The sequence below is a fragment of the Chionomys nivalis genome, chromosome 10, assembly GCF_950005125.1.
Source record: "Chionomys nivalis chromosome 10, mChiNiv1.1, whole genome shotgun sequence".
Lineage (NCBI taxonomy): Eukaryota > Metazoa > Chordata > Mammalia > Rodentia > Cricetidae > Chionomys > Chionomys nivalis.
In genome coordinates this window covers 49,053,742-49,157,364 of record NC_080095.1, presented here as the reverse complement: position 1 = coordinate 49,157,364, position 103,623 = coordinate 49,053,742, and the positions used below count along the sequence as shown (strand labels likewise).

At 44.5% G+C, this 103,623-nt stretch overlaps 2 protein-coding genes across 2 annotated transcripts; one reads left to right on the top strand and one right to left on the bottom strand.

Annotated features, from left to right (window-relative positions):
- The first annotated feature begins 3,433 nt into the window (after positions 1 to 3,433).
- Positions 3,434 to 84,193, top strand: Rhoj (ras homolog family member J). Its single transcript, XM_057782786.1, has 5 exons — positions 3,434 to 4,157; positions 63,295 to 63,353; positions 74,743 to 74,907; positions 76,527 to 76,622; positions 82,988 to 84,193. The coding sequence occupies exons 1-5, from the start codon at positions 3,980 to 3,982 to the stop codon at positions 83,132 to 83,134; spliced, it is 645 nt and encodes a 214-aa protein (XP_057638769.1). The 5' UTR covers positions 3,434 to 3,979; the 3' UTR covers positions 83,135 to 84,193.
- Positions 84,194 to 97,652: 13,459 nt separating this feature from the next.
- Positions 97,653 to 100,674, bottom strand: Gphb5 (glycoprotein hormone subunit beta 5). Its single transcript, XM_057783412.1, has 2 exons — positions 100,471 to 100,674; positions 97,653 to 97,841 (listed from the first exon to the last, which is right to left on the bottom strand). Exons 1-2 carry the CDS (start codon positions 100,672 to 100,674, stop codon positions 97,653 to 97,655), a joined length of 393 nt encoding a protein of 130 aa, XP_057639395.1.
- Between the last annotated feature and the right edge of the window lie 2,949 nt (positions 100,675 to 103,623).

Below are 103,623 nucleotides of genomic sequence, written 5' to 3'. Positions count from 1 at the left end.
CTCTGGAATGCAGGTGACTAGTGACTTCTGGGCATCCTTGAATCACTGGGATTGGGCACACTGCACACTCCTAAGCCTGGAATCAAAACACTCTCCCACAGACAGGCTACCCCAGCCTAAGAAGATCTGGCTCAGTTGTGTTACTTTCCTATCATCTGGAGGGAAAACAGAGGAGAGAAGTCAAGGTTCTTTTTTTTTTTAATTAAAGTCACAGTAAAACTGGATTTAACCAGATGAGTCAGAATTTATGTAAGATATGTGTGAATGAGTGTGTGCACGTGTGTGTGTTTGTGTGTGTTAAGCTGACATTTACATAAATTCCTGTGAAACCAAAACACAGAGCACAGAAGTGAGCCAGGGAATTAAGGTCTCTTGGAAAAAGAAAAAAAAAATTACCCAACAAGATTTCAGTATGCCCTGTTAAGTTTGTATAAACTTGGTGGTGGGGTAAACCAAATAATTAATGGCTATGTAACCACCAGTCAATCATGTGCGTGACTCGAGACCCAAAAGAACAGACATCTGCCTAGGAGCATGTTAGACAGCAGTCTCTATGCCACATCCAAACTCATAGACAAATGCTGAGGATGGGAGGGACACTCTTGGTCATTCTGCCTGGGCCAGTCACACATGGCTCTGCAGGGTCCTGGGCATGGAATGCTGACTTGTTCTTAAGATTCAGGCTCATGCTATGCTTGTTATTGTTGCTGTTGTTGCTGTCATTGTCGTTGTCATTGTTGTTGTTTTAGGGTTTTGTTTTGTTTTGTTTTGTTTGAGACAGGGTCTGACTATGTAGCCCTGTCTGGCTTGGAGACAGCTACATAGACCAGCTTGCCTTGAACTCACAAAGATCCATCTCCTGAGTACTGGACTAAAAGGAGTGCCCACCTGATCCAGCTTTCATGCCAGTCTTCATGTTTAAAGGTTTTAATACTTTTTTTTTTTTTTCGAGACAGGGTTTCTCCGTAGCTTTTTTGGTTCCTGTCCTGGAACTAGCTCTTCTAGACCAGGCTGGCCTTGAACTCAGAGATCCGCCTGCCTCCGCCTCCCAAGTGCTGGGATTAAAGGCGTGTGCCACCACCGCCCGGCAGGGTTTTAATACTTAAAAAAATATTTTTTCACAGACAATGTAATCTACTTGATCATAAGGCAAAATTGTTAAAATTTTAACTTTTTCTTATTTTTTTAATAGAATGCTCAAAACTTCTTTCTATAATGATTAAATGTAGGGGACAATAGGTGGTGATAAAAACAACTTTATTGTGAGAAATACAACCAATGTTCTCTGAGAGCTCTAAGCCATTTTCACATGCCTTCCAACCTGGCAGAAGTACCAGCCCACAGATTAAAAGACACGTGACTAGCTTCTTGAAGTGTCTTAGAGGTCTCACTACGGAACCCACTGGACAGTGAGAATGGCCTGTGTCTGGTGGGGCAAGATTTAGGTTACACACAGAATTAGCAAAATCTCACCTGAAGCCTTTACGTAGGACTAATATTTAAAGTGTGCAGATGCAGCCCTTAAGCTGACCAGGCTGGGAGCCATGTTTCAGATCTCTGTACATAGAGTGCCATCCCATCTTCACTGCTCAATCTCAGCCTAAACGTCAAGGACAACCCTTGACAGTTCTGCTAATCTCCCATCACCAAGCTGTGCTCAAAGGATGCTGCTCATCTCGAAGCGTGTTTGTTATTATTCTTGCTGTTGTTTGGGTCTTTTGTTTGGTTGGTTTGGTTTGGTTTTTTGCGGTTATTATTGTTTTGTTTGTTTTGTTCTGTTTGCACTGCCTGTCTCTTCTTCAACTGCACAGGTTTGTTCAACTACCTCCTTCGTCCTTGAAGCTGTTTATGCAGAAGTATAACGTAAGTTTCTCAATTACATTCTTATTCCAAACCCCAGACAGACTAAATAAAAATTAAATTTCACCAATTACAGGCAGCCATGGAGGTCTTCAAATGCTTCACAATGTGGCTTAATATGAACCATTCGCATCCCAAGTACAGTCCCCCAATAAGTTATCTTTGATTGTCTTTCAGGCTGTGGGTCACCGTGCGGTGCCTCCCTCCCAGCCTAGGGCAGGATGATGCTCCTGACCCCTTCTGTTGAGCCGATGTGGGCATGCCCCTTGCTCTGGCCAATGAACAGGAGCAGAGGAGTCACTTCTCTGTGTCCATTTCCTCGCCTGCCACAGTGGTCAAGGTATGTGTGACTGTTCAGTCAGCCTCGACCCTGAATAAAAGAGACAGTGCTGCTCAGAAGAGATACAAAGTAGGCAAACAGAACAAACAAAAAACCAAAGATAAAACAAGAGTGTTATTTCAAATTACTGAGCTTTGGGGATTGTCTGTTATGGCGACCTAATGCCCCTGACACTTTAGTCCTAATGAAATGTTATTCTTTCACAGAAAAGAAACGTCGGGGCAATGAGTATCATGGCAAATCCGAAAGAGAAGAAACGTGGGCTCTATTACATGAGAGCATGCGCATGATTTGTAGATGCGTACGCAGGTTATCGACAGGTACTTTGCTAAAGCTGATTTTTCTCCAAGTCGGCGCTAGTAAAACTGCTCAAAGCCCTTAGATAATCCACAATCTTCAAAATGCCATAGAAAAACAAAGTTCTTTGACTTGAACCCATTTGTCAAAATCATTTGCAGGGTCACATTTCCAAGACCAAGTCCATTAATCAAATGGAACTTCATTCTGAGGTACCAAACAAACTAACTAGTTATTGGGCTCCTATGTCATTGAGGAGGCCAGGCTGACCCAGGAGGAGAGGATTACAACAAAAAGAGGAGCATCCAGTCATTAACAGAATTAGAGAATCCTAACCAAGTCAAAGGCCACACTGTACACCCTCACTTTGGAGAGTATGAAACCAGAACCCAGCATATGTATTGTAAGAAAAATTCCAAATACACGATATTTGATTGAATTCCTAAGGTAAAAACCTAAGGGGATGTTTTGGTGGTCTGGAATGAGTAACTGAACGCTGAGTTCAAACGGGGCCTCATAAACTTGATCACACTTGTACTCTACCTACAACCTGCACACTTTCCCGCCTTTGAAACACTTTGGCTCTGGAAGATTTTCTTCCTCACTGCAGAAAAGAATTTTCTGAGTTTCTCCTTTAAGTAAAGAGAAAACTGTCCGTTTTCAATTTGTTTTGAATTGGTGAGTCAGGGCGCGATGGATGATGTCATATGTTAGCCTGCAATCCCTGGTGTGGTTCTCGGGGGCTCCCTGGAGCTCTCCACTCAGTCCTGTCCTGTTTCCGTGGCAGACAGTACTCCCCAGGTTCCATCCTTTCTTCTTTGGCTTCTTCCCAGCCCCAGGCCAGGAGCCTGGCTAGCAGGGGATAAAACAGGAAGTCTGAGCGCTTCAGCCGGCTGCGAGCCCCCTACTGTTTTCCCACTCGGCGTCCTGGCCTGGTTCCCCAGAAGTACAAACACACGCACAGAGCCCCATTGTTGCCGCCTTCCCCGGCCCACTGGTCCTAATATGGAATGCAGCAGGAAACCCACGATTTCCTGACGCTCGGCAAGCTGGAGGAAGCGAGGGGGGAAACTCCGTTTAAAAGCCTTGCCCTCCTCCATGTTAGCTGTGTGCTGGAAAACCAGGCAGGAGTTATCCAAATCCCACCGTGTCGTCAACCGGGCTGGGGATGGGGAAGGCAGAGTGAGACTCTCAACAGGCTGCTGCAATATTTATACTGCCAGGAAGTCCCGGGAAGTCTGTGGAAACGAGAGCGTCTTAACTCCAGACATTGGGGGAAAGGGACAGACCTTTACATCCCTCCTCCCAAGAGTGCGTTCCCTTTCTCGTCCAGCATGGTGAGCAGCGGGGCTGGTGTGTGTCTGGGCCGTGCCTGGGAGAGCCAGACCAGCCACAGTCAGGTCGCCTGAGCCGCAGTCTGGGGCCGGCCCCACTGCTCCATGCGCTGCCGAAGCCCCAGCAGCAGCAGCCGGAGCCGCCAACATGAGCTGCAGAGAGGGGACTGACAGCAGCTGCGGCTGCGGTGGGCGCGACGAGAACAGGATCCTGAAGTGTGTGGTGGTCGGGGACGGCGCGGTGGGGAAGACCTGCCTGCTGATGAGCTATGCCAACGACGCCTTCCCGGAGGAGTACGTGCCCACTGTGTTTGATCACTATGCAGGTAGGAAAAAGTGGGGACCAAGTTTATCTAAAAGAGCGATGGCGATGGAGGCACAGCCCAAGTTCAAATGGGTCTGGCTTACCCAGAAACTCAGAGTCAGATGTGGGACTGGCAGGTACCAGGTTAATGCAAGCCAAGAATGTTGTTAGGAGACTGGGGGAGAACCTGCGCATCAATTTACATGGTACCGCCTTCCCCACTTGAAGCAAATGTGTAATCCTGGAAAATATCCTCCAGACCTCACGGCCAGAAATTTTTCTCAGCATTTTCCTCTGAACTTTCCTATACTTTTCACGAAGATGCTTTTATGTGTGGTGTAATTGCATAAACTTCCATTAAAAAAAATCACCACTAGACATGTGGGAAGAATGCTCTACTCGGTACACGTTAGCTACTCCTTCGTGCTGGTCATAAACGAAAATGCTAAGAAAACCAGCCAATAAAACATTTTCTTTTTTTTTTTTCTGGATTACTTGGGGCCTAAATTTTGTACTTTCTTCTGGGGTGGTAGGCGAGGAGGAAGGTGTCCCTCTCTTTTAAATATTGAGTGGGACATTAAGCAAAAGATCGCTATGTTTTTAAAAGTAAAACTTCAAATGCAAATAAAATTACTTCGGAGTGTGTCCCCAAAAAGACGAATTTTAGTAGTCATAACTTAATTCTTTCTGAGCCTTCTAGTTTGAGGGGATGAAAGTCTGTGGAAGTTTCGGTCAGCATCCTGCTTTGGTTCCCATCTTGACTGTGACCCATAAGCTTCCCCTATGGGAATTGATGTGTTTCTCTCAGCTCACTGTGGCCTCAGTTTTATAACATTTTTTTGAACGTGGCGATCACCAGAGAATTATCAGGGATCTTGGGTCTAGTGGGGTCTGGTCTTCACCTTGGATTGGGATCGGGATAGGAAGTGGCCCACATGAAGCCAGCCTGAGTCTCTGCTCTCTGGTCATTTGAAATCCTCCCTCCACAGGAAATAGCCGCTTCTCCCGAGTGCCATAGTCGCCCCCATCGCCCCTTCCTTTTGAGTGTACGTATTTGTGGTGGGGGTACACAGTGGAGAGGCGAGAGATTCACTGCTGGGAAGGGCGACCGTTTCCTAACAAGCTTTTTTTTTTTATGTTTGTAGAAATTACCTGTAAATTTTAATGCCAAGTCTTCCGAGCATTTCTGAAAATGTACTGAGAGTGACCAGGGAAGAAGTTTTTAATGGAGGTTGAACAAAGATAAGAAACAGACTTCTATCTTAAGGGGGGAAGATGTGAAATAAGGGTTCTGTACCTTGAGGCAGGGACTCTGGTTCTGCTCCCAGAAACATTGTTGTAGAAGTTGTTTCTCCTGTATCTTCTTTATGCCACAACGGGAAGTGGAGAGCACCTCAGTTCAGGAGCTTCCTGATCAAAGATGGAACTGAAAATCTCCTAAAAGGAAAGGCTTCTAATGCCTGGGAAATTATGTCTCCAGATACCCATCCCTCGGGTGAGCCAATTACAGTCGTGTTGGCAAGAAAGACAAAACCATCTTTGGAAATGAAGTTAGCCTATTAAAAAAAAAAATAGAGGACAGAACAACTAGACTTTGCTAGCATCGAGCTACTTTATATTTCAATTATAAGCACAATGACTAGTGTTTGAGCACCAAAACCTCTCAAAGAAGTTTTAATATCTGGGTTTTCATGAACTAAACTGTATTCTCCCAAGGACTCACGGCCCCTAAACACAAGGCAATTCTTGGCACACAGTAGGCATTCCTGAACGCGGTCACTTGGGTTTATGCTACACATGCTTTCATACGTGATCATCTCACGTGCTGTCCGTGTGGTTAAAGGGGGAAGAAAGGTTCGAGCCATAGTTCACACCGGAGACTCAGAAAGTGCTGATTTCAATCCCAAAGACCCCACCCAGCTCTTCTTGCTCAGGCTGAGCCTGTAGGTGGCCACCAGGGAGCAAATCAGTGCTAAAATAAGCAAAGGCCCCCCCTTCCCCATCTGGATCAAGTTTTCAGTTCCCTGGGTCCTACTGACCCACTCTGATATGACAACAGGAAACATAGCTGCTGTGTCTTTAGAAAAGTGTCCTTGGAGTCAAAAGCAGCCTGTCTCTTGGAGATGGCTCACTGGTAATGGCCCATCCAGGAGACTAAGTATGTAGTAATAAGGACAGCATACAGCAATACCGCATGATCCACTTCTAATATTGCCTTTCTCATTTACTCTGTGGCCTTGAGAAAGCTACTTAACCTCTCTGTGCCTCTGTTCATAATGATAATAACAGGGACAATAAAGGTATTTGGATCGTTTTTAAAAGCAAAATGAACTCGTGTGTGTAAAGTTCTCAATGCCCAACACACAATGTGGGGTCAGGTATCATATCAAGGTCTGTTGTGCACACGATGATGAAATCGAATGAAAATGTTATCAAAAGATAAGAACTACAACAAGGAGGAATGTAATTGTAAGCGTATGCTGTAATAAAAGGACTGGGAGGGATAGTGTGTATTATTATCCTTATACAGTAGCCACTGTGGAGCTGAGAACTGACAGTAGTAAATGGGATGTTAGCATAAGAGGTAAAATACCGGTTTCACATAAGTAATCGCAGAAGAAAAAAGAAAGCTAGGGGAAAAGTTGAAGTTTTATTACTCCAAATTTATTTACCTGTCCTTCCTAACTACCAGAATCCCAAAGGACACCAACTCCGTGTGGTTTTCCTGAACTTTCTGAGGAGGGTCCCCTTGATCTGTGTCCAGTGCACCTCTCAAAATGTGTTTACATTGCTAGGGAGCAGCCTGCACCATCCTGTCGTGATTTATGAGTTTCCTTACTGCCACCTCCACCCCCTCCTGTGCTGTGACTCTCCTTAAAGGAAGGTCAACCCTCTCCACATCCAGCCAGCCTCTTGCTCTCTGGCTTTGATGGTTCCTGACTCCCCTTAAAGCACATTCTTAGCTTGCTTTCTGGAACACCTCCTCCCTTTCTGTTCCACACCCCAGCAATTCTCTCTACCCCCTCTGCGCCTCTCTGCACCTCCCCTGTGTCCCAGAGACTCAGTCATAATACAATTCAGTGGTCGGTCCCTTGGTTCCCTTCTCTAGTTAGCCTCAGAACAAGGGTGTTGGTATCTAGGGTCACAGCTTAAGATATCATTGATACACTACCAAGTTCATATTTATGTCTGCCCCCCAACACTCATCTATGCTATGCCCCACTCTGTTTATAAATCTATTAGGCATCTCCAGCCAATGTTTGTTTTAATTTTCCCATCTGCTCTCCTGCCTCCTCCTTCTCCACATCAGATCGTCACAGGTTTCTTCTGCCCAGTGACTGAGAATAAACACCAGTCTTACCTGTGACTCCTTTCTTCCTTCGTCGCCATCCTCCTCCCTCTCCATTCAACCATCAATTATTATCACTTGCCCCTTCAAATGAGCTCAGCCTTCACAATGCACCAACCACCAAGCCTGGCCGCTTGCCACCACCCTAATGCCTTTTCTCCTATCCACACCACCATCATCTCTCATCCATGCTGCTATAGCAGCTTCCCAACTCCCTGCTTCAAAACCTGTTCCTCCGTGTGTCTCCACCCGACTGGAGGGGGACCACCCACAACCTCAGCTCCTGGGTCCCTTCCCTGCACACTCACGCTCTTCCTTTGCCATGGTGTACTAGGTCCCCAGTGACTTTGTCATTGTCCCTCCTCTCATCTCCTGGCACTGTTCTTGGTATTTCTGCTGTAGTCACGGTAGCCTTCTTGCTGTTTCTCATGGAAGAGTCGTGAATACTTGGCATTTGCTCTTACCCTAGCCTGAAGCCGCACCCCCTCCCAAAACTGACCTAGCATTGATTGCCATATAATTTAACCCATGTGTCTGTGCCTGTATCCTCACAAAAACCCACACTTGCACATGCACACATTCAGATACACACACACACACACACAACACATGACTCTGACATCCCTCTTATTCTATCTTCCTTTGTCATATCTAACACTACATGATATTGTGTGTTTATTGGCTATTGTCTTAGTTATGGTTTCTATTGCTGTGGAGAGACAGCATGACCACAAGCAACTCTTATGAAGGAAAAACATTTAGTTGGGTTGGCTTGCATTCTCAGAGGTTTAATCCACTATCATCATGGCGGGACATGATGGCGTGCAGGCAGACATGGTACTGGAGAGGTTGCTGGGAGTTCTACATCTTATGCAGGCGCCAGGAAGTGGTCTCAGATAGTGGGCGGTACCTCGAGCCTATGTGAGACCTTAGAATGCCCTCACAGCCTCTGGGTTGTTGAGTTTAGCATACAACAAGAACTCATCTTCCTACTCTCCAGTTTTGGGACCAACCCCTTACTGATAAAATATTCCCACCCATTGACATCTCAAATGGCATATGACATCAGAATAAGACTCCATCTGGGTTTGGTTGGATTCTGTGCTAAGTTAGGTGGTGTATGTGGTGTGTATGATGAGGCGTCTGGTTGTATAAACTAAGTCGACTGCAGTTGAAGCCTATCTCTACACACCACCACCTCATCGTTTGCATCATGCCCTGTACTGAAATCCGTCCTATCTGAAGGGCCTCTCTCCTAACACTCATCCCCACCGAGGGCTCTCTCGTCAGAAGCTGGGAGAAGCGACTTCCGTTTGGGAAGTCACTCTAAACCAGCGCTCGCAAACCCAGGCCGCCTGTGCAGGAAGCTAACACAATTCATGGAAAAGAGGAAAATCCAGTTACTCTGTCAGCCATGTGAGATATAAAAGGAAGTTGTTTTCACAGAGAACTGAACGCTGGTTCTAATTTTTTCCACCCAATTGAATGGCAGAGTGACAAGGTCGAGTCAGAAGCAGCCCTAACAGCTAGGACAGTAGATGGACATGATGCCAAATACACAGAAATAATAAACTGAGTAAAAACAAAGTGTCGAGCCCACAGAGAGCTTCTCCAGGGGCTAGAGATGTAGCTCCATGGTAGAGCACTTGTCTATCAGAAATAAGGCTCTGAGTTTGATCCAGGTACTATAAAATAAAGACTTGTAACATAGTTCTGTCTATAGATGAAAATTTATTCAGCAGTATCTCTTTTGCTCCTTATGAAAACCCTTACAGGCACCCTAAAGAAAGAATGGTTCATTTTTTTAGAAACTACAAAAAAAAAAAAAAAAAAAAAAAGACCTAAAGCAGCTTCATGAGATTATGGAATAAATCAACAGGTACATTTTCTTTTAGATAAACAGCTGAGATTTATTTGACAAAAGGAAGCTATCCTCCTGAAGGCGTAAGTCATAAACAATCCCGCACCAGTTTGGAATTGTGATTAATAGGGTGGTATTTATTTAAAGGGGAATAAACTTACAGATCACCCTCCCAGACAACAGCCCTCTGCGCAATTAGGAAGAAGTCTAGTCGCCGGAACCGGAGAAGGAAGTAAAGAGAGCGAGGAGGGAAGTAGCCGCTTTTTTAAAGGGAAAGAAACCACGCCCCAATGGGCTGGTATCTCAGCGGCTATTGGCTGGAGGAGCAGAAGGACCTCCCGCAACATCCTCCCACTTTAGCACAGCCCTTCTATCCTGCCTTTGGTCCTTCTGGTGACCACCTCTCTCTGAAAACTCTCTAGGGACCCTGCCAAGGGTCCCCCCTCAGCATAAACTCAGGTAAGGTTGGAAGAGGTCACTACAGAAAACAAAGTATGCTCCTGTCGCTACAAACATTTTAAAAATCTCTACAGCAACAACGGGGCAAAAATCAAATACATCTTTGACTTCACCCCCAAATTACTTACTGATTTCCTTGGACACCCTTCCTTATTAAGGCAAGGACACATAGGCCCCTCCCAACGGTTATCAGCTGCCAGAAAACTCCATCTAGGATAGGGACTAACAGCAACCTCAAGCTGCACAGGAGCAGCCATGACGTCGTTCAGCAGAAGTGTACTGATTTCTCAAGCAGCAAACGAGGCCCTTCACAGGCAACACAAACCCACCTGGACATGGTCCCTGCTGCTTTCAGTGAGCTTATAACGCAATTCGAAAGGCTAGTACAAACCAATTGCTATGGTCTGTTTGCTGGGTTACCGGCAGACCACTGAAGCTGGGTTCGGGTAAGCCACCCGGGGAGACTCTGCAACACCATTCCTCTCTCCTTCTTGAGGGGTCAACAGCAAACATCTCCAAGGCAGCTCCAGACATTGGATGTTTCTGTTTCTGACTACAGTTGCCTTTTTCCACAAAGGTGTGGTGATGATGGGAAGCCGACACAAAACCCCAAGGGATGATGGGAACAAAACCACAGAGACCTGGACTTGTGTGCCAATCTTGAGGCCAAGCTCCAGGTTGTGGAGATCCCAGTCTCTCTGCAAAGAGGCAGACTCTCATCTGGCCTAAAGATTTGCTTTCCCACATATACATCCATGACACCTTTTAGATTAATAGGGACAAATCACTTTTCTATATAACACAGTCAGGATAGATCCCGCCATTACTTCAGTGTGGTCCAACTCCAAGTCACAGAGCATTCTGGCACTTCCCAGAACACCCTGAAGTCCACCAACTTCTTATCTGCACCCAGATTTGACAAAAGAAAAGGATGCGATTCATGTGTGCTCACTTAGGATTTGTCCTGGCACCCAAGGCAAACATGGTATTCATTCCCCGTCACGCTCAGTTCTGTTTACGACCCTCCAGGCAGAATGGTAGCATTAGTAACAAAGCTGAAATGATACTGGCCTGCAAGACCATAACAGTGAGAGGCAGATTCTAATAGCATCAGTACTGTGATTCAAACATATTCAAAATCTCTTCATACATTGATTCACACCTCTTCACAGTCTTCCTATGAGATGATATTGTTTTTTCAGTTTTGAAAAACAAAATTAACCATTTTCCCAAGGTTAAATTACTTATAAAGGAGTAAGGGGAGACAATGGACTAGGAAGCAGTATTAATCAACAGATAGGCTAGTGACATTAACCAAAAGTCGCTGTTAGTTAGGGTGTGCTCTGCTAAGCTGCAGTAACAAACAGACACAAATGTTAGCTTGTGGCAGGGTATCCTTTGGTGCTGTTATGTTCCTGGTCCAGTATTGAAGTCAGGAGAGATTCTTCCCTCTGTGCTATTACTCAAGATGCTTCCAATCTGTGACCTTGACACACTGTAAGATCCCTTAACGATTGACATCTTAATGAGAAAGAGAATGAGGCGGCTTGAATGGAAATATTTAGAGACACATCCTGGAAGTGACAGATGTCATTTTCTGTCATTCTCCATATAGAAGATGATTTAGTCACATGCAACTCTTGGTCTAAGGAAGGCTTGGGCAAAGCCCCCCTGCATGCCCAGAACAAAGAACATATTTTGGTTGAAATGAGCAACCTCTTTCTGCTTCTCTCCAGTCACCAAATATTTTAACACATTTTTCTCATACATAAAACAAACTTAACCTTTTGCCCAGAAAGCCCACCCAGAGCCCCGTGCGTCACACCATCACGCCAAGGTCCAGCATCTAGAGATGGCTCATAGCCCTCTCAATATGACTTAAATATGGTTCTTCATGGTCCACTAATAGCCAGTTCTCTCACCTGGTTCTCTAACCACCTCTGCTACCATGGCGGAACAGAAGTAGGCCATCCAAAATATTCAACCCCTTTTAAGAAAGGGGAGAAAGAGATAAAACATAGAACAATGGGACACTCATGGAAAGCACAAGGAAGTCTCCCTGCACCCACTTACGGTCCTTACATCACCAGCTGTGAGGAAGGACCGCAGGATGACCCTGATACTATTGGCTAAGAAAACCTTTGGATATTATTCTTAACTTTCCTGACCTGGGCTTCCAGAAGGTTCTTCTTCCTTGTCTATCGTCCCTCATAACCCAGATCTACACTGAGCCTTTGTGGAATGTTACTTTCTTGGGGGTTTGCAAAACTTTCTCAGCTGACTTCTTGACTGTGTGATCTGGAATGCCCAGCTGTGACTCTATAAGCATGAACATGTTAAATACCAAGGTTTCTGCTTAGGTCCTGAGCCGGTCACCCTGTCAGGACCAAAGTGTATCTTCACTAGACATAGTCGTTAAGTTGTATCGTTGCTCTCAGGCAAGCTACTGGGGCCATGTGATGTAGCTTAGACCTGAGGGGGACCCTCAGGCCCTGTCTACAGCTCAGAGAGAATTCTGGTTTAGTAAAAGCTTCAGGAACATCCGCTGCTCAGATTTCTTTTCCTTTAATACTTCCTCGCTGATCGAGGCACACATGGCAGGGTGTCCACGTGGAGGTCAGAAGACAACTTGTGTAATCAGTTCTCTCCTTCCACCATGAGGATCCCGAAATAAAACCCAGGCCGTCAGATCTGACGGCATGGGGGTAAGCCATCTTCCAGCTCAACATTATTTTAAATTGTATCTTCTATCTGTGGTGCCCAAAAATTATGAAATTTTTTAACTCTACAAGATCATTAACACATTTTCTGTAAGTATATGATCTTAAACCATATATATTAAGGTCCTCTCTGTTCTCTCTCTCTCTCTCTCTCTCTCTCTCTCTCTCTCTCTCTCTCTCTCTGTGTGTGTGTGTGTGTGTGTATGTGTGTACAGATTCACACATGTATATGCATGCATATGTATGTGGAGGTCAAAGGGCAAACTCCTCTGCCATTCCTCAGGCATCATTCACCTTGTTTAATGAGACTCTCTCTCTCTCTCTCTCTCTCTCTCTCTCTCTCTCTCGGTCCTGGGGCTCACTGAATAGGCTAGCCTGGCTGGACACCAAGCTCCAAAGTCCCTCTTGCCCCTTCCTCCTCAGCACTGGACTCCAAGAGCATGACAGCACTCCTGTCTTTTCAGGTGGGTGCTGACGAAGGAACTCAGGTCCCTATGTTTGCTCAGCTAGCACCTACCATCTGGACTCTCTCCCCATCCTACTGGTATTCCTTCTCTTGAAAGGTCTTGCTGTGTAAAGGACACAGGAGATGCATGGGAGCTCAATGACCAGCTAGCCTGAGCAAGCAACAAACAGCAAGAGACCCTGCCTCAAAACAAAACAGGGACAGATAGCCAAGGCTATCCCCAGACCTCTACATATACCTCCACACCATATGTGCACACAAACATCATGCATTCATGCATGCATACACACACACACGTGATTCTTGTAAAAATTAAAATATAGATCCAAATCAAGGTTGCTAAAAGCTAGGAGCTGGAACTGTGAATACAAATTTCTATAAGCATTTCAGGCATTAGACAATACATATGAAACTTTTATGTGCTACTTCAAAACCATGGGAATATTACAAACTCATAGAGTTGAACTCTATGTTCAACTAATGGCATTTGCATGTATGTTTATGGGTGTATGCATTTGTCTATGTGTGTGTGCACCCATGTGTGTGGGAGCCAAAGGTCGATGTCAGATAGCTTCTTCAGTCACTTTCCATCTTATTTTTTGAGACATGGCTTCTCACTGAAACTGAGGCTTATCAACCGGGCTAGACTGGCTCCAAAGGTCTGCCTGGCTCAGGGATCTCAGCCCACCCAGGGCTAAGGTTACAGGCATGCACCACTGTACCTGAACCCAGGTCCTCATGCTTGCACGGCAGGCCCCTCCCTAGTCCCCCAAGCTCACACAGTTTATCAAGTTCAGTAAACCTTTCTTTATACTAACAAAGATGCCTATAAATCAAGCCAGAAGGAGAAATTTTATTATCAACCACCAATCAATAAGGCAATTTACAAAGAGATATGCATATAATTTCCTGACTTGGGAGTTTCTATCAAATTGGGTAGAAATAGACGGGACTTTTAGAGTCTCTCAGAAACGCCATAAAACTCCTCTAAGTTATGATCTTGAAAGAGAGAACTATACCCAAGACTGAGGCAGAGAGAGACCCTGAAAAAGAAAGCTCACAGCAGTGCTGGGAGCAGCCTTGTGAAAGGAGGCATAGAGGGCTCTGTGACTGGGAGGAAAGACTTGGGAAATCAGAACCCAGACAACTGGGCATACTACGTGCCAGCTGCTGGGAATCCTGGCACTGGGGCACGATCTACAAAGCTGCCCAGCCATGGATTCTTTTCCCTGAGGCTGATGCCTGTAGACCAAGTCAGTGGGAGGACTATGGGGCTGTGGGGGAGCACTGAGGGGAGCTGGAGGACTCCTCCTCCCGTGGGAAGAAGAAAGGGAAAGTGCCCGGGTCCCAGGGTGGTTCGGGTGCAGTTCTGTCTTGGAAGGGATTATTGTTGCTCCATATTCATGCAGCCCTGTGATTATGAAATGAGCAGTAAGCATCTGTTTCCCTGCTGCAAACCCTGCTGTTCTGCTTCACGCTTTGACCTAACATTGGGGGAAAGGAGGGTGGGTGGACAACCCTCCTCCAGAAAAATTTTTCTGAGTCCAAACGTCCTCCCCATAAGTTAGTATCTGCCTGAAAGAGGGAGAGCGTGTAAATTGTGGGAGAGGCAGGATTCTCTTACTGGAACTCCCTGTCCTTATCAGGACAGCCCTGCTGACAGGCAATCCTTTGGAGGCAACCAAACCTTCCTCTACGGTCTCTCGGGCTTTCTCAGTATAAACTGGTGGATCAGTCCTCAAAGTGTGATCTATTGTTGTTGTTGCTGCGGCTACTGCTGCTGTTGTCTTGCTTTGGTTTTCATCTTTGTTTTTTGAGACACAGTTTCTCTACGTCACAATCCTGGCTATCCTGGAACTCACTTTGTAGACCAGGCTGCCTCCCCGAGTGCTGGGATTAAAGGCATGCGCCACCTCCTCCTGGCTCTCAAAGTGTGATCTTATGGCTAAAGAACAATGTGTGGCCCAAGCAAAAAAACTCCATGGAGAAAACAGGCAGTTATGGCCACAGCTCATTAATCAAATAATAATTTGGGAATGTTGAGTGACAGTATTTCCCGTGGGCCAAGCCCTGCGTTGCCCCTTGCTGTCTTGTTTGAATGTCATTTTAGGTGGTAAGTGTCCTTAGTCTGTGGGCAAGGAAACAGAGGCTCACAGAGATGTCATTCCTCCCTCTGTGTGGCTAGGAAGTGGCAGAATTGAGGTTGGCTCTCTCCCATGGTTGCCTCTTCAGCAAGGTCACAGCACCTGGATTAGGCTGTGCTAACCTGCTTGTTTGTCCCTGCACTTTTATTTTATTTATTCCTTTATTGAGATGCTCTCCTCCTAGATCCTATACCTGCAGAAGGCCAGGTCCTTTCTGCTTCCTTTACTCTTGTGTTCCCAGCCCCTGAAAACTGAGACTGCAGCAGCTCCCCAGGCACAGACCTTGAGTCACTGAATGAGCGACATCCGAAAGTTCCACGGTGGTTTTAGTCATTGCATTTCACTGAATATACTGTCCTGTGTGAGTAATTAGGATAGTTTTCCATTTTGAACTTATCCTACCACCCCACATCCTGCGAGGATATACCCTAAGTATTATGAACACACAAAGAATGGCCTTGTTTAAAACTTTTTGTTTTTAAATTAGTTCAGAGGAGGGGTACGGGGTGGGGGTGGGGGTGGAAACTGTTTTGTTCTGGTCAGATTTCAAAGCTGTGAGTTCTGCGTGCTTTAACCAGGCATATGGTGGTTTTCCTAGCTGTATTAAGGGTTTGGTTTTAGCTCTGATTTTCCAATTTTATGTCCTAGAAGAAGAAAAAAGGCAACTCAATTTGTTAAAGAATGTAGTATATACCTTTGCTTTCGAATCACAAGGCTAATTAAGAGGGAAAATAATAAGTCAGCTCCTGAATGTGCAGCACAGATAAACTTCCTAGGAATTATGAGGGACACTTACAAAAGGCGGCTACTCATTTGGTAAGAGTATAGCGATTTTCAGCGGGGGTGCTGGCAAGACACGTGAAGCATCCATTCGTCTGTGCTAAATGTGGGGCACTTTGCACTTGTCAAAGCAAGAGCTATGGAGAGAAAAGAGACTGTGCTCTGACCTCAAGACTCCCTCCCTCTGCTTATCCTGGCTAAGCTCACGGTAAAAGCCCTAAATGCTTCTTTGCTCAAGTAAAATGAATTCTGTGTGATATTTGCCACAGTTCAAGCTGGTAAATAAGAGCCCTAGGCATTTTCAAGAGTGAACATGTTTTACTTTTCAAGAGAGACCGAGAGTGGGTGCTAGCTTGTTGAGTGTCCATGTTGGGCTTTGCTGCAGAGACTCTGCTCCGTGTTCCACTCCTTTCGCTCACAATGCTCATAGCAGGCACGTTTGGATCCACGACATCAGAGTTCCCTCCTCTCCCTTGAGGTCAGTGACAATTGAGAAAAACCTCATTATCACCCTCACAATAATGACTCCTCATGTACTCGAAGACCAAGAAAATTTTATCCTTGTTAACATGAAACACTTCAGTCAGTTTTTCCCAGTTCCCTTCGTATCTGACCTATTATTCTTTCTTCCTTTTTTGATGAGAAACATGAGTTTACTCGGGTCAATCACAACAACATGCAAGCACTTCAGACACACGGCCAGCACAGAACAGCTTTACAGTATTTTTGGCAGAAGTAAGTGAAGGCCCCCTAAGACCAAGTTCTCAGCACCAAAAAGATTTGTTTGCCCCAGAGGGACAAAGGGCAAGGATAAGGGACAAAGACAGGAGATAGAGGACAAGGGAGAAGGGGAAAGGGTCAAGGGGGAGGGGAAAGGATATTTGTCCCAGAAGGACAAGGCACTGCCTCTGGATAGAGAGGAGATGGACATGGCACTTAGAAAATGGCAGTTTATAAAGGTAAATGGGGGGAAACACGTGTTAGGATGAGATGTTTAGTTTTGATTGGGCTTGTTAATTAGGTGAGCCAAAGGGGGCCTTTGATTGCTGGGCTTCAATACTTTAAAAGCTGAGACTTGGTAGGCAGTCTCAGGAGAAGGAAGTGACCAAATAAGGGAATGGACCTTGTTGGCTAGCTTTAGAAATATAAATTAATGGTTTTTAGCAAAGAAGAGGGAAGAGGGGAAGGGCAAGGCCTACCAGAGAGCCACATCATGCTCAAGCCAACTGGAATCCCTTCAATAAGTATCTTGCCACATGGTTAGGCACAGCCCTAAAAGGATGGGTAAACCTTAACCAAATCACCATCATCCTCATTATCATTATCATTATCACCATCACCACCATCACCATCACCACCATCATCATCATCTTCACCATCATCCTCATTATCATCATCACCATCACCACCATCACCATCACCACCATCATCATCATCCTCATCGTATGTATATGAGTGTTTTGCCTGAACTTATGTCTGTGTGCCACATGTGTACCTAGTGCATAAGGACATCCCCCAGAACTGGAGTTACAACTGTGAGTGTAACCCAAGTCCTCTGGAAGAACAGTGCTCTTGCCATTTCTCCACACCCATAAATAATCTTTTAAATGACACTTGTCATTTGCTTTTTATTCCTTGCCATTCAGGTTGATCAGTCAAGCTGACAAACGCAGACAGCTGAAGCCATCAACATGAGAGACAGCACTGTTTCTTTCCCAACATGCTAACAAATATCCATGAAATTACCCCATCTATCTACATTATAAGGCCATGTTAAGGCTTTCAAAAGACAAGATTTATTTAGATCTTAAAATTCATGTAATTTTGAGTCCCCCTAGCAATTCAAGCAGTCAAGCTAAAGCAAAGCTTGATTGCGGTGCCCTAGGTCAGTGTCAAAGGAGACATCTTGGTTGCTCTGGTTACCATGCATCTCACAAAGCTCATTTTAACAGATTTTACTAGGACTCAGTATACCATGTAGACTGTGGTGACTGATACTGATTGTCAATTTGATAGGATCTAAAATCGCTTAGGAGACAGTCTCCGAACATGCCCATGAGGGATTATCTAGTTCATGTCCTCTGGCGTAGGAAGACCCATGTTAACTGTGAATGCAATGTCCAGGCCAGGCTCCCGGAATGAATTAAAGGGAGAAAGGATGCTAGGGACTAGCACTTACTACTCTTGCTTCCGGGGTGTGGATTCGTGTGACCTGCTGCTTCAGGCTTCTGCCTCTATGACTCCCCACCATGACAGACTGCACTTTCCAACTATGAGTCAATGTAAACCCTGCGCCCCTTAAGTTATTTTCATCAGGGCATTTTAGCACAGAGACAGAAAAAGTAACAAAACATGTCTAAATACATAGTACTGGCAAATCACAAGTAAGTCAGACTCTCATCTCATATGCTACATATCTAAATCAATACCCTAAAATCTTTTTAAGGGTAGTACACATTAGACAAACATCCTACTCAGGAGTTTCAACATTTACTCCTAATGGAATTCCAGTTTCACAAATGCACTTTGTACCCATGTGTGTTGTGTGAAGACTTTTCCTGTGGAGATACAACACACATCTACTCAATTCAGATAGGGAGCCCATAACAGACCAAAGTACAGAAACCACCGAAGTTCAACTTGCTGAACCAATGAGTTTTATTGGGGTCACTTACAGGAGCAGAAATGACTTAAAGACAGCTGTATCCCCAAAGCCCACCCTGGCACCAGAGACAGTTCACAAAAGCTGGGAGCCTGAAGCACACTGCACAGCCTGCAGGCATCTCAACAACTCGGAGATAGTACTTTCCAAGTGACTTTAAATGTCTCCCCCGGCAACTTGGATGGTTTCTGATTCTTCCAAAGATGCTCTGGTCTCCGAGTCTTCTTGGCAACTCGGCTAGCTAGAGAATGACTCTCAGCAGTCTTTATTGCTTACTCTGGCAGCAGAGCCTAGTGAATCTAATCAGTTCCAGGAACTTCCTGAAGCTATTTTGAGTTGTTTACCTAACTGCAGGTTGAACTGCAGGTCTTGGAGGAAACTTACTCAATTCTCTGGCCCCTTCTTCCTGTTCTTACATTCTTTCCACCCCTTCTTCTGCAATGATCCCTGAGCTTTGTTTTTGTTTTTGTTTTTGTTTTTTTTGGTTTTTTTTTTTTTTTTTTTTTTTTGGTTTTTCGAGACAGGGTTTCTCTGTAGCTTTGGAGCCTGTCCTGGAGCTAGCTCTTGTAGACCAGGTGGGTCTTGAACTCAAAGAGATCCACCTGCCTCTGCCTCCCAAGTGCTGGGATTAAAGGTGTGCGCCACCACCGCCCGGCGATCCCTGAGCTTTGGAGGAGGGGATTATAGATGTCCACCTATGGCAAGAATTAGGCCACTAGGTCACAGCATCACTGTACCTCAGCAGTCACTTATTCTCCAGAGCATTAGCAGTGGTTATGAGTTGAGGATGACAACGATGGTGATCTCTAAGTGTAAACAAACATTGAGCAGGCACATCGTATCCATCTAGTAGATCCATAGAACTTGCTTTCCCATTGGAACATATGACTCCCCAGCCACAGGTTTTGATTCTTGCTTATAGTACCATGTATTAATTCTCCCTTGAGGAGTGGACCTTAAATCCAATCCAAAGGTTGTTGGTCTTACCTATTGTGGGGAACCTCAAAGTTGGCTCAGTACACCCCAAGACCAAGTTCTTAGCACAAAGGAGATTTATTTGCCCCATAAGAACAGAGAACAGCCTCTGGATAGAGAGGAGATAGACATAGTACATAGGCAAATGACAGTTTATAAAGGGAAAAGGGAAAACCTTGTGTTAGGATGAGGTGTTTAATTTTAATTGGCCGTGTTAATTAGGTAAGCCAAAGGGGGGTTTTGATTGCCGGACTTCAATACTTTGTTAGCTGGACCTTGGTAGTCAACCTTGGGAGGAGGAAATGACCAAAGAAGGAAATAGACCTTGGTGACTAGCTTTAGGAATGTAACCAAAAGGCTTTTAGCAAGGCAAAAGGAATGGGAGAAAAAGAGCAAGGCCTGCCAAAGTCATGTTTGGGTGGGCTAGGGCACCTTCCTCTATGATAGCTGAACCCCTATTGCACAAGCAGACACATCCTGCCCGGCACAGATCAGTGCGCTAGCACTCCGGGTCCATAACTAAGGTGGAATGTTGGTGGCAGCTCTCCACTGGCAGGCTGCACGGTCCCCTCTGGCACTATGAAAGCCAGTCAGGAGAGTGGGAGTCCCAGCTTAATTTCCACACATCCTGTAGTAAAAGCACATGTTCTTCAGCAACAGGGTCTTGCATACAACCAACAGCAGCGGCAAAAGCCTTTATAGTTTGTGGCCTCAGGGGCTTCCCTGGCCACCATCTCACAGGGAGGTATACCACTCTTGGCACTGAAATTCTCATTCAATAACCGTATGGCCTCTGGGAGTGTCCACTTCCACCCATGTAGGATACCTTTGGGATTTTTTTCCTTTCAGTTGACCCAGACTTGGTAGGGTTGTAAGGTAGATGGAAGTAGCATCATTCCTGGTTGTCTCTCCAATGGCTTTCCAAATCTGCAAAACAACCAGAGCTCAGCATGATGTCGACTATATAACAAAACCTTCTCCAGAGGATGGGAAGGTCAAGTCAACATCCCCAGCCAACATCCCATAACAAATAGTGGGGTTACCAAGAAAACCTTGGTGAAGCACCCAAAAGTCTGCCATCATCAGGTCTCAGCAAGTGTCGGGTGCCCCCATAGGTTCACAGCTAAGAAGATACTAAAGCCAGACATAAGCAAGGTCTAACACAGCACGGAAAGGTTCCGTCCATTTGTATCAATCGCTTCCTCCACAGTTAGGTACAATGCTTGGATAAGAGGTGTTCATCTAATTAGTTCCCCATACTCTTCGGCCGTTCTCTCTGAGACCTTAACTTTCCATACCCTGGAGCCCTCCTATGGGGCCTCACTACATTTCTGCACAGCTGATAAATTCAGTGGGTCCAACTTAACACATTCAGATCTACTCAGGACAAAGAGAGAACATGGCCCTGTTCCCACCCCCCACCCGTGCACCTGATGGTTCCATGGGTCAGAGTGGCCCTGGATTGGTACTGTGCCTGTAGCTGCTTTTGCCTTTTCATCCACCATACCTGGCTGTGGGGAAGTTCCTGGCTGGGAAAACCATCTCCACCCCTAGCATAAGTACCCTCCTAGTCTCAACGATATCAACAAAACCAGGGGCATCTACAAAAGACCGTGAGTCATTCTGGACCCTCCTACAGCATCAACTAACTTTCGGTGAAGTAATCTCCATAGTAAAAGAAATTCATTAGTATTGGACTCACTTCCAGAGATGAGTTCTTGAATGATTGCCAAAATGCAAATGGATGTTCAAGAGTTAGCTCTTAAAATAACCAAGGAAGCATAATGGGAGGAGGCTGGGCACAGACCTATAGCTGCGTGGCTCTTGATGCAGCGACACAATTGGAGGAAACCTATTTTTACCTGCTTTCCTCACCACGAGGAGCTGACAGACTGACCAGAGTTTTCCTTTATGGTGTCGTCACTGCCTCAGTCTCCCCAGCTCTTACCATCTCATGAACACTGTAAAAACCTGTTTCCTGAGAAATGAGGAAAAGAATTCTGCTGAACTTGGCCCAGTTTGAAAGCCCAGATCTGGGCATTCCCACAAGCGCTGCAATAACTCGGGGCCCAGAGGAGTACAAAATAAGACTGTCTGCAGACGGGACGAGCTGCCCACAGAATGACCCCACTTATCCCCGAAAAGAGCTGACAGGACGGCAACAAAGATGTTGCCATTTTTCATTTTCTTTCCAGATCATCACCTTAACTTCCAAATAAAATCTCTGAGTCAATGGATTTAATATATATGGTTTTCTCCTCGCAGTTTGCTTTGGTTTTGAGACTGGCCCTTCTGTTATGGCGGTGACCTGCAGTCCTCAGTCCTGGGCTTCCAGTGTGTTAGGATTACAAACATACCCTGGCACGCCTGGGTTGGTCTTGAACTAATGATCCTCCTGCCTCAGCCCTGTGCCTCTGGAGCACTAGGATTAGGGCTATAGGTACGCATCATCACACTTAGTTTTCCATGGCCCCTGAAACCAGTAATTTGCTTAGCATTTAAAAAACGGATTTGTTTGTTCTCATTGACTCTTTCAGTTTGTTCTTACTCCATCTTTTTGTTCGTTTGCTTGCTTGTTTTTGTTTTTTGCTTTGTTCTGCTTTTCCAGACAGGGCTTCTCTGTGTAGTTCTGGCTGTCCTGGAACTCACTTTGTAGACCAGGCTGGCCTCAAACTCACACAAATCTGCCTGCCTCTGCCTCCCAGGTGTGCACCACCACCACTTGGCCTTACTCCATCTTCAGAAGGGAGCTCTTCCACTCCTTCCTTGAAATGTTCTGGATTTTCTGATTTGTGCATGAAGACTTTTCTTCCTGCTCTGCCATGCCCCTTCCTGGTGAGCTCACAAAAAGAGGAATTACTCTGCCAAAAAACAGATATATAGAGGCATATATATAGCTATATCCACTTGAAGAGCAGCTCCAGATAAGCCAAATTTCATGCTAATACTATTTAAATTTTATCCTTTATCAAGGAAAAGAGGACTCAAGATATATTTTAATGGTATATGTGAGGATACGGAAATTCTGTTATGGAAATTACACCAGGACGAGAGGGGAATGAGGAGAAGCAGATTCTTTTCTTATGTGAATTAATCCGTGGTTCGGGAGAAATAGCATGACTCTATCCTAAAGCAACGTCTCTCAAATGTATGGGAAGAGGAAATGAGGTAAAAATGCTCTCTGTGACTTTTCAGGGACAGAGTTCCTCCAGCTTCGTCCACTAAATCCTTTAGGTGGCACTCACACTGAGATGCCAGCACTCAGGAGGTAGAGGTGGAAGGATCTTCAAGGCCTGCCCGGGCTACATAGGAAGAACCAGACTTAAAAGAACAACAAAATCGTTTAGAATTCTCACCTTGGTACTTACAGCCTCCTTCATCCATTGCTCCCCAAATCTGTTCTTGTCTTATTTTAATATCCCAACTAAGAACCAGCAAGATTCTGTGTGTCCTCTGAAGAAAGCAATTGGGGTTGTTGGAACCCCAATCTCCCTGCCCAAGAGAAGGACTCAGAAAGCGGGATCTCGCTGAAGGCCCCCAGTCTGTTAGACAGTGGGAACTGAGGGTGAGAGAGCCAGCTGTTCTAAAACATCATCTCTGGAACATGAGAGATTACCATTTCAACTCAACTCCAAATTCCTTCCTCCTTCATACACGTTCTCCTTCAGTGACTAAACGTAGTTTCAAAAGTAAAGCAAATGCCTACTCCCAAACTGTGTCTAAATATCTGTGTCGATGTCCGGGGACTCTTGACACAGCAAGGTTTCCCCAGTTTCCTATGACCCCTTCTCGGCTGCCTCTCAGCTACACGGCCCTCCCTTCGCATAGCAGCTTTTATCCCCCTCTGAAGGCTGCCCCTACTATGAGGCAACGCTCTTTCCCCAGCCACACAAGATCTTGTCTTAGGCACTTGGCAAATCTTTGCTGTTGCTGTGTTAGCGTCTCTTCAGAGGTAAATGGGGTCATTCTCTGTTGGTTATGTTTCTGACACCAGAAGAGTGGCAATAAAGAACCCAGCCCCTTTTCTAGTGTCAGGAACGTAGCAAATGTCCTGTGGGGACTTGTGTTATGCAGCTCTATACACACACCCAGGAGGGTCATCTATTTCTCAGAAATGATGGGGCCAAGTGAGGCAGTATGCACCTAACTGCAGGCCCAGCTGCTTGGCAGGCAGAGGAAGGAGAATAGCTTAATCTCTCAAGTTTTAAATCAGTCTGGCCAATATAGTTCAAAAATAAGTCTTGATATCAAGCTGGAGATTGGAAGAATTAACAGGTTCAAAACTGGTGCTGGTATATAGTTTCTAAAATGGCGGTGGAGTCTCCCTTGGGAGCATCTGACACGGATGTGAGTGAACAACCTGTTCTGTTGACTACGAGTCTCCAGAGACCAAAGTCAGAAGAAAGCACTCCGCCCCTGAGTTCACCTGAGGGTTGTCTTCCTGCTATTTCAGACACCAATCCTCAGCATTCTTCCACTGGGGGACTCTTCCTCAGGTCAGCCACCTGGACCACTGATTCCGGCAGGACCTCCTGACCTTCCTGTCATCCTTAGGGCCCCACCCATCCAATGAACCTCCATAATTGACAGACAGCCGATTTTTGGAGTTGTAAATAATAGTTTCTCTCCTCTCTATCCAACCTTTGCATTTGTGTGTTTTGTCTTTAGAGATGACCCTACTCTTCCATAGTCTCAAATGGGCCACAAAGGTACCCAGGGGAGGAGCCACATTTAGTAAATTGATTATTTCCAGTCTCTCTCAAAAAAAAAAAATCCAATGTCTCCTATCTTTTCTTTACAAAGAGATGACTACATGCAAAGTTACATAGAAAAGTTATGAAAGAAATAATATCTCACAACTCGTTGTAGTTAATATGAATACCCTAACCATGAACTTTTAGAACACCAAAGTAAATGTAATTCAATCCATTGTTGTTCCTCACTGAGTGGGAAGGGCAGGGGAGGATGCGAGACAGGGGAAGGAGAAAGAGAAGGAATAAGGGATCAGAGACAGACAGAGAGACTGAGACCTGAAGAGATACAGACAAAGAGGCTGCAACTCTCTTGGTCAAACAATGAACTATATTAGCATATTCTTCAGTCAGGGACAGTAACCCTACAAGCTCTGCTTTTCCAGACTAGGACTCTCCTTAAAAAGAGACTGTCATGTGTTTTAATTTTTTAAGAAAGAATATTGCTCAGAAAAGCTCTTCAAAAGTTTGGATAGTTTTTTTTCCAAATCCCGATTTCCCTCAACCCCTATACCCTCTAGAAATATTCTGTTTAGCTTGTTTATTACCATAACTCTGTCTAGCACAGTTCCGCTCTGAGATTGGGTATCTACAAAGCCAGCTATCTCCCTTGACAACACGGGGCCACAGGAGCCACCAGACAACTTACCAGCATCAGCCAACTGCCCCTCCCCCCAAGAAATCACAAATTATATAACGTGCATCAAAGTGTTTGGTGCACTGCAAAGCTCCACAGAATGTTATTGTTTCTTATCAGCAATGAATCACTTTAGTTATTAAATGTGCCAGAAGCATGGTGTGGCATAATGTGTAATTAACTACAAGCTACAGTCAAATCATGGACCTGAAGGCACCCTCTTCCCCAGAACTGCATGTCATGTCTAAGACCGTAGTTCATCTTATGTGTTCTTTCATAAAACCCTGAGCCATGTGGACATAGACCAGAAGGTCACTGCTACAGTGCCGCCACTTTGGCAGGAGTCTTCTTGCTCCTTTTATGGGTAGAAATACCTCGGAGCTGTTGGCATTATCTCAGGAGCAGGGGAGGAGGGATCTCCGGAGCGAATGTCACCCAGCCTCAGCACTAAGAGTCTTTCTAATCAGGCATGTAAATCCATTTTTATGACCTTACAAAGACTCACAATAAGAACATTTGGATATTAAAGCACTCTATTCTAAATACATGATTGTAATTGTGCTGTTTACTGCTGATACTATCCCAGGAGCATTTTACCGCCTGGTGGCGGATTCGGGGACTGGGTATGTAGCTCAGCAGCACAGTGCCTGCCTAGCACGCGCAGGCCCTGAGTGAGAGCCCCTGCACCTCAAAGAGGAAGAAGAAAACACAAAACTCTAGGCTGACTTTCTTTGAAACCCACAGTGTTTGCAGAGTAGTGCCCCCACCCCTCATCTCTGAAGGACACATTCGAAGACTCAGTGGATACCTAAAACTGCAGATAGTACAAAACACATAAAATCTACGTCTCTTTCCATAAATATTCACCTATGGTAAAGTTTAACGTGTAAACTAGGCACATGTTACTATTGGAACAATAGTAACAATAACTGCAGTTAAAGTTACGTGATATGGTCTCTCTTCTCTTTCTGCAACTATCCTACCACGTGGTGCTCATCCTGGCGATGACACAAAGTACCTTTGTGACAGGTGAGATAAAATGAGTGGCACAGGCATCAGGACAGAGTTAGACAACGATTTAAGGGTTACAAGGTACTGAAATATCATGAGAGTTTATCTCAGCTGAAATGACTACTGAGAAATTTATGAGACAGTAGTACATACAAGATGGGCACGTGTTTCTTGAAGACTGACCACCACTGTACCCAAAACTGTGATGGGGTTCAGAGGCTGGGGTCAGCATGAGGATCTCAGAATGAAGGCATGGGATAATACTGAACACTACCTTCCGAAGTCATATAGTGAGCCAGGTATTAGTGTCACACACCCTTTCTCCCTGCACTTAGAAAGCAGAGGCAGGAGGATCAAGAGTTGGAGCCAAGCTGACCTACATAGTAAGTCACAGCCCACTCTGGGCTGGGCAGTAAAGTGAGATTATGTCTCAAAAAGTAGATAGATAGATAGATAGATAGATAGATAGATAGATAGATAGATTGATAGAATAGATAGATGATAGATAGATAGATAGATAGATAGATAGATAGATAGATAGATAGATAGATAGATAGATAGATAGATATAGATGATAGATAGATAGATAGATAGATAGATAGATAGATAGATAGATAGATAGATAGATAGATAGAGATAGACAGATAGACAGACAGATGATAGATAGATAGATAGATAGATAGATAGATAGATAGATAGATAGATAGATAGATAGATAGATAGATAGGTAGGTAGGTAGGTAGGTAGGTAGATAGATAGATAGATAGATAGATAGATAGATAGATAGATAGATAGATAGAGTTGGGATTAAAGGTGTGTGCCACCACCACCCTGCTGAGCCTGCATTTTTTTTAAGATAACTGACCTGAAACCATTAGCCCTGACATGATTCCTGAAATTTTAGAGTGACAGAGATAAAATGAGTGGCACAGGCATCAGAACAGGGTTAGACAACGATTTAAGGGTTACAGTGAGCAGACCACTCACTGATCACTTAATGAGGGCTTGGGGGTTGGGGAGATATGTCCTAAGATTTCTCCACGGCACTGCAGGTAACATCCAAAGGCAACCAAGAAGAGGGAGTGTGAGCCAACATGTTTCAAGTCAACTCAGTGAGCCTTCGAGTGAGGGTGGCAAGCATGCAAGGCACCATGATGGAATAAAGACCAGCTACAATTGTCTTATTAATAAATATAAATCATTTAAATTGACTATTTCAAAAAGAATGTCCTATTGAGGAACAACGTAAAACCCAGATCCATTATGTATACATAAGACATACACAAAGCAAATTCACTGGGCTATTGGTTTACGTGAGTGCTGCAGTGTCAAACACAGCAAAGTCATCTCAAAATGCACCGAGGGGGAGGAAAGAACACTTACAACACCGAAAGGTTCAAGTCACAATGAGAAATTAGTTAGAGCTCTTAGTTCACAAACTAACGCCGTATCAACTGTCAAAAGTAAAAATCTAGGGGGCTGGAGAGATGGCTCAGTGGTCAAGAGCATTGCCTGCTCTTCCAAAAGTCCTGAGTTCAATTCCCGGCAACCACATGGTGGTTCACAACCATCTGTAATGAGATCTGGTGCCCTCTTCTGGCCTGCAGACATACACACAGGCAGAATATTGTATATATAACAAATAAATAAATAAAATATTTTTAAAAAGTAAAAATCTAGAGGACAGAAAGAGATAACTAGACCTGAACTCAACAGTCAAGGAACTTCCAATTCTACCGCTAATTTAGTTCACTATTTATGGTAGAAAAAGCAGGGGCCATTTAAAAAAATCTAAACCTACGTATTTCAGCAAGAATGAAAGGAATTTGTTAAAGAGCTAACCCTCAAAAACATTTTTTAAAAAAGTTCCTTAGGACATTCTAGAGAAATCCAATCAAGTTATTCCCATGATATGCAAAGTGTTCTAGAGCATCATTTTAAAATGGTATATAAGTTTTGTGTAATAAGCATAATACTAATGGCAAAATACAATGAAGACCTGGCAAGCATCACTCAGTGGCCATGTGCAAGAAAGGCTTATTCCATGTCTTGAATAAGCAGACCAAAAAGACCAATCACTTAGTAACACTTAGTAAGGAGGAGAGATTGTGTTTTGAGATTTCTCCCCAGTGCTGGAGATAGTGGAGTATCATGCAAAAATAACCAACACATTCTGAGCCAGATCAGTAAGCCTTTGAATGAGGATGACAATCATGAAGAAAAATAGATTTTCTCATGCTTCAGACCCCAGGCTTTTTAGCTACTTATAACTCAGCTGTCAATCCTGTGCCATATAGATGAAATTGGGAACTAAGACTCTATAGTCAATAATCTCAGCTGAGCTACCAAACAACAATCCATTCCCACCATCATGCCTCAGAGCAGTTCTCAACCTGTGGGTCGCAACCCCTTTGGGGTCACATATCAGATATCCTGCACATCAGATATTTACATTAAGATTCATAACAGTAGCAAAATTACAGTTTTGAAGTAGCAACAAAATAATTTTCTGTTTGGGGTCACCACAACATGAGGAACTGTATTAAAGGGTCGCAGCATTAGGAAGGTTGAGAACCACTGCCCTCGAGTGAACTATCTTGGATGCATTATGTCCGTGTCATTTCATCATGGATGCTCCAGTCCAGTCAGCCGTGGCCCCTGCCCCAGCTTCACGCTGACTCATTGAGAGGCAAAAGAACTGCCCAGAGTAACCTAGTAATGTACAAAAATAATTGCATTAAACTGTTAATTTGGGGTGTGGCTTGTCATACAGCAACAGACAACTTGAAAGTATGGGCATTTTCTTGTTATCATTTCCATCAAAAAGTCAGGGTCAGGCTCAATGGGAAAGGCCAGAAGCATTTCTACTGAAAGTGAGACTGATCACTGTCATCATTGCTTAGTATTCTATGAGAGGAACAAGATGATGGCATTTTTAAACTTTGCTTATTTATCATTGAAAGTCTAAATACATGCATAATGTATTTTGATCTAATCTACCCATTCTCTCCCCTCCAATTCATCCCCTATTCCCCAACACACTACTTTTCTTCCCAACTTCATGCATTCTTTTTTAAAACCACTGAGTTTACTTAGTGCCACCTGTATGTCTGGCATTTTTAAAGAGTTGAAATTATGCATTAGACAGTTGTCAAAATAATAAGAAAACCATGACCCTAAGGACACATGCATGTGTGTGCATGAATGTATGTGTGCGCACACATACACAGAGAAAGAGAGAGAGAGAGAGAGAGAGAGAGAGAGAGAGAGAGAGAGAGAGAAGAGAAAGAAAGCATACACAAGCAAGCACCTCCCATATTTGTGTACCTTAGGATAAAAGGCTATGTGAAAAAAAATCAAGCTACCGGGAAAAAAACTAAGTAGTAGCTCTCATGTATATAAAAAAGGAAATTAATCAAAATATAAACATAATGCAGTACATTCATACTTTAAAATCTGAAAAATTAAAGAAAGCTCCAATGCCAGTTAGAAGTTACACACAGGATGAATGAGGATTATTTCACAGAAGAAGCATGTCCATTGCATGAATACTAACTCAACATGCTTACATTCTAACTCACGGCTCTTACAGTATAGGGATTCAAAGGCAGACCTATTGCATGAATACTAATTCAACATGCTTACACCCTAACTCATGACTCTTACTATGTAGAGATTCAAATTGCATAATTTTTGAAAATCTTCACGGCATCTTTATCGTCTGCATTTTTCCCAGAATCTCTCCAAAACACTCGTCAAGGGCCGTCCTTGCTTCCTACACGTTCATGTGCCTTCTCAACTATCAGAAAGCCTACCACACAGCTCTAATGGCCTGCTTGCTGAGCCATCCTGTACATTCAAATATTAATAGAAACTCCGTGAGAAAAGGAATTGTCAACCAATATCTGACCCAGTGCTTACTGATGCACAAAATGCTTGTACGAAAAAGAAAAGTCAGTAGGAAATGACTTGTTTCCATTGAAAAGCAAAATGCTAGCAGGGCCATGGTGGCGCATGCCCTTAATCCCTTTGGAGGCCATCCTGGTCTACGAAGCAAGTTCCAGGACAGCCAGGACTGTTACACAGAGAAACCCTGTCTCAAACAACAAGAAAGGAAAGAAGAAAAGAAGGAAGGACAGGAAGGAAGGAAGGAAGGAAGGAAGGAAGGAAGGAAGGAAGGAAGGAGGGAGGGAGGGAAGGAAGGAAAAGAAGGAAGGAAGGAAGGAAGGAAGGAAGGAAGGAAGGAAGGAAGGAAGGAAGGAAGGAAGGAAGGAAGGAAAAGAAGGAAGAAGGAAAGGAAGGAAGGAAGGAAGGAAGGAAGGAAGGAAGGAAGGAAGGAAGGAAAAGAAGGAAGGAAGAAGGAAGGAAGGAAGGAAGGAAGGAAGGAAGGAAAAGAAGGAAGGAAGAAGGAAAAGAAGGAAGGAAGGAAGGAAGGAAGGAAGGAAGGAAGGAAGGAAAAGAAGGAAGGAAGAAGGAAGGAAGGAAGGAAGGAAGGAAGGAAGGAAGGAAGGAAGGAAGGAAAAGAAGGAAGGGAGGGAGGGAGGGAGGGAGGGAGGGAGGGAGGAAGGAAGGAAGGAAGGAAGGAAGGAAGGAAGGAAGGAAGGAAGGAAAAGAAGGAAGGAAGGAAGGAAGGAAGGAAGGAAGGAAGGAAGGAAGGAAGGAAGGAAGGAAGGAAAAGAAGGAAGGAAGGAAGGAAGGAAGGAAGGAAGGAAGGAAGGAAGGAAGGAAGGAAGGAAGGAAGGAAGGAAGGAAGGAAAAGAAGGAAGGAAGGAAGGAAGGAAGGAAGGAAGGAAGGAAGGAAGGAAGAAAAACGTTCCACAATATTTGCATAGATAATTAAATCTGCAAACTTATTCCAACTTATTTGAGTCCAAACAATTGTTTTGAACAAAAAGGAAATAGAGGAATGTTCATTTAAGTGTAATCATCAGAAGTACCAGAGCCGAAATCAAGCTGCTGGTCACCTTGTCTCCTATGTGGGGACTGAAGAAGCCGCTCAACTCATTCTCCTTTTCCATAGACTCCAGTTCCTTGCAGTTGTAGCCACAAGTCAGTAAGGAACACATTTTCTTGCTGACTTGTAGCCAGGGCCCATATCATCAACATTAAAGGTGTCTGAAACTTGACAAATATTTTTAAGATGCATGAATGAAAATTCATAAGAATAAAATACTTTTATTTCCTAGTTATTTTTATATACTTTGCACCAAAAATTATTTGTTTCCATTCCTGTCTTTCCCCTCTGATCATTGGAGTCCTTTAGAAGGAATATTAGAGCAAAAATATGAATTAATACAGACAAATTTACCAGTTCCATAAATCACTAATGAACCGCAGCACCTTGCTACGTGGCCTTAACAGCTAAGCAAATAAATCAAAATCGCTGTCTTTACAGCACATTACGCTTGAGCCACGGTTTTCCCTGGAGACATGGAGAAGGGGACATGATGTTTTTGCAAAATCTGCTTCTTATGATTATGTTAATTAGCCATATTAGGAAGATACATACAGTCAGGAAGACGGGACGGGGCATCAAGCGCACTCCAATGCCATACTCAGCCCTATAATTCAGGATGGTTAGATCCTAGTCCAGTGATTTGCTTTCTAAGCTCTGGTCTCTCCCTCTATAAAACGCAGAAGATACTTAACTTTTTCATGGACTTCTGAGGACGGAGCAAGCCAGTCAGCCACCCGTGTGGACCAAACTTCTGCTACTGCTGTTCTATCCATGAGCTTCAAAGATCCAACTTCTTTGTCCTTCTGAAATAGCTCCTCTTGTAAACTGTGTTTCCCCCGACTGTGGTCAGTTTTCCACATCCAGGAAGGAACAAATGGCACAAAACACCCGGCGCTGAATGACCGTGTATTGATGTGTTCGACAGCTCGTGAGTCCTTGGATGCGGTTGAGAGAAGTGAAGCCGTAGAAAGAGGACAGAGGTAGCAGTTGCGTGGTGAGGATGCTGACACGCCTGAGGCAGGGAATGAGGCAAGAAGACTGCCTCCAAGCCTTTTATTTCTCTTAGGAAAGCTTATGGGAGTCACAAATCATTCCCGGCTAAGGGACATGGCAGCTATTCTCAACCGAAACTTCCCAGTCTTGGGCATTCAGGTGTCCTCCCTTCCATCCAGACACTTGAAAAGGCTATTTTTCACAAGTGCTGGCTTTTGTTTTATTTTGTTTTGTTAATCCAAAATAATCTCAGGATTTAGACAGCAAAGGAGGGATGAGATGCTTGGGAAGCCAGCAACAAAGGAACAACCAGACTGGTTTCCTAGCGCGGCTTTCCTGCCCACCTAAGAGGCATTTCAGAACATAAACACAAACACAGCTGAGCCCTTGAAGAGACACAGTCTATTTCCAAATGCAGTGTGGAGGGGGCTGGAGTGAGATGCTTGCTACTCCAGCAGTAGAGTGTGATTTCAAATCCCAGAACGCCCGTGAAAAGACAGGTTTGGTGCAGGCTTGCAATTCCAGCACTCATTGCCCAGTCAGTCTAGCCAAGTACTGTAAGAGATCCTGCTTTAAAAAAATTAGTAGAGGGCCAGTGAGGTGGCTCAGGAGGTAGTCACTTGCCACTAAGCCTGACTTTCATTCTCCACATCCTTATGACAGGAAGAAGGCTGAGATAGGAGAAGTAGGCTGAGATAGAATTGACTCAGATTAAGACTGGGCTGCATAGTGAGTTCCAGGGGAGCCTCAGACGAAGAGTAAGACTCTATCTCAAAAAATAAAGACGAATAAACTAATACAAAAAAGGATATTTTATGATATTAACAATGAATAAAGCTAACTATGTGACTATTCGAATCCAAAGCATACACACACATATAAATATACACATATTTAATTGTATATACTTTTCATATCTGGACATGAAGTCATATATTTTATTATGATTATACATAAGGCCATTTGCATGTAAGTACAAAATGAATTTGAATGTGTTCTGCCCTTCCCGCAGGCCCTCCTCTTGCCAACTCTCCATCTTCCTATTTCCCAGTTTCCTGTTTACTTCATGCCTTAAGTACATGTATGATTTTACATATATATAGAATCTAGGACCCACAGATGAGAGGAAACGTGCTATTTCCCTTTCTGAGACTGGCTGGATTCATTTCGCATGATCATCTCCAGTTGCAACCATTTTCTGCAAATGATATCCTGTCTTCCATATAGCTGAAAAAGCCATTGTGTACAAAATCCACATCTTCTTCATCCATCCCTCTGGTGTTGGACTCCTAGTTGGTTGCCAGGAGTGCAACCGTAAACACTGATGTGCACGTATCTCTGTGCTGTGATGACTTGCCATCCTCAGGGAAACACCTAGCAGTGTCCCAGGGTCAATCTGTTTAGTTTTGTGCGGAATGTCCACGCTGATCTCCACAATGGCTAGACTGGCTTATATTCCTATTATCAGGGTGTAAGGGAGCCCCATTGTCCCCATCAATCCTGTCCAGCATTTGGAGTCATTTGTTCCGTTGATGACTACCACTCTGGCTGGAGTGAGACAGAATCCCAGTGTAGTTTGGATTTGCATTTCTCTGGTGACTAGTGATGTTGAACACTTTCTCATGTTTATTGGCCATTTGTATTTCATCACTGAAAACTTGCTGCCTATCTCATTAATCCATTTGTTGGCTGGGTTGTTTAAATTTTGGGTGCTTGATTTTTTGAGCCTTTTGTATGCATTAGTATTTAGTAAATCCTCAAGTATATCAAAGACTTTCTCTAATTTTTTATTCAATTATTTCTTTTGCTAGGCAACAGCACCCTCATTTTCATGAGGTCCCATTTATTGGTACTATTTCCTGAACAACCAGTGTCCTTCTAAGAAAGTGCCTATGACGATAATGTGTGTGTGTGTGTGTGTGTGTGTGTGTGTGTGTGTAAGCATGTGAGCACATATGTGCCTATACATGTGGAGGCTAGAGGTTGTCATCAGGTGTCTTCCCCAACTGCTCTCCATCTTATTTTTTGAGGCAGGGTCTCTCCGTGAACCTGCAGCTTATGACTGAGCTGGTTGGGCTGGCCAGCGAGCTATAGAGATCCACTGGCCTCCACCTTCACTTTTAGGGTGCAGGCATGAGTCAGCATGCCTTGCTTTTCTCGAGAGGACAGGTGATCCAAACTGCCCCCACCTACATGGCAGACGTTTCACCAACAGAGTCATCTTCCCAACCCCTACACCAATATCTTCACGTGTTTTCACTGCATTTTCTTCCATCCGTGTTTGAGTTGTGCATGAGGCATTTCAAACAGACAACATAAAGACTTAACTGTCAAGGGTCTGTCCCATTTCAGAAGCTTTGCAGTTATTAGTTGTAAAAACTAAACTTGCACACACAGAAAAAAAGGCTGAGTGTCCCGCTCCACAGGTCTGTGTGTGCAGTATGACACAGAGAACTGGTTTTTTGTTTTTTTGTTGGAAATTCCCGTGTGAGCACTGAAACAGCGTGCTCGGTCATTGGTTAGCGTGTCCATTGAGGGACGGTGACCTAGTTAAAAATAATCTGATCTCTTTTGCTTGATTTTGGAATATCTAAAATCCAGTAAATGTGGAAACATTGGGATCCCAAGATACTATTATGCTTCCTGCCAAATGCCTTGTAACTATCTAACTCTCCCGGGCTTCTATGTTCATATCCTCTCCTACTTTGTTATTTATTAACATAGCAAACTAAGTTATGAGGGGTCTTTCTTTGTGATTCTAAATTATAAAAAAAAAAAAAACAACATAATCCAAACTACCAAGAATGAGACGCATGTCAAGGAAAGCTGGCCTAGACTCTAAAAGCATTAGTATCAGGAAGGGGTTTTAAAAAGTGGGAAACCATACAGTTTTAAAAGCTGTGTCTTACTCAAGCTGGATACTGGTTTAAAAGGAAGAAAGCAGGCTAGGTTTATGGCTCGGCTGGTAGTACCTGCCTAGAACTTGAAAGCTCTGGATTTAATCCCCAGCATGAACTGGGCATGATGGTCACACCTGTAAACCCAACCCTCACAGGCACAAGAACCAGTTATTCAAAGTATCCTTGGTTATCTACTGAGTTCAATACCAGACTGGGATGCACAAACCCTGTTCCAAAAAGACCTAAAACATTTTTAAAACTTAAAAGAATAAATGAGCAACGCTATTAAGGCCATTTGCTGTCCATTAAGAACATTTTAATATACATAATTTTGATTGTTAGCTGGGCCTGGTAACACTGGTCTGTAATCCCAACTACAAAGGAGCCTGAGACAGAAAGATCCTAAGTCTAAGGGCTGCCTGGGCAACTCAGTGAGACCCAATTTCAAACTAAAAAAATCCAAAGAGGACTACGGAGGGGTTCAGCGGACGAGCACCTGCCCAGCACGCTCAAGACACTACGCTCAATCCAGAGCCATAAGCAGGGGCATTTTCCTGAGAATAACAACACTCTTTGTTTACATAAGAGCATCATGGCCTTACTCTTAGGAGCTGATGCCAGCACTCAGGGGTAAAATGCCGCCTTGTCTACCACTTCTAGTCTGAAGATGCTGTATGAGAGAGGAAAGGCCTTCGTGGAAAAATAACACTACCAAACTGGGTGGAGCACAAGGTTCGGGTCTTCCTAACACTTTTTTTGCTTTTTAGTATATTTCAAATGTTGTAAAACAAAAATGGAATAAAGCTTCTGAGGCTTATAAAACAACAACAGTCATACCTGATGCCTGTGTGATGTGCATGTTTTCACACCGAGACGCTCCACTGGTGTGAGAGAAGAGCGAGTCTGCTGTAAGTGATAAACTTAGAGCGTTGTCGGCTTCTTCCTGGTTATTGACCCTGGCACTGTGTTTAAAACTGGAAAGTGAGCTATCTAATCCTACTCCAGCCTTTATCAGAAAGACTTGAGGTTAAAATTCTTTCTCCCAGAGGAGAATTATCAAAATGCAATGTTGTCTTGCTCGAATGAGTATTTCCCAGAAAAATTACACACACACACACACACACACACACACACAGAAAAACACAGGAGAGACTCTCCTTCATAAACATATGTCTTCATTATTTTAGCGTTCTGAAAGCTAAGCGTGGTATGTACACGCAGCTAGTCCTGTTTCTCTGTCCACATATGCCAAAACTTCCTCTCTCCACTCGCTCTTCCCACACGGACCCACAATCTTCCTGTGCAATCAGCTTGTCCCAAGAGAGCTATCAGATCCTGAGAGACACTGCAGGCTTCCCAAATCACCTGTCACGGTTACTGTCTCTGTTGAACGAGGCCAGCTTGGGTGGCAGACAGCCTTGTAAAATACGCCTCCCAAAGGCAGGGTGTGATGTAGACTGTGTGGTAGGGGCCAAGAGTCAGTGAGAACTCCAGTGTTCTCTCTTCTTGAGGAGAGGTTCAAAATCAGCATGCAGGTGTACACACATGCAAACACACATACATACACAGAGATGTGAGTAAACGTATATTTGTGTGTAAACACAGACACACTTGTAAACACATGTGCAAGGGTGCAAAATGCATGTGTGCTCATGGAAAGATGTGTGCAAGCACATGTGAGTGCCTGCGAGATGTGCATAAACACACATAAATACAGATGTAAAGATATACATATACACACATGTAAACATAGATGCATGCATGTGGAGCCACATATAAACCTATGTCCACATATACAAACACACACATACATATGCGTGTAAAGGCACTTATACTGACATTCTAGCAAACTCTACTCCAAAGGACCTTAGTAAACAAAAGATGCTTCATCAGATATAATTTGCCCATAAGTATAAAAGACAATATGGGCAAGAGGAAGAACAATGAGTTTGCTATGTTTTACAACAGAGCTCTGCCTCAGTAGGAAACGAGATGATGTAACCTGGGAAGCACGAGCCAGTAACACATTCATCAACTCAAGTTTATTTCATGAGGAAAGACTTTGAAACTTAAAAAGAATTTGATCAAAGACATTATATGCATGTATGAAATTCTCAAACAATAAACAAAGAAAAATGTTCTTTGAAAGAAAAGAAAAGAACCATTTTTCTTTTGTTTTCAAAATACCTTACAAAATACTTGAAATAATTTAAATGTCTGATCAACTGCAGTTCCTGGGAATTTTTGAATTGTAAGCATTGAAAAGCGTCTGCTCGTCAGAGTCCTTATCGTTTCTGAAATCCATAGTTTCCTTCTTGACCCCAATAGCGGGTGAGGGTGTGATGTGACCCCACTGTCCACTGTCAGAACTCAGTCCCAGCAGGCGTAGTTGACCCCAATAGCGGGTGGGAGTGTGGTGTGACCCCACTGTCCACTGTCAGAGCTCAGCCTCAGCTAGCCTAGCTTCCATTCAACTGAGGGCTCCAAAGAGTATTCTTCTCCTGGTGTTCTAAGTGGTGTACACATGTGCTTTTATGCACACACAGGGGTAACAGTTTGTGCTCCTCACATCATTTTAAAAAACGACTCAGGGCCTGGGAAGATGGGTGCAGGTAAGGTGCTTCTCATACAAGCTTGAGGACCTGAGTTTGATCCCCAGTACCCATGTAAAAACAAAAATAAATAAACAAATAAATAAATAAAGCCAGGTATGGCAGCCTTCTGGGGAGGCAAAATTAGGAGGGTTCTGGCTAGTCAGCCTAGGTGAACTGGTGAACTCTAAGTTCAAGAAGGGAGACTTGCTTATTTAAGAGAAAATAATGATGATGATGAAGTGAAGAGTGATTGAGGAAGACGACTGAAGACAGTTCCTTTCACCTCCACATTTGTGCACATACGGCGTGTGCACACACACACACAACATATACACAACACACACATACCACACACACAACACATAGACAATGCACACAGCACACACAATACATACACAACACATAGACATCGCACACAGCATACACAACACACACTCACACATGCCACATACACAACGCATACATGCATGCATAACACACACGCACATACATACAACACATGTGCACACATACAATGTACACACAAACACACAGTAAGTCAGGGCCATTGACTTCTACTGAGATATACTATACACTACAGGTCAGGAATGCCAATGCTTTTACTGGCACTAAGGGAATTTAAATGTTTCAACTTATTTCTAAAGTGATCTGTCTAGTCATCAGAAGTGGACTCGGCTGACCTATAAGGGCCCCTCTCTGTTTCAGGGGTTACAGAAGTTGGGGCTGGGCACCCTGCTGGAGTCATAATTATGGTAGACACTGCTGTCCATTTTCTGGACCTCAGAAAGCAGGTTTCTCACAAAAAAAAAAAAAAAAAAAGTGGAGGATGGGGAGACAAGGCTCTTTACCAGTCTGTGTGGGATACTTTCTATGACAAAGGACAGGAGAAAGCTACCGTTCTGAAGCAAGTTAGTTAGTTCTACTCGAGGACTATGGGTGACATTCTGAAGGACGGGCGTAGAAACCCTGCGGGTATGCCGTCCTCACCACTTCAATCCTCAGGAGCCACGGCCCTGCCTCGCGCTGCCTTCACAATGTGTCAAAGCATCTTAGGTTTTATTCCACATGACAGGTGCTCTGTAAATATGTATTTACGGCATAATGATAAAATGAATAATTTACAACACTGAAAATGGGAACTTGGAGAAAACACTAAACAATTTCCATCTGGCAAAGAGGAAGAACTGAAGGCTGAGGGGGTAACTTATGGCTAAAAAAACATGGAAAGTTTAATAGCAATGGAACGTGAATGTACTAGATGTGTGGTGGTGTTTTTAAAAAGAAGAAAATAATTCCCCATTTCCTAAGATACATACCGTATAATAATCATATGGCTAAGTGCTCTGGGTGTGGGGGATTTCTTCATCAGTGTGCACAGAGGTTTGGACTGAGATCTTCTCATTTTTCAGAAATTAGAGGCTAATTCTTAAGCCCTGCAATATATGGTGTAATGTAGCAGACGCATGCTAGCCCACTGATCTCAGAGAGGATACAGAAAAGATGACAGAGGGTGTGGAGTGTTTCAGAGGCAGTGTAAAGAGAGAGAAACAAGAATGGTGTAACGTTAGGTGTGAGGGACAAACAGGAAGAAGAGTAGGTGATTAGTGCCCTGCCAGCGCTAACGAAAACAAGTCCTTTACACCCAGCCCATGAACTGTGGGGCTATTTCTTTTATATTGTCATTTGGTTACATGGAGATTCCTTCATCAATACCTGCTGGCTTTTTCAAAAGAATTTTTAAAACAATACTGAAATTGTCAAGCAAATTATCGAATGGCTGTAATCTCAGCATTCTAGAGAGGCTGAAGCAGGAGGATTGTGAGCTAGCTCAAAGTCAACTTGGACAACCTGGAAAGTTGAAGAGGAGGAAGAGGTGGAGGAGGAGGAGAAATCTAGTTATATGAGAATTGTCCCCCAAGAAACTATGTTTTCAAGGAAAATCATTTAGTTAAATTAATATAAGGACTGGGCGGTGGTGGCGTACGCCTTTAATCCCAGCACTTGGGAGGCAGAGGCAGGCAAATCTCTGAGAGTTCAAGGTCAGCCTGGTCTACAAAAGCTAGTTCCAGGACAGGCTCCAAAGCTACAGAGAAACCTTGTCTCAAAAAACCAAAAAAAAAAATTAATATAAGGTATTTATGATAGGATTCCACTGTGTTTATGGTCTCATTTTTATATGATTCCTTATACAAGGGGTGCCTGTATTTGCTACAAATGCTTTTAACAGTAGAATAAGTATATAAAGCCTTTGATGTCAAATTCAATACATAAAAAAATTCCTCTTCCAGTATTTCACCTGCCCCCACTCCCTCTTCAGAGAACTCGTGAGAATTAATGACTGATATAAATAAATGTTAGGTAACGAAGGGCCCATGGAAACAACTGTGACATTACTATGAGGGGCTTGTGATACATACCTACAGGGGCTCGTGAAATGCTCCTCGTGGAACAGTCAAGTGTAATAACCATTCCTAGATGTCTGCTGTCTCTCATTCTGTGGTCATCACTTACTCTGTGGTCACTGGCAGTCTCCATTTAAAACCAGATCTTAAGCAGCAACTTAAAAATGTTCATCTATCCTCAAGCTTTCCGGAAAACCAAGAACCAAAACTCACTAGCATCTTCCAAAGTCTCTGAAAGAGCTGCAAATTCTCAGAGGCACCAACAGGGAGAGCTGAAGGCTTCTAATCCCACCGAACATGCTGGTCTTATTTTTCTATTTTAAACAAATGCTCATTGCCTGTCTCTGGGCTCACATTCAGAAGAATGACTTGCCAGTCGGTTTTTTTGCAGCTTTGGGGACTGGGGGTGGGGTGGGATTTACTGACATAAAGGAAAGCAACTATAGCGAAAGGACTGGCACATGAACCACTTGGTCTGCGCTTTTTGCAGCTTTAAAGGTGACAGGGACATCAATAGCCGGTTATCTCTGCTGAGCCATCAGTGATGCTGCTAAGAGGAAAAGGGCCAACTACCAGTAGAGCCATTGGAACATCAGCCAGAGACCTGCAAGGGATCTGAAGGAGCCAGGGATGGTGGGACCAGTAGATAAATGTCAAGCTGCTTTATATTCAGGAGAGTCCACCGACTGAAGACAGAAGAATGGGTGGCATGAGGGCGCCATCTTTAAAGACCACACCATTCTCCTCTGGTGAAAAATAATAACCAACAAAGCAAATCCTTCAGGAGTACATGGGAGGAGGAGGAGGCTTCATGAGTGCTGGGAAGTTGAAGGGCGCACTACACAAGCGTACCCAGGGCGCCAATGCAATTCAAAAGGTTTCTTGAAATCCTCGGTTTTATCTTACAGTCTTCAAGGAACCCTTCTTCATTCTGGGGTGAGGGCAAAATACGCTGTCTCCGTGTTTTGCTTGACACTGATATGGTTCAAAGGGGCGTCTGTCACCTATGCCAGAAGCCTTGGCCAGAGGAATACACTGGCAATCACCAGAGGTCTCCTTACCAGAAATCTTATATAAGCCACATTCATAAGTTCTCAAGCTACAGACCACAGCCAATGGACCAGTACTCTTAATTGTGCTGAGAGTAATAACTCAAGGACGGAGCCTGAAGTGGTGCCAATATTTTGCACTACATAGGGCTTTTGTATGAGTACAAAACTCCAGCAAATAATGACATCAAACAAGATGTCTGATGCACAAGACTGACCCACATGACTTTTTTTTCTAAATGACAAGGGTATCTTAATAAGAAGTTCTTTGAAACAACAGTGAGTGAGGAAAGTGTGACCTCTAACCCCTTCCCATTTTAGGGATTATCATGGCCATCACTACTCTCAGGGTCACTTCTTGTGAGACTATTAGAGATGTTACCAAATCAACGGAATGGTTGTTTGAAAAGTGATTGTTTGGGAAATTAATAATGTCTCCATTTTTGATCATCTACGAAATCTGAAGACATCAGGCAGGCATATTTATAAATATTGTCTTCAATCTTTACACAATATCACAAATGGATTGAGATTATATTTTTAAGCTAGGCAGATGGCTTGGTCTGTAAAATGCTCATTTCAAAAGCATGAGTGCCTGGTTCCAGACTCTAGATCCAACACTAAAAGAAAAAAGAGAGAGAAAAAAAGGACTTGGGAAGGCAGAGACAGGAGGACCCTGGGGCACACTGACCTGCCACTCTAGACAAACCAGTGAGCTCCAGTTTGGGGTGAGACACTGAATTCACAGTGATTCATGGGTACACTGTCTCAGAAACTAGGGTGAAACATGATAGAAGACAATGCCTCTGGTCCCCACACACATATTCTCTCTTTCTCTCTCTCTCTCTCTCTCTCTCTCTCTCTCTCTCTCTCTCTCTCTCTCTCTCTCACACACACACACACACACACACACACAAATCCATACACACAGATCTCATTCACACACACACACACACACACACACACAAATCCATACACACAGATCTCATTTTCAAAAATAAGGAAACTGAAACTCAAATAACCTGCCCAAGGCCGTGGAACTATGTAAAAGTTCGTTTTTAACACATGTAGAAGTTTTCCATTAGGCCATAGAGCTATGAATTCATTTTCCTCATCTCTAATTAGATACATGATCGTGTGGCTATTTGTATGTCCACACATGCTCACACGCTCTGAAAACAGCATCATGTATACAAAAACAACCTGAATTTTGAGTCATGCAGACATGAACAGTGCCCTGTGCATGACCTCTGTGCTTGCGAGAGATGCTGAGGTCCAAAGTCCCGCCTTCCAGCCAGCTCAAGGATGTCTTGGAAACACTAAGCCCTAAGCATTCCCATCTTGCTCTGGAGAGCTGTGTGCGTGTCCTCTTAAACTGGCTCAGTGTTTTTGTTCCAAAGTGTCCCTGTGTTACCTTTGACTCTTCCTAATACAGACTCCATCATGGACAAAGTTCAGGGGTGGCTTCCTTCATCAGAAAGAGACTCAGAAACAACAACTGTCTCCATCAGTCATTTAGGAAAACAAGGGTTGTTTTCTTTTTTCTTTTTTTTTATTAAACTGTACAGAGCTAACCTAAATCTAGACCAGCACAGGAGTCTGGAACTCTGATCGTTTTATGGGTAAGCACAAGTGGAAGGATTTGGAAAATTCATAGCCACCCTTGGGACAGACCTCATAGACACTGCAATAATGACAGAGATCAAAAGAAGAGGGGGCTGAGAGCCCAGGTTTTACGTTCAAACAGACTTGAATTCTAATCCTAGCTCTTCGTCCACTCCCTGTGCAGCTAATGTTCTGTTTAGATGATTGATGATAGTCTCATAAACCAAAGATGCTCTCTTGCACAAGGGTCCGTCATGTTTCCAAGAGCCAGTTTAAAAGATTCAGCTTCCTTCCCCACCCCTAGCTCTTTCCTGGCGAAGAGCTGAGGAAGCTGGGCCAGGCTCCAGGGAAGGGCGGAGCCCTGCTCTGTTTCCCATCACCTGCTGAAGAACTTTGTCCCTCCTCCTTTCCCTCTGTCCTCTGTCCTCACCACACACCCTTTCCCCTTGGTCTTCAAAATACTTTTCTTTTCATCTCGGGCAATTTCATTCCTCTCTACTTTCATGCGTACCTGAGAAGCAATAAACTGTGATAATGAAATATGAAAAATATTAAGTCCTGAGCATTTGAGGAAATTAGGATTAATTTCCTAAGCAGTAGTGCTGAGGACCTACAATTGTCCTGCAGTGTCTTCATAGTCTCTATAGATGCCCTAGAGGAGTAAGGCCTGGGCTCCGCAAACAGACATGACCTGCCCTCCTCTCAGCCCCGTCTCTCACTCCTAGTATACTCATGGGAAAATATTCAAAAGCCTGAGATTTCGCTCTTCACTGTGAGAGCTAGGAACTAGATGAGATCATTCGCATGGGGCACTCAGTATCTCCAGGTAAAGCGTATCTGTGAACTCACAATTACAAACCCCAGCTCCCTCCTCATAGCCCCCAAACAGTGATCGCTTTTCATTGACCAAGAGTCCACGTTACAATTTGTGATAGAATATGGAGCAAGAAAACTCTCTCTGGTGTTCACGTGTGTTTATAGTCCTCTTTAGCGTGTAGTGCTGAAAGCCACCCTTGGAAGATAAACACTGGGAAGAGGTGGGGTGAGTAAATACATCCTAATTTCAAACTTTGGCAGATAAACTAGATCGCAGCCTTTCCTTGGGTTTTTATGAGAAGGCTTCAGAGTCGGCCCTTCATCGACAGAGGCCCATTTGTCCACTTCTGCTGTTCCTGGGTTCCAACCCAGCTCCGACTCACGACTTTAGAAACAAAATTGGGAGGCAATGTAGAGCCAGTGTGGGAATCAGAGAACCGGGACTATGTGGGAGGCTTCCAGAAGACATTCAAATCCTGGGGGAAGGGAAGGATTAAATGATAAAGAAAGCCACCAGGTCCGAGGCTGCATGAATGTCTGCACAGTGCTGAAGCCATGCACAGGTTCTCTCAGAGTAGACACCTGTGTGAGGTGGGCTCTAGGGCCGTCAACAAGTGTCCTGCACTGCGCACTTGTAGGTTCAGGTCTGAAACAGCGCCTCTAATGGAGGGTGGTGTTTCACAACACAAAATTGGGAGTTTAAGCCTCTGCCCTTGCCTTCTCTTTCTCGTTCTTGTAGCCCTAGAAACTAGTATGCTCTGGTGAGTGACTTTTACTTGCTTGTTTGTTTGTTTAATGAAGAAAGGAATCAAGAAGCAATCGGCTTAAGGGAAGAAATGATGAAATGTTTCTTTGTAAATGTCTTGGAAGAAGTGGACACCTTTGTATAAGCCTGTGCAAACTGTGCTTCTGGCTCAGGGAAGCAAGTGGTCTCGTTTTTCTTCTTTGAATGCCTGCAGACGCATCACCTCCAGGACTTCTAGTAGGACCTCCGTGTTTTGCCTTCTTCTTGCCTGTTTCTTAAGGGAGAAATAAGTTAGAGTCCGTACAAGGCGTCTTTTCTTAGTCTCCAATAAAGGATCATTTTAATAGATAGTGATGGATCTTCAGCTGAGTATGTCAGTACTGGACAGTGCATCTTGGAGCACACATGGCTTCTTTCATGGCTCAGCAATTGTACAGATTCAAATATGGGCAAATTTGGATAACTTAACTCAAGATAGATGTGATTAAATAAGATGACAGGTTTATAAAGCCGAGGAAACAATACTTGTTTGGGACTCCATTGGCTTACATGCCTTCCCTCTGAGTCAGACTTCCCTGAATGTCAGTGTTATGGGAAAAGAATCTGTCCCTCCCATCCACACCGGACTTATTACTGCACTTTTCCATTTTCGCTATTTGTCTTTCTAAGGTAATCAAAAGGGAATTCCACATTTGTTATTTTGAGATTTCAAAGACGTAAAAGGGAAGAGAGTTTGGCTCTTGATATAACCATGTGTTTTTTTCTTGAGTGATAAACTCAATACTGGTTCCTAGTTCCCAGCATCGTCCTCTCCCCTCCCTCCATCTGAGAAGCATGTGCTGTCGTGTACTGGAGCCACAGAGGGAACATGGCAGACACAATCCCTGTGTCATGGAAAGCTACAGGCAAAGTTCTACCTGCAGGTGCAGCCTGACTTGCTGCTCCCATGACGTGGCCTAGACCTGCCTTGTTGAGCTGGCTCCATTCTCGGGTCCCTTTGTGCAGCTCCATGATGTCTGCCAGCTCCCAAGGCTCCCTCCTTCCTCACTTCCAATCAGAAAAGGACCTATTTTCCCAGGTCTCAATTAAAGGGCATAGAATTAATTCTCTCTAGTGACATGACTTGGATTATGTACTGCCTCTTAAGCAGGGCGTGTGATCAGGGCCATAGGAGAGATGGTGAGACTAAGCCAACCCCAGTTCACATTTGCAGCCAGTAAGAGCCCAGTGGATGAGGCTAAGAGCCTTCGCGTTTTCAGGAAGGAAAAGAGAGTACAAAAGAGTGAGACGTGGCCACAGAGGTCCCTGTTCTATTCTTTTTTTTTAAATTTCTGTGTGGGCGAGAAGTAGAATGCACATATCCATGTATGTAGAGGCCCAGGGCTTATGTAAGGAAATAGCCTCCATTTCCACCTTATTTGTTGAGAAAGGGCCTCTCAACCAAACCTAGAGCCTGGCAACAATGGCTAGCATGTCCCAAGACTCCTTCCTCAGCCCTCTGAGGTGTGAATTACACCTCACCCACCCAGCATGTCTGCATGTTTCTGGGGATCCGAACTCTGATCTTCACACTTGCTCAAGCACTTTCACCACAGAGCCAGCAGCCAACCCAAACGTCCCTGGTTTTACCCGAACAATAGCTTCCAAAGAGTGGCCAAGATGATGGGAATTCACCAAACCCACACATGCTCAATTCATTTCAGTGAAGTGAGACTGCCAAGTGTGGCGCCCTGGGACTCCTCCCACAGCCACAGGATGCAGTCCCGCAAAGAGCTACCACTGAGCAAGCGCCACACACTCAAAGCTGCTGGCCTAGGGCAGAGATTTAGAGGTGAAATCTTCCGCGTCCAATTAGCCTGCCCCTTGATTCATGCCATACTCAAGAATTCATCTTTATTTATAAGGTTCAGGGTTTCAGATATATTGAACAAGAAGCTCTGGAAGTTGAAGTGTTAGCAAGGATGGCAGTTTCCTCAATTTGTCACAAATTAATTGTCCCCATGTAGAACTGGCTAAAGAAAATGGCAATTGCTCAGTTCCCTTCAGACTTTGTGTAAACAGGAATAATCCCCGACCCCATCCCACCACCATGTAAGTCTTACTAGAGAAAATTACCAAGAGCTGCGTCCCAACTTCATGCTAATAGAAATTGTCTTTCCCGTCTTGTTTCCTACCTTGAACTCTGGATTTAACTTGAATCTCACGTTTAATACTCTCTCACCCAGCTATTGTTCTAACAATGCGGTTCTCAACCTTGGCCGTACGATGGACTCACTTGGGGAACTTGAGCAAACAGCAAGGCCTGGGTCTAACGGATTTGCTTGTAATGGGTGCAGCCGAGGCCAAGGACTGTTGCTCTCAGTAGACCCTTATGGGAAATGGAGATGTATCTCCCTGCAAACCTACCCCGTTTGGCACAGGCAACTAATTTCAACAGTGGAAGTCTTTTTACCCTCCCAGCAAATGAGGTGGGGCACAGAGAAGGCTACAAAAGCAAGCTACCTGTATGTGCTTTTGCCCCTACTGTAGACACAGCTTCCACCTCTCCATGGTTACCGCTGGGTTTGTGATACCTCGTATTTTATTGCGATAAGCAAGCAGCACACACACAAACTCAGCTCCATCCTCTACACTCCAGCCACACTGGCCCTTCTGGATCTCCACATCTTTCCTGTTTCCAGGGCTCTCTGCAGCTCCCTCCGCCTGGAACGTGGGCCATGTACATTTGACCTCTTCCCATCAAGTACACAGATGCGTTTTGACTTACAAGCTTTCTTCATTGCTCAAGGGTCACTTCCTTAAAGACTTTGTCCCTGGTGCCTACTGCAAAGTTACCCCTGCTACACTCCCTCTGCCATCTGTGTTCCTAGTGAGGGTTTATTTGTGCTGTATCTGGCCCCTCCCTTGAAGCTAGAAGAACCCTGAAGATAATGATGCTGGGTTTGCTCATTTCTACATGCCCCAGAATTCGTCCTCCCCTGACTCATAGCATATGCTCAAAAATTATCTAGTGTGCATGAACTAAATATGTTCTGTTTGCTTACTCGGAGGGACATGGTAAAAATCTGACGGTTGTATAAACTCAAGACAATGTTTAGAACAATGTCTGCTATAAGACGTAAATGGTCTGTTTAGGAAGCCCTTAGAAAAGAGCTGGTCTGGGTCCCAGGAATGGTTACATTTTTCTTGGCTGTCCAGCTGGCATTTTGCTCCATGTTTCATCAATCATGAGACTTTGATTTCGTAATGACTCGAAAATTGCTCGCCAATTATGTTTCTCACTTTTCTCTGGATGGTGATGCCCAGAGCCAGGCATGTAGAACTTGCCCAGCCCAGCACCAGGGTATCAGGAGAGAGTCTGTATCCTCACCTCACTCAAGCGTCCCCTAATGGGTCATTCCTTTACTTCCCCTACGCTCCTTATTGGTAATTCTAATATATCTTAAAGATAATTTCATTTATTATCTGGAGCTATATAAGACCTGGAAAATAATTAAACAATAAAAAGCTACTTATTCCACTGGAGGGGGTAGTGGCACACACCTTTAATCCCAGCACTTGGGAATCAGAGGCAGGTGAATCTCTGAGTTTGAGGCTAGCCTGGTCTTCAAAGTGAGTTCCAGGACAATCAGAGCTACTCAGAAAAACCCTGTCTCAAAAAGTCAAAAAAAAAAAAAAAAGGAGGGGCAACTTATTCAGGCAGCCAAGTGGTTTGCTGGTTAAGCACTTACACGGTGGAAAGAGAGAGCTGACTCCCGCATATTATCCTCAGACCCCCACATTCCAGTCATGGCAGGCACACATTCAAATACAAATACACAATGCACACAATTAATTAGTCAGATAGGTAGTTAAAATAATAACCTATTCAAAGAAAAGAGAAAATATCTATGTGGCAGGGTCTTATGTTCAAGATTCTATGAAAAACACTTCTTTCTCCTGCTTGAGAGTAAATGCAGATTCAAACAGAGGAAGGTTGGAGGGAGCCCTGGCACCCAGCAGTGAGCGTCCAGATCCACTCCTCACAGGCAGCACTGTCCAGCAGAGGCCCCGTGTGTACTGGGGTGGGGGGCCTAGAGGGCTGTGGTTAGCAGTGAGCTTCAGGAAGCTCTGCAGACAGAGCCCCCGAGGGAAAGGAGAGACGCGGAACAGCCGGACTGTGCTGAGCACCACAGCTGCGTCTAAGTCACGTGGCTGAGCTTTTCTCTCAACTGCCCTGGAGGCAGTGGGGCCAAGGGTCTTAACACTCAGTGATTCTCTTCACAAGGATGCCTAAGTCAAGAGAGAAACTGTCTTCCCCCTGAAACATAACTGACTAAATGACATTTTCCTTCTCTAGGAAACGTTCAGACACACCTCTCTGCAGCTAGCCAGCATTCCAACACAAACTCACTCCAGTTGTTAATGGTTGCTATTAAAAATAATCCATTATCTTTCCATTCTGGTGGTCAGAAGTCCACACTGTGCCTCAATAGGCTAAAAACAAAGGGCCAGCAAATAACATTCCTATAGACTCCAGAGGAGACGCTCTAGCTGGCCTTTCGTAGAAGCTGCCTGCACACCTTGGTTCATGGCTTCCTTTGTAGCATCCCAACCTCTGCTCTTGATCTTGTATCTCCTTGAACACAGACTCTCCTACATCCATTTTTCCCTTGTAAGGATGCTTCTGGTCATCTGGAGCCCACCTGGGGACACAGAATAATTGCCTCAACTCAAAGTCTTTCATTCAATCACACTTGTCGAGTCCATTTTGTGGAATTAGGACATGGAGGTCTATGGGCACCATCATCTTCTAAGTTAGTCATCACCTGTGGATATCCTGGGGTTTGAATCTCAGATGCGGTTAAAATCAACATAAAGAACTATCCAGCACTACCATCCATCCATTCATTTCATGAAGTTGAATTATTTTATGCATTTAAACAGTTCAGCCTGAAAATGTGATATAAAATATCCTACCTGGACCATTGGTTCAGACACACTCAAACACAGACAACAATAAAATGTTTGACTAACTCCCATCACTGGCTACAGAGGCTGCTCTGGAAAAGTACTGATTTCAACAGAAAAAAAATTAATATATCCCCACTGATTCCTGTTTAACTATTTGCCAAGGGTATGAAATTCATACCTATGTGTTGCCCCTTAAGCCCACCCTTCCCTCCTCCTTCCATTTCCCACCATTCCTCACCCTCTGCAGGGGATGTGAAGGAGATTAGAACAGGGACATGGTGTGGATGAGTATCACCGAAGTCAAGAACTTCTCCATAGCTGGCCCAGAACAGATCTGGCTTAGCGTACGGGCATTTTCTTCTAGCTTTGGTACTAGCTCTCAATTTTTCTATTATCTAGCCCTTATGACCTTTCTTTCATTTTCATATGAAACTCTATCAGGGCCAGGCCTTGATCATTCTCCATGTGAATGCCCTTCAGAGGCTGAATCTATGTCCATCAATGGGTCACTTTATAAACGTGTGTTCTTTATCAGTCCTGAGCTTGGTACTGTCGTCCACACGAGGTACCAATCCATAATCCTCTCATCCACTGGAAGAGCCCCTCCCTGAATACCCCAAGAGCAGGCAGGTTTGATAATATTGTAAGCCCTTTCTTCAGTATTTTGCTTTGTGCTTCTTTCTTCTTCCATGCACCTTCTGCGTTCCTCCAATCATTCCTATTTTTAGGTGGGTCAGCACCACTGATGTGTAAGGCTACTCCCTTCTCCATGCTTGTGAGATCCCACTGGGAAGACAGGAAGCTGTGAATACTCTACTTCCTGGTTAGCTGGGACATCTGGTTAGACACCACAGAGGAATAGAGAAACCTGTTGCTGGCAGCTAAAGTGTCAACCAATGGAACAGCTTTAAAAAAAAAAATTGACACAGTTCGAATTTGTCCCAAGAGATACAGGCAGCGGTCCCTTCCATTCGCTACTTGACTTGCTTTTGCTTGTTTAGGATCTGGGACGGAATGAGCCAGCCTTCCACTGTTTCTTTTTCTCTCTGCCGTTTGGCTGGAGTCAGATTTGGAAGCAGAACCATTGTAATTCTAGCACCATTCTGCTCTGTTGCTCCAGGCATGGTAGTTAGATCGCAGGTGCTCCCAGTCCCTTGTAGACACTGGGGTTAAGAGCTTGGGCTGTACCCCAGGCCCTGGGATTGACAACTTCAGCGGCTGCCTTAGGTCCTGCGAGGCTGCATTAGTGCGGTCCCGCTGGCAGCGCTGGCAGCTGACCAAACAGTCCATCGCTCTCTGTCTTGGAGTGTGCCCAACCCCATGCTCAATGGCCTTCCTTGTTTTCTAGAATTGATCAGTTCCAATTCAACAACTGTGTCTCCTGGCATCCACACCAGAAACTATCACAAGCACCTTCTGCTGTAATTTCCTGCACGCTGGGAAAGCTGCATGATTTGACACATTCCCCTCCCACCCGCCAGCCGCTCCTCAGATCCCTAACAGAGCTCCACCCATTGGCTGCAGCTCTCCTTGTAACAGATGCTCTCCTGAAGGCTGCAGGGACATTTAATGTAGTCATTCATCCAATATATACCCACTACTTAAAACCTCATCACTAGCAAAGCCTTCTGGCTTTGTCTTTGCCTGAAAGGAGTGCACAGTCCAGCCAGCTATTAATCACAGCTATAACGCCTGGTGGGGGGGGGAGGGCGGACGGACAGAATAGACTTTGAAAAGAGATAAAGAGATAGTGCCGATTACCGACCACAGCGGAGGAAACAGACTGAACAGAGCTCACCCATAGAAGATAAGCGCTGTGGCTTCAGCATTTGTTCCCATAAAGCTATATCCATGTAGGCTGTCACAGAGAACAAATGGACAGATAGCCACAGTAAGGGTTTCCGTGGGTCCAGAAGCACATTAAAAAAAAAAAAGTGGGTTATAGAACTTCAAAAAAAGGCCTAAGTCCTCATATAGAATAAACCATACTGGGTGTTTATGGTCAACCAAGCCATTGGTACAATCTACTGAAACACTGAAGTAAATAAGTAAGAAAGTTGCCCTTCCCATTGCCTCCCCTTCATTAGGGCTCTCAGATTTCAAGAGTCACATCCCAGTGATGGCCCAAGGGACAGAGACATTCCAAACCCCAAGATGACTTGTTTAGATTTTCATCTTCATCCTTTTTTGGCCAGAGCTCCCTTACATCTCAAATCATCGCTGGGGACATGGAAGAAAAGACCCTGGGGAGCTTCCCCAAACACAGAGCCCTGAAACTCCCTACAGGCCTGGGGCTAGGATTTTGTCCCAACCTCCCTAACTCCTGGTATCAGAAGACTGGGAACGGGGAGGTATGAACTAAAAGCCCAGACCCAGTCTCCCTTCTGCAGGGTCTCCATGGAACACACAGCTCCTCCTCATAATGGATCACCTGTCAATCACCTGAGGCTCTCCAAGGGGCAATATGGAGGAGCGTGTGAGAAGGATAGATCACATGATCTGCAGAAGGGGACCTTCTAGAAACTTTAAAACTGTTTGGGCTCCAAAAGAGAAACATGGTATCAGTACAATGAGAGGATTTAGAACATGACCAGTTGGCCTGGGGAGTGCATGCCTGTGCTATAAATGTCAGGGATGCAAGAAGAGCTACAAAATTAAGGAGTTTATCTTCTTTCCCCTCTGTGTCCTGCAGAGGAAAGAAAGTACTCTCAGCTGTCAGGGCTTCCCTCACTGGTTCTGTTCCTCTCCTTATATAATATCTAGCAGGGCATCCTGTGTTACTGAGAAATAGCCTTAGATAGAAATGCGTGTTTAGCTTCAGGTGGTATTGGGGAAAACAATTTTTTTTTAAACATTTATTTATTTATTATGTATACAATATTCTGTCTGTGTGTATGTCTGAAGGCCAGAAGAGGGCGCCAGACCTCATTACAGATGGTTGTGAGCCGCCATGTGGTTGCTGGGAATTGAACTCAGGACCTTTGGAAGAGCAAGCAATGCTCTTAACCACTGAGCCATCTCTCCAGCCCGGGGAAAACAATTTTTAAAAAAATATCTGGACAAGGACATAAAAGTGGTGTTTGCCTAATACAAACTCTTACAATATACTTAATAATAAAGTTACAAGGGCTGATGACCTCCCATGTATTTGTCACAGAAAGCAACTGAAAACACTTAGCTCCAATTTTCACATGTATGTCTAGATATGTAGATATATACACACAGTTGTCACATGTATGCCTAGATATATAGATACATGCACATAATTGCCATATGTATGTCTAGATATACAGATATATGTATACAACTGTCACATGTCTCTCTAAATATATAGACATATACACACATACAATTGTCACATGTCTGTCTAGATATGTAGATATATGCACATATATATACACACATTCAATTGTCACACATTTTTCTAGATATATAGATATATATACACACATACATATATACACACTGTAATTAACCATCAAATATTAATCAGCAAATATTTGTATTTCCTCTTATTTCTTTATCATCTCTAATACACTTTATTTCACATAGAGAATACAGCATGTAGTAGCACTGAGGAATATATATATATATTATAATATATATAGCTACTTAGTATTTATATTTCTTGACATATATTAAGAAGAATACCATAAGGTTCCTTTTTTTACCTGAAAAGAAGTCTTTATTGGTTATCTGACAGGAAGCTCTATTCACTTGGGAATATTAGATGATGATAAATAAAACAAAGAACAAAAAGCACAAGTACATAAATCCCCAAACTCTGCACACCAAAGAGGAGGGTGAATACATATAATCTAAAGAATGGCTTCCTGTCCTCCAGATTATCTTGCAACCCTGCAGAGAATAAGGTGAAAAGAAGAGAAACAGTGAGTCTTCTCTCACCTGGTTCGTTCCCTTGCCATTGTGCCTGGATGGTAACGAAGGGCTGTGCTTAGTTCCCTACGGCTCATACGCTTCTTTCAGTTTTTGCATCAGCACATCAGGAGATCCCAGCATTCTCAAATGCACAAGGTTTCCTGGGTCCCTTCAAAAGCAAGTGCGGGTAGAGATTTGGGGCTTCTCATGGTCCTCTGAGAGAGAAAGCCTGTTCTGCAGCCCAGAGCACACCATGGTAGACCTACCCTCAAACACTCCTTGTAAAAATGCAGGGTCCGTCTACAACCTAAAATGAATGCAGGTACGCCTGACATGAAAGCTTCAGAGGGATCTCAGAAGGCACACAGTTTGACAAGAGGGGACTTAGATGACATGTAAGCTAGTCTGTAGGCAGCCATTACAACAGCAGAACATTCCCACAATTCCAGAGCACTCAGCTGTTTCAAGACCCTTTCACATGCCCACAATAGCAAGCATGAGAACGTAAGACTGTTACATGCGTATTTTCCATCTGCAGTGCGGCATCTTCTGCTTCTCTAAGTGTGATGGCCTCAGTCTCTCACCACGCTTGTCGTTGCTCTTATCAGGTTCCTTTCTGAGGGCGTTCTGCAACTGATGAGAACCTGGTCTTGACTGTTGACCACTGTAGCACCCTTCCAGCCAGTTGCTATTAGTAACACACTGGTGATGAATATTCTTATGTATACATTACTATGCACTGTGTGCTTATTCCTTGAAACACATTCCTGAAAAGAGTATTGAGCAAGAAGGGGGAAAAAATTAGATTACATGTTCAGGCTCTTCATATATCGCCAAACTGCTTTCCAGAAAATCCTGAGCAAATTTACATTTTCTTCAGCAGTGTGTGAGCACCCACATATTTAAGCATTTGCAAGTACTAGCGCTCTTTCTAGTACAAGGGTGTGTGTGTGTGTGTGCGTGTGTGTTACTAGGGATGGTACCCAGGGCCTCAAAATGCTAGGCCTACAAAAGCCCAGTATCACTGAACTCTGCCAGACTGTCTTTGAACTTAGAAACCTTCTGGTGCAATCTCCTAAGTAACTGAAATCACAGACATCTACCACTCAGTCTGCCATTACCATTTTATTTATATTTGCCAATTAATGGGCCAAAAGGTATATCTTTAATTTGAAATTTTTGACTTGAATATTCATTATTCCTTTGTATTTTTGTCAGATATCTACGTTCTTATTTCCTCTAGTGGTCATTATTATTGATTAGAAAGCATGGTTTGGGAGCTAGAAAGATGGCTCAGCAGTTAAGGGCACTTGCTGCTCTTGCAGAAGACCTGAGTTCAGTTCCAAGTACTAACAACCATCTGTAATTCCAGTTTCCAGGGATCCTATGCTTTCTTCTAGCCTCCATGGATAACACACACACACACACACACAGTGCACATATATACATGCAGGTAAAACACTCATACACAGAAAATAAAAATAAATATTTTGAAGCATGCTTGGGATTAGAAATTTCTCAGTGATTAGGAGAGCTTGCTGCTCAGTCATGAGGACAGGAATTCAGCTCTCAGCATCCATCCCGGGCAACCCACAACCACCTGGAACACCAGCTCCAAGAGACCCATGGCCTATTCTGGACCCCTCAAGAACTCTCACACACACACATGTGCACATACAAACATGCACACATGCAAATAAAATATGTTTATAAGAAGAAAGTGTGCTCATATACAAAAAAGAAGTTTTTTTTATATTAAGAGCATTTGGTAGAGCTCATACTTTTCAATTTTCAATCAAATATATCAGTCATTTCCTTATGGGTTTCTTCCCTCGCTTTTATAATTTTTAAGTTCTTCTTATTTCCAAATGGTAATCAACTATCTAAACTCAGTATTTGAACAGTTCACCTTTTCCTACTGATCTAAAATGTCATTTACTAAAGACTGAAACTTTACATATGTAACACTGAGTCTGACATTTTTATTCTGCCTTATTAATCCTTGGAATAACTCTTCTTCAGGAGAATTTTGCAATATATACTAACAGGCATCTCGTAATACATATTTTTTCATTATTAGCTGTTGTCTCTAAGTTAGGTTTTCATACCCAGTATAGTCATATAGTTGCTTATCATACCCACAACTCAAAAATTCTTGAAGTTGCCGGGCGGTGGTGGCGCACACCTTTAATCCCAGCACTCGGGAGGCAGAGGCAGGCGGATCTCTGGGAGTTCGAGGCCAGCCTGGTCTACAAGAGCTAGTTCCGGGACGGGCACCAAAGCTACAGAGAAACCCTGTCTCAAAAAACCAAAAAAAAAAAAAAAAAAAAAAAAAAAAAAATTCTTGAAGCTACTTTAAGCAAATTGGAGAGCTCCGAAGCCTTCCCAGTGTGGAAATTCTTTTTTTTTTTTTTTGGTTTTTCGAGACAGGGTTTCTCTGTGGCTTTGGAGCCTGTCCTGGAACTAGCTCTTGTAGACCAGGCTGGTCTCGAACTCACAGAGATCCGCCTGCCTCTGCCTCCCGAGTGCTGGGATTAAAGGCGTGCGCCAGTGTGGAAATTCTTACCCAGAACATGGGTTATCTCAGAATCTTTCTCCCTTTAGGGATGTCAACAAGTATTGTGCTAATTTTTTCGCCATGAACATCTTCCACACTACAGGACACTTTATAATTGTGTGTGTGTGTGTGTGTGTTGTGAAAGGCTATTTTCCAACGTATTTCCTAACTTGTTCTAACCACTACCCAACAGAATTTTTGTGAGCCTAGTAATTCTTACAAAACTCTTCAAAGGCTCATGCTAGCACCCCGCCATCACCACCAAGGCGCTTGAATGTCCTGAGTGGTGTTGCTTGACAAAGACAGAAAGAAGGCTGTTCCCTCGAGGCCGCTGTTTCTGCACTGTGTGCTGGGCAGGATAGAAAGACGCAGTGCCGTGGGGCACATTATGCATCTTAAGATTTCCTTGCATGGGATTCAACTAGCCTTCTGACCACCTGCCAAGTGGGCAGGGTACTAGAGTATTCAAGTTATTATGATACTACTTCTAATGATGAGGGAACTGGGGTCAGAGGGAAATAACTTCCCAGGAGACCCTGATAATGCTGCAGACTTACCTCCTCAGAATGTTCTAAAAATCAAGGGAATCTGTGCTTTTAACTACTCCCCCTGGAGACTGCTACAAAAAAAATAGATCATGGAATCAAAGTCAAGGCTCAACTGGGAAGTGCAGACCTAGAGAGCAGGTGTTTACTCCATTGTGTTTCTATGACAACTTAATTATGATGAGTTTCCGGCACTTTGTCACTCTGATTAAAAAGGCAAGTGGGTCTTTTTAAAGAGCTTTTCTGTGCAGGGGACCTTACAGTAAGTACACTCTGGTTTGTGGGTCCCGGCCCCCATGAAAAGATTTCGCCTGTAAACTGGTCACTTCTTTCTAAAATCGTAGGTGATGAATCTCTTGTATTTTGTGGCTAAAGTCGGACTTATCTGGCTCTATGGGAACCTCAAAACACACGGTCAGTGGTCCTGTCCCTACTGACAGAGACGCATCTACCACTGTTGATTATCCAATTGGGGGCCCACCATGGGCACAGATGCCACCCAGAAAGGCCAGGTTTCCATGACATCCCTCACAACCTTGGGCCAGCCGCAGTGTGGGACTTCAGACTAGTGACCCCATCCTGCCATTCGGTGTCCAGCAAAGTTCACGGTGACCTTTTGGAAAATACCAAAGATGCCTCAGAGAAAAACTTCACTTTGGTTGGAATTTAATGTACGTTTCAGCCACTCAGGCAATATGAATGTAGCAACATACCCAAGCTTTGCTGGCATCTGGACATGAGAATAAATGATATCTGGCCAGAGCTGAGAAGATGGCTCCGTCAATAAAGTGTCAGCCTCGCGAGCACAAAGACCTAAGTTGGACACCCAGAACCTCCCTTAAAAAGCTGTACATGTTGGTGCATGTTTATAACCCAAACGCTGGGGAGGCAGAGACAGGCAAATCCCTAAAGCTCCTTAGCCAATCTACCAAGCCTATGCGGTGATATCCAAGCCAGTGAGAGACACCCTCTCAGAAAAAAAGCAGATAGACACTTCTTTTTTTTTAAATATTTATTTATTATGTATACAATATTCTGTCTGTGTGTACCCCTGCAGGCAGTATTTGCTGTTTCCTCCGGCCTCCATGCACACACCCAAACACATGAATGCACCAGCACAGATGTAAAAACACACAGAGACCAAAAAAAAAAAAAAAAAAAAAAAAAAAAGAAAGGAAAGAAGGAAGGAAGAAAAAAAGAAAGAAAAAAACTGATTTAATAATGTCAATTCTTTTCTGACCCAAAAGGAAAACAAGCACAGAGAAAGCTTTAGATTTCTGGAAGATAGGAAGGGTTGGTTAGGAAAGCAGATTTTTCCAGGCTAAGTGTGGAGCCAGTATTCCAGAACTTCCTTCCCAGCATCCCAAAGAAAAGGGTTCCAGCAAAGGCATCACGAGTACAACAGATTGCCAAACCTTTTGATCAGTTTCTGAGTCGGAAAGGAACAAAGAAGAATAAACTGGGGACCCAGGCCTGGTGACCATGATTTTCTATGTCTTACAAGGTGCTTCACTCTCAGTCTGTATTTACTCTAGGGGCATTGAGGAAGCATAGAAAGTGCAACTTGGAGACCAGGATACCAATTAGGGAATGGGACCTGCATGGAGACAGTTGTAAGGATTATTATTAATAATAATAATAATAAATTATAATAATAATTTTAAAAAGAGAGTCTACAGATATTTAGGGGCCAGAAATGGGCAGAGGTGGACTCAAAAAAAAAAACACTGAAGAAGGAAGGGTGGGGCCAAGCAGGACTGACATGCCAGGGTGCGGCTGTCTGGCTCTTTCTTTGGCTTGGCCTCATCCCCAGACCTCAGTCAGCTGAGTCTAGAGTTCTTCCCAGTTGTCCTCTCCTCCCATCCCCCGCCCTTTTCCTTCTTCATCAAATAAATCCTGACAAGGGGATATTTTCCCTGAGCATCCATCCCCCACCCAGAACCATGGTGACAAATCTTTCCAGGAAGCCCCGTTCCCCAAATACTGTTCTAGTTATCTTAGAGTAGACCTTTAAAACGAGGAGGCAGAGCCCGGTGGTGGTGGTGCACACTTTTAATCCCAGCACTCAGGAGGCAGAAGCAGGCAGATCTCTGTAAGTTCAAAGCCAACTTGGTCTGTACAGCAAGTTCCAGGACAGACAATCCCTGTCTCAAAAGAAGAAAAGAAAAAAAGAAAGGGGGAGGATGGTGACACAAATCTGTACTTCCAGAAGGGGCAGGGAAATCAGGACTGTAAGGCCATCCTTGGCTCTAGAGTGAATTAAGAGCAGCTTGAACTATGGACACCCGGTCTTAATGGATATGGAAGAGGAGAAAAGAGAGGGGAGAGAAAGCCTTCTGCTCAGAATCCCAGGGAATTCTCAGGAAGCCTCTTGGGTTTTCCCCTATGCTGACACATCTTTTAAAGCAGAGATGTCCCCACGGGTCTTTGTGTCACACAGGCATACAGTCTGATGCTCCAGTAACAAAAGGGACCCTGGCAAGGAAGGAAATGAGCCTCTGAGGCAAACTGGTGCGGATGGGCTGATGCTGGCCTGCAGGAAGCGGCCAAGCAGTGCTAGGAGCCAGACAGGCATTGGAAAGATGAGCACACACACACACACATGCACACACACACACACATATGTGCACACACACGTGTGCACACGCACAAAGGAATCTGCCACCATTATATTTAGGAAGCAGTGTTTGTGTCTAGCTTCATACTAACTGCTTTCTAATGGTTCTATGGGAAGATTTCATAACTAATGCCCCAAAATTTGCCCCTTAAAAAATAGACACCCACACTTCGGAGGCTTGGGATCGGTGTCGAACATGCTCAAGCAGCCTTCGGAAGAGAAAATGTCGTTTTGGTTTTGGTTTTTTGTTTGTTTTGGTTTTGAGGCAAGGTCTTGCTGCGTAGCACAAGACTAGCCTTGAACTCTTGATGCTCCTGCCTCAGCCTGCCCACTGCCTAGCTCCTCAAAGTGGCCTTTGGACACAAGTTATCATCTTGTTGGCTCGCTCGCTCCTCAGTTCATCCATCTTTTTTGACGTGAACAGAGAGCTGCTGTGTGTTTAACTTTCTTAAAATTCTGTTTCTTGCTGGATCTAAAAGTTAGTGTTTCTTCCTCCAAATGGCACTCCTGTGCTGCGACCCACACCACACAGTCAGGCTTTATCCAGCCACTGAAAGCGTACATTAGTGGCATGGCTAGTCAGCTATATCCCCAGAGAACTGAAGGGCAAAGGGGCTCCCCCTAACTGAGCTGACATTTCTACTGTTGGAATCATGGATCTTACCTTGCTCTAACACGCTGAACTTCAGAAGACTACTTGGAGCCTCTGAGACAGCTACCACCCAACAAGGAAGAGATTTTGAACCCTATGCCTCATGCCACCACTCTTGACTGGACTGATGGCCAGTGAACTTATGCATTTGCAAATCACACCACTTTAAGATGTTGAAATGCTGAGGGAAAGAGGCATCAGTCTGGGCTGGGCTATTTTTTCTCTGGGTTAAGTTACTGATCCTCAAGGGAGCAAACTTGTATCCTGGCTGACACGCCTCAAGAAATGAACCACTCCAATTCACCCCAGAACCGACACAAGGAAGCAAAGAGTTTGATGGAATCAGAAAAAAGTCTTTGTTTTACCTGTTTAACAGGTCCTGGCCAACTTTCCACACTTTCTTGAGAAAACCATCCATCCATGTCATTAGGCCTGCTCTCTTTAAAACCCCTCTATGCCCAGAAAACAACTCTCAAAGCATCCAGAATAGAAGGTACGCTGGGAAGACAACCTTGGTATGGCCTTCCTGGTAGCTTTATAGTCAGTGTTTAGCCAGGGAAGATCTAGCCACAGTCCCAAGGACCCTTGTCCCCATGACAAGGAGTGGACCCTGTGCAGAGTTTCCATCCTGAGTATTCAACATCTACTTCATATGGCAGAATCTGTGCTGGGCATGGGGACTCTGTCCTCAGTGAGAACATAAGACAGATTTAAACACCTATCATTGAGGGTAGAAAGTAACTAATGGTCTATAATTAAGATTCTCATTATACGACAGTTCATATGCATTGGGTACTCGGTAGAGAGACTGACATCTGTCTTCAGAAAGGACTAATTATGCGCTTGTTGGATACATTTATTCAGCACCTGCTGTGAACTAGGATGTATGTCAGATATTTTCCCATCACACATCCTTCTCAAAAATATTCTCTGATCCCATTTTTTAAATATTCTTGTCGCAATCATTTATGGCAGAAGAGGAGTATGCCACAGCACACGTGGAAGTCAGAAGACAGCTATGGTAGTCAGATCTCTCCTTCTGCCATGTGAACCTCCACTTTTAACAGAAAAGGAACACGAGACATAGGGGTGCTAGATGATGTCCCCAGGGTCACCCCAATGATGAAAGACAGTGGTAGGACTCAAAGGCAGAGTTGTCTGGAGAGAGCAACCATGCTGTGACCTCATTTCGTGGATGATTAACTCTGGGTGGCAGCACCTTCCTTCCACGGAGTTGTGACTAATTCTCTGCCATGTCGTAGAGCCTCATAGGTCACAGGCTGGTAAGCAGTAAGGCAACCACTGCCTGTCTAGGACTCTTAAAGCCATGTCTTGTAGAACTGATGCTGGCATTTGTCTCTGGCGTCCCTTAATGTCCTCTAGTGGAAACAGGGAAGAGGGACAAAAGTGAGTCTCAAAGACAGAGACACAAGCTCTAAGTCCTGCTTTTAGCATCCCTCCAGCAGGGCTCACAGAGCTACTGACAGCAATCCTGAAAACTCACCCTGTTTCCACGCCAACAGCAGTATCCTCCCCTATCCTGTACCACCATTTGGCTTTAACCCAGGGAAATTCTCTTCATTCTTTTTCTTTCCATTTCCTCAGCCAAAGGACTTTTGAGAGTGTGAAAAAAGCCTTCAGAATAAAGGCTGAGTAAGGGAGCCACAACAGCCTGGGAAAAGTCAGCACCATCGTTGCAGACTCAGCTTAGACATCTCCCCCAGGAAATCTCCTCTGACCAAATGCCAGCAGAGTGTGCAAAAGCATGCCCACTAAGCCATGCTCCCAGCCCTCTGTGTTACCCGGGCATAAGTACGCTACACTGAGCATGGTTATGCCTTTCGCTTGTTCTGGGCAGGTGGGTCTGCATCTAGTCTGTCTGTTTCCAGTTCTGAGCTCACTCCAGGAAGCCTGCAGATCACTGGAGAAGAGAAAGGCAAGAAGAGGGGAGAAGACCCTATGTAGACTCTCAGCTCCTGGCTCAGCCTTCCTTGCTCACAATTGTCTTGGGCCTGGTGAAGTGTCCTGGAGTCCCAGCTGCCAAGGAGAAAAGGATGCGGCCTCTGAAGGAAAGGGGGCTACAGGGGAGGGCTGTTCTCTAAGAAAAGGGGGGCAATGAAAGCTTGGCCTGCAGGGCTCCAGTGACAAAGGTCACAGACACTGCTTAGGAGTGTTTGCAGTACTCACTGTGGCCTCTGAGATGGCTCAGCTCCTACGACTTGCCCCCTATTAGCCCTGGGCCTGTGGGTCACGGAGCAGTGCACAGGATCTCATGAACAGCAGCCCTGACCTCCATGTACCCGGCTCACCCGTGGCAGGAAATTCCATGTTGTAATAGCTGGATTTCTTCCATCCATTCTTGATCCATGACTAGGTAACCAATTGGTCATTAAAGAAACCATTTAGGAACCTCAGTCTAGGCTGTCTTCTGCTAATGGGCACAAAGGAGGAAGTAAAACAGGACAAAGGGCTCTTGGCACCCCTATTTCCATTGCTAGCCTGACATTGGGACAGAAGTGAAAATATTTAAGCGCCCCAACCCATGCTTGTCAGTGTTAACCATGAGGATTTCGTAGAGCTGAGTTTGGCGTTGAAAAACACATGATAAGAAGCACATCTGGCTGCAGTCATGTTATGAAACTGAACACGTGAATCCGAGTAGATTAGAAAAACAGTCCCCGGTATCTGGGGAGACTCTGCCTTTCAAACAGGTGCTTTGCAAAGAGCGGCATTAGGAAATGTTCTCACACACACACGATGCCCATCGACCTGAAAATAAATCAAAGTAAAAATCGGCACCGAGTCAGTCACCCTGAGCAGCTGGCTAGGGAAAGAGGCTGACACATTAGCCACCACCCAGTCACCCTTCATTTCCTGTGCAGCTGATGGCAGAGGGGTCAAGCCCACTTTTACTTTGTCACTGCTCGTTTTTTAACCAGCTTGGGGGGAGGGCTCTTGCTATACACAGGCTTCCCTAGTACCCAGCAGAGATTTGGATTTTCTGGACGTTTAGCCTTGCTCTTCCCACTCGCCAAGAGAACCGTATCCCTCCTGAGTTCAATCTGGTCCCTCTCGGGTGAGCAGCAACTTGAGACTTGATGTTATTTCCAGACATGTGTGGAGCGGCTGGTATTTCCACATCACTCCTCACTTTGGGCACAATTGCTTGGCGAGGCATCAAGCCTGCTGGGCAAATCTAACCCTGTCGGTATGTGAAGTCACATACCCAAAAGCGCAGGCCCAGGCAGCACCTGGATTTTATTAATATCTCAAAGTTGGATTAACAACAGATTTCGTGTGTGTATGTGTGTGTGTGTGTGTGTGTGTGTGTGTGTGTGTGTGTGTAGTATATGGTCAGGTGCATATGCATGCACATATATGTGTGTGCAGGTACCCATGTGTGGAGCAGAGGTCAGAGGTTGGTGTCTGATGTCTTCCTTGGTGACTCTCTCCAGTTTTTCTTTGGAGACAAGATGTCTTACTGAAATTAGTGCTCACCAATTGGCTGTACTGACTGGCCAGTGAGGTCCAGTGCCTATCTCTTTCCATTCCCTGTACTCATGTACAGATGCTCACATAAGTACCTGTGAGGCCAGGTACAGATGCCTGGCCATTTTGAATGGGTTCTGGAGATTCCAAGTCAAGTCTCCATGTTTGCACAGTGGGCGCCTTACCAACTGAGCCATTTCCTCGGCCCAAAGAACACAGAGGTTTCTAATTACCTGACTCTATCCTGAAAGGAAACTCACAGTAAAGATGGCAATAACCTAGCTAGAGAAGGACTTAGCATCTTTTTCTTCAGGGGCTTAGCATTGCGGAGCCCAGTAAAGGCCAATAGCCTAGAGAGTACTCGAGTAACACCAAAAATAGACGTCTCCATTGAGAGATTTGGAGTTGGCTCCGACCATCTGCTGTCACTGCAGCCCAAGGTTCTCTTTCATTTGGAAACTATGCTGTCAACTTGGTTTAGAACACACACCAATGAGACATATGCTCAGCCTCCCTGCCTAGAGAGATGCTGGCATGAGACAGTCTACCGATTGAAGCCTCGTTAATGAATTCTCTTCTCTTCTCCCCTAGTGACCGTGACAGTGGGAGGCAAGCAGCACTTGCTTGGACTGTACGACACCGCAGGACAGGTATGAGCTCACTGTCTTCATTCATTAAGGGTTGGGGGAAGAAAGGGGTGTAGGAGAAACCATGGTCCATTTGGCTTATCACGCAGGAGCTAACAGCATGGGCATCTCCCATTCTCATCATTGGGGGCTGGTACATACTCTACCCAAACGACAACTAAATGCACATTCTTAACTTTAAAATATTGATATATATAACTATAAAAACCTAAATCACTGATGATATGACCAACACTGCAAAACCACCAATACTCAAAGTAACAAAGTAATATTTCTAGCCAAGATTTTCAATTGTCTCCAACCCAACCCTGTTCCACATCCTGTTCATCAAATTGTAGCTTTAACCTTTTTCCCCTTGCTATTTTCTTTGTTTATCCTTTATTTGATTTACCTTAATGAGCTATGAAAAGTCTCAAAAAGAGATTGGGGTCGGGGGATATGATGGGTTAAGGACTAAAAGGAAAACAAGGGTCTGAATGCATCCCACAGATGAAGGTCAATCCCAAACCACTGGAAAGCGACTCAAAGTTTCCTACGATTCCCCAGATACTCTGATTCTGTCACAAGGGTTTCTTTGGGCTTGAGACTGGAAGAGCATGGACTTGAACCCCAACAGCGAACCTGCACATGGCTGTCCTTGGGTGAAAATACTGGGTAACCGCCTTTTCCCCACTTCACACAGAGCTGTGGAAAACATCTAGGGTTAGAAGTTTGCCTGGTGGAGAAGGGGATATGAAGGAGCCATGGATGGCTGTGGCCTAATTTCTTGGATAAAGCCTGTTACCATATGTCTTGAATCATTTATTTAGGTCAAAACCAGCGGGTTGTTCAGTCAGTCCAAATTTATACAGCTTAAGTCCTTTGGAGTGAATATTTGACCGTGATCTTTCCCACTGTGAATTTCTTGGTAATTGTTAATAGCTATGCATTTGTCAAGGCCTTTTCTCACAATTATCTGGAGATATGTCATTTTGTCAACTTGAAAGCTCTCTATTAGAAAATAAATAAATAGGATCTCTTCAAGGTTTTCAGTGTGTGTGTGCAAGGACCACCACCAAGTGTATGTGAGACATCAAAGCTGTCGTTTTACAGCCAGAGCAGGAGGCGGGGATAGTCTAGCATCAGACACAAGGCTCCTTTCCAGGACCCTCCAGATTCCACCTGTGGTCAGGTGACTTGGAAAACCACTGTCAGAATTAGGGAGTAGGGTGACCTCATCAATATCAAGAAACAGAAACAGAACAAGGAAAAACATATGCCCCTAGCTATTCAAGTGGAAAAGTCACTCTGTGTCCTCTGATACAAGAGAATGCAGCTCCTAGCAGAAAACATCCCAGCCAACAAGGCGCATGGATTCAGGGGCTGAAACTGCCTACTCTAACTCAGTCATGTGCTCAGTGGGCTGTCTCTATTCATCTGTACATGACAACCCCAGTGTGTAAGGTCCATAGACTCCAGTGTGCAAAGCTCTGTACAGAAAGGGCTCTTTCACACTTGGAAACTGCTCTGTCCCCTTGCCTTCTCAGAAAATTCTGGAAGTCCTTGCCATTCGGCTCTCCCCCTACTTCTGTTGTGATCCACAGGAACTGTTGGTTCCTATATATAATTGCCTCAACAACAATATCCCTCGATCTCTATTTCAATCCACACCCAATAAAACCGTTTAAAAGCTCCTGTAGAGCTGAGTTATTATTTCTTACTCTATCCTTTAAAAAAACACTAGGGTAATTGGAAATGATAATATATTATGAAAATACCTTTAATATGTTGTGAAAATACCTTTAATATATTGTGAAAATACCATTAAACTTCAAATTGAAGCAAAGGATGACCAAAACCTCTGACACAGGGTGAGGAACGCTGTAAAATATAGTAACAAGTAGATTCACGCTATTTCTTCCACTTAATTTTCACCTTATTGCTTTCCTCCACTTATTTTGAAATCTCCGGACAGACAAGGTTCACAGGGGGAGCATGGATATGGGAAATCAGGACACATCTAAAGGTTCCTTCTGGGCCTCAGGTTCTGTGATTAAGAACTTTAGAAGGTAATTTTAAGAAATCCTGAAAGAACTTGAGGTAATTAATCATAAAGGTTTGAGTTGAGGCTCAAGGGAGGCCTTTCAGCCATGGAAGATTTTGAAATACAGGGACGTGTTCCAGCGGAGGATAGACTGTCGTTCGCCTCCTGGACCAGCGATTCCCAAACTTGAGCATGCACCGGAACCACCCAGAGCTTGTTAAAAACCAGCCATGGGGCCACACGCCAAAGCTCCCAATGCTTCAAGTCCAGGGTGGGTCCCGAGAATTTGCATGTATGATAGGTTTCTGTTGCTGCTGCTCTGGACAGCACACTTTCCGAGCCACCGATCTAGGGACTGTCATTAAAGTGCTGTCCGCTGACATAGCTTGTACATGGAGCATCTTAGAAATGCAGATGGTGCTTGGGAAGACTGAAGCGGCAGGGTCAGAAGTTCAAAGTCATCCTCAGCTACATAGGAAGTACAAGGCCATCCTGGGCTACCTGAGACCCTGTCTTACAAAACACGGCAGAAACAAATGCAGGACCTTAGATCCTGGCTCCAAGTTAAGGGATTTAAGTCTTTAGTGGCTGAAGAATGTCTCCAACAAAATAACTACCTCTACAAATTAGCCAAAAGAGCTTCACAACAAATTTAATTTAGAAGATGTATTAGTCCGGGTTTCCTGGAGAAATAGAGCTGATAGGATAAAAAAAAATCAAACATTGGGTTAGTAAAGGTTTTACCCCTCAGATCACCAGGCAAGCAATAAGGCCAGTCTTCCGAAATAGTCTCTTTAGGTCAGGCCAACTCACCTGTGTATAATATGTGTAATACACACACATATATACACATATACATGTGTGTGTGTGTGTGTGTGAGAGAGAGAGAGAGAGAGAGAGAGAGAGAGAGAGAGAGAGAGAGAGAGAGATTTAATAATATGACTTACAGGCTGTGGTCCAGCTAGTCCAACAATGACTATGGAAAGTCCAAAATCCAGTAGTTTTTTCAGTCCATGAGGCTCGATGTATCAACTGTCTCCATTATGTGCTGAAATCCTGAAGATGTAGGCTCTGATGCCACTGAAGGAATGGACTTATCAGTAAGGGTGAGAGACAGCGGGCAGAGAGCAAGCTTCCTTCTCCCATGTCTTCATATGTTCTGCCAGGAGAAGGAGTGGCCCAGATTAAAGGTGGATCTCCCCACTTCCAATGGTTTAGATAAGAAAAATCCCTCACAGGTGTATCCAGTCACTTGGGCTTTAGTTAATTCCAAATGCAGTCATTTGACAACCAAGAACAGCCATCCCAAAAGGCATGTCCCAAAAGTCCCAGTCCCCATTCTAAGTAAAATCATCTCCCCCTCCAGTGATACTAGCAAATCTTCCTGAAGTTTCAAGGCTGAAGAACACTGACAACTAACTAAAAATTACCTGTTGAGTCTATTACTAAATAAGGCAAGAGAAATGACCTCGAAGCATATCAATAACCCCAGAACCACAAGTGCACCAAAGAAATAAATCTTTGTCCTGAGCTAACTGTGCACTGGAGATGGGGGTTATGGAAACAACTCAAGAAGTAAACTCTGAGAAGTACACTTGAACACATTAGCACAGGGAACCACTTCCTAAATATACCCAGCAGCACAGACACTGAGAGAAACAATTAATAAATGGGACCTCCTGAAACTGAAAAGCTTCTGTAAAGCAAAACAAGACAAAACGACAGCTAAAAATGGGGAAAGATCTTCACTAACCCCACATCAGACAGAGGTCTGATCTCCAAAATATACAAAGACTCAAGAAATTGGACACCAAAAGAACACATAATCCAATTTAAAAAAATGGAGTACAGACCTAAACACAGAACTCTCAACAGAGGAATCTAAAATGACTGAAAGATACTTAAGGAAATGGTCAACATCCTTAGTCATCAGAGAAATGCAAATCAAAACAACTCTGAGATTCCATCTTACACCTGTAAGAATGGCCAAGATCAAAATCACTGATGACAACTTATGCTGGAGAGGTTGTGGGGGAAAAGGGAACACTTCTGCAGTGCTGGTGGGAATGTAAGCTGGTTCAGCCCCTTTGGGTGTCAGTGTGGTGATTTCTCAGAAAATTAGGAAACAGCCTTCCTCAAGACCCAGCAATACCACTTTTGGGTATATATCCAAAGGATGCTCAATTGTGTCACAAGGACATGTGCTCAACTATGTTCATAGCAGCTTTGTTTGTCATAACCAGAACCCGGAAACAACCTAAATGCCCCTGGACTGAAGAATGGATAAGGAAAATGTGGTACATTTACACAATGGAGTACTACACAGCAGAAAAAAATAATGACATTTTGAATTTTGCAGGCAAAGGGATGAAGCTAGAAAACATTATTTTGAGTGAGGTACCCCAGACCCAGAAAGGCAATTATCACATATACTCAATCATAAGTGATTTTTAAACATAAAGCAAAGAAAACCAGCCTACAAATCACAACCCCAGAGAACCTAGACAGCAATGTAGACTCTAAGAGAGACTTACATAGATCTAATCTACATGGGAAGTAGAAAAAGACAAGATCTCTTGAGTAAATTGGGAGCATGGGGACCTTGGGGGAGGGTTGAAGGGGGGAGAGGAGAGGCAGGGAGGGGAACAGAGAAAAATGTAGAGCTCAATAAATATTAATTTTAAAAAGGAATTAAAAGAAGAAAAAGCAAACTCATTCTGAAAGGCTGGGTGAGAGGAATTTGTTATCCCCACCCTTGAAGGCAACCCTGAGCAAAATTGTTTAGCCAGCTTTCCTCTACCATGCGGCCTCTAATATGGCTGTGTCAAAGACAGGCTCAAGACTCCCCTCAGGGTTTCACAACTCAGTCAAGCTTCTGTTGAAGATGGTTTGTTTTGGTTTTGCTTGGTTGGTTTTTCGAGACAGGGTCTCTTTGGTAGCCTTGGCTATTCTAGACCTAGCTCTGTAGACCAGTTTGGCCTCCAACTCACAGATGAAGATGGTTTCTAATGAAATCATGTATATGCTGCCAGCACATGGAAGCTAGCTTCCTTCCCAGACCTCTGAGACAAACTATCATTTGGGCTTTGAGTAGAGCCCTTTGAAGAAAAAAAAAAATCTTCAGAATCCAGTCAGATGAAATTTCAAAAACTAGGGCCAGGCAGTGATGGCACATGCATTTAATCCCAGCACTCGGGAGGCAGAAGCAGGCAGATTTCTGAGGTCAAGACCAGCCTGATCCACAGCATGAGCTCCAGGCCAGTCAGAGAAACCCCTGTCTTGAAGAAGAAAAAAAAAAAGCCACCAGAAAAAAAAACAAACATTAGGTTAATAAAGCGCTTACCACTCAGATCACCAGGCAAGCAATAAGGCCAGCCCTCAGCCTAGTCTCTTGAGGTCAAGCCAACTCACCTGTGCGGCTCAGACTCCTCGTCAAGGATTGCTCACAGTTTCTCTGAAAGTGCCTCCTGTGCTCAGATTTCTGGCTCAGCTACAGGAAGAGACTAAGAAGGACAGCATGCCCAGCTGGCTTGTTCAGCGTGTGCCATGAGAAATAAAGAGAAAAGCCTGATGCCAGAGTGGCAAGGCGTCCGCTAAGCCTGAGCACTCATAGCCTGAGGAACTGTGCGGGAGAGGCTTGTCCCAGGCCAGTGCTCAGAGCCAGGCGTCCTCTGCCCCTCCAGTGGATCAGCCAGTATGACATCTCGCGGTCTTCCCAGTGGTGACATGAGCAAAGCCAGCTCTCAGTCCTCACTCTCCGTGGTTGCATCTCAAAGGCAGCAAGCACTAGCGGAAGTGGTGGTCAGCATCACTGCCAGGAGGAATGAGTGGACCCGGCAGTCAGGAGCCAGGGACCACCCTCTCGTTTCTCATCAGAGAGCGAGCCCGGGTCCTCTCGAGACCAGAGGCGGCCTGCGCACCGTGAGCACAGGATGGTATCTCTCACTGCCAAACCACAGCCCACAGCAGCTCAGCTGCCACCAGTGACTGTGGGAACAGGAAGACCACACTGGCCTAGTAGCTGCAGCTCCTGTTCCCCCTCAGGGCTTCGTCTTCAGGACGTGCAGCTGGGGCTCATTAATGGCAACCCCTGGTCCACTTGGAAGCGCATGAGACTTCCTCTTTGCTATTGGCTGAGCCAAGGGGGCCATCTGGAGCACGGGGTGGAAAGTTTGCCTAAAACCTCAGAGTAAATGTTTTCCTCTCCGTGAGCAACTCGAACTTTCTCGCCCCATGTATCTCAGTGGTTTCTAGGAGTGGGCTCTCTGGAGACTGCTGCCCATGTGATGGGCTATTGGTAAAACTAATTTTGGGATCCATTCTTACCTTTCCCCTAATCAAGAAAAATGAAGATGAAGGACACTGACTACAAGATGCAATAAGGTTCAAACATTTGGATTTCATTACTGCTTAGTTGAGAAAAATGAATTTCAGAGTCATCTCTGCTGTCCAGGAAGGGCAGGGGCTAGGGTTCCAGGAACTGCAGCTGCTGCTGGCTTTGGATGAGGGGTGGATCCCTTTCTCCTCATCATTCAGTTCTCGCTGCAGCCAAAGCACCGTCCCAGGGAGTCACACAGACAGCATCATAGTCTCGCATTTACACTTCACAGAGAAAGAAAGTGGGCAAAGTGAACTCAGCCCAAACTACACTAAAGTGCAGTCACAAGCTAGGTAGGGACTTGAATCCTTTGAGTTCGTCTCTACTCGTCATGCTCTTGGGCAACATCCTGCGCTCCCACCCTGTTCGGCTTTCCAAGTCAAGCTTGACTTATAGGGAGAATATGAAAGCAAGCCTGGTGCTGACAACCCTGGGCTAAATGTCAGGCAGCTCACACAGAAAAAAAAAAAAGAATTTATTGATTTTTTTGAGCTCTACATTTTTCTCTACTCCCCTCCCTGCCTCTCCCCTCCCCTTCAACCCTTTCTCATGGTCCCCTTGCTCTCAATGCTCCCAATCTACTCAGGAGATCTTGTCTTTTTCTACTTCCCATGTAGACTAGATCTATGCATGTCTCTCTTAAGGTCCTTGTTGTTGTCTAGGTTCTCTGGGATTGTGATTTGCAGGCTGGTTTTCTTTGCTTTATGTTTAAAAATCACTTATGAGTGAGCACCTGTAATGTGATAATTGTCTTTCTGTGTCTGGGTTACCTCACTCAATATTATGTTTTCTAGATCCATCCATTTGCCTGAAAATTTCAAGATGTCATTATTTTTCTCTTATGTGCAGTACTCCATTGTGTAAATGTACCACATTTTCCTTATCCATTCTTCCGTCCAGAAACATTTAGGTTGTTTCCGGGTTCTGGCTATGACAAACAATGCTGCTATGAACATAGTTGAGCACATGTCCTTGTGGCATGATTGAGTATCCTTTGAATATATACCCAAAAGTGGTATTACTGGGTTTGAGGAAGATTGTTTCCTAATTTTTTGAGAAATCGCCACATTGACATCCAAAGGGCTGTACCATCTTGCATTCCCACCAGCAATGCAGGAGTGTGCCCCTTTCCCCACAACCTCTCCAGCCTAAGTTGTCATCGGTGATTTTGATCTTGGCCATTCTTACAGGTGTACGATGGAATCTCAGAGTTGTTTTGATTTGCATTTCTCTGATGACTAAGGATGTTGACCATTTCCTTAAGTGTCTTTCAGCCATTTTAGATTCCTCTGTTGAGAGTTCTCTGTTTAGGTCTGTATTCCATTTTTTATTGGGTTATTTGTTCTTTTGATGACCAATTTCTTGAGTCATTTTTGGAGATCAGACCTCTGTCTGATGTGGGGTTGGTGAAGATCTTTTCCCATTCTGTAGGCTGCCGTTTTGTCTTATTGACCATGACCTTTGAAAAAAAGCAGAATTCTATTCCCAGCCTCTTGTGAGTCTGAGGCAGATGGCAGAACTCAATGCTGTTCTCCTTGATACACAGAGAGCAGCCCCTGGGCACTCACCAAACATGCGCATTCTAGGCATCACTCCAGACCAGGGGCTGAGCAGAATTCCACTGTGCAATGAGTTTCCAGTGATCCAAATGCAAGGAGAACTAATGGCTTCATGGTTCCATCACTGTCCCTTCGTGACACAGCTGCTCGTGAATGTATTTGGGGCCCAGATGATCAGCCAGTCTGTGCTGAGTGTTCCTCAGAACCTTTGAAATAACCATCCACAGTGCCCACACTTGACAGCCCCAGATCCACCTCTGACCTGAACCCTTGCTTGCCTTTGAGGGGCAGTGGGTAGCGAGTACTCAAAAACCTCCACAGTCCCAAATCGCAACCTTCCCTGCCCTGGTCCAAGTCCCCTTGCATCCAGCTTAGCCCTCCAAAGCACACAAAGTGGATTTTATAGATGAACACATTGTCTCTTCACGAAGCGCACAAGCGCCTGTTGCCAAGATTCATTTTCAGTATTAGAAGGGGCCTCAATGCCATTAGGACCATTTAGCCCTCCTCGCGGCTGAGCGACATCATCTTCAGGAATGTGACCATAACCTACACAGTCCAGGCATGTTTCAAGTCATCAGTGGGTATGAATTCAAACTCCCAACCTCCTCACATCGCCAAACCCGGAGTTCTTTTTTATTAATTCTGGATTTCTGCCATAGTTCCTAACCACAGCCACAACCAGGTGGCAGGCTCCTCCCAGCCAGGCATAGACCTACTTTGAGAGATGTTTCTCTCTCCAGCCCTGTTGAAATCTATTGGATGTTCCAGTCTGAGAGCTGTATGGCTGGTGGCAGGGGAAAGAATGGTAACCTGAGCCCTGGGAAATGAGCTGCAACAGAACTGTGCCAGGCTGGCAGAGCCATGTGGGGCTCAGCGCCCCATGAGTTTAAGCTTGGGACGTCTGGGAGTATGTAGTCTGAAGGAGCTGTACTGCTGGCCTGGGGACCAGCCTTCGGAAATTACTATACTAACTCAGGTCTAGAGGCTCTTCCAGATTTAGCACTGGAATTTTCCAGTTCAGTCAGATAAATGCTCTACCCTCTCAGAATAACTAAAAGAGACAGAGAAACTTCTGTCACCGGTCACCTACATGGAATTGTTTTTGTCTTTTCATTCCTTCCTCAACTTGATTTCCAGCTCTTAATCACCTTATCCAGCTCATACGACATCCTTGACAGTGCCACACACCCAGTGAGTAATCGCTCCCTTTACATGGACTTACACAGCAGGACTAAAGTCCCTACAGCAAAGAAACCGAGAGCCCAGAGCCCTGAGCCCAGAGCAAGCTCACACCACCCAAAATCCTCCTTTGCCTGGAGAGCAACTGAACACACCTCTTACCTCCCTGGCTTTCCCATCATCTAAGCAGTATTATAATCAATGGCTCGCAGATCAAGCACTAAATAAACTCTATCCTTTCAGACCACCAGTTATCCGCTCCTCCCTTGCCTGGTTCTGAGGCTAAACCAATTGTTTTGGTTTGGTTGCTGGCAGCAGGCAGAAGACTTGAGATTTTAAATATACAGTGTCTTCTGCCACCTTGTGGCAATTTGGAGCCAATGCTATCAAAAAATGCACGAACACATAAACCTATACAGTGGAGTCACACGTTAACCTACACACAAGCCAAAAAAAAAAAAAAAAAAGCTGTAATCTGTCATCTAAAATCCTGAGATAAGGCAATAGCAGTCCAAATCAAAACCTAGGTCTGAAAACATGCAAAATGCTTCCTTTGGGTATTCAGTGACTTGGTGGCCCTGCTCCTTGATCTCCTCCTGTGTGAAATGCATACGATTGTGCCATCTGTTTAGTGCTTCCGGGAAAACCCCAAGAGATTGTGTACATCCTTCTTGCATGGTGCCTGGTCCTTGTTGAGGGTCCCAAGCCTCATGGTCTGATGATGAAGATGCTGGTGCTACATGCAGATAAGCTTTCTCTACTCCAGGCCAGCACCTGTACAGTACAGGATGCTTCCATACCCAGCCCAATGCTCCATTTATGTGCCTATGCCCAGGGAGGCCAGAAGAGGGCGCTGTATACCCTAGAACGGGAATAGCAAGCTTTTGGGAGCTGTCTTATGGGGTCTGGGCATTGACCCCGGTCCTCTGGAAGAGCCTAAACACTGAGCTATCTTTCCAGCCCCTAAACCCCGCTTTTTACAATGAGTCACCCTCCTTCATAAAATTATTTGTGGACAGAGCATAGGTAGAGAATGAGAACATCTCATAAACCTGGTCCCTGGTCTATTTATGGCAGTCTGAGAAGGACATCGAATGTTGTGAGGGTGACAGATGATGACCCACGGTCTCTTCACATGCAGGTCTTAGCCTGCACCAGGACCCTGATAAAAGTCACTGTAGTAAACAGACACAGGAAAGCTGTGGGCAAGGAGCTCTCTGTAGCCACAACTTCTCTGGGGAGATGGGAAGAACCACACTATGCCCAAAGGATAAGGCTCCCTGGCATCTGCCACTTGTACATGGAACATGTGCCTATATGGGATACCACTGTATTGACACGCGTGTGATACATGGGATAGTATATGGATACATATATAAGTAAAACTAAAACATGTCTGAACATACGTTACTATTGGCTAAGTGTTACCAAAACTCCTTTGGCAACTAAACAACTGGCAAAAAAAGGGGGGGGGGACAACCACACCATCGCACTCAGGTCAATTTACAAACAAATCCCAAACATATTTCTTCAACAAATGTATCTCATTTAGCAACGATGCTTTGCTTTGTATGTTAGTCTACTCTGCATTAAATTTGAAAACAATCTACAGTTGTTTAATAGAAGACGAGTGAGTCAATGACCTGGCAGTCATTTAAATACATGTTCCAGGCGATGCAATTTTTGTGTCCCAGGAGAACTAACTACACATATCCCTGCTAATTGTACTGTTTAAAGGGGAGAGTTTCTGAAGCCAGGAAGCAGAGCTGACGGTACCTGGGACAAGAAGGGGCAGGAAGTGGGGAGATAGGGGTACCATTAGGGAGGATGAATAATTCTAGACGCTACCATTCACAGCACAGAACTACAGCCAGAGGTGAGCAGCAGTATGTTAGGAAAGTGCCAGAGGGGTAGATTTTAGGAACTGTCATTGGTAAAATCAGTAACCAAGTGAGGAGACGGATGGGCTTGCTCCCTTAACTGCAGCGTAACAAAACACGATGGCTATACTTTATCTAACATGCAGTTTAAAGGAGAAATGAGTGTGTAGACATTATGATATGTAAATTGTACCTCAATAAAGCTGTTTACTATTTTTTAAGTTGCTCTGAAATGGGAACTAGGAGATCGCTGCGCACAATGAAGGGCGGGCTTACCAGCTGCTTCTGTGGCCCCGCCACTGCGTGAATCCCAAGAACCACACCGACCCTGCACTCAGCCTGTACCAACCTTCCTCTGCTCTTCCCACAGGAGGACTACAACCAGCTGCGGCCACTCTCCTACCCCAACACCGATGTGTTTCTCATCTGCTTCTCTGTCGTAAACCCCGCCTCTTATCACAACGTCCAGGAGGAGTGGGTCCCGGAACTGAAGGACTGCATGCCTCATGTGCCTTACGTGCTCATCGGGACCCAGGTTAAAATGAGGGTGATGGAGGGTTGGGAGGGGATGGGTGAAAGGTGAAACCTGTATTCCACCAAAGACCAGGACAGAATCTCAGAGATATTGCATCCCTGAATGAAAGTCCTGAAGGTATGTCGTTATTTAGTTGAAAACGTTATATAGCTATTTAAAACGAAGCAGAAAGTTTTGAGCTGGCGTTTAAAATTAACCTCACAGTTTATTTTTTTTTAATAAAAGAAATTTTTTAACAGACACTCTTCTCCAGCCCTGAGTGCAGTAATGAAGCAGGGGCATCAAAACACACATAGTAAGAGCAACATAGATGAATTGTCAACACCTTGGAAGGATTTGGAAGCTGATGAAATTCTACAGCTTGAATTTCCATCAAGAAAAATTTCCTCTTGTTGGTTGAGGATATCTGAACCATCTGTAGTTTGAGTGGGTTTGGTTCTTTGCTGGTTCTAGGGGCATGAGTGCTCCTAGGTCAGGACTTTGTTATGGCTGCCGGCCTTTGAACCTCCTTCTTGTGCTCCTATTTCTGAGTCCTCATGTTGAATCCTACTTGACAAAAAGAAAAATTTAAAGCCATAAATAAAAGAAAAATGCTTTCTAAAAACAACATGGGCAGATGGGGATATGTATTTTCTCTTAAAAACAGACAACGTAGAACTAACTCACTTATCCACACTGCTGGGTACAATTCACATTTCTGCTCTGAAAGATAACTATTGTTTGTTTGTTTGTTTAAAAGAAGTCACTTACCTTCAATTGCAAATATTAGTGTTTGTCCGTAATGAGAAGCTTTGATTCTGCTGCCAGCATACACAACTGGACATCAAACCCCTCAGGGTGACTTGAGTCCTTCAGTCACTGCACAGACAGACACCCAGTCAAATGATGAAGGAAACTAGAAAAGCAAATGGAAACACCAAGACTTTGTATAAGCATCGTCCTAATGGGTTGGGTCCTAGCGCAACCTTGTGACTTCCCTTAAGAAGCAAACCCTATGTGCCCACATACACAGTGACATTTGAAAGCAAGCACAATGTTTAGTAAACTGTCCAGTCTATTACCTGCTGCCTTCAAAGCAGGTCCCTCTTGAGGGTTTCTGCTCTTGAACTGTGAGAGCCCTTCAATCCATTTGTTATCTGTTGAAAAGGGCTCAGGGAGCAAATATCCATCCCTTTGAAGGTCAAGATTTGATTCAAAAAAGGGAAAAAAAAGAATGGATCCAAAGCCACGAAAAAGTATTATATAATGAGTGATATAAGTTGCAAAGTTACAATCAAATAATTAATCACTGCAAGGCCCCCAGGCCATCTGGTTAGCACCTGTGCACTGTGAATTCTAGAAAGAAAGAGAAAATTCAAAACTTCAGATGGCACAGCAGCCAGGGTAAATGCTTTGAAGAAGAAAGTATAAGGCCACCCTGCTACATCCATGTGCCAAAAATAAATAAATAAATATAAAAATGAATCACTTCACACTCTCGGATATAGCTTGGGTGAGTATATTGACTTCTTGAAGAACCATCAGCAGCACCAAAGACCTTGACAGGGAAGGGACTATCTTATGTCTCCACTTAAAATAACTGAGAAGGCCTAAAAATAGTGAATGTATCTTTGTCCCAGATTGATCTCCGGGATGACCCCAAAACCTTGGCCCGTCTCCTGTACATGAAAGAGAAGCCCCTCACCTACGAGCATGGCGTGAAGTTGGCGAAAGCGGTACGGTCACACTTGAATTGCATGTTCAAGGATGGATGCGCTGTGCAGGATTTTGCCTTAAACTGCCGTGTGTTTCGAATCTTCGTGTTTTCTTTCTTCCTCTGTTCTAGATGAGCTAGAAGGGGCCATGTTGGTGAGTGCTCCTGTCAGCAGGCACCTTCTGCTTTTCATTAAGAAACTCCATGAGTTTCAACAGCTAAACACTTCCTATTTTGCTTCAGCTTTGTCTAGAACACAGACTTGTCCCATTAAGCAGGAATTAAGGGGACTCGTTAGACATACATCTACAAGCCTCCTTGTTTATGGTCAGGGTAACTCTCGTAGATGACCTCACAGGAGGCATTTTGTGATCCCTCCCCCTGCCGCAGGGAGAAACTTGATTGAGATGACCTCACGGGAGGCATTTTGTGATCCCTCCCCCTGCCGCAGGGAGAAACTTGATTGAAACTCATCTGACAGGGTTATCTTTGTCCAATAGTTCTCTTCTTATAATGAATAGTAACTTAGTCTGGACACTGTTACAAACAGCATATGGAAAAATAACATACAGCTAAGAGTAACGGCGTGAGGCATCTAAGTGGTGAAGTAGCAGCTTGACAGATGAAGTCAGCTAGCTCAGAGGAAATGGAGTCTCCTCCACTGGTAGCAGCTTGACAGATGAAGTCAGCTAGCTCAGAGGAAATGGAGTCTCCTCCACTGGCCGTTCTCCACTTCTGAGAGTGAGCCATCACCAGTGATCTTGTTGTAGAAGTGCTTCAAAATGCATCTGCCAAGCACCAGACATTTGTCTCCCTGCCACCACCATCGCGAGTGCAAAGCAGCCACTAATATGGACACACGTGCATGTGACTTCTTTCTGCAGAAAGAGACTGAAGGACCATACTTCCCCAATTTGAGGCCACTTCCTCCTTGATGTAGTTGCCAATCCTTCAACCGAAGGAGACTTTAAATTTTTAATGTTTTACTTTCTCAGTAACTAACCCTGCAAAATGCATGCCCCCAGGCAGTTGTTCACCTTCTCAAACCCAGTCAACAATGACATTAACTACAAATTACTCCTTAGCCAACAGAAAGGGGCATTTCTCTTATTAAAACTTGTCTAGAGGTACCTACCAGATGTAATGTGACTGCTTCTCTGGAAGTGGATTAACTCTGATGTTTTATGGGCACGATGTATAAAGACATCTCTCTCTCTCTCTCTCTCTCTCTCTCTCTCTCTCTCTCTCTCACACACACACACACACACACACACACACACTTGAACTCTTTCTTCTTCCCCAAGAACAGGGCATTCGAGGAGTTGGTGGGATGCTAAGCCTCTTAAGGGAGAGGAAACAGCCCTGGGGAGACAAGCAGATCTGAATGGCTGACACATTTGAATCCATCTGTGTGCACACTACCATCTGGGGGCACCTGAGTATCATGCCCATTGTCTCTTCTCCAGCCGTGTGTGTGTGTGTGTGTGTGTGTTCATTCCCTAGGAAAATGAGCAGGTCTGAGGTTCTATTCCAACACTCAGCCAGATACTCTCATTAACATACATGTTAACGTATGTAACCGTATGTGACTCCTAGCGGGCAGCCACACTGTTTCTGTAGGAGTTTGTTCTCTCTGTCCCTTGTCTCTAAGGCTGTCCTCAACTTCATCCATCTTGGTGGCTTCCTAGCCTCACTTCTCATTTGGAAAGTTGACTTTTGGTTTTTCCCTCTCCAAAACTTTCCATTTTGTTTCAGATTTACTTCAAGAACAGTGGCTGAGTTCACCACTTGGTTGCCTTTTGCCAGCCTCTCCTAGCAACTGCTCTCAGATTCACAATCATGTGGAGCCTATGGCATCCTAGCTAAAAGAAAGCCAAGTGAGATTTTTAACTGGTTTCATGGCAATTCATGGAATAAGAGAAATGTTTTTACTTTCTTCGGTCTTTGATTCCTCTACCACGTAGTTTATTAGAACAGCTAGTATTTACAGTGTTGATCATGTGTGTCACAGGCTTCCTCTTAGCTAATCCTCAAAGCACCTCCTGCGGTGTATGTTATTGTCAATACTTTCCTAGGGGAAACTGAGGCTTAGCAAGGCGAGTGAGACTCCAGCCACTATGCTCTTTGGCTCCCTCATTGAATCTGCAGACAAATTCTTTGGGGGGTCTTTTATCATAGACTGTAGGGACGGCAGGGCAGAGTGGTTCCGTCCCTGGTTTGGGATATGAGCAAATCCTCATCTCTGCCACTTCCAGCTAGTTTTCTGGTCTGTAAATGAACTGGCAAGAGTCTCACCTGATTGGATTCCAGGGCGCTACAATGAGTTAACAGACCATGAGCTCTGACTCACAAACTGTCCCCATTGGCCACCTGGCCCCTGTCTGCAGCTGGCAAGACATTTGCCTGTGTTTGGTTTTGTTTTCAGAAGGCTCTCACGTAGCCCAGACTGGCCCTGAACTCACTATCTACCTGAGGATGACCCCGGTCCTCTACCTTCCTCTCGTGGCTGGTGTCACATCTGGTTTTATTTTATGCAGAGCTGGGATCCAAAATCCAGGCTTTGAATATCCTGGTCAAGACTGCCGCCAGCTAGGCTCCCTCCCCTCCCCACCCTCCTAGTTATTTCTATGCCTCTTCAGCATGTCCCACCCCATCAGAGGAAGAAAAAGGGACTCGCTTGCCATTTCACTTGATTAGACACGTTGGGAGTTGGTTTGTTTTCTTTTCTTCCCATCAGATCGTGTGTGTTCTGTCTTTGTGGCATGTTGCCCAGCACTGGGAACAATGCATCTTCAGTAAGGAAGGTATCAGAAAGGCGCTCTGTTCGCAGCCTCAGTCTCTCCTGTGTTTTGTTTTGTTCCCGTGAAATGTGTCAGTTTGGTAAACCCTGCTTCAGATCTCTCACGCGTTTGTCAAAACAAGGAGTCTCAGCTTCTGCAGATGGGTCCCAAATGCCTGGCAGCGTGGGTCATTTTTCTCCAAGAACCAGGAAAGGCTGCCGATGCGAACAAGGAGGACTGTGTCTCCTTGACACGATTTTCCATTCAGTCTTCAGCAAACCTGAAGAATTCTTTCTAACATGCCTGTGCCCTTTCCCTGAACCAGGACAAACACTCCTCTCTGACCCTCTGAGCACGTAGAACACGGCAACAAGCAGTCACCTCACGACTGGGTTCTGTTCCTCACACGTACGTCCCAGGTCACGCCCGAAATCTGTTGGCTGCTTTTCCTGGAACCATCAGCACGCCGTAATGTTACGTTAACCTCCTGACATAGCAATGCCTTTATGGACTGTCCCGTTCTCTCCCCACATGTCAGAACCAGGAGAGACAAGTTTGGGCTCCTCCTTGGTCATTCAGAGGCACAGGTGGACAGGGTAATACACTAATCCACTGTCAGTTGGCAGCATTGTGGGGAGGAAGAGAGCAAGCCCCACTCATCTCCGGGGTCCCAGAATGAATGAAAAGAGTCAGTCAAACTCCTGGAATTTTTGGACTCACTCTTGAGTTTTGGAATCATCAGTGGGAAGGTCGTCCAATTACAACAGCCTACAGCACTTTCCAGGGTTGTGTTGTTGTTGTTGTTGATATTGTTGTTCCCTCTGCATGACTGACAAGAGTCATTACAAGCAAGCAGACGTTCAGTTAATCATTTCCTCGTTGTGCCTTTCGCATGTGTGCATATCAAGCTTGGATACAAACCCCAAAGGCAGCAGATGACATTTCGTGTAATTGTTAGAAAAGAAATTCTCTATCCCCTTTCCCTCTGTCCCATATCCTGTTTTTAATGAATTTTTTGAAGTTGTTTCCGAATCTAAAGGCCAGGCCATTGCCAAAACAAAATCCATAGAGAAAGTCTTCAGTGTCCGCTGATGGTTTCAGCTCCCTGCTTTTGGCATTTCCCGTTGGCTTATAAAACAGCCCTTCTTATCAGAAAAGAACACATACCAAAAACTTACATGCCATCTGTAGGAAGAGTTTTGAAAGAAATTTCAGGACCTGACCAAAGCAATTTTATTTCATACCGAGTCTTCATATCTGTGACATTTCAAACAATCCTGTTTCAGCGACAGTCAGCTTGGCCAGCTTGTTCCTGGGCTGGGTAATAGGGGTCACAGAGGCTCGGAGAATAAGAAGAACAGCACAGCCCAAGGGCCGAGAAGATGGCTCATCGTGTAAGAGCACTTGCTATGCAAATATATGAGCTCACATGAGTTTAAATCCCAGCCCCTTGTGCAGTAACCCTAGCACTGGGCAGAGACTGGCAGATCCCAGCAGTTCACTGGCCTGCCAGGTCTAGGCTGAATGAAAGACCCTTTTGCCAGGGCACAGGACAGAGAGTGACAGAGAAAGACACCTGATATCCTCCTCAGGCCTACAATGCGTGTGCACACACACAGAGATACACATACATATACACACAGAGAGACACACAGAGAGATACACAGAGACATACAGACATAAATACACATGCACAGATACCCATACAACACATAGACACACACAGATACATACTCACAGAGAGATACGCACACATATACACACACAGATACACACAGACACAAAGACACACACAGACACATACACAGATACATGAAGCACGATTTATAAAAACTCAGAGAGAGAAATTGGGGTTCAACCTGAAAGTCAGAAAAATAAAATAACCAGTCACTTCAGTCCAAAATGGCGATCCTGCCTCCAGGAATCTCAGAATGAAGCTGTGACTGAGAGCTGTCTCCTCCCATCTTAATAATCCTCTCTAGGGCTGAGATTAAAGGCATGTACTACCCAGTTTCTATGGCAACTAGTGTGGTTACTGGGATTAAAGTGTGTGTCAACACTACCTGATCTGTAAAGTTCACCAGTGGTGTGGGGGAGGGGGCTGTTTTATTCTCTGATCTTCAGACAGCTGTATTTATTAAAATACAAATGAAATACCACTACAGATACATACACACAGATACACACACACACACCTCAAGAGACAGACATTTTAAACATAATTCTCTTTCTGTTTAAATGTTCACCTTGCTTTGCATGGGCTGCACCTACTCTTGTCTAAGATAAACCCCAAGTTTCTCTTCTCCACATTATATGAACTTCCTGCATCCAACATCTGTATCCCGACTGACCCACAGAATGTTTCTTTCAGTTGTGTACCTTAACTAAAACTCTAAATCTCCACCTCTCTAGAAAAATAGAAAAATAAACAGCCATGATCCAGAGTAACCTTGTGGGAGCTGGGGAAGTCACCCATCTCTTGACAGTGGGGACACGAGTCACAGTCCCTTTCTCCTGGTCCCCCAGAAGCCCTGTTTATCATCCCTCCAAGCACCCAGTTATAACACAATGATGCTTTTGCTGCCTTTTCTCCTCCCCCGCCCCCCCGCCAGTTCACTGCTGTAGTTGCCAGGTTCAATATCCAGCAGATCTCTTCTGCATTTACTTGGTCTCATAGTGGAAAACCACAAAAAAAAAAAAAGTGTTTCTCTGGATGTTTTTAATATTCAGAGGCCCCTCAACGCATTGTTGGCTCATATGAGCTTATGAAATGTGAATACCCAGGCCTCCTCCTTTACTGAAGCCAACAAACAGCCAAGCACACCCTTCCTGGCCAGTGATTTCTTTAACGGGAATCAACAGTTTCTGGCCTGAATGTCTATGTTTCTCATGAGGAGTTTATGATTCTCAAATACCCCATAGTATGAAATAATATTTTTTTAAGTTTTAAGAGGCTAGAGGGTTGGCTCAGCACTGGCTACTCTTCCAGAGGACCTGGGTTTGATTCTCAGAACCCACGACTGTCTGTAACTCTAGTACCAGGGGAATCTGATGCCCTCTTCTGGCCTCTATTGGCACTGCATGTGTGCAGGCATACCATGCAGGCAAAATACCCATACACTTCTTATTATTTTATTTGTTTTTAATTAATAATTAATGAGTAATTTTTATAATAATTCAAAATAAAACATTAACCCAGTATAAAATGCATATCGCTTAACATAAAGACTATACAGCGAAGAAAGGCATCTCTATCAATGAATATCTCCTATGATTTTTCTATCGTCATGTTTTAGTGTTTTAATTTAAAATTTGTTTTTCAAAGTATTGATATTGAATAATAATAGAAAACAAGTATGATGTTGCCAAAGAAATACATAGCAATCAAGAATAATCTAAGATGGCTGCTGCCCACACTTCTGATGTGTGCCCTTGGCCCAGGGACCCTGCTTTATTCCACACAGAAGGGCCTCCTCATGGCACTGTCCCTGCTCTGCTCCATACACAAATGAAAGGACACTAGAAACAAGCTGTATGTGGGACAAGATGACCCAGGGACCCGGCAAGGCAGAGGGTTGATACTCATGACTCTTTCTTTGTGTTTAAGATCGGAGCACAGTGCTACCTGGAATGTTCTGCCCTGACTCAGAAGGGTCTCAAGGCGGTCTTCGACGAAGCCATTCTCACTATTTTCCACCCCAAGAAAAAAAAGAAAGGCTGTTCCGAGTGCCGCCGCTGCTGTACAGTTATCTGAAGTTGCCCAAGGCCCATCTCCCCGCCATCCAAGGGTATTCAGAGCAGCAGTCTCTGTGACCCAGCTCCAGCCAAAAACGGAGGGCAATACGGGAAAGGAATTCCTGCATCCCAAGGCCTGTCCTGTGCCCTGCCAGTTCCCCAGCTCAGCATCCTGTCAGCCACTGCCACATCCCCAGGCCAGAGCATCCAAACTGCTTACGGAGGATGCCGAGCCACATTCAGACAGTGCCGGGGAGGTGTTGGAAGCAAGTCACCATTGTCCTGTATTTCACATCTCCCTTCCACAGATGTGAACCGACAGGAAGTCAGAGTGGGAAAGCCAAGCATTCTGTCCGGCACCGGTGGCCTTACTTCATGCCTTTGCCAAATTTAGAAACACAACGCCAACATTTTTCCTGAGACTGTTGTTTGAGCCAAGGGTCCTAACACTCCTCTCTATTCCAGTTTCCTGATGGCCAATCACTTGAGCCTCGCAAATCCAACTCAAAATAGTTAAAAGACAATCTGGATTATACGCACTCTTATTGACGGTGGGTCTCTGCCAATGTTCTTAGAGCCAACATGTACCTCTGAATGCCTAATTACAAAAAAAAAAAACTCACTTTACAACTTTCATAAACTTACAGACCTATAATTTTTTTTAGCCTTTTTAAAAGAAAACATCCTATGAATTATCAGTTTCCCCAGTTTTGCCAAAGATTCATCCTATAAATGCTTCAGGTGATGGGGGCCTGCTCTTGCAAACTTCTACTGTCATTCAAACTGAAGACAGACTGTCTTTGAAGAAAGAAATAGACTTCAGCTTTTCATCTAAATTGGTCAGGACAAGAATATGGCGAAAGCCGTCTTCCTGACCCAGCAGAGCGGGCTTGCCCCACCCCTCACAGAAGGTCTGAGCTTTCCCTCCATTCACCAGTCACACTTCCTCCTGGGTCCAGATCCCTGTGTTCCCCAGTCACAGCCTGACCTTAAAGGGGAAAAAAAGAAGAGGAGGAGGAGGAGCTGTGGATACCAGACATGAAAAATAAGTGTTCCAGAATCCTGCAGGGTCAAAGTGCCTTAACTTTTCTACTTGCTTCATCTGAAAGCGCTGCTCAGCTTGCCCCATATGAACCTTCAATTCAGGACAGTTTCCAGTTGCAGCCAGTATGGAAATCACTGTCTCTCTCCCTCTTTCCTTAACTCCTCTTTCAAATGTCCATGGAGGGTGGGCTTAACTGGATCCCATTCTAGACTGAGGCCCGGCACCTGATGGGGAGTTTGGCCCCGAGCAGAAAGAACTCCTAGTGAGAAGTCCTGCACCTTTCAATGTGACAATTCCAAACAGCCAGGGACACTCCGTGTTTTACTTAGAGGCTGTGATTGGCCCCAATTAGTCTTATTTGCTTGCAGATGCCCTGGAATTACCCAGGGAAGCTGATTTATCCTTTTATTTTCTTTATTGCATCAGCAAATCATAGCTTAAGAGTATGAAATTATTTCACTTTTTGTAGATTAAAACTCCATCTTTTGGGAAAAGCATCCCAATCTTTCTAGTCTTTTCTGCTCATGGAGAAATCACAGAAGATAATTGTATGATATATGTCTTCTTAAGACCTTTCATGACACTCCTTCAGTCTTTGAAGGTTTTAATTGTTTGCTGTTTAGAATTTCTGTAATGTATTTTTGCTTCCTCTACATGTCAGTACTGTTTCACGTCTCTCCCATATAATGGCAAAGAATTTTCTGAAATACACATATACATGTGTGCACATATATACAAGCATAACATGCACACATGCACGGACACACATATGCCACCTAAAAGGAAACAAGAGGTTCTGTAAGCGAAAGTTTGCCACCTAGAGTAACAAGGACTATCTGCCTTTCTACATGGAAATCAAATATGCATGAGCCTTAATGCTGTGGAAACCACCATTCACCTTCAGCTCAGTGATGAGTATATGCCCTGTAATGACATTATTGCTGTGAGCCATTTTTGCTAGAGTATGGCATAGTTACACTTTGCTAGGGGGCTGTTCTTCACTTCTTACTGTTGTGGAGGAAAAACTGAAAGCAATATATTGGCTCCACCAGGGAGAAGTTCCCAAATATGCGCAGCTAACAGGCAAATGGCTCACCTAGCCATCACCTCCAATAGACCAATGAGAGTTCTCTAGCAGGACCTGGTTTGTTTCACAAAAGTGTCTGCTGCCCCAAGACTGAATAACAAGTGTTCTGAAGATTAAAAACAAAAGGACGCACAGACATCGAAAGAAAGATTTGCTGATAGTCCATGCCATCTTTCTAAGCCAACACATGGCAGCTGGCATCCATGTGAGGACAGGAAAGGCCTCAGAACCTGCAGTGCAGTACAGTCCCTCGGTGTGCAGATGAGACATGTGGCTGGGACCAACTGAGAGTGGTGTGCTGTACAGAGCACAGGCAAACCCTGGCATCACCCATAAGGAGATGGAGTTCTGCGTCTGTTTCTCCTACGGCTTTCAGCCATATTTTAAATGCTTAATTTCATGTAGTTAAGCTCCTATAAACAAAACAGTAATCTACCACACTGGTAAGGTGTGGTAAAGTAACAAGAACTTGATCTTCTCACCAGTATGCCTGCAGTCCAGAAGAAACCGCCATGTAATTAAGTCGCTAGTTTGACAGATTTTGTTTTCACTGTCGCTCAGTAGAGTTGATGGACAGCTTAAGCTAAAACACAAATCAAAGCCATGTCCACAGAAAGATGATTTTTTTTTCTTGGGATGATTCCTTCCAAGAAAAGCTTTGTTCTAAGAACAGTTATAGAAGTCATTAACTACCACAGCCTAAACCAGGACTTACAAAGGTGTAAAGTCAAAACTTAAGCTCTGCACCTGAAGTGGGTTTTGGTCCAGTGACTTGGAGGATAATAGGTATGGTTGCAATATATAAAGACATTTATTTGGGGGATTTCTGGTCTGTAGAAGCACCGTCAAATGAAGTGAATATAACCATCACAGTTCCCAGTGCACCACCAACAAGGATATAAAGGAAAACAATCACAACTAAACCTAAAACTATTCGGGGGAGGGAAACTAAGCCAAGCATGGTAGCGCATGTCTGTGATCCCTATTCTTAGGAGGCAGAGGCACAAGGATTTCGCTCAGTTTGAGGCCATCCTGATCTACAGGGCAGGTTCCCATCCAGCCAAGCTAAATAGGGAGACCCTGTCTCAAAATAAATAAACACATAAATAAACAAACAAATAAATAAATACTAAATCCAGAATGTGAATCCAACAAAAATGTCCCTAGGAGCAAAAGCCTTAGGGAATTAATTCAGTGTCTTCAAGGAGAAATCTCCAAATTGAGGCGAACCTCTTAAAATACTACATAAGAGAGCTAGGAATGCTGGCGCACACATATACTCCCAGCACTCAAAAAGCTGAGGCAGGAGGATTGTGAATTTAAGTTCACCCTCAGCTATTCAGTGACACTCAACTTCAAAAAGAATTCACAGAAGTCACATGGCATTCTCTGAGCCAACATTCCTGAGACCAACGTGATGGAAACTTCAAATTGTGTTTTTGCTTTAAAGACGTATTTGTTGTCATGCTGGGAATTGTTATCTAACAAAGTCTATGTTGTTTTGAAAACCATTTTCTTGTCCAGATGCCTGGATATGAAGTGTGTTTGGTCTCAAAAGAGTTCAAATGCCTGGCTTATTCTCTTGGTGGTCTCTAACTTCATTGGGAAGGCTTCCCAAGTACTTGTATCCCCAGAAACAGTATCTTTTCTGAAGTAATAGAGACAGAGAGAAAAAGAGGTCAGGAAAACTGGGTGGCACACAAAGGAAGGTAAGCACCTTGAGAAATAAAACGTTTGGAGAACAGAGAGGAAGTTACAACTAAACACAGAGCAAACCACAGTCTTGCTCACTCTCGGGAGAGTTCACTCCTGCCCAGCGTCCAGAGGCCAAGGGAAGACAGAGATCAGGAAGTGTCAAGAGCACATCATGGGCAGCCATGATGAACCCTGTGGTTATGCTAGGAATTCTGCTCTGAATGGAGACCTGCGGGTGCTCTTTGGAGCTTTAACAGCATGCTAGCGTAGAAACCTTTCTCCTCCTCTGCCTCTGCATAGTGGAGAAGTCAAGGGAATTTTACCAAGAAATGGGAATGAATAAATAAATAACCTCGAAAGTCTCATGAGCTAAGCCCCCATGAGGCTCACTCTGGAATACTCGGGCTTAGGTATACAGATGATATTGGTTCATGAAGCTATCCCTCAATTCCAAGATTATATTAATATTCGCAGATGCTATAAGTACAAAAATGTTAGATAGAACAATAGAATTCATGGTGCTTCCATGGTCAGTGATAAACAGAACAGTAGCCAGAACACCAAGCTCTCTGCTCAGCCACCAGGGTCTTAGCCTGTCTCTCAGGGGGCCAGGGAGGAGTGAACCTGGGTCTGGCTCATGTGTGAAAGGGCCTGGGATGTAAGTTCACCCTTGGCCTCAAGGCCCCGTGCCAAGAAATTAGAATAAATGCTGCACGATGACTCTTGGTTGCCACCTGTGCTTTACTACGAAGGGGCTATGATGCCAGAGACAAGGGTGGCTTGGTGCGGGTGTGTTAGAAGCATGGCCCAGAACCTTCATAACACCAAGCCAGAGCAGAGTGTGGTCTTTAGCAATGAACCCTGAGGGTTCAGCATGTGAAGTCTCTTTGCTAAACTAAACCCAATCAGTGTCACAGCCGATGTGATATCTGCGGCATTGTGAAGAAAGGGAACCGGAACCAGCAGATCTGGCCTCTCAGGGGCCTCCACAAGGCAGCATTGGAAGTTCCTTAGACCTCTGGAGGGAAAACAGAAACACTTTCTAAGTAGAAAATACATCTTGGGCAGGTAATCAAAAGGCATCTAAAATCACCTTTCCCTGCCATCTTCGATACATTTGTTCAGCAATCAGATTATTTTCTCCTCAAGGAGTCTCAGGCAAGAAAGTTAATGAATTCTGCACACTCATGGCTCCGGAGAGTGGCCTGTGCTCTGAGTAAGCAGCAAGCACCAATGATACACAGAGGGACATCAGTCAATTGCAACAGCTGCTTCTCCCATACAAGGTGCACAGAGTCAAGGCAGCTTGCTTCCTGCCAACTTATTCATAGGCTGCTGTTCCTATGGTCTCCTCTGTAACTGACCAGTCTCTGTACTTGTTTCATAATTAATGGAATGTTATTTCATGTACTCTAGCCTCACTGTTTATCTGTATCACATTTTTGACGTGTCATTAAATGGTCTTTTTTTTTTTTTCTCTCCTGCTCTCATTTGTGGGGTCGTTAGGGATTTCCATCAGCCACTCATGCCAACTGCCTTCTGAAGGTATCTTTCTACAGTGGGAAACTGTCCAGCTCCTTACTACCCAAAATGCAATCCAAGAATTGGCAGCCTCAGCACCACTTGGTAGCTAGTCAGGACTGTAGCATCTTGGGGGCCCAGCTGAGACCAACTGAACCAGAACTTGCCTTTTAACAAGACCCCGAGTGATTCATACATACATTAAAAATGAGGACATCCAGGTTCATTATCAGTCTCTATAGCCGAGCATAGAGGCAGATGATGAAGAAGCCATCGGCGCAGACGGTCGCTCAGATGCTGCCATGTAGGTACTCCTTAGGTCAATATTTAAATCATTCATTTACCGGCTGAGTAAAGGGTTGTCAACATCTTTTCATTTTGTCACATGCCATCCAGCTGCAGGGAAAGAACAGCCTATTTGGAAGCAAACAGAAGAGCAGCATCTGGCTTGAAAGACCTGCTAAATCTAAAACATTCCGTTCTCACAGCCATTCTGGTATTTATAAGTGTCCTACTTCGCTTCTCTGTTGCTTTGATAAAACGCTGACCAAAAGCAGTTGGGGGGAGGGGAGGACTTACGTGGTTTATAGGTTCCAGCCAGTCATCAAGGAAAGACAGGGCAGGAGCTCAAGCAGAAATCTGGAGGCGCAAACCGAAGCAGGGGCTATGCAGGCTGCTGCACACTGGCTGGCTCTCTGTGGCTTGCTCAGAATCCCCTGCCCAGGAGTGGCACCACCCATGGTGAGCTAGGCCCTCCCACATCATTCATTGACGGAGAAAATGCCCCACATAGATGCTTGGAGGCCCATCTAATAGACTGGGTGTGCTTCCCAGCGCCAGGATTAGAGGTGCACAATGTACCTGGCTCTTTCCATGGGTGCTAGAGATCCGAACTGATGCCTTACACCTGCACAGTAGGTGCTCATCTCTTGTCTGGGTCAGTAAAATCAAATCCCAGGCCAGGCTTTCTGCAATCCTGTTTTCATTTCAATAGAAATGGTTCGCAGAAATAATCAAACGCTGAAGAAGAAACCCCCCTCATCTAAGCCTATTTAACTCTCCTCCCTATGTTCTAAACTTACACCCTCAAAACCAACTGAGCACATTCATGGAACATTAGTCCTTCTGGCTCTTCTCTGAAATTGGCTCTGGTTTTGTAATGCGGAAGTTTGCAGGCTGCTTCTATTGGACTTGGTTTCTTGTCTAGAGTACTTAATGTGTCCGTGGGGAGACATTTCATGATAGTTTTCTTGAGCTTGCTCAAGCAGGCCCCAAAAGCTGAGCAAAAATCTTCCAGAAACATTTCCAAAGTGTTTTTAAATGCCAGATGTTTTAAGGTTCCCAAACCACCACCACGTATTTTAATAATGATAAGCATATTCCAAAAGGAATCGGAATTGCCTGTAAGCTTGGGTCACCTAACTTGATGGCTCACCTCTCCACACAGTAGACAGCAAAGACAAAGAGCACACACTTCAGGTAGAAAGAACATGTCTACGAACAGCTAAACCTTAAGTCAAGTGCTTGCTTTGAAAAGCGGATTTCCTAGACTATTAAGGCATCAAATAAAAAACATACATTTTTCCAGGTAAGTCTGGACCACTCATAGAGTTTTCTCCTGCTACCCTTATGTTATCCCAGTGAGGGCAGACATAGAGACTTCTGTTTCTTGGCCAACACAGTAGAAAACTGATGATTCTAAGAGGCACCGTGGCATGTATTTTTCAAGTGGAAAAAATGATACCTTTAGGAAAAACAAAGGTAAGTTTAATGACTAAATCACCTTATCTGCGTAATTTGTTTATTGACTTTTATTTTGTTTGTTTGGATCAGTTGCCATCTATAGCGAATCCTATTGATGTATTGTCATACTGAATGTATACAGATTCATAGAAGACATGTACAGATACTGGAGAAAGCGTGACATCTTCGTTTAGAAGACACTAATCAGTTCTACTGTAGTGTTTATATAAACCCCTTTTCCTAGATCTTACCACAAATGAAGCAATGATAAAAATCCATTGTAAAATTTTTATTAAAAAAAAGTGGATTTCCTGAACAGTTACTTTTTTAGAGCATGCAAATATCATTTATTCTGTATGCACAGAGTTTGCTTCCAGAGACTACACATTCTCTCAAATGGTAACCATTTGCTTCTGTGACTTTACCTGTTTTCCTTGATTGTAACCCTATCGTCAACATCACTAAAAGCCAGCATTCAGATTCTGCTCTACAATGCCAATATTCCTGTTAAAGCCAGACAGCTTTTGTTGTCTTCCAAGGGTGGACTGTCATTTATCTGAGTGGTTCGGGGATTGCTGGGGAAGTCTTGCTTTTCATTTTTTAAATAATGACTTTATTTATTCTTTGGTAATTCCATGCAATATATTTAATCCCACCTCTCTCCCCATTTGACTCCATGTCCTTTCTCTTTCTAAAAAAATATACTAATGTGTATTACCCTGAGAATGAGGCCTGCCCTGGAGTGTGATTGACAGACCCAGCTCAACTCCTTTGAAGAGAACTGATTCTCCCTCTCCCAGCATCCATCAATTGCAAATGGCTTCTTGGCTTGGGGTGGGACTTCATGCTCACTTCTCCATGCTGAAGGAACTCAGGGTCAAGTACAAAGTCAACGAGTTCAGGGGATGCTTGCTTTACCGCTCATGGTAAAGACTTGGAAAGACGGCTAGACTAAGCTCTCTGAGCCCTTCCCGCTGGAGAAGTACAGCCTTCCATTGCCAATTACAGAGCTCTGCCCCTGCTCCCTCGTTCTCTCCTTCCCTCCCTAGCTCTGTTAGAAGTCACCCACCTGAAGAGCTTTCGCACACCCTGCAGACACTACAGGATCACAGCAACCAGACACGAGGCCCTCCTGACTGACTGCCCAACACAGAATTCCAGTTTATTCCACCTGTGAAACCAAAGGGTGATGATTGTGACAGAAACGCCTGAAGATCCACCATGGAAATAAGGAGCAGACTGTGCTCCAGTGCATGTTCCATTAGGAGAAAGTCTCAGCAGGGTCAGGAGGTGGCTCAGCGGGTAGGGATGCTTGCCACAAAAACCGGTGGCCTGAGTTCAGTCCCTAGACCCAAAAGGTAGAAGGAGAGGATGTTTCCTTGGGTTGTCCTTTGACCATACATACTCAATGGCACTGACACACACATACACACACACCTGTACACACAAGTGTAAATAAATAAATGTAATATGATTTTTTTAGAAAATAAAAGTTAAAAATGTATTTTAAAATAGATTTAAAAGTTACTTTTAGTAGTTTGTTTAAAATTATAAAATAGAAAACCAGGAAATATTGGAGCATAATATTTTGTTTCTCTGTTTGTTTGGTTTTTTTTAATACAGTTTCGCCACATAGGCCAGGCTAGCTTCAAACTCATAATCCTCCTGCCTCAGTCTGCTGAGTGCTGAGATGACAGGTATATGCAATGCCACCATCCTGGGATAAAGGGCACATAATTTTTGGAATAAATATATCTTGGATGACAAAGAGAAGTAGGCCTCATAAAAAAACTTTATGAAATGCAAATTATCCATGTGCATTATTTTTTAATTGGGTACATAACTCATTGTCTATGAAATGATTTTATTGGTTTAAAACATAATCAATCTGTTGAGATAACTGGACCATCATAGAAGAACTTAGCACTTTGCTAATGTCTTACTAATGTGGAAGAGGGGAGATATGAATTACCACTTCAGCCAGGAAGCATCACAAAGCCAGGAATGAAATGGGCCATGAAGGGTTCCATTTCATACGAACCCAGCACGATGCATGTGCCTGAAATCCAAATACTCAGAAAGTAGAAAGAGGATGATCAGGAGTTCAAGACCATCATTCGCCACACAGGGAGGACATCCTGGGCTACTCAAGAGTCTGTCTCAGAGAGGGATCAGGGAAGGGAAAGGGGAGGATTTATGTTCCCCAATCAAAACTGCTCTGTAGAAAAGAACTCCCCCTACTCCTTACCTTTCGTTAACTACATAATTAATATATTTCTTAATAAGAAATTGCTGAGAAACCATTTGTTGAGAGCTGCTCTGGGAGGCCCTGGACCACCATCCCCAGCATCCATTTCTACATCACCTAGGAAACCAAGGCAAAGCCATAACCCTCACCTCTTGTTTCTTTTATCTTTTGCTGTGGCGTGGTCTCTTTTTCTCCCTCAGACACTTCTCTTGTAGGATATGATCTGTGCTACAGGAACCAGGCATTTCATGAGCTGACACAGGAAACCAGGTGAACACACCAATCTCCACAGAGTGACCCAGCCTCCAGAAAAGACAGAAAATACTAATGAGCAGTCTGACAGCCATCAACTCAGACTGTACCAAGCAGAAATGACTCTGAAGAAACTTTCTCAAAAGGCCTCATGCCTCAGTAGAACACGGGTTGAGCTGAGTCAGAGAAGACAGTGCCTTTGGTTAGGGTTTCTATTGCTGTAAGATACCATGACCACGGCAACTATTAAAAAGGAAAACATTTCATTGGGGCTGGCTTACAGTTTCAGAGATTTAGTCCATTATCATCATGGCAAGTAGTATGGCAGCAGGCAGGCAGATGTGGTGCTGGAGAAGAAGCTGAGAGTTCTACATTTTGATCCACAGGCAGCAGATGGAGACTGTGTATCACACTGAGCACAGCTTCAACATAGGAGACCTCAAAGTCTACTCCCACAGTGATACACTTCTTCCAACAAGGCCACACCTCCTGATAGTGCCACTCCCGATGGTCAAGCATCCAAACACATGAACCTATGGGGACCATAACTATTCAAAGCACTACCCCAGGTACATGTGGCTTATTAGCTGTGCTAGCATGGGCAAGTGACTGATATGTTGCCTTTTTGGCTTCATTATTCATAAAACAGCAATGATAAAATGATACTAATAATATTTAGTTGTGTAGTTGACACAGACTAAAGAAGGCAGCCTAGGGAGATGGTTCAGCCAGTAAGGGCTTTGCCAGCATGAAGACCCGAGTTCAAGACCCAGAACCCACAACAGAAAACAAACTGGGCTTGCTAGCACATGTTTGGGATCCCAGCTCTGGAGAGGCAAGAGACAAGAAGAGAATCCCAGACATCACCAGCCGGCCAGCCTAGCTAGCGTAACAGGTGAGCTACAGGATCGGAGAGAGCCCTCTCACAAAGCAAGATAGAGAGCTCCTGAGAAATGATGCCAGAGGCTGACCTCTGGCTTCCACGTGCATATGGGTAGGGGTGTGTGTTCATGCACGCACCCATGCGCAAGCACGTGCATACACACCTGAGAACTCATAAACATGGGAGTTCTATAAATGGCAACAATATTTGTAGCTTTATTTCCAAAACAGTGCTTCCTACAAAATTAGAGTTAATAAATATTTATGAAAATGAAGGCTGTGCAACAGAGAGAGAAGAAATGAAAAGTTAAAAAAAAAAAAAAAAGATTTGGGTTTCTCACTGTTACAGATCCTGACCGATGTTTTCCTTTTTTTCTTAGTCAATTTCCTTATCATAATACATATCTATTGCAATTTTTTTAAATACCATGGACTAGCAACTCCACTGCCTATTAGGCAGGACCACAGAACCCTACAGGTCACAGGCCTCTAGTCACCATTATAGCTCTGTTTTCTGCAACGGCAGCAAGGTCCTCCTTGCCTCTTGTAGATATATGTCACCATCTGGTCTCTGCAGAGTCCTCTCTCCTCTATTGACACCTAGAAGCCCAGAGTTCCCAGGCAGCTTCCCCTGGCCTACAGAGGACAGGCAGGATTGAACCTTTCTGTGGTCGGTGTGCCCTTCACTGAAGCAGTCCTTGATTTTTGGATAAAGAGAGTGTCTTCTGAACCACTGAGGTGAACACAGACATCTGGAGAGCCCTTTGGTCCTATAGGATAACACCCCATCCTATGCTTATCTTTGGCTCCTCGTTACTCCGTCAGCATAGTTAAATCCTCTCCTCTTCATTGATAGAAGCCACAATTTGCCCCAAGCTTGCAGGGGCCATCCCATGAGCACACCAGGACAAACTCACTGTTCTTACACTTACACAGCCTAAATACCCTCCATTTGCCTGTATTCTCATCATCCTGCTCCACACCCAATGCCCAGTACCTTCTCCCCCTTCCTCCAGTTTGCATTATCCTGTAGTTCCTTCAGTAAAGACCTCCATTCCTCCCCACCAGAAAGCAAGTCTTGTCTCTAATTATCATCAGGAATATATGGATTTGTAGGGACTGGGGCTACAGCTCGTTTGACGAAGTATTTTTCTAGTGGGCACAAGGCCCCAGGTTCAATATCCCAAAAAAATGGGTGTGATGGCACACGCATAAAAACCCAGGGTTTAGGAGGCAGAGGCAGGAGTACCAAACTATAGGAATCATGGACAACACCCACTTTAAGTCCTCCAAGTGACCTTCCAGCTAGTAGAATCCGTTGTCCTCTGGCAAGGAAGAGCCAGTGGGCCCCTCTACAGGAAGTCATCAAGCGCATCCCCCTGTTCGTTGCCATTCTAGGCCGCCTCTGTGTCTCTCTCCTTCCTATTAGAACCATGAGTGAGAACAGAAGAACCGTGCTAGGAGAGTCAGTCTTTTAAATGACTGGACTGCTCTCCCAGTTAGATCATGGATCTGGTTTTCCCTCTGCCTCTTCTAACGCAGCTTCTACACCGCACCCAAAGGCCTTTGGTTATACTTAATAATCAACCAATGCCAGAGTCCTTTTAACTACCGTCATCCTGCCTTCATATCTCTCAGACATTAGTTGGCACAGACCTTCTGTGTACCCCACAGCAGTTCCCATCAGGGAAATATGAGCCATCATGACACTACGGTCTACGTATTGTCCTGACGGCCACCATTACTGCCTGCTGCACTTTGTAGTTGAAATTCCCCAACTACAAACTATCAAGTGATAGTTTGAATGTAATTGGTCCCCATAATCTCATAAGGAGTGTCACTAATGAGGGGGTATGGCTTTGTAGGAGTGGGTATGGCCTCGTTGAAGGAAGTATGTCACCATGGGGGCAGACTTTGAAGTTTCCTGAGGATACCACCAAGTGTCTCAGTTGACTTCCTGCTGCCTGCAAGTCAAGATGTAGGCAGCACCTCTGCCTGCACACCACCAGGCCGTTCGTCATGGTCGTAATAGACTGAACCTCTGAAACTATAAGCAAGCCACCACAACTAAATGCTTCCTTTATAAAAGTTGTCGTGGTCGTGGAGTCTCTTCACCACAATAAAAACCCTACCTAAGAAGTCATATGGCCATTATCCTTAGATCCATTTCTTACCCTCCTTCAACTTGCTTCCTAGAAGACCAGAGTTTATAGAGGACCAAATCAATGGTACTCTCAGTCTCTACCAATTAATATTCCCATTTGGTGTAGGCTGGGATATCCCCCTCCCCCATGCCTTGCTTTGGCAAACAGCTGTGCATCCTACTAATGAACACAGCTCCTGTTGGGCACTGGCTCTTCTCCTGTGTTTGCCTTGGTATTTAATAATCGCACCCTTTCCCATCACAGCACCCTAAGGGTGCCCACTACTTCCAAAGCACAAGTGAAGTGTGTCACCCTTTCTCCTCTGGTCAAATGTGTTATTTATTTCCTGCCAGAGTTGTTACTAAGGCTGTGCCCATCTTTCCCAAAACTCTAGCCAGAGGTTTGCCCCAGAAAAAAACCAGAGGAAGGAAACCCCTAAGCCGACCATAAGCAGCACCCCTTCCTAGGAGAGACAACAACCAACCAATGGCTTTCTGTGCAAGGACTTTCTCTTCTACCAACACATCTGCTGCTGCAGTTTGCGGTGGCTTTTGCTCCAGTCCTTTGGGTCCCAGACCTTCACCCCAGCGTCCCAGGGCTTGATCACCAGTCTGGACCTTTGCTCTGTAGATTTTCATGGACTCAGTGATTCCTCCATCAATGGAGCACTCAGGGCTCACAGCTGTGCCCGACAGGGGCTGCAGATGACGGGACCCCTGGGACTCATGCTATCACGAGTCTTCTGTGTCCCTTACTAAACATGAAATTCCAAATGAATGTCAAGCAAAAGAACTTCAAAGTTCCAAGTGCCTTTATTGTTATACCAAGCAAAATAAAAACTAGAAAGACTTTTCTAAAAGTTTGCATGAATTCAGATGACAGGAGGACACTTTATTGACATCAGTATAGACGCTCCTGGCACAGTCTAAAAAAGAACAGTTAAACTCAAGCCCCAAAATGTCAAAACTAAAAACTAGAATTTGAGTTGAAAAAGAAGGTCCCAGAATCAGCTGCTGTGTGATTTTGGCAAAAGCGAGAGACAGACAAGCACAGCCTCTCTCCTGGGAGCTGGCAGGGCAGTCTCACCTCACAAACACTCTGGATTCCAAGTCTAATAAATTGCCATTCACGTTTAAGATACACTAAACAGGCAGGGTCATTGTAATTGGTCACTCCCCTGTGGGTGCGGGAAAACACTAGAGCCATGAATTTAGTCTCTGGTATTTTTAAACCTAAATGATAGTTTCTAAATGCATTTTGTGAGTTTAGTTTTGTTTTGTTTTGCTTTGCTTTGCTTTGTTTTAACTGGCTAGTGCACACTTCAATAAGGATCTTAAAGGAACAGAGGGAATTTTCCTTAGGAGAGGAAAACCCACTTCCAAACACATTTTTTTGTAGCAGGCAGTACTGTCTTTGCCTCTTATCTAGATAATTGCTCAGTCGGAAGGGAAGCAGAGCATTCCCTCTAAGAACACTCACGGCTGAATTTTCTTTTGAGCAAGGAAGAAAGTGCATTGGTTTTGATCACACTTTGCCCTTTAATCATAAATCCAGTTGGAGTTCAATGGCAGAATGTGGAAACTTAGAGGCTTCCTGTCACTTAATGATACCCAATTCCTTTACATAAACACCACGATGTCAATCAAAACCGAGGGAGGGTTGTAATATACAAATCATGCTCCAAAAGTCAGGCAAAGAAACCCTAAGTTACAGACACATGAACCAGAAACACCATCCTGGGGAAGGGTCAATATTGCTTGAAACTGGGTAGAGGAAGACCTGAGCCAGGCAGGGGACAGGCTGGCCCATACTGAACCGTACTTGAAGGCAAGAGCTAGAGCAGATACATTACTGGGCAAGCGCATAGATTCTGTGAGGCTCGCTCAGGCCACCAGCTGTGTTCTGAAGACAATGATGGCCTCAGATGGTCTCACACTCAGTGGTGGCCGTCGAACACGCCCCACAGTCACAGCGGACAGCCATCGGGTAGATGTAGAAGGGGTCGACGCCAGGAGCACAGTTAGGCAGCTTGACAATCACCTGCTTCGTCTCGTTGTAGGTACAGACCCGGTGATGGGCTTCAATGTAGGGAGGCTCCAGGACTGGTTTCTGTCCCCGCAGGTAGAAAACAGGAAACCCGTTAGAATGCAGCATCCTGCTTCCTGTTCTTGGAGCCATCCACTACTGGTTGTTTACTTCCGCTCTGACTTCTCCCACCGCGAATAAACTCCTGCAAGCTGGAAGCCTGCTTGCTCACTACCATAGCCTGAGCTTCCACAGAAGTCCAGGAAACACAGGAAGCACTTGGTAAATATTTAGCCAGCAAACAGCCGGTCTCCCCTCTCCCACCGTTTTCCCCTATGAGCCGTTTACAACACGAGGGAGCCTTTTAAAATACGAGTCAGTCACGGCCCTCCTCTTCTCAAAGCCCCAGTCATTTCCCATCGCGCTCAGAGTTAAAACGGCAAAGACATCAGGATTCAAGTCCTTGCCCATTATATCTGTATTTTCCTGCTGATGTGGGCTGTAGTCCCGACCTTGACCATCCCCCTCCAGTCTCCAGGCACAGAGTTCTCTATCCTCCTTCAGATCAACCAGGAACTGAGGGTCTTTGTATGTGCTGTTCCTTCTGCCCTGAACATACACACACACACACACACACACACACACACACACACACACACACACACACACCTCCTTCACCAACTTCGGATTTTGTTCAAATGTCAACCGATCTGGAGAAGCATTTCTTGATCCTATCTCAATCCCTTCAACCCACCTCCATGGCCTGGAGCTCCTTCCCCCTTCCTGTTTGGTTTTGTTTTCAGGGTTGTTGTTGTGTTTGTTCACTCCACATGCAATCTTCTTCATCTCACTTTTGTGTGACATTGCTCCTAATCTAGACAGCAAGCTCCGTTAGGTCAGCCACCAGGCTCTGGTACCCAGGCAGCCTGGCACCCAGGAGATTCACAATAACTACTTGTTACTGAACCAACAAAAGAGAGCCAAGCCAGGTGTTCCTGGCACTCTGTTCTGATGACTGGACGGTTTGTGCACGTCCTCCTTCATCTCCTAACAAACCTTGAATTCACAGATGATTTTTGTTAGAAGAAGTACAAAGATCAGGCGTGAGAAACCTGAAGCCTACAGTCAGCTCTGCTGTGCATGCCTGCTTTACCACGGCTGGAGACCTACGTGCATGCCTGTTTTACCACGGCTGGAGACCTACGTGCATGCCTGCTTTACTACGGCTGGAGACCTAGGGAAAGCCCTTACTGCTTCCAAGCCCCGGTTTCCTGTCTATAAAGCAAAACACCAACCTGAGAGCATTGTCACGGAGCTAGGTGAGGTGATGTGTGTAATGCACAAGCCCTGGCAGAAGTCAGAGTTCAATACGTGTAATCACGGCTCTTGCGAGTGCAATTACCAATTATAAGGATGTAATAATGAATGTAATAATGACAGTCTTACAAAGGACAGTCTTTTTGTTCTGAGCAAAAAAAAGGGGGGGGGGAGTAGGGAGGGAGATTAAATAGATAATGCCTGCATCCATACACAGGCACACATATACAGATACATGCATACGCAGGTACGTGCACATACAGGTACATAGAAACATAGGATAAATAGGTGACGATGCACACATATATAGAGTTTAAGTACATACATGCATAGGTATGTATACACACATATGCCTACAGATGACAAGCAGGCCAGCTCAAGATGAAGATGAAGTTCTTGCCTCAATATTACAAGAATAGCAACTTTGCTTTCTCCAAGAACCAGGTAGAGCATCTCAGTTCCTCTCTCTATGCTGTATCCTTTAACTCACAGTATTCCGGAATCTAGGAAAATCAGGTACTCACTTAACTTTGCATTTCATTTTTTTTTTAATTTTGTAAATCTGTCCCATGCAGTATTGGGGGCAGATATATGCCAAATAAATAAATAAAGTGTTATTGATCTGAAATTCAAGTTATCCAAGTTCCTGAACTATTTTTTAAATTTGACTTCTCTTTGGATTGTGGGGTTTGAGGGGGAAGGAGGTTGGTGGCGTTTTTATTTGGTTGCTTGGTTTGCCAGGGGAACAGTCAGGGTTGGCTTTGATTTTGCTAAACCTGGCATCTTGAAGCCCAGGTCATGAGGAGTCACTACTTTAGCAAGAGGTGAGTGCAGCCAGGCATCCAGAACACATTCCCCAGTTCAGCGAGCTCTGAGATTTGTATGCCCACTCTAAGTGAAAGGCTAAACATACTGAGTGCAAATGGAGTGGATGGACCTGTCACTGAGCTAAGGGGAAAGAGCTGTGGCAGAGCCTGGGACTAGGCCTAAACTTCCAGGTTCTCTTGGGTACCTGCCTGACTTCCTTACAGCCGAGGGAATACAGGAAGGAGATGTGGGCACAGATTGGACCAATGATTTATTTTCAACTTTGCATTGATTTTCTCTAACTTTGCAGTGCCCGCCTCCCAAATCCTTCCTTGTGACCTTTACAGCACCTGACCTCCTAGAGATGGCTCCCAAACATGCAGAAGCATGGAAATTTCATTCCCAATGTCACCAGCTCTATGGAGAGGAGCCCCATCATGGTTTTCAGATCTTGGATGAACCAAATAATAGTGAAATTGGGTTTTTAAAGTGCAGAGGACAGGGCAGATGTCCCAGCATCCCCTCAGTCATGAAACAGTGAACCCTTGAACTCAAAGACACTGTCATCCAAGCCCATTGGACTCCTTACCTCCCAGGTCTCACAGCGGCCCCAGCAGGCATCAGTGGTGATCCGAAGCTTTCTGCAGCCCGGCTTCTTAGCTAGGAATGTGAACTCCCTCACAGCACAGCCCACAAAGGTATGCAGGTTCCCATTGGAGGTGCTGAGGACAGAGTCACAGCCACCCAGAAGGAGGAGGACTGTGGTACCAAGGACAAGGTATGCCAGCTTCATGCTAGTCCCAAGGAGGGAAAGGAAACAAGATGAACATACCCAACTGCTCACAGTGGGGCAGCCCACAGTGTGTTGGTCTCTCTAAGAGAGACCTTGCTCTAAGCATTACCGGAAAAAAAAAAAATGAGCCAAGCAATTGTCCAGCTCCAACTGCATCTTCCTAACTAGTACCAGTAGATACGTAGTACCTCTCTCTAGACACCCTACCCTCAAAACATGGTCTCAGGCTTTTCCTTGGTGAACCCCAGCTCCTGGAGCTGACTTCTATGTGAAAGGAATTCATCCCAATGAAAAATAAGAGCAGCAGCCAAAGAAATGCCAAGCCCACAACAGTACATGAGTACCACACCTTCTTTCCTATCCAGCTTCAGGGAATGTATGTCAAGTTAGGAGCTTTGCACACATTTGTATTGGATGGGGAATGAATGGGGAAGGTAGATAAGTATTAATAATAATAAATTAATAATAAGCATATCCCGGTGTGTTGTTACTAACGCAACCCATCATACAAAAGATATTATAAAACCTGGGGCCCGGCGTGGTAGCCGCTCATAAAATGTGTTCTACTCTTTAGAGACCACATCTGCTCTATGCTCCTGCTGTGCAAAGGCCCTAGTGTGACTCAGTTTAGCAGCAAATGATGGAAAGCTAGTCATGATCTACCTCAGAGTCTGCCCTCTCTGGTCCTTGGCCCTTTCTGGTGCTCTAGGAGCACAGAGCCCTTTGTGGTTGACCCACTGAACAGAACACACCTGGATGTCATATTTGTGAAACGCCACCAGGTCAGTGCCACTCAGGACGAGCCACATGTCTGAAGCTGTTCTTGTGGTTCTTGCTGGTATGTTGACATGTGGCCTCTGTGGGCTTCCCCTTGGGAAGAAGGAAGTGAGAGATGGAGAGGAACTTACCTGAACTTGCTGGAGTCAAGGCTTCCTTCAAAGGTTGCAATGAGTGGGAAAAGTTTGCTCTGGGTAAGTAAGTGTCTCTCTCTTCTGTTATCAGGCTGCCTGGTTACTCAAATATATAGGGAAGGTCTTGTCAATCACAGCCAAAGAGAGGCAGATTCTTACAGGAACGACTAAGCACATCAAAGCTGTGGAATATAAAGCCAGTCTCTATTTTCCAAAACTGATTCACGTCAAGGGTGGTGTTTTGTTTCTTGACATCACTGAATGAAACAGAAAGTTGCCTTGGTGGGTGACGTAATCCTGAAGAGACAGTCAGAGGTGGGTCACCTGGCTCTGAGAGAACGGGTGCCCTGGATGGATCAAAGTTTCCTCCATAGTAACATAGCTTGCCTTTGAGGCAGTAAGCCGCGAGCAACTTCTGGCAAGTCCTTTCCTTGCACTTACAGCATTGAAAACCAGCAGGACAATAGTTCTTACATGGAAACAACATGGCATCGCTACTGACAGATGGAGAGAAAATTTGGAAGTCTTAAAGATCATTTAACTTGTAATCTTTAAATGAATCACATAGGCAGAATACAGAGATACTGGAAATGATTGGCTTCATACATGGGAATTAAAGATGACTTTTTCTTTTCTTCTACATGCTTTTTGGGTTTTTTTTTAAACATGGGTCATATTTTTAAAAAGTCATCTAGTGTTATGATTTTAAAATTAAAATATAAATAGTTATCTATGTGTACTGCACAGGACATTCAATGATGCTTTAGTGAAAACGTCTTAGATTTCTGGTCCTACAGCAGCGCAGTCCTTTTTACGAGTAGGGGACCTGGTTTATGGTCCATTCTACAATGGTAGCATGTAAACGGATTCAAAAACTGCTGTTCGCAGCCCTTTTCTGGGTGTTCTAAAAAGTAAATGAAGCAGAAATCTGTGCCCTGGGGAGATTACATTTCACAAAAATCACGACATACCCAGAGGCATTTAGGATGCGTTTTAAATGACCAGCGACACAAAATTAAAAAAATTAAAGCATCCCCATTTACTGCACAGAAAGATTTTTAAAAAACAAATACAGCCTTCGTTAAGGGTTGACTCTCCTGAACACGAAACAGCCACCAGCGAACCCATCACTGCATCACCCGTCCCTTGAATCAGGTTATTTTATAGATGGAGCAAGTTGACATGGACAGAGGACCTTCTTCAGCCCTGCAGCCTGCACACGGGATAGCCAGACCCAGGACACCATGGAAACAGACTGTTCACCTGGCTTTGGTAATCCTAAGTTGCTGGGCCAAGAGCTAGACAGCAAGTAGAAACTGTTGTCCTGAGCAGTATTCCTGCACAGGGCTGTTCATGCCTTTTAGACTTGGCATATCCATTCTGGGCTGTGATCTCACAAAATAAAGACAGCAAAGAGAAACCAAGCACCCCCTTCTTCCACAGTCCCTGACTGTCTAGTAATGCAGTGTGCTCGGTTGGCATCACTGCCTTCTACACCCTCAGTGACAGCCCAGTGATTACCTTTGTAGTGACCAAGTGTGTTTCTACAGCTGGAATCTGCTGGACAGTAGCATGCTCTGTCCTCAGTTCTTCAGAAGTACTCTAAAGAATTCTCATTTTCTCCTTTTTACATTGAAGGAAATGGAGGCTCAGTCACTCTTTAATTACCTACTTCTATCAAGACAGGGAGTGGCAAGCAGGTTTCTCTAAACCCTCTCAACAAGTGTAGCCAACAGAAGTGGATGCCTGGAACATTAAGGTAACTACAAGCCATCCAAGTAGAGGGAGCAGAAGAGAGGAATGGTTGTTGGATGTCATGTTTTGCCACCTTGGCATTCTACTGTGCCACATGTCTCCACAAGGACAGAAGCAGAGCTTGGGAATGTGATTGCCAAGGCAACTTTGAGTCCTGGGTCTTCTAGAACATCTGTGCATCTGCCATCCTCCCTTCCACCTCCATCGAGGGTCTCACCACTGGAGTCACGTGAGAGCGTGATGTAGGCCATGTCTTTGAGCTCAGTCCCCAAGCATCTTCCTT

What these genes read in the sequence shown, in the direction of transcription:
- Rhoj (XM_057782786.1), top strand. Translation starts at nt 3,980, where the DNA reads ATGAGCTGCAGAGAGGGGACTGACAGCAGCTGCGGCTGCGGTGGGCGC. An exon ending in TGTACGACACCGCAGGACAG is followed by an intron (nt 63,354 to 74,742) that starts GTATGAGCTCAC and finishes CTCTTCCCACAG; the next exon opens with GAGGACTACAACCAGCTGCG. An exon ending in GCGTGAAGTTGGCGAAAGCG is followed by an intron (nt 76,623 to 82,987) that starts GTACGGTCACAC and finishes TTTGTGTTTAAG; the next exon opens with ATCGGAGCACAGTGCTACCT.
- Gphb5 (XM_057783412.1), bottom strand. Translation starts at nt 100,674, where the DNA reads ATGAAGCTGGCATACCTTGTCCTTGGTACCACAGTCCTCCTCCTTCTG. An exon ending in GCCGCTGTGAGACCTGGGAG is followed by an intron (nt 97,842 to 100,470) that starts GTAAGGAGTCCA and finishes CTGCGGGGACAG; the next exon opens with AAACCAGTCCTGGAGCCTCC.